The 144179-nt window shown below is 38.7% G+C and overlaps 2 protein-coding genes and 1 pseudogene across 12 annotated transcripts; 2 read left to right on the forward strand and 1 right to left on the reverse strand.

Moving 5' to 3' along the window:
- Window positions 1–13756: 13756 nt before the first annotated feature.
- On the forward strand, window positions 13757–17182 carry phox2bb (paired like homeobox 2Bb). The gene is made up of 3 exons (XM_082545372.1): window positions 13757–14413; window positions 15050–15237; window positions 15571–17182. The coding sequence occupies exons 1-3, from the start codon at window positions 14173–14175 to the stop codon at window positions 15997–15999; spliced, it is 858 nt and encodes a 285-aa protein (XP_082401498.1). The 5' UTR covers window positions 13757–14172; the 3' UTR covers window positions 16000–17182.
- Window positions 17183–18523: 1341 nt separating this feature from the next.
- On the reverse strand, window positions 18524–102185 carry limch1b (LIM and calponin homology domains 1b). Of its 10 annotated transcripts, none has more exons than XM_082555765.1 (28): window positions 101858–102185; window positions 67426–67496; window positions 65080–65149; window positions 57956–58062; window positions 53524–53554; window positions 50291–50401; window positions 48699–48897; window positions 42357–42615; window positions 40837–41109; window positions 38069–38455; window positions 34475–34601; window positions 34059–34216; window positions 33121–33607; window positions 31155–31484; window positions 30716–30824; window positions 30510–30601; window positions 30023–30128; window positions 29351–29425; window positions 27857–27885; window positions 27137–27250; window positions 25490–25582; window positions 25139–25306; window positions 24582–24676; window positions 23993–24145; window positions 23118–23213; window positions 22109–22217; window positions 21375–21477; window positions 18524–20469 (listed from the first exon to the last, which is right to left on the reverse strand). In XM_082555765.1, exons 1-28 carry the CDS (start codon window positions 101957–101959, stop codon window positions 20444–20446), a joined length of 4080 nt encoding a protein of 1359 aa, XP_082411891.1. In that variant the 5' UTR covers window positions 101960–102185; the 3' UTR covers window positions 18524–20443. The 10 variants fall into 10 exon arrangements, with proteins under 10 accessions (XP_082411891.1, XP_082411893.1, XP_082411895.1 ...); XM_082555767.1 differs by having other exon boundaries at window positions 30719–30824; window positions 101858–102184; XM_082555769.1 differs by lacking the exon at window positions 23118–23213.
- Window positions 102186–103051: 866 nt separating this feature from the next.
- On the forward strand, window positions 103052–106449 carry LOC309712530 (transmembrane O-methyltransferase-like; annotated as a pseudogene). Its single transcript, XR_014280657.1, has 5 exons — window positions 103052–104010; window positions 104195–104256; window positions 104342–104438; window positions 105720–105916; window positions 106002–106449. The product of XR_014280657.1 is annotated as a transmembrane O-methyltransferase-like (transcript).
- Window positions 106450–144179: the final 37730 nt, after the last annotated feature.

The raw sequence follows: 144179 nt of genomic DNA on the forward strand, positions 1-144179 counted from the left end.
ATAAGAATATGAGATTAGCGGAGTTACCCTAACCAAATCACAACATGCATCAACTTGGTTACTTGATTTAATTCCCCATCAAATTGTACATCAATGCAAACACAACCAGCAAAGACACTTCAGTCATGCTAATAAATGCCTGTAGGAGTGGCCTTGGTTTGCTGACTGATTGGCTTTGCTGAAGACATGGTAAACACATTTATGGCTATAATGTTGACAGTACTGAGCAAATAAGGCCAGATATTTTCATGAGAATTTGGAATTGGAATCAGGAAGTCCTTTCACCTACACAGCAGAGTTGGTCGATTGCCTGTGGTGCCCAGAACAGCTAATATTAGTTTGCAGATTTGCTCATGCCTCATTAGGATGGACAGTCAGTTGAGGTAGAATAAGAAGCAACTAAGTCCTCGTTTAAAGCAAGCAAAAGTGTTGAGGGACCGATACAGTCCGGAGAGAACTTTCATCTAGGAGACTGACGTTTGTATCCAGTGGGTGACCATTATATTTAAAGTGTAGGTTTTTACATTTAAACTGCTTGGTTAGGTTTAGAAAAAGACAGTGTAGGTTGTGGCTAAAATCCACCATGATACGTTTTTAATCACATGTTCGAACCTTTTCCACCCCACCTAATATATAACTGCCAAAAAGAATGAATAGACTCCATAGCTTTCCTAAAAAAGTTATTTTTATTGATGCAAGACGTAAACTTAAACCTCCATAAAACCCCAACCAGGATTGTTTTACTTGTTAAGATTTACAGCTGTTTTCTGAATTCTACCTGAGAATTCATGCAGAATATTAAGATTAGCTTAAAGTAAAGACTGGAATTAAAGGGAGAAAGTTAAAATCCATCTGAACTTGATTAGTTAGTCCTTGCTAGCACTGGATTGAACCTAAAAAGAATAAGGAACATTTTTCCAGTCCTCTATTGTCAAATTTTGTAGAGCCCATACAATTTGTGGCCTAAATTTCCTGTTATTACCCCACAGGAGTGGGACCCAGAGTGGTCTTCTGATGCTGTAGCTCTTCTGCTTCAAGGTTGCGCAATCAGAGATGCTCTTTTGCATACTTTGGTTAAAACAAGTGGCTATTTTTGTTCTTATTACCTTCTTATCAGCTCACAGCAGCCTGGTTATTCTCCTCTGAGAACCACGGAGAACATGTCCACAGATTTTCTTTCCACGTTTATAACAGAGCATGAAAAACAACATTAACAACCCTCAGCTGAAACTAGTGAAACCTGCTTTTTAACTGAATTCACTTCAAATGCATCAACCAACCATTAAGAAATTCAGTTAAAGTTTGTGTCAACTTTGCTAGTGTCTGGGATGTTATTCATATATAAGCCTATCTCAGCAAGTCTGCCAATGCAATTTACCTCATGAACACATATTGCCTATCAATTTCATATCCAACACATGAGTAGTAGTGGTTTAGGGCTACTTTGCTTCTGCTCTCAGAAAATCCAATAGAAACTTCATCATGCTGTCACCTCTACCAGGGCCTGCAAACCCAGATTTCAGGGGTATGGCTTTCATTCCACCTCTATTCAGAGAGCCATTTTCTTTGATCACATTAGCTTTATTGCTCTTCTTATGGTTCCCTCTGTCTTCTCACTGCTACTCTATATCAGCCCAGGGCTATTGGTTTTCATTCTGTGGCTTCAATCTGGACCTGGACCAGGCCAAGCTAGACCAGCTTACAGTGACGTTAATTCATATAAAAGCTATATGAACAGCCAAGTTCAACTCCTGACTTCCCAAGCTCACTCCATCAATGGGGCATTACAACTGACAGAGTACATTAAAAGGTAAATATACAGTAATAGTAATTTGTTGATGAATGTAGCTTTTCTCAAATCCCTCAAAGCAATAAGGGTAAATTGATGTTCTTCCTCTGGTACTTTTTTATATTAAGGTTTGCTTGATGTCATATTCATTTCTATAAAATGCCAAAACATACAAAAAATCTGATCACAATACCATGTAGAAAAAAGATGGTTGTTTTCAGTGATGCTCTGCATCGATCTTTATTTATCTCAGAGCTACTGTGCAGTTTATTTGTGTCTAATCTCACCTTTGTTTTTACCAAATGAGCTGAAAAGCTCTAATTTCTCTGTAAACTATCTGCAAACCCCAGCTGATTAAAGAAGAGTCATCATTTGCTCTCTTTGACAAGGTTTCCTGGAACCCATGGGATCCAGGAAGAAGGCTCAATTCATCGCCAGTCAGTGGAATCCCAGACCAGAGATTTGTCTGAGAGGCAATTTACTGTCATTTGCCAGAGAGCGCTGGGCTGATGCATAAACATCGTTCCTAATATGCCAATTCATCATCAGGCAGCCAGGGGATTCTGGGTGTGTTCTGATCAAATTTGCACCCAGCGATGATGAGGGGCATGTTGGTTTTGCTGCAGAAAAGTGCAGATCCAGCTATTTGTCACGTCAAGCTACCAAAGGGGAGGCAGAGGAGGAAAGATGCACTGCACAGAAATAATATACTGCAGAAGGAAAGGAAGCTCAAAGGTGTATCACGGCACTCTGTTCATACTCAGCTAACATATGCATTTTTAGCCTTGTAGTTTGGGCTGATCTAACACTTTAGTCTAAAATAAAAACGGTAGATTGTCTGAAATGTTTTACAGGCCTACTGACATTAGTGATCCCTTTACATGATGCCTTTCAACTATAGTTGAGACTATAGGCCAAATTACTTATTATACAGGATACCTCATTCAAAACGTTCTCGTCTGTGTTGGGCATTGTTTACAAATGTAGATACATTTTTAAATCTAATAATAATAATAATAATAATAATAATACATCACCGTATGACAATAGCCAGTGGTTTCAAGATTTCATTTTGGAAACTGTGTTCCCTCTCTTGCACATCACAGGAGGTCTTTACTCACAACTGGCTCCAAAAATAATGGATATTCCCTACAAATCATTATCATTTTGTAATGTATACTCATATGTCACTAGATTGTCTGTGACTGGGGTAGGGATTTCTTTGCATCTATTGAATATTTGATATGAAATTGGGTACAAATATATTCACACATTCTCAGCATGCTTTTAAATAAGTAACATTGACATTTGACTATATGATTTCTTTTTTCAGTACTTGGTTATATTAAAAAAAAGTAAAATCACAGTACCTGTATTTAGCAGGCATTATGAACATTGAGGTCCCAGTTTTTGCTAAACATGACAATGTAATCATTTTCCAAAAGCAGTGCTGCAGTAGTCTCACAGAGAGCCTAGACTTCTCTATCTCTATCATACCTTCATAATATGGCCCCAAAGATCACCTGGGAAAGCTATTATTACAGTCTAGTTATGCATTAAAGTAAAGCAAACAGCAGGGGGCTGTGTTACTAAGTTCATGTAAAATGAGAGCTGTTGTCATCACCCTAATGTTAAAAATGAGCTTTCTGAGATGTGTCTTGTGTTGCAAGGTGTCTCTTTCAAACCAGTAATGTTTGGGTTTTGGTGCCTTAAATCAAAATGCAAATGAAAGAAAAGCTAACGACAGTAACAAAATATTCAAATTCCAGCCATCTGGTCAAATTCTGATATGCTACCTGCCTCTTAACATGAACTTTGTCACTCTAAGAGTAAAGTGGATGATTTCCAGCTCACTTCTAGCTCCCTGTGTTTATTCTTGAACTGGTGTAGCTTTGCATCATTACCCATTCAGAATAACTCTTACTTATCCTATAGTGGGCTTTGACATGACTCCTACTGCTAAATACAGGCACTATGAACATTGAGGTCCCAGTTTTTGCTAAACATGACAATGTAATCATTTTCCAAAAGCAGTGCTGCAGTAGTCTCACAGAGAGCCTAGACTTCTCTATCTCTATGAAACCTTCATAATATGGTGCCTTAAATTACAAAAAAAGAAGGAAAAAGAAAGAATATGATCAATTAGCAGTTTTCATTTGTGTAAATTTTACTATATCTGGCATTTTTGTGCAGTTGATTGCGTAAAATGCATTGTGCCATTTTTTAAAGCTTTGGGTAAATAAAATTAAAAAAAAATCACAGTGATGATGCACATGTTCTTATAAATCCACAAGAATATGTATCATATATAATACAGTTTGTGTTAAAGGGTTAGTGCATGCTCAGTTGGTACTAAGGAGTCCAAAATCTGCCGCAAAGATTTTCCCCAATGCCATTACACCACCCTCAGCCTGAACTGTTTCATGTTGTTTACACCAAATTTGGACCCCACCATTCAGATGTTACAGCATCACTCATCAGACCAGGCAAGGTTTTTTCCAGTCTTCTGTTGTCCAATTGTGATGAGCACATGTGAATTAGCCTTAGTTTCCTGTTCTTATCTTTTAATCATTCTCTGTAAACCCTGGAGATGGTTGTATAGGACAGCCCCAGTAGGTCAGCAGTTTCTGAAAGACTCAGACAAACTTATCTGACAACAACATTCAAAGCCACTAAAATTATCCCCATTCTGATGCTCTGAACTTCAGTAGGTTATTTGTCTAAGATAATGCCATGGCTTATTGAACAGGTGTAGCCGAACTCACAAAGTGGCTGTTGAGTGTATTATAGCACGTTATTTCTGGACAATCTATGGATTGTCTCAGGCAGGCTTATTTGGCAGACTTGTTGTTCCATACAAAGTCATATATTTGATCATTTTTTCATGAGGTCCCTTTATATTTTTCTTACCCGCTTCATGTAGTGATTAGTTTGGTGTGCATGTGTTTTTTTAAAGTTCTTTACCAACAAACAAACAAACTACAACAAAACTGCTGCTGAAAAGTCATTTAAAAAATAAAGCTGGTGTTATGGGTTTTGTTTTGTTTTTTCTCTGAGAAAATTTCATGAAAATTGCAAAAGCATCAACAGTAAATGGGTGAAAAATGTGTTTTTAAAAAGGCTGAAGCATTTCTTAAAATGATCAGGCATCATTATTAGTCAAGCTGGAGTAAATAGTGCATTTGCTATGGACTATTTTCAAATGCTGATCAATACACATTTTGTGCTTTACTATTTCCAGAAGCGGGAATGTTGGATGGACTCTAAACACCGTATCTATCCATCCTAATGAAGCAACAGGGTGGCTTTGCAATATTTTTAATTTGACAAAACAAATGAACAAGATTTTGGCTACAGAGAACATATCATAATGATCAAATCGTTGTGTTCTTTTGATTTGTTCATATTATGAAAAATACATAAGAAATTATGCCTGTATCTTCTAGTGACTTGATATGGGCTCTAATGATGAAGCCCACTAACAAGAGCCTCTGTGAAAACATTAGAAAACATTATAAATCAAAGCACCCTTTTTGTTTACCGACCAATTTGCCATCCGCATCTATTGATTTCAGCCAGAATGCCGAATCTTTGTCTTCCAGTTCTGTAGTGCAGCATCATCCTTCAGAGCCCAGACAGTGGCCTTCTGGGAACAGGAAGTGAATCAGAGTCTGCAGTGGACAGACTGACTCTGATGGCTCCCATCTGGCTGTTCTTTAAGGATTCCATCCAATCAAATTAGCTTTGATTGATCAACAAGTGCTGCCATTGGATGGTAGTCATGGCAATATAAATCACCCTCTCCCATCAATACGGATGGCTTCATTGAAGATGAGCAGTGGTGACAAAGTGTGCATGAATTTCGAGGAAGTTGACTTCCTCTTGTACAGTTTAGTAAATTTGAGGTTGCTGCTGGAGAGAAGAGAGATGATGGTATCAGGATCTTGCTGTTCAAAGATGGATGTGATTCAACATGAACTCTGGATTTACGCATGAAAAACTCATCACAGTTATCTTATAAAATGATTTTCTAGCATGCAAATGAGTGCGCTAATCATTACTTATTAACTGATTATAAAATTTCAAATACTATGCACTTACCAAGATACACGTACAACAAACACAGCTATACATTTTGTTTGGGAAGAAACCAAGGTTTGTTCAATTTAGCATCCATCTGGTATTCAACAATTAATTCACTAACAACTTTTTTTTTAATGAGGAAACATTGCCAAATAGAGCTTCACAAATTGGATGTGGGACTCAATACCACTAAAATATTCAAAGTAATGCACAAACAGCAGTTGGAGTAGTAAGTGCTAGACTGAAACATGTCAAATCAACAAAAAATGAACAAGCAAATCAGTTAAAATGGTGGCATGGTCAATTAAAATAGATTTTATTCACTTCTCTAAATATCTTATCAATAGCTGTAGCCAAAAGCTCTAAACAGAGGCAGTTTAACTTATCAGTCACGACTGTACTGTACTGTTCTACTACCTAGCATTATGAAGCACAAGCGGTATGCTATGTGCTGCAGAATGCATCTCCATTGGTGAGTTTCTTGTTGTTTCAGCTTCTAAAGCCACTGAAAACAGTGACTTCAAATTTGGGCCTGGCAATTTTGTGCTAGCCATGCCAGTGCAAGCTTTTCGCCACTGCGTGTCAATGGAAAAGCATGGAACCAGTTTTAGATTGGGCTCTGGAACTGCTTTAGTGGAAAATAGATAGTGTGGTTATCTAATCTAAATCTAAAGTGAACTGAAGTTAAGTAACTTCTAGTGAAGAAGTAGCTCACAGGAGGAATGATGGTGGGCATGACAATGGAAAATAAATTAGAGCGCTAATTAACTAAAGTGATATGATCCTACTCCTTATTTATCATAATAGATTTTCATGTATTGAGAATTATAAAACTGCTATATTGTGATACCATCTTTATTATGGGTGATACTAATGGGAGCTACTGTAATGTCCACCCCATGTGGTAAACTTCTTCAACTGAGTAATTATAAAAAAATGTGGAAACAAACCATTGAGCACAGCTTCTTCAATATTTCTGCTGTTATGTTTAGCTTTCTTTGCATATAAGTTTAGATCTATTTGTTTTATTGTTATTTCAAAGCTTTTGTTTTAAAACTGAAAAAAAGGACTTTGTAAAATTAAAACTATATAGTACCTCATCTCAGTGGAAAAAGTGGAGAGAAACTTGCTTAAAAACACCAGCCATGGTAGATTTAGACTTTTTACTTTGCAGTAATAAACTTCAAACACTATTTGTGTATGAATGAATTGTAAAGTAGCCATTATAATTTAACCTACATGACTGTGGGGGTTTATAAGTATGGTGTCCATTAGTTGTTAATAAGGGTTGACTGAAGCTGTTCAGATTTCAGTCAAACACACCTGCACAATAAACTACCTCAAATCATCTGCATGATCAGGTGATGGCTGTACATCAGAGATGTAATCTGATTACTTTTTTCAAGTAACGAGTAAAGTAAGGGATTACTATTGCAAAAACGGTAATTAGATTACCGTTACTTTCCCGTAGGAACGCTGCGTTACTAAAACCGTGATTTTTTTGCGAGAATGTCTCTGTGTGCAGATCAACAATGGATCACATATCGATTGTGGGAGAGAGTATGTGCATGCAGCGTTTAAAGCGTGGAAGTACTGACCTTACTTTGAGTTTGATTCCATAAAAAGTGACAAAAACATTAGTGTCCGTTGTGCGTGGGAAGAAAACTTCTTTTTACAGTGAAAAAAACCCCTAAACAAGCACCGAGTGCGCAACTATGTAATGGGAATTTCACAGAGAAACTCGCGGATTCTTCAACTGACCGCGGCACACCTGCACCAGGGTAAACCTCCGCCTACCGCAGTCCTGCTTTACAGGTGAAAATAGAGCAAAAGGACCCAGTGTCTTTGACTTTCTTTATTTTCTGCTGTGTTTTACTTGCATCTATTTGAAAGACTGAGTGTAAACACAAAAAATATTTTATTTTATTTGCTGGAATGTGCAGAAAATAGGTTTAAATGTTAAACTAATTTATTCAAATCAGAGAATGTTGCATATAATTAAATTTTTGCTTGATGCATAAAGTTAAAAGATTAAAACTGATAAAACAAGTTAAAAAAAGAGACTTTTCCATTTGATTACATTTTGTATGATGGATTATGCAGAAAAAGTAGAATTGGGCTGAAAGATCTATCGCTTTAGTACCTATTCAGGTTGTAAATCGTGTTTTTAAAAAGTAACTAAGTAACTAAGTAATTAATTACTTTTGAAAATAAGTAATCAGTAAAGTAACGGGATTACTTTTTTGGGGAAGTCATCAGTAATTAGTTACTGATTACTTTTTTCAAGTAACTTGACCAACACTGCTGTACATCAGCTTAAATAAATGGTTATTTAATCTGTCTTACAAAATGTTTGTGAGAGACACTGTTTGAAGTTTTGTTACAGCAGTTCTGTTACAGCAGTAACAATATAGCACCCTGACAGCTTGTGATATTGATAAGTTCATTACCATTTGTACCATTTATACCAGATGTACAAGAAACAATAGATTTGAGAAGACCTGTTTTTGTGCATGCAGGGTTATTGTCTCTTGTTGGGACTCTTTTGACTATATGGAAATAATAATTCATATGAGCTGCCTGGTGATTTATGCAGATGGAGTCTGGGGGCAAAATAAAGAGTCTAATGTACAACTGGGGCCACGTGTTTAGTCTGAGCGCATCAAAAGAATATGAAATTGAGAACGGGGCACGAGGCTAAACAAATGAGCAGCTTTAGAAATTGATAGCAGGTGTTTACATGCGGCATTTTTGCATATTGTAATGTCGAAGCAGGGGTGTGTAATAAACATTACAAAGCGTTGTATAGTCTAATAATCAATATAACTCACAATGACCTTGACGTTTTATGATGGATTGGGAGACACGGCCTACTGTAATTGCTGCCCAGCCCTCCCTCCCTCTTTCCTTCCTTTCACCCTGCCGCCTCCGCTCCTTCTCTCTTCCCTTTTTTGACATTAAAAACCGCTCCATCATCCTCGATGCGCCGCCTTGTCGCCTGCCGCTCAGATGACCATTAATCGCTTAATTCCAGTAAACCTACGTGCGCACAAAAGGCCCCTGTCTGCTGCTTAATGCATGTGTGATTAAGCTTTTAGGCCGACCACACGGCATTATTAGCAAGCAGGTCCTTGTATAGAGAGCCAAATGCCTTCAGGGGGCCCGAGGGTGGTGTAGGATAGAGGAGGGGTGGGTGCGGAGGGTGAGAGGGGAGGCAAGTTAATGACACTGACCCTCACTTCCCCAACAGCTATTCAATTCAACAATAATAACGGGTCACGCAGCTGATTTATGAGGCTCAGGCTAATAATTGTCAATTGCTAATGCGGGGGTTGGAAGGGGGTTAATGCCAGTAGACTATGCTAAATAAAATATGCTTTGACCCCACTGGGGGGAAAAGCAGGAGGCCAGAAAAAAAATGACAGATGATTTTTCAGATTGCCCCCCTCCCCAAAAAAGCTTGTTGCAGTTTAACTGAGTCTAAATCACAACGTGGTTCGGCGTCTGTGACTTAAAACATTTATCTGGGACCTGACTCTGACTCTAAGCCTGACTCCGGCCTGCATACCCCATCCGTCCGCCTGCATGGCTGCAATAAATTAATAACAACCAAACAATGTGTCGTGGAGAGGCGGATTCAATTACCAAGTTTATTTACAGGGAAAATCTCATGAAGGCCATTGACCAACGTTAAACAGCGCGGGATGAAACGATGACAAGAGCTCCGATAAGAATTTAATTCCATCTCATTTCAGACGATTTTATGAATCAAATTCTTGAACACTGGCAAGAGATTTAATGATCACATCTTTGCGAAATCTTATTTCAGGACCGGTCGATGGCATTTCTCTGCGTTAATGTCGACTTAGAGGTTGGAGTAATTTAGTAATTGATTCCTTGCCTGGCTCTCGCCCGTGCCAAGGCCGCGTTTGAGGGTAATATGTTTCCTAATCTTATCCACTGGAATAAGATTTTTATGTTAATCCACTGGCTGGTCTCTTGGTCACTTGGGAAGAGCAGATAAAGGCTCAGAGGGGCCAGAGAGGCCAGAGGAGACGAGCTGTGCTCTGCTGGAGCTGGCTGCAGCATCTGGAAGACAGTTAACGTAAGATAAGAGGGAAAAATTACACACAACACAACCTGTAGTCCACGAATTCAAAACAGTTACATTCACAATTTATTACGTGATCATTATAAACCCATAAAGGCGAGATGAAATGGCGCTAAGTTGATTTTTCCCCCTCCCTTCTTCTCCTTTACTGTATCTGACGATCACCGTGACCTCTGGTGATCTTATTTCATAGATTTTAACAAGCTGTAAATGCACATAATATTTTCTCCATAAAAATACAAAATACACAAACAACAACACGAGACTGTGCCTGCTCGCAGCAGGCTGTATCCCTGGCGTCTTTTGTGCTGGCTGAACGTTTTTTTCTGCAGACATGGAGAAAGACACCAGCTTCTAATTGAATTTTGCCTCTTTCCCAGATGTCACTTTCCATCTGTGCGCTTGGAAACGCGATGCGCCTTTTACGCACCAGCCTGGAACACCTTAAAGTCTGATGTTTGATCCCCCCACTCCCCCCACCCCAACCCATCCTTTTGAGTTAACATATTTTGCGATGTTCAGTTTTACATGGTGAAAAGAAAGTACACCTAGACAAAATATCCAACACGAATGTGATTTATTACAGAATAATTGCCGCCCATTAATAATAACCCGAATTATTAGTGTAAAGATGTAGCAAAGCCTCCTTTCTCATCTTGTAATCGTTTTTCTCAGATATTTTTCACGCATTTTGCAACTAGAGGGAGACCTTCTATCCATCCCGTCAAATTGAGACATCAGACTAAATTGCCATGAGAAATCGTCCCCAAAATGAATTTTTTATCTGCTCCAGAGCCCCTCCCCTGCAACACGCGGCCTTATTAATAACCGTTTTGATAAGCGTAGGATTTCCTCGGGCGGAGGAGTGAGACATTGTAGGTGAAATGTGACAGCGGGATCCTCCCATCTTTCTCTCTCTCTCTTTATCCTCCTCTGTTACTTTGCCTTTTCAGGGGAGTGGATCCATCCAATCCATCCAGAGACAATGGCATTTTGTTCCACTTTTTGTCCCTCCTGTCGACCCGCATTCCTATATTGCTGAGCAACGATAGTGTGCACTAAATGGAGAGGAGTTCCTCCCATATCCCTTCTATTGTCCGGCACTTGCCAAGGGAATTTAAGGTCTTGCACACATCGCGTTTTCCTGATTTATTTAAGTGAATACATATGGTTGAGGCCCTTTATTTGCACCGTAATTACGAATTAAAGGACAATTATGTTAGTGTAAATCACTGTTTCTTCCTCACTCACGGTGTTTGGAAAAGGTGCTTTGTATGGAGAGTGTTTCAACCTGCAGCCAACAGACCCTGTGCATCCACATAAAAGCTGACTGCACGTCTTGCATCGTGCAAAATCTTTTCAAAAGTCATTGAAGTCAACTCACATTGCAGATTTTCTCCTTTCAGATTTTATATTCTCACATCAAAACAAAATCAAACTGCGGCTTTGGGTGCCAGCCGAACCAGCTGAAAGAATTAAAAGATGTTGAAACTATAAAAAAGGAGGCGTTTCAATAGCTGGTCTATGGCGGAGGGACTATAGACCACAAGAATAAAGAGCAGCTTCAGTGAAAGAAACCGATGGCTAAAAGCTATAATTGTATTTGCCTCGGCGAAATATCAGAAAAGACTTCTCGTTCCTTTGAGCGTTATTAGATTAATTCCCAGAGATGGTTTCTTTTCTCGCTGCCAGACGCGTGGAGGGAGGACGGTGAACCATTTGGCTCTTTGGTTTCAATAATCAAATTAACCATTTGGTACAACTTTTGGGTCCCAGCTCGTGTGTAGAAAGAGAAAATAAAAAAAGAAAACATTTACATAATAGGGACGGTTGTGTCAAGAAAGAATTAACTTTTTCTGTTCTCATTGATCCCTGGGAAGACAATGTACACAAGGAAGAAAAGGGAGAAACACACTGCAACACGTCAGCAATTGTGGAGAAAAATAATTGATGGCAGAATGCAAGCAGGTTTTCTATTTTTTTTTTTTTTTTTTTTTATTTAGCGGGAGCTGCACCTTGTTGTGTTCGGTGCCACATTCAGCCTCATATTCCCCCCTGTTTCAGTTTAAATAACAAAGCAAGTCAATATTTTTACTAAAAGGCAACAATTAAAAAAATAAAATCGTATATTTTATGTCATGGGGCTATAAATGGTGCACAGTCTATATATAGCTATAGAATATATAGGTAATATATCTTATTTTATTTAGTGCCGCTATTTAGAATATGAAATCTTTATGTCTGCTAGCATTTTTCCAGTAAACGTCTACATTGTTTTTATATCAGCCTACAAAAATTATTGTATATAAAACTCAATATTGTGACAAAATCAAATATCTCCGAGGTACTACAGTTACAAGAAACAAAGATCCATAAAAATCTTATGATGACGTTTTATAGGTTTTACATATTACAAAATTTTGTCTTAATGTCCAAGCTGATAGCCTCAATATAATAATAATAATAGAAAATACTAACATACTCTAGTCATCATTTTATCCTCAGATTATTATAAGAATATTATTGTAACACTTCGATGTAGGGCCACTACTCATATCAATCACCCAAACATGAACAGAATAATAAATTCAATAATCAAACACTTATGTGCTAAATTTAATAAATGCACCGTAATTGCTTTTTCTTCTTTTTGTGTTTCGATCATTTGAAAGGGAAAACTCGCTGCTTCAACAGAGGACTTGAACTCGGTCCAGTGGAAAAAAAGAGGAAGAAGAAACGCATCGAGAGTGTAAGCGCCATACAAAATGGTTCACCTTATTACGCAAACCAAATTAACCACTCAGCCAATATTGTGAGCCTAAGAGGTCCGATGACTGCCTCGCCAGTTCGTTACTTTCATTAGAAAGATGTTATTTGCCAAATAAACGGAATAATGAAAGTAATAAAGACAATTACAAACTCATTTGAATCATAAAAATACACCCGGAAGTTTCGGGGAGATTATACTGCAGCTGAGCAGGAAAAGATTTGGAAAAATGTTGGCAGAAAAGGCAAAATTTAGTATGAAATCGAAGCCGGAAAATACGTTTATTACCGCGCATAAATTCCAACACGTTGGGCTTTGAGCCCATGGAGACAATTTCTACCTTTCTTTCTACCTCCCCCTTAATAACAGCAACAAAGTCGTGAACCACAAATGATACTGTCCGGATTTAAAATCGAGCTGTGTCTAAGAGTTTCGTGTTAAATAAAACCCGAAGAAATCCAGACAGGCGATACTGCGTGCAGGTAGCACACATTCAGTTTAAAAATCATATACGTGAATGCATATCTCGTTTCTTTTTCTCTAAAGTTGATACAAACAGGTAATTAAAAAATTAAACCAGGTGCTTTTGTAACAAATTGTTTACCCCCAATAAAAATATAGATGGTTATAAGAGATAAAAGCCGACACGTTTGGCTTCACTGCAGAAGACCAGAGTCAGGATCAGTGAAAATAGTCGGAGCAGACGGGCAGAAAGAAGAGGTAGAGGGGGAATACTATGTGAAATCCTGCCCAAGGTATACGGTCGCTTAAAAGGCTTAAAAGCTTGGAGAAAATTGGATCAGGGAGAATCGTCACCCAACTTTCATTATTTCCAAGTGGTGTGATTGAATTAAAGGGCAAGATGGTGGTTGGAGAGGAGTGGGGTGGATGGGTAGAGGGGTGGGCGGCGGCGGCGGTGGTGGTGGAGGGGTGCGTAATGGCGAGGTATTAAATTCTAATTAGAGATGCAGGGGATCAATGATAGGGAGGTTGGACAGCCCGGGCCCCCAGTGCCAGCCCAATAGACTGATGAGTTATTGTCATGTAAAAAAGCGCTAGCAATAAGACCAAACGCTTTGCTATTGTCCAAGCGGAAAGAGCCAAGTTTATTATGAGGACTATATGCTCTAGAGACCTCGGGCTAGGCGGCTCTTAGGGGGCTTTTCATAAAACAGGGCTAGGTTCCTATAAAGGAGGCCAGTTTTGGAGCAGGCGCTGAGCAGTGAACATCTACCCACCGTCCAGCCTTTTTTTCCCAATCAGTTCAAACCAAACAAGTAATCTTTCCCCCCAAACTCAGACCGCGCGTCCTCCTCATTTTTGTTTTTATTATTTTTTTCTTTCAAACCCATTTTTTGGGTGCTTTTGTTTGCCATTTTTTCCAGGGAAGTGCAGCTTTCTAACTCTACCGAGCCTTCTCAAATGTATAAAATGGAGTATTCTTACCTAAATTCCTCTGCCTACGAGTCATGTATGGCCGGGATGGACACTTCGAGCTTGGCATCGGCCTATGCGGACTTCAGTTCGTGCAGTCAAGCCAGTGGGTTTCAGTACAATCCCATCAGGACCACTTTTGGGGCCACCTCCGGCTGTCCGTCTCTCACGCCGGGGTCCTGCAGTCTGGGGACCCTGCGGGACCACCAGAGCAGCCCGTACGCCGCAGGTAAGCAGCGGCTCCAGAGCCTCAACCCCGTGTATTATAGGACGCCTTGATTGCATTTGAAAATGGAAATGTGTTTAGTATTTACGAAACGAAATTTGCTTACACAAATGAAAGAATTTATCACGTTAGAAGCGATTGCAGGCAAGCGGTAATTCGGTTACGGGGTTATACTATCCCAGTCACACCCAAAACCGCCAACAGAATTATCTTAAGCTGCCAAAATGATAGGCATAATTTATTTACTTTGCGATGAGACATAAAGCTTCGAAAATAATTAGATAACCAAAGACTAAAGCTCATTATTGACACCGAATTGGAGTTACAGTAGCAACAAGCGGGGCGGATGGGAACATTATGACAAGTTTTCAAACTTGAGCCTCAATCTGAGGAGAACAATTAGTTTAACATTACAATTAACCCCATCACAGGTCTGCAACGTTATCAGTTCTGAACTAATTCAAAGGTAATCAAAGGCATAATACAATTGGAAGCTTTAGCCCAGCGTCCTTAACCGGATTTTAAACAAAATATTGAATTTACTTCCATTTGACAACATCACATTTACACACCCTCATATCTCCCCATTACTGCACCGATAAGACCACTGCACGTGTAACCATGACATTTCATTCACAGTTCCATACAAACTCTTCACGGATCACGGGGGACTGAACGAGAAGAGAAAGCAGAGGCGCATCCGGACCACTTTCACCAGCGCACAGCTGAAGGAGCTGGAGCGGGTTTTTGCTGAAACACACTACCCGGACATCTACACTAGAGAGGAGCTGGCACTCAAAATCGATCTGACTGAAGCCAGAGTGCAGGTACATAACTACCGACTCCTTTTACTCACAGTTACGCACTGGTGGATGCAAATGAGAACTATTTCAAAATACTGGGTCTAATCAATCATCACTAGATTTTAAGCAAAAGTTGAACTGCTTTCACAATGTGAAGGGCTGAGTACTACTGCTGTGTACACATTGGCAAAATAGACAACGTCTTTCTTCTGAGGCTTTCAGATATTAAAACATCTTTATATGACTAAATTATTTAGAGAACTCAACTTTTCTGTCGCCCTTTGCTTTGTCAGTCTTCTAGAAATTTAAGTCACGGTCGTTAAACGTTTCTACTTCCACCTTTTCACAACTAAACAGGTATGGTTCCAAAACCGACGTGCCAAATTCCGCAAGCAGGAGCGGGCTGCAGCAGCGGCTGCAGCTGCAGCCAAGTCCAGTTCTGGAAAAAAGTCCGATTCGAGAGATGAAGACAGCAAAGACACCAAAACCACCGACCCTGACAGCACAGGAGGACCGGGCCCGAACCCCGTGCCCACCTCCAACTGCGGCGGGCCGAGCCCTACTGCAGGCCAAGTCAACACCACCGGGAACGGACAAGCGGACCAAGTGAAGACCTCCGTGTCCACCGGCATGGGAGTGACAGCACCAAGCCAAGGCTGGGCCACCGCACCGGGGACCATCACCTCTATCCCGGACTCATTGGGCGGGCCCTTCGCCAGCGTACTGTCGTCTTTGCAAAGACAGAACGGAGCCAAAGCTACGTTAGTAAAGACCAGCATGTTCTAATGAAGCTTCACATCGGGGAAAGAGAAGCAGAGCAGGGGAAGAGAGATACGTTTCCTCCTTCTCTGGAGACTGAAAAGCAATCGCCCAAGACTGACTTAAGGACAACAAAAAGCAGTTAGGAAAAAAGATTACTACTGTTATCTTTTATTTTTACGCCTTGCGTCGTTTCTTGTGGCCAGTTGGCAGTTTGCGGCAAACATATCCATCTTGACAAGTCAGATCGTCTTATAATAATAATAAAAAAAAAAAGTTATTTTCTACAAACAAGTGCAAGTTGTGTAAAATCTTTTCAAGCATGTCTCGGGACGAAATACACTGAGAAATAAGACAGAAAAGGTCTTTTTCTACGTGCACCAATGTTATCTAAACAGCCATTATTCATGCATTAATTAAAAACACATTAAGCTTGAAATAAATACTTAAAATCGGATCAATTGACTTGTTAAGATGAATATATTTTGGTCAGATTTGGAGCATAAACAAACGTCGCCGCGCTGGAAAGGCGTAGTGCCATCAGTGAGCAAAGGAGCCTCGTTAAGTCACATTAAATGTCAGTGTTCATCAGATGCTTTGTTTCGTTCAGAGACGTTGAATTTCCACGACTGAGGATGCTTTCCACAAACATGGTATGAAACAACCAATATCCAACAAGACGCTGACGCATTTTGCTGTTTTGTTCTCTGCAGACACAACCTGCTGTGTGGAAGTGGCCTCTTACAGCTGTGTTTTGGTTTCTAAGGCTGCTGAGAGTTTAGTTTCTTTAAATTATCGATATAAACACAATTATTTCCTCAAGAAAAAAGGCACAAACTTACTGCAATGTTCACCTCTGACAGGAAATCTGTATGTTTTGTGTGTCTTTCTACGGCAATGTTTTTGTGGCTCAAAATTGTATAGTGTTAATACGTATTATTGTCTCCTATAGTTGAACCATAGGCCATACTCCCTCGTAGATCGATCATACAAGTCTTTTTGATGTTTTACAAAATTCCCTCGGAAGAATTTATTTTGGGTAAAAAAGGGGAATGGATGCAAACATTGTATTTATTTCTATATAATTTGCATGTTGTCTCTTTGTCTGATTTTACAATGATTTCCCTCCCATTTTGTGAGCATTATGTAACATGTTTTGTCCAGGATCTGAAAGTTATTTATATGTAGGTAATGAATGCTTATATTTAAGAAGGAAATATTTCTACATGTGCACATAGTTTTCCAGGTGTACCATTGAAATGATTGTTGATGATAAAAAAAAAAAAATAATAGTCCATATTGTTTTGTCATGTTTTTCTTTGGGAAAGAAATCGTGGAAATGATCGGTTATTATTCTTTTTGTAGTATACGATTCTTGAACAATTTTGAAAAAACAAATTTTGTCACGGTGGTTTGAAAAGGGCGAAGATTTCAGCACCACGGACAGCACCGCGACGTTTCACAATTCGTTCTTTCCGATTGACTTTTGGGAAAAAGAAAAAGAATGGGAGAAGGTAATCCGGCCTTTAGTTTAATTTATGAAACTAGGATGTTTCTATAAAAACAAACAAACAGACAAACAAACAAACAGTCAGTCAATCTTTCTTCAAGAAACTAACTCTTATTAAAAGGCAATGTTTAAATTCGGGGGAAATATTGTATACGAACTTGAAATTAAACTACACTAAAATACACTAATTATTTTTCAAGAAATGAAACTCAATCAGGTTTATTTTTAAAATGGTAAATAAGGAGTTAAACAAACTGGCTGACACTTTTTATTTTGTTAAAAAAACATCCGTGGAATCCAGTTTTCTGACTCAAGGCACAATTTGGGAATAATCGCTACCAGATTTTAGGTGAGATCAAAAATACGGAAATCCGTTAGTTGAACACAGAATTCGTTTCATGTATAAGCCAGAGAGTCCATCGAGGTAAAGGTTTTAATTTTATGAAGTCACATTTTAAAAAGGCACTCTAATAAAAAACTCAGGACCTTAATAGGCACCTCTTTGAATTTAAGGCCAAATAAATGTTCGGAGTCGTTATTCTCGGTTTATTCTGACCCAACTTGAGTATTATTTTAGTATCACCTGAAAACATCATTAGGCTACAGACGGGTTTTTTGTGTTTTATCATTAGAAATTTATGGTGCTGTCATAAAAACGCACATGAAAAGAAAAAAAAAAAAGAGGTTTCTATTCTCACTGGGTTAGAATGAGCTATTATATTATTTGATAGTTTATCAATAGGAAGACACATTTTAAACAATTTCTATGTAAATCTTTAAATAACACTCGAAAATTGGTTACGGTCAGCTTTTTGTTCTTGGAGTCACATGACACATAAAAAGGACAAAAACAAATACGCTGTGATTACAGGTGAAATGACTGAGCATAATATTTGTCCGTTTACTCATGATTCCAGACCTGAAGAGTTTCGCTTTGTGACACTTTTAACAAACAGGCATCTTACTAAATCTACATTTTAAAGCATTTATTTACTTTTCTTCTGTAATTTTATTGCAAAATGACCAGACAGAAGCAGGGCGTTAATGTATAACATTTTATTTATAAACATACAGTATGCTATAAATGCAAATGCATTTAAACATCAAATTAATCTATATTTCGCATAGTGCTCAGGTGAATATTACAATAAATACAGAACAGACGTAAAAGGTTTCATTCCCCAACTATCCTGCGATAAGAAGACCGTCTGAATATAGAGCTCCGTCTCAAAGATCCCGCTATAAGAGACTGGGCTTGACAATTATTCGTTAACTAAATTGAGAAAAAAAAATACACAATCATAACAGAAGTTTAAAAATACTGTAGATCAAGAGATGACCCCAGAGGGGAAGCTTGGCTATAGGACACAGTTCAGGAGGAGAAAAAGGAGGCTGTTTGCTAGTTTGCTTTCATACAGCAAATCATTTGGTTTTAGGCTTAAACGTGCACTTTTTTTCATTACATCCACAACACATAACAGGAAGAGCTCTTCTCATACACCTTAAAAAAGAAGCAAGTGACTGAAAATGTGCAGCCAGCGCCACAAATCTTTAGTTTTCATCCAACCAAATATTGCACAGGTGCAGCTGCTGCTGGTATATGTTTATAGTATTTTTGCTCTTTACCTAGTAATAACGTGTATTAGTGATTTTTTTTTAATTTTCAAGGTATAAATGAATTCTATCATTGAGCCATTATCAAAATTACCTCAATTAAAAGCATAGAGAAGTCTATATCACTCTAGAATAAAACATCCAAATTAAATGAAATTTTCCCCTGCAGTATACATAATCTGTCTTTTACCAAGTAGACATCACACGCTTTATTTCATTTTATTCCAGTCTTTGCATTTTTTATAGCACTGCAAACCACAGAGGAAGGGAGGCGGGGGAATTATGAAATCAAATTTGAGTGAAAATAAACAGTACTTATCAACTAAAATAAAGCGTGATGTGAGGGAGAGCTGCAGCCTTCTTGTCTGCAGTTTAAAATTTGGCCAGATCCCTCCAACAAAATAAAATAAAACAACATAAAATAAAGGAGAAATAAAACACCATCATACAGCTGGTGTTTTTTCCTGCATCACCTTGCTTTCCTAAGGCACATTGAAGTCTTGACTTTCCAAGCTGATAGATTGGAAGAGGAACAACCTGCTGTGACCCAAAAGCACAAAACCAGCTTTTAAGTCCTGTTATTGCCCTAATGATGAACCTACATCCATACTATGTCTTTATACTCGAAGCTAATTTTATTCTGTAAAGAAAAAGAGACACTGGAGGTCACTGCAAGGGCCAAAGGATAAAAATAGTGGCTTGCTCTATATTGTATTTGAGTCTAAATAGTCACCTTTATTGCACTTTCTATATCTGTTTGCTGTAATTTATCACTTAACTGAAGGAGGATACATTTATTAATGTGTTTTGGATTAAACCTGTTTAGGCTCTGTCTGCCTAGCTGCCTTACCGCATAATCTATATTCTTTCCAGTTTTTGGATGCTTATCCCTCCAAATTAAGAAAATCTCTCTTAAACGATAAAAAGTGATATAATATACTGGCAATAATTCACATTTTTGAACACCTTGTTTGTTTTTGTGTGTTCATTCAGACAGTACAGGGCATCAACATAGTCTACCTGTGTTTGAAGCATCTGCAGATGTGTTTTCTTTTCAACATGGCTGCCGCCTCAGAGCAGTCTTTTTCTCGCTGCTGCGTGATGAAACACAGTCTGTGGTGGCATGAGGACCAATCAAATCCAGATTTCACTCATGCATCAGATGACACACATATGAAGATTTTTTTTTTTCCCACATTTGGGCCACATGATGAATCTTGAATGGTTATCGAACTGCAGAAGATGCAAAGATTCTGACACGCTGCGAAGGACGTGATTTGCAGATAATCAGGTTAAAACAGGGATGGGGGGGTTCTTCCTTTGAACCTTGTGCTTGTCAGTCGAGCGTCACAATGTGGTTGGCTGTCCGGCAGCTTGACAGGAAAGGAAAAGAGGGGAAAGAGAATCAAATTGGCAATTTTTATAAACCACAATTGTTTTTCTGGGACTTCATGTTCAAGGACATGGAGCTTTAATGAAAGAAGACCTTCTTAATTTGAGATAAAGACTCAGGAGTTTTCTGATAGAGGCCCTGATTTGATTTTGCGGTTTACTGATCCCCGAATGATAACGGCTGTTGAGAGGTTACTGAAACACGAGCTGTGTTGTTTGAAAAAGTTTTGCTGTTGTGCAGTAAAAGTGAAAGGGACAGAAAGTTACTGTCTTCCTCTTCTGAGTGCAACACCCCCATTTCCTCCTTCTGCCCGTTTCAGCTTCACTGCATCTGGTGCACCTGTATTAAGCTGTGCTGGCGAGGATTTTCATATTAAAATACACTTGTCCTATCAGCCTCACAGTTACGCTGCAATAAAGAGTCTAAGTTTTGAAACACACTGAAAAGTTTTAGCATAAAATAGTGTCAAGTTTACTTTGAAAACAATAAATCAAAATAAATTTGGTTTGTTTTTCTACCTGGTTCATGAGAGCCGTATTTACTGCTGCTGCTCACATTATTAAAATCTGCATTTATTCATCATTGAAAATAAGACATATGGCCAACATTAGCAAACAATAAGGGAGAAGAATACCTTTCCCTTTTTTTTTTCTTCTAATTTTATACAAAGATTAAACTTTTTGTTTTGTGAGGATGATGCAAAAAGATAGTTATTTATTTCTGGTTATTTTTAGTTATTTATGGTGGTGTTGTTTTCTAATTCCGTACACCCTGACCACAGACGTAAACATTCCTTGTGAATGTTCCATTCTCCCTGGGAGACATAGATATAATGTAGGGGGAGACAGAGGAGGAAGACATAGGAGAGGGTTCAGGAGGACTCACAGCGGGAGCGGATGTAGCACTGGTGGCAGTTGAGGAGGCCGTTTTTTATTCGAACATCCGTCCCTGTGGTTGTATCGCCTAACTGTCCTTTACACACGCCACACTGAAGAGAGAGACAGAGGGAAATTGCAAATGTTGTTACCAACTGTTGTATCCTAAAGGAGAAGCCTGGTGTTCCCCTAAGAGTTTCTAAGTGTCAACAAATCCAGTGAAAGACTTCATTAAATCTTTTTGGCTTTCAAACCTTCACTTTCTGTGGTACTGAGACTCAAACCAATTATTTCTACTAAAAGGTGGACATTTTTAAAGACAGATCACATACAGATGGGTGACTGATTATTATTAAATCCTTTATTTATACAGGCTGTCCTTTTCCAAGTTCAGGAAGAATACGGAACACAGCTAATTTTAAAATGTCCTGTGACCTGTTATTGTAAGTGCTGTACATAAATTTAATCAAAGAGCAGAGGTAACCAGGCAGTCTTTGAAGCAAAGCCTTGTAGAGCCTCATCGATTCAACTGATACTCTTACACGTGTTTGATGATTTAAAAATTGTTTGCACTTGACTTGACCTGAAATATTTGTAGACTATTGTCTGAAGTAAAAAATGAAGAAAAACAACAATAATTTAACCACTCTTATCTTTTAACACTGCTACTCATTTTATCTAATCTAATCTGGATAATACACAAAACAGAGAATGACAAAGATGAGCACTCTCTCTTTCATCAACCTTAAAGCAGTGGATGTGGAAATAGAGGCTGAGGGTCTCTATGATCATGGCAGCCCCTTTCCCTAATGGCTGACCACAGCTGGAACACAGCTTCTTCCCACTGACAGACCTATAGGAGAGAGAGAGAGAAGTAGGAAGACACATAGATGGAAAATCACCAATATTAAGATAGAATCTGGTTTTCCACTCTTATGTTTTGTGGTGCTCTTTTTGACCCCTGCTAACTTGTGAGTCTGTAAAATATTGAAAATTCATTGACTAGTATGCTGACTTAGCTCCTGGGGAAAAGCTAATATTTCAGGGGGTTTTGGTGTAGCCAAGAAATCCAGACTCTCTGTTCCTTCTATCAGTCACTGTCTTTGAATGGAAACACATTTAAAAAAAACAACATTATCATCAGTCAGTAGATGTGTTTTCAGCAAATGCATCCCCTCTTTTGATCTCTACAAGGACTGCTCACCTGTGTGTAACTTAAGCCTGCTCAAACACGATTTGCCAATAAAACTGCAAACAGAAACCAGAAAGCCAGAAGTCTTATTCATTCCCTATAGATTCTGCAGGCAGTTATCTGTGGCAGAGATTCATGTACGTGCTGTCTTGTGCTTTCACTGATGTTCAGCAGAGGCTGTTTGCTGACATCATGGTGTACATGTATGTTTTTGGTCTCCTCTGCGTGCTGTTAACTGCATTTTAAAAACATGTTAACTGAAAGAAAACACAATTTCTTAAAGCTGGATAATGGATCATTTGGAGCAGTTTATGTGAATGTGCTCATTGTACGACGATGAAACATAAAAAACAAAACTACATAAAATGAATGAATACACTGCTACTTCTCGACTCCACCATTCTTTGGTTCTATTCAAATACCATACAGGTTAGAGGGTAAATGCTGCTGGTACATGTTATGAGCTGGGTGGAGAAATGCAAGCAGCAAAGCAGAAAATGACAATGCAGAAGTGAATCACAAGCTCCCTTTCCTCCATGTGGGCCATTTGTGATGCAATACCTGTTGGGTGCTGGAGGCAGTGCGTCAGAGGGTGGTGGGCATGCTGCAGGGGTTTTTGATGAGCTGCGGCCCATGTTATTATCAATAGGGCCACTCCTGGAAATGGACAGCAACATGCAACATGACGATGACTCGCAGTTACAGCGACACTATTGGCTGTCAGAGACAGACACGAGCCAATCCAAGACAGAACAACAGTCAAATCTGCTCAGTGATGTTTGGATAGATCCAGCATTACTTCATCCATTAAAATGTATTGTTATGTGTTACTATAGTATATGATTCTGCTGATAAGGTTTATAACACTTCGGTCATGGCAAACAATAATGCTGCTTCAAGTACTGGAAGACTATGAAGCAAAATGCAGGTATAAGATGCCACCTGGTGGTCAAACAGCATAACAGGAGCTTTTAGTCCAACACAATAGAAACCTGCTGGTTTCTGGTGTGATTATTTAAAATATGCATTTATAACACAGATATCTATCTATCTATCTATCTATCTCTCTCTCTCTCTCTCTCTCTCTCTCTCTCTCTCTCTCTCTCTCTCTCTATCTATATCTATATCTATATCTATATATATATATATATATATATATATATATATATATATTTTTTTTTTTTTTTTTAAAAGCAGAATTTTTTTTTAAACTGAAGACAATGGACATGAGAGGATAAAATAATGTTAAAGAATCACACTGCAACATGAACACATGGCATATTTGGAGATTATATGTGTCAGGACAAGAAACTGCATTGTGTGCATGCTTTTAACCCACCTCTATTTAGAAGAGGAAAACAAATGGAAGCTATTAGAGAATAATATTCAGGAACTGTGGCAGAAGCTACACTGAAGCCTTGTTCTCTCTCACACACCTTCGTCCTCCTGGAGGTTTGCTGCCGTCTGCTGGGAGTTCTTGTTGTTTCTTGACTGGAGTTGAAGACTTGGCCAGTACCGGAGGAACCTTTTGGCCATTCTGTAGGCTGTGTTCAAATTTCTCCACCTGACTGCTGCTCTGACTCATTGAGCTGATGACAGCAGAGAGAGAAATGTGCTGAAATGATCGGTCAACTGTCAAAAATACACAGAATTCAGACAAAGACACAAAACAAAATACTGTCATGGCCATAGCCTGCAGGATTTGTTTCATCACACAGAAACAGGCGGATCAGTCTCACTGATCTCATTTTATCATTTAGTAGTTCATCATTTTAACCTGAGAGCAGTTCTCTTCTAAGCTGATTTACCTTTACCTAAAGTATCAAAATCAAAAGTGGCTCTCAATTTAAAACTGAACATTTTAACTCATTTGCAAAAAAACAAAACAAAGAAAGCCCTCCTATTTATGACCAAATATAGAGCAGTATTCTAACATTTAAGCCTCATTAAGTGCTACTGTGGATTAAGAACTTATTATTTGAAAGAACATTGGAACATTTACTTAATGGAGACACCTTAACTAACCTTCTGGCTGTTTTCATGCTGTCATCAGCGGTGCTGATGTCACTAGTCCGGTCATTTTCTCTCCGTTTCAGATCCACGCTCTCTGTGCTCTCCCTCTGTGGCAGCAGGTAAGAAACAGCAAACTGTTAGCTGACCAGCCTCGATGTCCTCTTAAGTGACTTTCAAAAATAACTTGAGCCAGTTAAAAAGTAATGAATTTAGCAATAACTTATATTTATCATACTTATCATATATGCTATTAAAATCCAATGAAGTGCTCTATATGTGGTTGTGGCTTGTTTACAGCCACATATTGTCAAGACCAAATTAAATAATGTAATTTTGTGCATGCATCAAGGAGCATCATAAACATATTCATATATACACTATATTGTAAATTGCACCTTTTTTTTTTTTAACTTGAACTCAGCTAAACGAGGTAGCAAACGAAAATACTTTATTAACAAAACAAAACAAAAAACATGTCACATGCAGGTGTTCTGGCCACTGTTCATATGAGGGTGAATTTATACAGTGTGACGGTACACAGCTCATATTATGATCAATGCGCTATTCACCGATTGCCTCTCCAGCAGTTCCTGTTTACGTTCCCAGTCAGCAAGAGAACGAACGATAGTGTCCTGAGGATCAGTTGGGAGAGAGGAGAGTTCATCTCGACTGGGGGAGGGCAGGGCGGAAGAGCGGGGCGTCAGAGGCGTCACGGTTTCCTCCAGTATCCGACGCTCCTGTTTTAATATGAACATAGATGAATTTTAAACCATAATTTAGTGGCCAGCTGGGCGAAGGTTAGCTGAAATACTACGTTTAAACTTCAAATTCACACACACATATTACATGTAATTCAGTTGATATTGTTAAGCAGAAAAACCCATCACAGGTGCTGTCAAGCAAAAAACACACCCACACACCTCCTCGTGGTACTTCCTTTCCTCCTCTGCCACCTCCTTCTGTGCTTTCTCCCACTCCTCCTTCAGTTTCTCCTGCTCACGCTGGTACTTCTCCTGTTACCATGGCAACACAACACATGACATGCAGCACAGCAGAGAGGAAGACTAAACTGTCTGCAGTTGGAAAACAAAGGCAATGCGCAGACATATCCGACATCAACAGAGTACTGAGAGACTTTTCAAAAGGCCAACCAAATGCTAAAAATTCTCTGCTTGTGATAATGTTTTAACTTGGTCCAAGAAGACAGAGAGCTGCAATAACAGGCACACGCTACAACATTTCCATGCAGAATACCCTCATTATGCACTTTAACTATGTGAAACTTGATGTACAGACATATGTGAAGGCAAATTTAGCTTCCTATCCACTGCTATGCCTAAAAACAGATTTTATATCTGCTTGTTAGGAACAAAAAGCAAACAAAGGAGACCAAAAGCAGGCAGTGCAGACAAAAGCAGAAAGCGTATCATGCAGAAGCTCTCAAACAGTGGGTTCGTACACAATTTTCAAAACTCCATTTAAATGTTCTTTGGTTTGGAGTATGGTTTATAACTGCCTATATCCAATAAAAGCAGAAAAAACACAAACATATTTTCTCAGATTACCTTTTTAACCTTTTAGACTTGTGTAAGAACCCCAAAAAGAAGGCGCCATTTAAAGACAACACATAGACAACACAGACGCAGGGAGGCTAAAAGGAAGTAATGAGTACACTGATGCACCAGACATTCATCCATTTCAGCGCATCTCATCTCAAACCATCCTGCAACAACTGGAAAGAAGGGAAATCGGCTTTCATCACTGTTTCGTCTTTTTTCAAGATAACACTGTAGATGAGCTTGATAAATAACAGACACTGCAACTCCATTAAATGTTGACAAGTGTGTGGACTTGAGATGCACCTGTTATAAATTGAGGAGAGAGAGGGTGACTTGGGCAGCAGCAACAGCAGCAGCTTTGGACAGAGTCCTTGCCTCTGTCTGTGGCTTGAGATGGAGACAGTGAGGGAATAAAACCAAAACAGAGGTTCTTCCACTGCACAAAATCGCCACCTAATGGTTAAAGTGTGCACAGACGCAGCTTGGGGGGGATGGGGGTGAGTTTGCCTTTACAGGAGGATGTGTTCAATACAAAACAAATATGGAGGCAAGCTTTGCGAGCAGCAATGAAATGTGGTTAATACATCCGACTGTAAGAGGAGCAAGTCAGTGACTGTGCAGCTGTGCAGCAGTGTGGTCTGGATTCATGTTTAGTTCCAGTTACAAAAAAAAAAAAAAGCTTTCCAGAAAATCATATTAGAAATAATCTTTAATAGCAAAATTCAGTAACAACACCTGCTTTCCACACCGGCTGCAATTTATTATTATTTTTGTTAAATCACCTCATTTGTAGAAATGAGTCTGAGGTCTCACAATTAAATGTCATTAAAACCTCAGGGGCCGAGACTGACCACAACCTGTTATGTCTTTCCACAAAACTGGTTTGTGCTGCTAAAACACAATATATCATTATAGCACACTGTAGGTATGTTGTTCTCTATAAGAAAGCTAACCCCTAACTTTGCAGCCTCATGCACCATGCTTGACTCTTTTAGGTATACTGTGTACCTGCAGCATGCGCTCCTGCTCTTGCTGCCACCTTTCCTGACGCTTTCGCTCCTCATCCGGGTCCCAAGACCAGCGGTCTCCCCGCTTGGCCTGGGGTAACACCGGAACTGACACCTGATAGACCCCAACACACACCCACACACACATATCACCATATACAAATATCCATGCACACATTCACATCCAACCACAACCCATTCACGCACAGATCAACACCAAAGTGCACACACATCCACCACAAAAAAAAGTAGAAGAAGAGAAGGGAGGAGACAGAAATAGTTGGTCTACCACAACAGCACTACTCCAATGCTAGCCAAAGGACTCCTACTAAGGAGAGAAGAGACAGAGAAAGAGAGAGATGAGCTTAAATGAAAATAAAATAAAAGCAGTCTCAGCCATCGACTACAGCATCATCATCTGGCATGCTACATAAACAGCTTTGTGTGTCCTATAATAATTAGCTGAGGCGCCTAAAATATGACAGTATGTGAGCACTGAATAATAAAACTGAAAGATTCACATGCAGTCATATTAATGGTTTTCTTGCTTTGCGTTTCTGTTAAAGTCTAAAACACCTTTTTCACTCTTACCTGTTGTATTTTGTGTATTCCCTCCCTTCCGCATAATTTTACTTTTACAACATTAAGCTAAACTACTGGTGTACCCATGGTACTGCAGGAGGGGATAAGCAGTAAAAAGGGTTTTTGTGAATTTACTCACATTTCCACGGTGATCCTTTTCCGCCTCTTCTACAGAGAAAGGAAACAGCGGTTAAAGCAAATGAGATATTTGGACACAGGGGATCAAACTAAGTCACTCGGATATTGAGGAAAAAGACAACACGCCAAGTGCTGATTTCCTGAGGAGTAAAATGGGGATGAAAGAAAACAAAGACAGAGCTGAGTCCACCAAGAGCAACAATCATAGTCAGTAAATTAATAATTTGTCAAAGGTTCAAAGGTTTTATTTTGTCTTTCTAGTTAGAAAAATGTTGATATAAATTGAAACTTTGCCTCTTACTAGGTCAGGTTTTGTAGGTTTAACCAGTGTGTGGAAAACAGCTGAACATTATCTTTTTTGACCTCGTCTGGCCAGGACTCTGCAGTCTATTTACACCTACAGGCCAGTGGACACTCTTTCAAGGATGAGGATGTACACATCCTGGACAGGGAGGAACGCTGGTTTGAGCGTGGAGTCAAGGAGACCATTTACGTGAAAAGGGAACGACCTCTGAATCGAGGAGGGGGCCTAAGGGTACATCTTTCAGCATCTTACAATGCTGTGATTGCAGCCATTCCCCAACTCTTTGTGAATGGAACTCATGGCCATTGATCGGCGGTCTTTGATCAATGGTCATGAGAATTTGCATAATTATGATGAAGGAACTGACCTCCCAGCCCTTTGTTCCTTCAGTGGGCTGGTTTCAGTCATTATGCAAATATACTGTTTATAAGATTTGGGGAAACCTGCAGTCAGCTGAGACTGAAGACGTCACTTGGATGAGTGACGAAACGTTTCTCCCACAAAACGCTACGTTCAGATGAACAGAATCAACTTTTGGAGATTATTTTTTTGAAATTCACACTTGCATGCAGAAAGACTGCTACGCAAAAGGAGTCCACAACAACTTATAAATAACAGTCAAATGTTCGAATGATCAAAACAACAGATAAACCTTACACAATTAAATAAATTTCTGTTAGTTACAGGCTGTAACTACAGTTCTGTGAGAATATATTTCTCCCCTACCCAACATCTGGCTTTCCCACTGCAGTGGGTACTGATTAATGCTGATCACAACTTTAATAGAGCTCTAATACACACCAGATGTTAGAGCTTTTGGTGGAAAAGCCCCCATAATGTGAAGCACACTGAGGCAAGCATGAAACTAAAAGTTAAGCAGGTCAAAAATGTGTATAATCTTCTTTTAATACATTGTCAAAGGGCACTTCTTCTCATTAAGAGCTTCTGTAAACATGATGAGAACATCTTTTACAACAACAAGACACTGATGAGCCAGTAATACTAAGAATGAGAAACTTCAAAACACATTTAAAACACAGAAAACGTCACTGTTCATTCACAAAAACATTGGAAATGAAGGAATAAACAAGAGATGGGTCTGGGGTCTAGCCCTTGGAGAAACGGCAGGGAAGCCCTGTGCACCAGCACTCAAGGGCGGAAATGTGATCGCCACGAGTGGAGGGAGTTTACCTTGCGGAGCGAAGAACTCCCAGCGTAATTTAGGGCTGCTGGTTGCCAACGAAGACCTGACACTGTTTGCAAGCTCTATAGCGAAATAAAATAAAAATGTGCAGGTGGAAGGAAAAGAGGGAATTAGGGGAGAAAGGGAAAGAAAGGAGGAAAGAATAAGGGATAGATGTCAAAACCAGGAGGTGGAGAGGGTGCAGATTGCAGCATTCCTCCTGTGATACTGTAAGTGGAAACTGGAAAACTGGTATAAAAAAAACTAAAATTAAAATAAAAAAAAATTTAAAAAAACCCTTAAAGAGCAACACTTTTTCCCCACATAAAAATTAATTCCAGTTTGGTTATACAAATTATGAATAAAAACAAATAAGAAAAAAAAACAATAAAGCAAGGCAGATTTTTTGATTGATGTTTTGTTGGATTGCATGTCCATCTCCCTTATGAAATAAAATGGGATATACTACAGCGATATGATAAGTGAGTCGAGGCTTTGCTAAAACAAGTCTCATCATGATCGCAAACCTTTGAATGCCCCTTTAATCATAGCAGCAAAGCAAAGTGACATATTGGAAGGCAAAAAGAAAAACAGGCACTAACAGGGATTTGCTGATCAAGCATCTAAAACAATAAGTATGGTAAATAAGCCAGATGTCTGGGTGTTAAACATGTACATACCTGCTTTTGTTTCCCATTGCTGGTGATAACCAGATGATCCTGGTGGAGCTGAGCTTGATGACATCTCTGACCTCTGTAAGAGCTCCCGGGAGCAGGGATCATTGGCCTGCAGGTAGATTTAAGATTATAGAATAGAACACCTTTTATTGTCAGTATACACATGTACAATGAGATACAGAGCATCTCCTACACAGTGCAGATATGTAGGAAAAGAAAGGGGGGTGAGGTGCACAGGTCTGCAGCACTATATACATACGAACAGTATTCAAAATTTAAAATGTACAAATATACAAATCGGGAAAAATAAATAAATAAATATTGTTATAAATTTACAAATTAAGGATTGCACCGTGGTGATGGTAGTTGTGTAGTCTGTGTATAGAGGGAAGTCCTTGGATTGGGGGGTGGAACTGTGTTATGAGTGCATGTTATCCACTAGACATCTACTAGACAGATGGCTCATAATTTGAGTTTTGATATCACCTACTGGCTGATATGACTGTATATCAACCCCAGACTGGACAAGATTAGAGAGGTCTTCACTAGATGGTTTGGACATTTCTTGTTCTTGTTTGGCTTCTGAAAAAAGACATACAAGAAGTTTAAAATCTACTAATATAGTTGCACAGTGTTGCATGAACTTCAGTAACACGTGTTTGTTCTAAAAGTAACCACAAGGTGTCAGCATACTACTACCTGCAGGTGGGTTTTGATAAGCTACAGCATTTGGCTTTTCTTCCTCTGAAGCAGCTGCTGTCTGGTTTCCAGTCTTTCCAAAGCTTTCCTGTGGCTTCTGCAGCTCCTGTAGGGGTCACATATGGATTTCTTTCTGAATGCTAAACTAAATTCTGCAGATCAAAGGGCCTATGTTGTGTAAGAAGTACAAACGAAACATGATATTTCAGACTTGAAGAGTTCAATCTCAACTAAATTTGGGCAAAATCATTGCAAGATGCATGATATAATGCATGGCAAGGAACAGAATACAGGGCAAGTATTCAATATACGGCATTATTGAGAGAGGCAAAATACTCTGCACCCAGAAAACTGGGCTTGGAGTAAAATACCCACTAACCATGCTTCTTTAAAAGACAAAAAAATGTAAATAACTATAAAACATCGGAATTCTCACTGATGGGAGTGAGGTGGGCCGGCTGGGTGGTGTTGACTCAGTGACTTTCTCCTCCTGGACCTCCTGAGTGTCCTCAGAAGCTATCTCTGTAACATCTTGTGTCTCCTTTGCCTTTGTTGACACTGGACTTCCTTCCCTAGAAGAGGTGTGGGTACTGTGAGGGAGTGAGGTTTCTGACAAGGGAACATCTACAGCACCATCTACAGTGCTGTTTTTGCTTTGGGAAGGGGATGCCTGAAAATGGGGAGGCGAGTCCCTCCCTTGACTCTCAGGTGTGGTGGGAACATCGTCACTTCCAACGTCACCATTTACTCGCACCAAACCATCCACCTAGGTAAAAAGAGAAAAAGTTTAATGTTTAATTTTCTGTGTGTAGTGTTTATACCCTTCGCTTTTCAATAAATGGCTTCAACATGCATTAATGTTAAGAAAGCAAGCTGAACGATATGGCTATACCATTCAATTTTATTTATTTTGCTCTAAATCATAACATATGCAATTTCAAGGTAAGATTACAGTATTGAACCACTCATTTCTAGATAAGAAGGTGCTTATTGTCCAATTTATTCTTCATTCATTACATGGATAAATATAGAAATCCTGAACAACACTGACTGCGAATAAAAATGTAAAATAAACCACGCCAAAAAACCCAGTGGCCTCATTTGTGGTCATTATGAACCTCTCTTCTCAGTTAGTAATTAGCTATTCATCCAGCTCACAAGACCACACTGCCCTCTATGAACAAGAGGCACTAATATATGTGCGAAGAGCTCCTAGTGAGCGGTAACTCAAGACACGGTGGTAAAGATGGGTGAATGCAGGCTCAGTCTCCCCCTCTCTGCCTCCACCTTCTCATCCCTCTCCTTGCAGCCTGTGTGGGCTCTCTTTGTCCGTCGGGAGCCCACTTCACATTGAGAGGGTCCTACTTGTCAACTTCTTAAGTCAATAGGGAACAGAGGGCTCCATTGAAGCCCAGGCTTTGCTCAGACTCCTGACAAGGAATTCCAGAAGAGTGCTTTGTTCCATTTGGTCTGATAATAATCTTACCCTCCCTCTTTTCCACACCAAAACATAAGATCTCATCATGAAAATTCCCATTTTGTAATTTTTTTCTAGAAGGAAATGGATCCCGTTGAGAGTACTTCGAGCTAAATTGAAACATTACATGCTTCTTCAGGGAGGGGATGTCTTACATTTTCCTACAAACCAGCCAGCTCATCACCATGGCAGTTCTGTGGTATTCTAATGTAAATGCCAAGAGACCCGGAGAGGAATTTACCCACAAGGAGGGAAACAGACACTTGCAAGTAACCACATTTGAAATGGTCAAGGCCTTAATCACCGTTAGACTAACAAGATCTTATCTTCTTTTTTGTATATAGGAATAAAGCTTTAGAATCACTGTGTACACAACCTGAACAAGAAGCACCATACTGTATATCCACAGCAGCCCTGAAGCTTCCTGTGACAATACCTGCAGGCAGTGCAAATGTTGAAAGCAGCTGGATTGTCAGCTGCTTAGTGCATAGTCATAGTCCAATATGTTCATGTACATGTTCGATGAACAGACACTAAGAAAGTGGGAGTCATATGCACTTCCTTCTATACCCAGGCAGCATCCTAGCCTAAACCAAACTGGGTATATCTAATAGTGAGAACAGATCACACATGAATGGGATTATTTCCTGCTGTGTCCCACGTGTGAGAGAGGGTAACATCTGCCAATGTTTTGGACTGAACCTCCTGATATTGTTCATGTGCAAAAACAGCTAAAAACAGGACTCAGTATTTGGAGTAGACAACTATGAACATTTTAATTGTTGTCACCTTAATCCTTAATCTTAAATGTTTCCACGTGTGAATTGTGGTGCAATGAAAAAAAATATACTGACATCTGTGTTCTCACATTCAGATATATCTAGGTAAGTCAATATCTGACCTCCTTCGCCTGAGTCAATCATACCTTGTTGTTCCAAGTTTCACCTCCTGCAGGTCGGGCCTGGAAATAAGGCTTGGGCATCAGCAAAGGCACCGGTTTGGGTGACAGGGCTCGGGTTGATGGCGGTTCAGAGGAGCGAGAGCGTATCTGAGACCGCTGGTGTGAGGACGGTTCTTTGGGAAACTCCTCGATTCGCGCCTCAAATGTAGAAGTAAACTTTGGAGTCGGGGCAGACTGCTGGCGCAGATACCTCATGGGCCCATTGAAGTCAGAATCGAAAGGGTCTGGTGTCGTGGGAGAGGCTGACAGGGAGAGGGAGAGCGGGAAAGGTGAGGTGGGGAAGGAGGGGTCAGCGGATATGCTGCGGTCCAACAACTTTGGCAGCTGCAGGCGTTCGAGGACTGTTTCGCTTATGGAGAAACGCTGGGCGTAACGTTGGAGAATGGCAGTCGCCTCCTCAGGAGTTTTGGCTTTCTTGTATGCCTGCCGTAGATCCTCCTCACGACGCTCCCTTAGAAAGAAGAGAAAGCATAGCAGAGGTAAAGCAGTTGATATAACAATTATTTGAACCTACTCTTGCTTTAGCCAAGCTTTGTCTAAAAAGACAGATACAGAAATCAGTTGTAATTGCTACCAAAGGCTGATTGGTTGCTGTCAAACTCAAGAGACCTTTTTTTTTCTTCACTGCAAAAGATCAGTTTCTTCTAGTCATTTCACAATCACTCACACAATCTGCTCTTCCTTTTAATTTCTGAAGGAGACCTATTTAAAGTGAACTCCAGGAGGAGCTGCATTCACCTCTGTGCCCGCTGACAGCAATGACAGGGGACATATAATTCTCTTCTCTGAGAATGACCCAGTTTTTCTTTACTTCTGATATCATACTGAGCAAAGAGCTATTGGCTTTCCTGTGGTATACTCATTAAAGCAGTTCTCAGTAGGTTGTCGTGGATGTAACTTACTTGTCCTCTACTATCTCCCTATAGGTCTTGATGCTTCTTCTCCTCTGAGAGGTATAAGTGTCTCCTGACATCAGGCGCTCCATCATCTTCCTTTCCTCCTCCTTTTTGATCAGATCCTGGGAAATACTCCTCCTCCGACTTTTCCATCGGGCCAGGTCCTGACACCCATACAGACAGATTCAAAGTATGTCCTGGGTCAGCAGCACTTTGAGCTCCCTGTTATTTTACTGGGGCACAGCTAAAATGACTTTAGAAGACGCTTGTATAACAGGCCACAGGCAGTAAAACCATAGCAGTTAAAAAGGAATAATGAAAGTAATGCAAAGATGTAACAAACTGCATACAAATAAATGTCAGTCCCATAAAACAAAGACCGAAAGATACAGAGTGAGCGACCTAATGTCTGAGAAACTCACATCCTGCCAGTGGTCCTCCTCTTCCTTCATTTTGTTGTACTGGTTATGCATCCGCTCATGACGCACCTGACTGTGCGGCTGTAACGTGGCTTCTTCCTCACCACGCATGTCGATCATACTCACACTCCTGCAGGCAAGGGGAAAAAACAAGCAGTAATTATTTAAATCAAACTGGGCTTATTAGTTATACTACTAGTGATTCTATAGTACATGATGTACTACTACTGTAATGGTGTTTTCATTTTGTCACTGGAACACAATATAAAAAAAAAACTGCTTTAACATATTCTATACTTTCAATGCAACTTTGAAGAAGTAACATGTTTAATGTTGAATAAAAGCTACTTTTGACTGCTCACTTAATCATAAGATGTCACCATAGCAAGTAGGTCTACATGTTTGATCTGGCAGATTTCTTTTTACACCAGATGCCCTTCCTGAAGCAACCCAAAAGGGATTTCTCCCTCTTCCCGTAAAACTGGGATTTTTCTTTGCTTATAAGGCGAGTGTGTAATCCACTATACTACTGGAGCCACTGAAATGGTTAATGTCAAATAAACACAGAAAATTAGCTTTACCATGTATACCATGGAACAGTCCAAACAGAATGTATCAAACAAACCACATCGTTCAAAAACTACGTCAATTTATCATAATGAGGAAAAGGTAAATAAACTGGTCCCAGTGTCTCAGAGAGATACCAAAAATAAAATCATTGTTCCATGGAAACATGTTTTTAAAGGAAACTTCATGCTTGCTTAGTAAGCAGAACTAAGATTTTATCCAGCCCATTGTTCCCTCGGAAGATCAAACAAAGATTTCTGCGTCTTTGCTCTTTGGATGGATTCGATATGTTTCAAAACACATTTAAATACATTTAATATCAGTTTCAATCTGAGTTCATCAGATGCAACAATCAGTATGATCTTCATACAATCATTGACTCATTAAAGGCAGTTTACATTTCTCTTTACATTTGTTCTGCAATGGCGAAACAGTTTTACATTACAGATGAGACAGAAAGTACAGCTTTATTGTTAGAGGCATGCAGCAACAATGCATGTTGATCACAGAATTAGAAAGCCTAAGAGCAATGACAACTGTCTTAACTATGTGAATATAGCACCTGTCTATTTTTAGTACTTTTATGTGCTGGCAACAGGTAATTTTCAAAGGTATCGCTTGGCTTACAGTCATAAGTTACAAAAGAGTGGCACTTAGATGGTACTCACTCACAAATGCTTTTTGGTTCTCACTGAGCAGTGTGTGCATTAAAGAACATTGCAGCAGTACAGTATTTTCACACCAAGGGGCAACTGCACTTAAGCAATCCCCTGTCATCATGCTGCACTTTTAGCTGTTGTGTATGGGATTAAAGGGACTGGTTGTTGGCAGGCTGGTAGAAATGGCTGCTTTACATGACACATGCAGCTGGCTCGCAGAAGCACTGAGGATGAGTTTAGCAAGTCCTCTCCACATCCTTGGCAGCAGGCACGTTGAATAAATTTGAGAGGAATGGATTGTTGCCAGGCAAAGGCAAAAAAGCACTAGGTTTATTGAAGCCATATTTTCCATGATAAGCCTAAGAGCCAGGGACACTGTTTGACACTGTTGAAGCACACAGCCAAAAATGTCCACCACAAATCATTTAACTGCAAGCAGGAAAATCTGCTTATTTGTGAGACATTTATGTTTTCCATGCAGAAAAAAGTCGTCACATAAGATCGCCTTGTAACAAATGCTGTCATACATCAGCACCGACTGGCTGCACTGATTCCCACTAATACCTCTACGAAAACAGAAATCAGATAAATTACTGTCATTGCAGAAAGCATTTTGGTTCCATTCCACATTTCTGTAGACTATGTGGTGTTTAACATGTCATGTCAAAATTGCCCCAAAAGATGAATTAAAGGAATGATTTATGACATTAGGGTATCAATTCCAGTAAAGTTTGAGGTTCTATGGGCCACTTCACATGATCCATACCCTGGTAAGAGCATATTATGGTTAAATGACAGCATAATGCAGCATTTTTTTTCAACACAAGATTGTCAATATGAAATTAATAAAGGAAAAAATAGAACTTTTATAAATATAAATTGCTGTCAGTGGTGACATTTTTCTAAATTCCTTCAATTTCTGGCAGATTTCCCCACTTCCCTGACCTATTTCCAACAATGAACAAATGATTTAATGACTTATTGAGCCAGCTCTATTTTGTACTGCAGAGCAATGCCAGGCAGCTGAGCCTGTGAGGGGTAAAAAGACAACTTACTGCGGATCATCTGACACACAATCTGTGTGGCTGAATCTACAGAAGTCAGAAAGCATGGAGGGAAAACACAATCACAAATGAACACAACACTCTGAAGAGAGAAACATCTCATCCACGCGTGCAAATATTAAAAAGCCATGTTTGCAGCTGATAATGAGTTAGTTTGTGACTACGCACCAGCTTAATTTAATTACTAATGCTTGAAACAAATATGTGTGGTGATCTTTGGTTGTGTTAGCTCCTAGGTTAAATGACAAACCTCAAGCCAGACACAAGGGGGCAGTCTTATCCAGAACACAAATTTACTGCAGCACTAAAAGCACTGCTGGCATAAAATAAAAATAATTTTAAAAAACACATTATATGGCCATGATCTTAGAATGCAGTTGACACTAAACTATTGAAAAAAGAAAGAAAGAAAAAAGGAAATGCATGTTTTATTAGACAGCACAAGGGTAACATCAAGGATGCAGCTGTCTTTGTGTCTGTGACCACCACTTGTAGGTTTGGCCTTAACCACAAAGGTCTTCATACAGAGCTGTCTCTGTGATGTTGGAGGGGTGTGAGAGACAGTGTGGCCTGTGGTTTGAATCTCACAAGATGGGAAAAAAAAAGACTAAATCAAGACCAGGCAGATTGTTTGCTAAAAATGGTATTTGTCATATGGTATGTCCTAGTAAAACATCTATTTGCCATATGTTTTGGGGTAGATAGATGTGTGGCTGGGAATATGCTTTAAAGTCAGCTTTACTATAGAATTTCATTGGCACACTTTGAACTATCACTGTGTGATTGCCAATCTAGATTTGGATTCAAAGATATAGACTGAAGAATTACTCATCGATTTTGGTTCAAACTGGATCAAATTTACTTCAGAATGCACTGAAGTTGTTTCCTAATTTGAAATCCCTGAACAGCTCAAAAGCTGCCAACTAAAGTCATGCACAGTTAATCAAAAAGCACATTCTCAAATGTTTCTACTTTCACAAATTAATCAGTCACAAAAAAGCAAGGATAAGAGAAAAAGTCAACTTTTCAGACTTTCCATGCAGCCCTTTTCAACAACAGATTTTAGCTGGCACTATCAATTTGCCTTCATGTAAAACAGGTAAAAAAGGTCATGCAGTCTTCAGATAGTGACATTCATCATCCACAGAGAAGCACTGCAGTCTCACGTCAAGATCACATGCTGATATAGAAAATTCAAAGGGATCATGGAAATAGAAGATCCCTTCACTTTGAAGTGAATTAAGCCGTTTTAGCTTAATGCAGCAAAGTTTCATTAAATAACAGTGTAGCTGTTGGAGTGAGCTCACTTTGCTGGAAGACTGCTGTCCACCCAAGACGTGCCTTCATCCATTTCAGTCTGTGGCTTTCCCTTCTGCCGGCACGTATCAGTCGTTTCTGTTGATGCGGTTGCCATGGCAGTGGGCACAGGAAGGAAGCTAGACGGACTCAGGGTGACGATACATTTGGGTGAGGTCGGTATTTGACAAGCCTGTTTATCATCTCCTTTTGCATCTGCAGCTACCAGAGAACCAGGAACTCCTTTCCTTATTGCGACATCCTCCTGGTGTGTCACAGGTGAATGCTTCCCAGCTGTGTTGATGGGGCTCGTTTGAAACACGGAGGCGGCCGTGGCATTTGCTGCTAGGGTCGACGAATGGTGGAAGAATTCCTCTGAGCACGAGCGAGCTGGAGTACTGCAGAAAGCAAAGCAAACTAAACCGTTTTGCTGCCTGGTTATTATCCTACATCATAAGACAGCATTCCTCTGGAGAAGCCTAGTTTTTTTTAAAGACATAAATCTATGAAAATAGCGCATGGTCACAAATTCCTTCAGAGCAGACAAAGTCAAAGCAAAATTCACAAAACAGTCTGCTGTTTGTCATCCTGTGATGAACAGCTACTTTCTGGGAGGCTTATTATTGGACTGTAAATTCCCAGAATACATGGTAGGGAGGGAGAGACTGGCCAGCTGCCGGCAGTGAAAAGGCCAGGCTTCAGTCCCAGCCTGCTCAGGGTCAGGGAAGGAAGAAGGCCTCATTTCCTTACATCCTGAGGGTGGGTCGAATGTTCATGTTCTCTGTGAATGTTTGTTTGTGTGTGGACACATACAGTACATTCTTGTGTGCATCCATATTATATATACATATATGTGTATATTTCTGTGTGTCCATGTTTCAGTTGTGCATGCAGCTTTGCTCCTAGCATATGATTGCAGATTTGATAGAAATATATTGTGATATAACTGGAAAGCAACCACTTGGTTCTTTTGTTCTCCCTTTCACTTGATCAAAATTTATGTTTGATTGAAAAAAATCTAGAGAACAACAGATTTCTGATACTTTAGATGTCAAACAGATTTGGTCATTACTGCAACTACAAAAACAGCTAAAAAAACATGGCACTGGGTATCTGCTCTACTTAACTAATTGAGTGAAACAGCAAAAGCTCTTAAAAAGGATGTGTCAACATTGCAAAAACCAATTAGCTGAAATTGAAAAAAAAATTCTAGCCTTGGCTTTATTCAGGAAATATGCAAGATGGGGAAATCCATATAAAATATCCTACAAATCCCCTTTGTCTCGGACAACCATCCGATTTCTATTGAGGATTCACTCCCTTAACATTCTCAATATTCAATCAATGTCACAACATCTGTGCCAGAAGACAATGCTGGAAACTGGAGGCATGACTCTCCAACAGCACTGTGAACGAAACGTCGGTTTGACTAGGAAATAACACCGGATAAGGCTGGACTGCGAAATTACATAAGAGACCTAAACTGACATTTTTCAAGGAGCACTGCGATCACATTGGATTTGTGTGAGCTGTAAAATATACAATGGCATTGTTCTTTGACAGCTCATAATCCTCACCTTGTTTCCTGACACCAAATGTATAATTTGAGACTTTGGGCTGTCCTGCTGCGTACAGACTTTCTGAAATATATAAGCAAAAGGCTGCAAGTGCATTACAGTCTGAAACTGGTTTAAATAAGATGTGACCCTCTTGCTAACTTACTGTTACCCAAGACTGGATAAAAGGAGCAGTGGAAAAGATGATCTGATAAAAGCAATGCCAAAAAGAAAAATTAAACATCAGCTGGAAAAGTTTTCTACCATGGAAACTGTCTTGAAGAAAACAGTTCTTAGAGATGTTTGTTGAGTATCGTGACTATCACAAACATTGGTTTTGGACAGGTACGCTACAGCTGAAATAAGCAAGATCAATTTTTCAGTGTTTTCTGTGGCATTCAGGAGGATTAGAGTCAAATATATCAAAACTTGCACATGAAACACGGCAAAATACCACTTGATGTAGAATAAGTTAACCTTTTAAAAAACAAAAGTTCAGCTGAAATATTACTGCTGACTCTACTCATGACCAACAATAATAAAGATCTCTACACACTGAGCACTAAACTCTTCTATCATGGACTTGCAAAGTTTCTTCCTGCAAAAACCAATTGTTGGCATTCACCAGGAGGTTTTAGGCAGAGCCAAAAGAAAAATCATCAGTATTGAAAAAACAATTTCAATTTTGCTCATTTGGTGATTGATTTTCCAAACATAGCAGGAATAACTGTCAATCAAATGGTCAGATTTTTACAGAAAACGTATACATTTCTATCAAATCTGTCAGAAAATCCATACCATCCATAACGTTATTGCACTACCACCCAAAATGCCTATTCTAACCCCAAACAACTCCAAATACTGTTTATATATTATTATCAAACTGGAGTGTAGAATAACAACATGCTATTAGTTTTTCATTTACCTTGGAGCTGTTAGCTTAAAGCAGATATGGATAGTGGTGTGGTAATTTTACTTTATTTACTTTTCTGACCTCCCCCCCACCTTAGCTGTGACACTGCACAGAGCTCTCTGCAGCCACCTAAAAACTTTACACATATAAAATAAATTTTTGCTTAAAAATCAGAGAAACAATGTGTAAAAGCACAAAAATAAACTTGACGGGTTAAATTAAAAAAACAAAAACATAAAAAATAGTAATTACAAAAAGGAATGGGGATGTTGATATCTGGTATTGAGAAAATATGAGTGAAGGTTAAAACCTTTGCTCAGAGGTGACCATCAGATGAATTACAGTCTCTCTTGGGGGCTCTGCTTGGGGCTGGGGGAGACTACTGGGCAGAGGCTCACTTCTCCTTCTTTTGCCTGCTGTATGGATCTCAATGCAAGGCGGAGATGCAGACTGCCTCCCTTCGTGCTTGTCCTTTTTAATGTGGTTCTCCTTTTGAATCTGTGTACAGGGTTTAAGGGGCAGGGTGGGGGATGGACTAGGGGATTCTCCAGGAGGGATTTCTAAGCTACAGACCTCATTTAGACTGAGGCATCACCCATTCATGCAACACACACACAGGACAGGAATACGTAATCACATTGGGAGTAAAATTAGTCACATGAGGATAATCACAACATGATGGTCATAAGACATGAAGCACAAACAGATGTAGGGAGGGTTGGGGAAAGAACGAGTGAAGGACACACCATGACATAAAATAATAAGAGGTGAAGTAAAGAGATGGAGAAGGAGGGAAAGAGGAAAAGAATAAATGCAAAATCAATATGTGAGCTTTGATGGATGAAAAAAATAGGGAAATAACCAATTGGGTAGCAAAACTTTTGCGAGATCCCGAGTTTGTTTTGCGAGATCTCGCAAAAGTCCGTCTTAATTTTTTTTTCCTCCCATGTCCCCTGCGGGGCTCCGTACTAAACACCAAACTCAATCTAGTCAATAGCAAACAAGCAACATCGGAAGCTACAAGAGACAATCAAAGCACATCAAGGAATCTGCTGAGCAAGCAGAAATCTGAAACTTGTGATGAAATTTGCATGGTGTCATGCCAGACTATTTCAAAAAGACCTTTTGTTTTAAATCTGCTTCAGACATTTGCTTCAGTCAGAATTAGAGCCAATGAAAACCCACATCTGGCCTCTATTAGCCACTCACATCTGTACAATACTAGAAAAATAATCAAAAGCTGAGAGGTTTTATTACAGACATATGCAATTTGACATAACACCTAATCTTGCCAATTACTGTAAAAAAAAACTCAAACAAACAAACCCCCCCTAAACATCACTCACACACAAAACATTTTAAAACATTGAAAAATCTCCAACAGCTGATTTGTTTTATCAGTTCTGTATTAAAGTAATTACTTTAAATTATTTCATGGTCTACATCCATATCTACTAATCTCAGCCATCATCTTCACGCTTATTAACAGGATTTCTGGGCAGTCAAACTTCTTCCATCCGCACCCTGAACTGTGCGCTTTCAGCCAGAACTTTTTAAACAAGCTTTAAAAGGGTTTATCTGCACCAATCAGTGTCAAGCCACAGTGGTGTAACATGTACCCCTGATAATCTGTTCATTAAGCTATTAAACTTCTTTGTTTCTTATTTTGGATTGTGCCCAACTTAACAACAATTGTATATATCGACACACAAACAACAGACACCTTTTAGTATTCCATACATATAATATTATATGATATTTTCAGTTAGGCTAAACTAAATGCCTTTTTGATAGCCAAGTCACAAGAGCACTCTCTAGTGTTACACCTACCTAAGAGGTCTGTCACCCCCTACAGGTGAAGTGGCGGTACTCCAGCTCTTGCGTCCTCCCTCCTCTTTGTCGTTGCTCTTTTTGCGTAGTGGCGTTGGCAGATATCCACTCTGGTTGCTCTTGTTGGGCAGGTACTGGTTAAAGGGTACGGCGGTTCGTGGCTCGCTGACAGACGTCCGTCGTGCCAACATGTCATCCTTACGAACGTCTGGCATCTTCCGGTGAGGAGCGCCGTCAGACTCCGAGTCGCTGCCACGGCCTAATGAGACGAACAGAAGTGTTCACTGGCACCAGAGGACACATTTTTCATCAAAATTGTATTTTTTAACCCATATGGAAGAAACAGACTATACTACATGTTATATATGCACTGTGTGTCTTTAGAGACTACACAGCGATGTCTCTCAAAAAGTATTTTGCATGAGAAAAACATAACCACTTTTTTTGCATTGGTCATGGTATGATGCTGTACATCTTGATATGATATGACAGAAACACTGATTAAAAGTTCTGAAATTAAGCAAAATGGCAGGAACAATGCTACCTGCTAATACTGATTTCCTTTACCTCAATGCTAAGAAAAAATAAGCTAAAAACAACAAAACTCAAAGTGTGATAGAAGTAATCAGAAACTCAGATATACTCTACAAAGCACCCAGTTCTCAGACCATTTACACTTGTGACAAATCATGTAAACACAAGTATGTGTTATATTAAAGCCCCTTTTCAATCGCAATGTGTTCAAAAAACGATAAAAAACGACTTCATTTTAAGTATCCTACACAGCAAGAAAACTGTATCTTGCTGAGTCATTGCAAGAGAGAGACAGAGGGAGAACAAGAGGGAGACATAAGAGATTAAACCCAAAAATAAGATCAGAGGAAAAACTGTTGATTGAGGAGTCTCGTGGCAGAAAGCCCAGATTTATTTCTTTAAACCTTCATATACGCATAACAAAATTACAGTGGTCTAATAGTGTTATTAGACCACTGTGCATTCTTGCCACAGAGCATAAATCAGATGCAAGCCTGTTTTTATGAAACAAAGCAGGTGACATAAATCATCACTAAATTTGCATTGTGCAGCTTGTGCTGACTAAATATTAGCACGCAGTTAGACACGGAGTAAATTCTTCCTGTGTGAATCAGATTTTAAACATAATGTTAGCTTTGTAATATCAGTGGTAACACCTGGCTTTGCAGAAGTTTATTGCTTAAGGACTTTCCCTACTTGGGGTCCTAAATTCCTCTGTGCGATGGCCCACTGTGATCCTCTAAAAACATATAGAAGAAAGAAATGAAACTCAGTCTCATTCAGCAGGTCACATGTTTATAGTTCCAGTGATTTACTGAAGATATACCAGTCACATCCACGATTACTTGGCAATGTTTTGCAAACCAAAGCCTAGATATGTTAAAACCCGCAGCAAAACCCGCTTGCTTTATTCAAGGTCGCTAAAAATTCCTCTCAAAGATGTTCAGCACATGTGCTACTGTCCCCTCCCTTTGAGTGCATGTGTACTCAGACTATGACCTATAAATTTATGACTCAATGTATATATATTCAGAGTACAAACCAAGAATTTTAACCAGATCTAAGTCATAAAATCTTCCCTTAGTTTTGTGGACATACACGTGGAAGCAGCTGTCACATTTGAACTTGTGAAAAGCTTCTTTTTCTATCAAAAGGCTTTTTATGTGGTTTCAAAGATTGACAGATCAAGGTCCAAAAAAAGACTTCGAGAAATCTGCACTTCTAACAACGAAGGGTTCAATTATGGCTCTTAACCCATGCAATGGAAACATGAGGGACTCTGCCATCCAAGTCGATCCATCTTTAAGGAACAACATATGTTTTTTACAGGATGATGTGCTCCCTCTGCACACATGGTAATAGTGAAGCTTGAGAGAAAATGTATCATGGGTCAGGTCCATAGTGTACCAAGATTTTAGAAAAATATAGTGACATCAATAGTCATCATCATCATCATCTAGTTATACTGCATTACGAAAGAAAAAGTTACAAAGTGTAGTTCAATAATGATCGCAGTAACTGAAAAGTTGTAACGAATGTCCAAAACACCAAGTATGAAAAGACAAAATGTAAGAACAATGTGAGAAATAATTAATTCAACAATGTGTTGCTAACTACAAATACGTAGCATTTATTATAACTGTACAATGCAAAAAGAAAAACTGGAAGAAATAACACAAATGTACTACTATTAATACCAATAGTAGTAAATAAGTAACTAATACGTAGTATGTATTATTTCCAGTGCATGGAAGCACATCAGTTGCTGATGAAAGTGCATCATCATTAAGACATCCAATGAATGTGAACAAACGTCAGCTTTGTTATATTCATCTGTGAGTCCGCTATTGTCTGAGTGACTTTTATCATCAGATGGTGAGTGTGAGTGTCCATGTGGGTGTCTGTGCACATGCTTGTTTTTCTGACCACTCGAATGTGATCAGAAACACTGACCACATACACCGTACACTGCTGAGACTTTACATTATAATGCACCAACTATCCAGACATCCGAGGCACAAGCCTTCAAGGGAACTTCAAAGAAGAACAACAGGAATGACTACTGAGCTGCCGGGTCCCCAGCTATACGTGTCCGTACAAGCGTTAGTTACACTCTACATTTTAGTTTACAAAATTAACAGTTGTTGCCTTTATATAAGATCATTTTCACTTCTATGCAAACTAAAATTAAAACAAATTAAAAAAAGATTCCAAGTTTGAATACAGACAATATCATTCTTACAATCGTAAACTGTTTATGTGGCAGTACGAGAAAAAAAGCTATGCTTTCAGTTTATGATGATTTTTCATTGATTATGTATGAAGCCAGGAGTCTGAAAACATATAGTTTTCAGACACTTTGGAGAGATATTTTCTACAAGACCTTTAAAACTATCTCAATTACATCATTCAATCATTCTTTCAAACGGCTTTTGACTGGCAGTGGGCGCTGCCCTGTAAACAGAGAAAGTGAGAAGGACAATTTTACTATAGAAGCCCACAAAAGTGCCTCATTTATCCAAACCGTATCCATCTCCACACATAGCCCAAACAAAAGGGCATTGCCAATATTGAATTTCTCGATTGAATCAAAGTTCCTAATTTCTGTCAGGGTGAAGTCAGTTTTCAGTGCTGAACAGAGAAAGGGCTTTGTCTAAAGGTCAGGGCAGGGAAAACCTGCTGGAGTCAAGTTTGTATGGATGTTAACAAAAGGATTCTTTTTTAACCCAGGGGGCTAGATGTACTCAAAGCCCCCTGGGTTAAAAATATCTAGTTTGTACCTGTGGGTCTCATTTGATCACTGATATTTTGATAACCAGGAATAATAAATATCACAAGATTGTGATGTTAAATATGTAGCTTTTGAAAGCATGTATGCATCACAAAGTGCTTCTGAAATAAAATAAACTTATCAAAACTTAAAAGGAAATTCCACCACAGGTAGCGGTATGCTAAACTTCAATCTGCCTCCTCAGTTCATCAGCTATCAACTCTCTTCGTTCTTTTCAATCTTTGGATGATATGTAGGTGTCAGCAGGTTGACAGTGTGACTAATCAGCTGTGAGTTACATGTGTCGGTGGAAAAATTGATTAGGTAATGCTTCTGTAGTATAAACAAGAGAGGTTGAAAGAATGTTTGTGGCAGCTTTTTTCGAGGCTATTTTTAAGAAAACAGAGCCCATTTATTCCATCAAGTTTCTTTTTGCGTAATAGTGGAATACCCTTGAAAAGCTAATTTTGGGTCACTGCCGGAAAAACTTGAGTTATTGTCAGATTTGGGGGTTGTCAGGCTGGTGTTGCTTATTGTATGTTTAATTCCCACTTCAAGCATGAAGAGAACGTAGCAGTTTCTTTTTAGGGCTCTATTAAAAGTATATAGTGACTTGTGGGACACCCTGTATAGCGATATCTTGCCTACCTTTATTAGCAAACATGAGTAGACAGACAACAACAATAAACATTTGCCTGGTTTTCTTAACTCTTTCAAGCTGCATGTGCATGTGTGTGCATGTGGTTAACAAGATCGCTAATAAAAGGTTTTCTACCCGCCTGGCACCCCACCAAGCCTACACAGTCCATATTTTTTAATAGACAAAATGACAGCAGGCAGTGCAACCTACGTTAAACTTGAAAAAAAGGTTTAAAAAAAAATAAAGAGAAACATGGTAAGGGGTCAACTTTCAGTAGACTGGCTAAAACTTGTTCATTGGCCCATATTTAGGATGTTTTGGATACCATCATCCTAGCACTTTTTTAAAAAAAAATAGCGAATATTGCTTCTACAACCAAAAATGAAAGCTACTTATCTACAACAATAAAGTAAACACTTAAAAAAAACCAAAAAAAAAAAACCCACAGGATACATTGCGGATTTTTCCTTAAAGCACTATAGTTTGACTGTTGATGACAACAAGGAACAACAGTTTCCTTTTGCACTTCCCTCAAAACAAAAACATAATCAGACAGGATGCTTTTCCTCAGTTTTTCCCACATTCAGCACAGCAATGACAAGTACATTACACTGTGTGACGAACGCAGTAATCTTTTTTATAGTCTACCATTAAAATTTTATACCTTCAAATCCGCAAACAGTCTAGCAATTAGCAGCTTTCAATGAAAGCATGTGGCCAGTTTGGCATTATAAAATACTCATGTGAGACCAAAATGTATTTTTAACTCAATTTCTGACATCAGCCCAAAGCCACTTCAAAGGTTTTGCAGCTTATGCTGGTCTTGCAAGTGCCATGCTACCATGTCGGATGTCTTAAACTGCACATATACAGTAGTAAGCATTTTTCGTAATAAACAACAAAGCAATGTAAACACGTTGAGGGAAATCTAGAGACAAAGACAGAAATTAATGTGACAAATTTAAAAGTATACATATTTAATCTCTATTTGATGCCTTCCAAATAATTACAAAGACCATATTTTTACATATATACATACATTATATGTAACAATATCTTCTGTTCTCAAAACCAAGAGCTGTTAGTTTCATAATCCTTGACATACCAGTCAAGTGTCAGATCAAAACCACTGAAAGCTCCTTCATGAAACCACAACTCTTCCTCTTCTTTGTCTCACATACTGTATAGAGATAGGTCATACCTTCCTTAGTCTTTGGTGCTGTCACTCATCTGAGTGCACACTTAAAGAAACGCATCAAAAAGCCGTAACTAAGGACAAAAGGTTCAAACATCAAGCACAGAGATACTTTTGTGCAGATGTCAATGGTATGAGGAATGGTACAAACACCTTAAGACTGCGAGCTGGGACAAGTATGATAGCTGAGACTATTTTCATTCATACTAGATTTAATTAGATAAGCAACAGAGTTAATAAAGAAATAGAGTTATAAAATAAATCTACTGCATTGTGCATTTTTAGGGGAATTAAGGACTAAGATTTCATAGAGCTTTCCCTGAATAAGCAGGGTTTAAGTGTTTCACTGTTTAAACTACAGCTTAAAGTCTCCCTGCTTACTTCTTCATAAGGACAGGCTCTAATTTGTACTGTAACAAGAAGTACTTTTCAAAATTTCTAAACAAAAAGAAAGGACAAAACAGAAGCTGTGTGGCTGTTGCTGCCTTGCCAACTTCATCTTTTCATAAATTTTGAATTTTCCCTTCCAAAAAGATGAATAAATGAAATGCTTTTGGTTTTACATCACCTGCTTGTTGGAGCATATGTTAATATTACATAACTGAAATGTGTTTGAAACCAAACCAAATGTGGACAGATTTGTTATTGAAACTAGACTCTAGGATGTTTTCTGACACTGCAGATTGACGTCAGATAAGGTGAAGAACACAGAGAGCTTTAATACAGTGCGATTGTAGCCCTTGGTCTAAGAGAGGTAACAGACACTGGAACTGAGCCCAGCCACTACTGAATTCCTTTTACAATGTACATTACCATGGCTTAAATATAACAAGAGCCATAAATTGACTTCAAAACAGTACAGAGATTATTCATGTTATTCTCTCAAACAGCCTTTGACTTGAACTGGGCGTTGTCCTGCAAAAACACAGCCAGAACAACAAGCCTTCATACAGTAGCATTCAAAGCACAATAAACCTCATTTATCTATATGTTGCATCTGTGCACCTTGCCCAACCTGCACAAAGACTTACTTCTCACTCACAGGAAAAACAGCTATAGCTAAAACAACACAATGGCTACTGAACATATTTAACCTGCAAATTGTGATTTAAAGGGTGGCCATTGTAACCAGTCTTTCACAGTCAACTAAAACTAGCAGTTCAGTGTGAATCGAAGAGTGTATAGACTAAATTTTTTTCCTACCATCACTGCTGCCGCGGGCGACCAGGACGTCTGGTGACGGGGTTTGTCTTGAGCGTGATCCGAAGGAGTCCAGGCTGTCGAATGAATCCTCGCGCCCGTGGCGTGGCGGAGAGAGAGAGTCGCTGCGCTCAGAGTCCCAGCAGTCAATGTAGCCACTGTCCCGGATGCTGCGTTTAGGGCTCTCTGCCTCTTCTGTCTCCTGAGAATGCATACACACATTTTACAAAATGCATGAGCACAAAAAAAAAAAAGAGTGATAACAAATGGTGGAGAGTAATGAAAGTAATCAAACACCCTAAAATGAATTAGGAATTTTCGCTGCATATTCCATAAGTCGTCACTGAAGTCCCCCAAACTTGTGTTGTTTGGCCTTTGTGTCCACTACAGCTGTCATGCTGCAAGTCTCCACTCTGCCCACATCTATTTTTCCAATAACCTCTCTCTTCTTCTACCTACATCACTCTTCATCATTTTCTCTTCACCTTAGTGACCCCTCCCTTTCTCTGTCCACAGCTTTAATGTGTTGTTGCAGCTAATGGAAGGTGGGGAAAGGCCTTTCCTGTCTACCAAAAGACTTCCTGCCCATGACCCCTCTACCATCTGTTATGCAACTCCCAAACTCTCCTAAATGTCTTTGTTATGCTTATAAAACAGGCTCTACAGCAGCAGAAGTCATGTGTGATTTGTTTCTTTCACTTTTACACAATTTAAACCAATATATTATAACTTATATACCACTATACCAGTTAAGTAAGAAAATATGCATCTCCCTCGTAACTCACCCTTTAAAACAAGCACTTAAACTAAGTTTTTTACAAAAAGTAAATAAGAGCGCAGCTGAGCTCACATTTACCTGCTTAGTGCTTTTCAATCATCAGTTTTGGTAAGGTCCAGCTTCCATTTAGTAACTGTTGGAAGTGTGGCGGGAAGTGAATAGTCACTCTGGAATTTCATGCACCTGCACATGATGAGCTTTCCTTCATTTTATCAAAGTTTTTTTTGCTTTGTGGAATTATGGCTTTGTGTTGTCCGTCTGCAACGTGTGAACATCTGGGAAAGTATTTTTGCTGAATTGGCAGCAATTTCCCAGTTTTACAGAATAGCAAAAGGACGTCACATAGTGGAATAAATTGCACAGAACTGACATCATGGCTACGAATGACGGTCACAGAGGGTGTATGCATGTATGTGTCTTGAGGGTTTGCCATTTCTAACTTTTCTCCTTTTTCTTGGGTCATTAAAAAGGTAAAAGGTAGGTTAAATTCAATTTTCTTGACTGGAACTCGGGTGAAAGGTGTTTTCTCAGAAATGTTAGTACAGCGAACAAACACACATTTTCTGAATCTCAGTTCCAAAATAAGTGATTCTGCAGAAGCTGTGTGTCATGCCTCAGGTCACTTTGGCTGTAGAAATGAATTACTGCAGGGATCAAATATTTAATATAGCATATGGTCTCCCTACCTATTACACTTGATAGCTCTGGTTACTAAGAGAGACATAATGGGGGGGAAAAGCAAGTGCTGACTATATTATCCATGTACTTGAGATTTCCATTATATTTTTATCGCTGGCATAAACATGAGCTATCCAACCTTTCGCATCTGTGACAGCAGGCCCTCAAACTCTTTCAGGTCCAACGTGGGCCCGTTGTAGGATGTACAGCTATTGGCAGCACGACCCAACCAGTAGATAGTAATTAAAACCTGAAGAAAAGAAGAAATGCAGACAAAAATCATGAAAAAATATCAGCTGATCTTTCCAATAAAAGAAAAGCATGAAACAAATTAACCTTTTAAAACTAAAGAGCTACTTGATCACATTTCAATACCAACTCAAAGCACTCTGTCTTAATTCCAGTCGGCCTTACATCACCTTAAACAAATTGTACAGTCCAACAATATTAAACTTATTAATTTAGAAAAATAACATTAAAAATTAGTTTTCAAATCCTAATCGTCACTAGCAGAGAAAAAGCAGTCTGGGCAGCAGCCTCACAGGCCACTGGCATCCCAAGTCTTCAAAATGATAACCTGGATTCACACTGTTCATTAGCCTGTCAACTCAAAATATGCTACACGGGTGTATCTCTGGTATGTTCATGCAGCAAAGCAGTCAAATAGCTATAAATAATATTGGATGCATTGAAGGAAAAAGAAAAAAACAAAGAAAAAACTACAACAAAACACCCACTCTCTTGCTTTCACTTTTCCCTTTTTTGTAAAACAGTGCCAGCTAGTTTCCTGGTAATTGCAGCCCAGCCTCTTCCAAAGAAGTGATAAGTTAGCAAACGCAGCTGGAAGAAACACAACAACACTGAGGCACTGTTCAGACACCGAAACTGGTCACAGGCACTTCTCTTGCTGACATATAGCCACCTTTCTGTGGTCACAGTGATTTATAATTGCCTGTTAGCTAGCTTAGTGCTGAGTATATCAGTTACCCGGTCATTCTTAACTCTCTGAAACACATTAACAGCAGCTGAATGAGCAGCTGAAAGAGCCTCTACTTTTGTTTTGGCACCACTGGTTGTAACAAATGCCCCAACGTAACTGACTGTGGTTGAGGAACCAACGAACTGAAGTTCTTTTGTCAGCTAAATGTCTAAAATGTAAAATGTACACACCGACTCCAGCCAAAGGGAAATCACACAGAGCTGCACCTTTAACACTGTTGGCAAAGAGCTCCCAGCTATATTTACTGTGTCCATGTCAACGAGCTGTCCACAGGGAGCGTTTTGATAAGAAAGCTCAGCAAGGCTTAATGTGTTTATTTCAGTCATACTGTCAGTGTAAACAACTTCTGCCATTCAAGCGGAGTTGGAGGGAGTGCAAAAGAACCAGTCTGCTGATCAGAATAAGCACAAAGCTAAATGAGACCTTTTATGTGAAGCTGTGTTGGACGATGAAGATAAGTTAAACTTTTAGCCTTATTAAAGGGTGAAACATGATTGAGCTGCAACTGGGGACAGTTCCATCGATCAATCATTGACTCTAACTATTATACAATTTTAGTTTCATAAGCCATATTTTCAGAACCACATGAGATTTTTTATCTAATATCCTGACACTACAGAGGTGAAGCTGTGACAACACAGCTGCTGAGGTTTAGCTTCATTAGCTGCATACTGCAGCTCTCTCAGCAGCAGAATATGGAGTTTCTGTGTCACCACAATAGCAGATTCATGCCAACTCCCACTGGAACTGGGTCAGCACCAAATGTGTTTCACTTGCTTACTATTGTGCTGTAAACACACCCTTATCAATCCCAAACTCCACAATCACATTCCAAAACTCTGTCTGTATGATTTACACATGCAGCACTAAACCAACCAATACTTAACGAAGAGCATTCTTAAAGAATTTCAAAGGCAAACTTTAAGTACATGTCAGCGGAGTTTCGACAGTCAGGAATGAAAATAAACGACGTGACAGCAGAATAATGCATAGCGTCACACATGCTTTGCCTTGTCAATTTCAGCAGCTGCCTGTCAGTGCACACGTGGACAGACCTGTCAAGGAAGTTCCACTGGAAACCAACATTCACCTTTTTGGTTCATGTGCAAACACACTTAAAGTCACACACTGCAGGGTCATGAACGAAGCCAAAATTCCACCTATTATGTCAGGACCTCAGCACTATCCAGTGCATGCAGACATGCATACAGATACAGATTTTGTTTTGTTACCTCACAGTCATCACTATGCATAATCAGGCCTTCTTCTTCACACCTTTACCTGCTAAATAACAGTCTCATGAACACAGCAGATTCAGCAGTATCTTATCCAGGCATACCTCTTTTAAAAATGGTAACGTCCCATCTGCTGTTTGCTAAACAACACCTTTGTCATCACATCAGCAAATTCCTCTCGATGCAGTTTCGTCACCACTCAATATTTGATGTGTTGCAGAGACAGCTGCTGTCAAATCCTAGTCCTTAGTCCTGAATCTACAGAACATCACAGCAGAAGGTTCCTTGCAAAAGTGTTGGCTGCTGGGAATATGTTAGCCATTTGCCACCGCTGCAAATGCTGGAGTCCCCCATGTTTAGTCAGCTAAATGAGCTAACAGGCCTGACCAGTGCTGCAGTTCGACACTTTAACTTGTACAGTGCACAGCAGCATCACAGAGAGAGGAGGGGAGGACAGAGACATAGCGAGAGAGAGAGAGAGCGCGAGTAGAACTGCTTTGACTGCAGAGTAGGCAGGGCCAGCATTGTGTGTTCTACTTCTTAAAGCGGCATTATTAGAAAAAGGATAGGAAGGTGCTGATTTGAGCAGACAGTGACTATAACGGGCTTCTAAATAATTAAAAGGCTGTAAGAGAGGCAAGAATAAAGACGCCTGAAATCAATCTAGACTCACAGAATATGTAGAAATAGTTGACTTCGAAGGTGCAAGAAAACACTAAGCAAAAAATATGAAAAACCAACATACCATCTAAAACAAACAAAGTAAGATGCATGAACAGATGCACATAAACAGGGTAAAGTGGAAAGGTAATAAAGGATAATACAGACAGAATAGAAACTAGATATTTAACACCATTTCATAGTAAGAGTTGTGTCAAGGTACTTTATGTAAAGGTAAATGCCCCACAATATAGAGAAAGAACCCCAGTGATCCAGGCCCAGGGACAAGAACGTAGAAAAGAGGAACAACTTTTTAACAGGAAAACACAGAGGTGGATCACGGATTAGTAAGAGCCATTGAAATCATGGATAGTGAAAGCAAAAAGAGAAACACAGCACCAGAATAACACTTTCTTTCCAAACATGTATTTAGCACACAAACAAATTATCCCACTGTAACCTGACAGTATCACTTACATTCTTGAGCTTTCGACTGCCGTCACTTCCCCTGGAGAATGAAACACAGAGAGAGACAGACAGAGGAGGTAGTGAGACTTCTGGTTCTATTCAGTGAAGTGCCTTACATAAAGATAACAGCAGACAACTTCAAGATGTGCCATCTCCCACATATCTATGTGAAACAGCAGAAAAAACTAAACTTTGTGAAATATAAGAATCTGCAGTGACTGTAGCCCACGCACAGAAAGCTAACATTTTGGCAAAACCTTTCGTTAACAGTCTTAGCAACTGAATAACTGCTGAAATAGAAAGGAAAGAAACACTGAAATTAAAATGGTAAGTCCAGAATTCACAAAGAGAAATACTTTTGTAGTAGATAGAAGAGACACGTGCTATAGTGGTAGCCTAGTGAGTTGACTGCCAACTGATCTCTGGGAGGTGGAGCGTCTCTAAGAGAACACCACAGCGGAGGCCACTTAGCACCACAGACGCTGCCAAAATGAAATGATGTGAATCTTGCGGATTACCACGTGAGCTATAAATGGGAAGTGGAATGAAGCAATTGTAAACCTGACTAAAATGCACTCATGTTGTAGAAATACAAATTTCTAGGCTGAGAGGTGAAAAACAAAGACAGAGAAAACAAAGGCTAAAACACAGACGCATACAAGTGTGAGACTTTGTTTTCTTAAATAGTCTCAATCACATAAAATCCACAATCTGCCTTTTCTTAAGCTGTGAAAGACACGTGAAGCCTGATGAATGGCAAAATAAAAATAAAAATCTAACAATGGATAAAATATTTTTTTTCTTTTTGATAACAAAAAGAAAAAAAAAAGGCAACAAAAACATTTAAAGTATTCTTAAACTAGAGTTGATTGCAATTATGTCCTGCCACAATCTTTGTATCTGGATCAGCGCAGCATGAGAGGATCACAGGATCAATAAATTGTTAAAATTGATACTTGATTAAACATTAGCGACTTGGGAAAAGCCAGAATAGTTATTATATCTTAGTATCAAGGTCAATAAAAATAACTAATGTATATCATACCAGCATAAGGTCATTTCACAACATTTTACTTTTTTTAAAAAAAATATCTTTATGGACAATGTATAAAAGGTCAACTTAAAAACAATTAATTATGGGAAACTCATATTTAGCTTAAATGTTACAGTTTTTTAAAATTAAGAATAATAACCTTTAATTTGGAAAAAAAAGCATAATGGATGGGAGGGATACCAGGAAACTATGTATAGCCAAGAGGTGAACACGAATTAGACTGGAATTATCTTTTGCTGGGCTGCTTATAGGCAAATGTAGAGGAGTTCAACCAGAGATGCTTGCGCACTTTTTCTTTTCATGTAGTACACTTGTTTTCATCTACAGTACATTTCCCAAGACTCCAAAGACTGCTGAACCAACCCATTTGTTTGATGTATAAATGCACACAGCAGTTTTATTTTTTTATTTGGTGCCTTCGTAAACATCTTTACAAAGGCTCTCAGCTTAACATGTCCTTATTTTTATTTATATATATATATATATATATATATATATATATATATATATATATATATATATATATATATATATATATATATATATATATATATATATATATATATATATATATATATTGTACTTCCAGGGATTCAAAAAGAAAAGATAAACAAGGACACAAAATAGCTTATCTTGTACTTATATACAGGATTTTCTTATGTGGGGATTTCAATGTTACAGGTACAGAACACAACTATTTTATGCCATAATTCACACAACACATCCTGAGACTCTGCTTAACTTAGGCCAACTCATTCAACATGCAAGTGACACTCAAAGTTGGGCTTTGAATGGCAGCAGGTACATGAGAAACAAATAAAGGTGGAGAAGGTGAAATGAGCTTGAGAGCATGAACAGCAACCCCTCCCTCATCATCCTCTCATTCTGTCAGTTGACTAAATAAACATGGAGACAAGTACCTTTTCTCTGCTGTTAGCTAGTAAGTTCACAATCAAAGGACAAATACACATTCCACAAGGTATTAGATCATATTAAGAGGCCCAAGCTAATGTAAACAGCTCTCATATTCTTACATTTTTTTCCTGCATGTTTGTCTTTGTCGTTTAAATGACAAAATGTATTTAATGTAAAGGCTAAAAACAGATAAACTAGTAATGATATTGCTGCTTATTCTTTTCTCTTACATATGTCAAATGTATATTAAGCATGGGTATATACAGTAGTTTAATATCAAATTTGTAAAAACTGATATAAAGTAACTTATGGCTGAAAACAAACATTTGAAAAAGCCTTTACAAATTGGCTAGCTAGTTATTTCTGAAAAAATTCTCTCACGTGATTAGATTTTATAATCTGGCTTTGAAAGTCATAATTTATTATTTACACTATATTTTTTTGTTAAACATAACTACCAAGACATTTCCCTCTATTAGCTCTATGTTATGTGATGATAGTAACATTATTCTTTCTGCTTATGAGTTAATGTTTATTTATTTTTGATGAAAGCTTTAAATGGTTTCCATAATTACTGCCAGTGGCATTAACTTAGCCATAATCAGTATATTTATGGATAATGCAACTGAGGTAAAGATTTAACCTGTGTTTTATATTTTACAGCATTTCAAAATTTTCTGTGAAATCCACTAGACTGCTGAACAGAAACACAGCTGTCATCTCCTCTCATCTCCACTACCTGGCAAACCATTGCTTATCCTGGAAAATGAGCCATGACCATCAACAGGAACAGTAGATATTCTATTCCTCAGCTCACAGTGCACTACAATCTGTTTGTCTGAGCCCTAGCTGTCCAAAGTTTTCTAGAAGAGTAAAGGTGTAGGAAATAACCTTCTATATGTGAGAGAGTTACATAAGCACCAGATGAAGTGCAGGGCTACTTGAACAATGAAAGCAAAGTTCAATTTTAACATGTCAATAGAAGCAATGGTGTATTGAGTAAATATGAATCCAGATTGCATCATTTTTAATATACTACTGCCTGCATGTTTTTGGAGATGCTATTAAACAATCAATGACAGAAAGAGAAAAAAAATCACCCCGTGGCATATTAGGTACAGGCTCACTATGAATGCTAATGAGTCGCCCAACTTAATTGTGTTGTTACCCAAGGCTCTATCCTGGGCCCCTGTTCTTTGTTTCGATATATACCTACATTTTTCTTTTTTACCACATCACTCAAAACCAGTTGTAAACAGTGTTATGAAAATGACACAATTATATGTCCCTCTTCATCTAACAATCTTGATTAGATCTTTCTTACATTAACTAAATTATTATACTTGTAGATATGTGCACATGCTGAATCAAGAATAAATAAACAGAGACGCAAACAAAATAGAGATGCATTGCCCAATCTCCAAAAGCACTTTTAAAACCCTTCTGTGAATGAAACCTTGGTAATACACAGCCAGCAGACAGTGCATGCCAAAGACAGTGAAACACCCACATATTCACACAAACACATATACAGTATGAAAAGCTAGATGCAGTTGGCTTTGTTACCAAGCAACAAAGTAGGAGTCATGGTTCAGTGTGTGATGCACACCCTTGTGTTTTATTTGGACAGAGACCAATTGTGTCTCACAGATATGTCATTGTTGCTTCACTGGCACAGGCTCATGCAAACTTCCATTGACTCCCGTCTACTTATTTGTGTTTCAGTGAACTGCTTGATTGTCTGATGCAGAGAATGACAGACGGGTTACTGACAAAGTGAGACAAAGAAATGCACAACCAGTGTTTGAGACAAGCAGGCTAAAAGTGTTCACCATCACCATCTAGTGATATAGAGCATTTCCAACAAAGAATTTTAGGAAATACAGTTTTTTTTGTCTTTTTTGTTTGAAAATTTAAACCTCAATTTAAATGTGATAAGAATAATTTAAAAAGTTTAAACATCTGTCCTATAACAACAGAGAAAAATATCTCCAAAGGTAAATGTGGAGATATTTACCTTCTGAAGCAGAGAAACATTTAGGAAAATTCCATTCACCAAAGCTTCACTTTACTATGAAAGAACAGCACCCTCACTGTTTTGTAGAGAGATAAAAGTTAGAGTCTTGTGTAAAGAAATGTCAAAGGTATAAATAATTTAAAGCTCACATTAGTAAGTTTTATTTTAAAACTGTCACCTTTAGTTAGTGCCACAGTAACAGTGTCAACAGAGCGCAAAAAACAGTAAATTCTAAGACATTCACAAACTAAGCAAACTGATTAAAATTCATCAACTAACTTTTAGGCTCTTTTTTGTCATCCATGTATCTATGTTTTACCATCTGGAAAGCATCACATTAGACTTTTCTACATACAGTATATATGGTCAAATCTATACAGTCAACTCTGCAGGACTCGACTTGTTCAAATGGTAGATATTATCTGTGGAACATAACTCAAGTGGTCGAGTCTTACTTGGCCGTGGGGCGTGTTGATGTGTCCTGCAGGTCTCCAGGGTCAAAGAGCTGGGAGCCCTTCAGTCCTAACTCCTCACAGCCACGCAAAAACACACTGAGGTTGTCCTGTAGAGCGAAAGCACAATTTCATTGGGATAAATACTAGGAGACAGAAAGAAAAGCTACATCAGATAAACCATGCAAGACCTCAACTAATATACACTTTCTATTATAATTACAGAATTGCATTATTCTATTATTCTATTCTAAATGCAAACTCTGCAAGAAGGACCATATCATTTAACATGAATATACACTGAACTACTCGAAACATGCGAGTCACACAGGTGAGACAGATCACTTATTGACTTAAACATTTAAATCAACATGTTGCCTGGCTCATTATTTCATCAAATCAAAGTTCATCTAAAAAATAAAGGGAATGAATATACAAACCAATATTAACTGCTAAAAGTGATTCTGTTGACACAGTTCTAGCCCTTCTGAGTATGTCTACTTCATTTATTTTCATTGGCGTAGTAATCTTCCCCCCCCACCCCAATTTTATATTTTCTTTTCGATTAAATAGACTGAACTCCTGGTAGAAACATCTTTGCACACTAACAGCTAAAGAGAGAAAATGTCAACATTCTCTTAAATTATCCCACATGAACCATGTCCCACAAACATTTCCAAGGTCTCTGTCAGCCAAACAAACTGAAATGACCAGATACTTTCTTTCCTGCACAGAAACACACACAAACAAGGAGTCTCGCCATAAAAATCAGGATACCTGCTCAACAGAAATGTGACACCATCAGGTTTTGTGCCCAGCTTTCGTACATCTCATCTCTCAGATTACTCCAGCTTTCGCTCTTGACGGGTTCCTCTGTTCAAATATTTCCTGCTTCTTGTTTATCGGCTTCTTCTCGAATCCTTCCTTCCTTCTCTCCTCAATGTTTTATTCTGCCCATCGTCTTAGTCCTTCTCCCTCACTCTCCTTTGCTCTCTGACAAACTCTTTGTTGGACGCAACCTGAGCCAGGCTCTCCTCTCCAGTTCCCAGGTTCTCCCGCTCTCTTTGTTTCTATGTCTCTCAGTCTTTCAGAGGGCCACAACCTAAACTCTTTTCTCCCTTTCTCTCTCTCAGGGTGTCACCATTTCCTCTCCACCCCAATTGTCCCAAACACAGTCTCTCCCTCTCACATGCCAAACACAAGCACACTGTGCTTGTATACATGCGCTTGCACAAAATGCTGCTTTAAATAAACTCTTTTTGGAATATTCAGACACATAAAACTTGGAGTGTTATTTATATGTACACACTACCAAGTATAAAATAAAAAAAAAAAAAACCTGGTTAAAGCATGGGTACAATGACAAACATGCACACTTGTTCTCACGATCCTTTTCCAACTGTAGCAAACTACCCCTCCAAATCCACCCTGCACCTTCCTGTGTTTTTGGGACAGTGCCATCTCTGCTCTCCTGGTGAGGCAACCCCACCCAAAGATATACACACTTATGCTAGGATATCTCTCTAACAGGACCAGCAAGGTCTTTTTGAGAAATTTTACTTCTGAAATGACACACCTGCCACAGGATTAAGCTGATCATGGTCATATTAAACTTCAAAACAAAGGGTTTTCACATCAGCTGCATTCGATTAATACTAGTATTTATTTTCCAGATAGTAGAAATGAGTTAACACTTGGAACAAGGAATCCTCCAACTCACAAAGGAGGAGGATTAGAATTTTTGTGAAACATACTCTAAGAATATGATCATCATACTGATGTAACACAGGGAAGGCAACATGGTTTGTTTTTCCCACACAAAAACTTGGATCAAATAATATCTTTAAGCAGACATAATGAGTCTACTTTGAGCTGTTGCCTAACATCTGAAATTGCAGAAAGTTGAATATGAGACCAAATACAATACAGATTTAAAGAAAAAAAAAGAACTAAGAAGCATACATAGATATGATTAATTATCACCTTTATAATAATTAACAACGACAAACATTGTAATATCCTTTGCTAGATTTAGATATGATAAACTGAGCTGAATAAACAATGATTGCATTATCCAACTCAAGTAAATCACAAGATAAACTGTTGCATAGACACAAAAAGCTTTGCAAACAAAGGAAGTGTACAACTACTTGACTAGATGTTGCTGTGCTTGCAAGTTGGCAGCATAGAAAGTGGCTAAAATAATTATCAACATTTTACCCATGTACTTTCAGGTTGACAGTTGGTTCTGCAATGTTTTTATAAAGCTGCAGCCAGAGCAGAGAGCTCACTTGCTCACAAACAAGATGGAAAAAAGACAGCTCAGAAAAATCACAGCAGTTATGCATTATTTTTGTAGGCTGTATCACCCTAACCTGCTGAATGACCCTTTGACTAGAGGAATGCATAATCACATTTTTCACAGGTGTGTGTTAACCTATAAGCAAAGATAATGGCTGCTGCAAGCACTGCTTATGGTACTCCCACTTGGCAAGTAAACTGTAGATTTGTGACTTCAATGTTGTGCATAACACAAAGTAACACACATTTCTGCTGCAGGTGAAATGTTTTGGTTACAGAATAATGTAATTAATGATTTAACTTGGTTGGTAAATATAGACCCATACATACACAGTATTTCTATAAACCGTGGCTCATCTTGTCAATAATCTATCTATAGTCCATCCATCTATAGTCAGGGGCGGCAGGGGATATGGTAGTGTGAAAGAGGAACTTAATCTTGTTTCCAATTAAGCAGTTTCATCCCACATTTTCTCTGTTTAGTTCTAATATCATGTAGTCTGGAACCAGAATAAATAACAATAACAAAAGGGGATTTATCTGGCTCATTTGTTAGCAACTAACATGATAGATAAAGGGGTAATTTAGTGGGTATTTGGAAAGAGTGTGTGTGTGCGTTTTTAAGGAAGGCAGTATAACTTTGTTCTGATATGCAGGTCCTTGCCACAGGAAACTGGGTGTCTACCACAAAGAAATGACTGACAGCTGAATGTGTTTGGAGGAGGACTTGATGTCTGGAGGTAGACTCAGAAATAAAGCCCCTGTCCACTCTGTCCATTCTCAAAATTTCAGCATTGTGGTGAAATTAGCATGAATTAGAATGGAATGTAAATTAATTTTACAAACATCAGAACATATGTTCTTTAGCTAACACATTGGTCACATATTCCGAGACGTAAAGGTCAAATTAGTTTTATATGTTTGGATTTCTTCAGACTTAACCTTCACTGGAATTTGATTAATGTCCTAATTAGAACAACAACTTTCTCAGGGAAGCAGGTCAGAGTTTAAGGCCTGATGTTGGACAATTGTTTTTGTCCCTTTCAAGAAAAACACTGCAAAAGACTTGGTAAGCCACCCACAGATCACCTCAGATATCTAAATATGAAATGGATTTTTCAGAGCTATCAGTCATATAAATTATTCTAACGGTGCAAAGTTTAATATGGCTCAATTTTTACTGCAGTGGTGAATCAGGTTTACAGATATTCTAATGACAACAGGATAATTAATTTTGCTTCAAACTGAAAAAAGAAAGTCTTCAACTTGATCAAGATTAAATTTTGAGTTGACAGCAAACACTTTTATATTTTTTTCAAAAATGAGTCATAGAATTTTTAAAATTGATATGCAAAATATGTAAAGTTCAAATTGGAAGGCATTTATGTAACATACCAGTGTTTATTATTAAAAATAATATAAAACACTTGATCTAATAAATGTCATGTCTAATGAAACATCTATTCAAGCAGATTAATTACTACTATTCATATTAATTAATTACCACTACTCGTCTTGCCAGGAGATCACCGTTGCATGTCTATTAACACACTATAAGACATGAGCATGCCAGTCAACCCAGAGATGCCTGGGATAAGAATCTGCCACAACCAGCGAACACTGACCTATACAGCTCGACCTGCCAAAACACTGAGGTAGCTGCAGTGATTATAAAACAGCCTAAACTCCACAGAGACTCGTTTTCGCATTAGCCCCCAAACAGGAAGAGGAAGGGGGAGTAGGCTATGTTTTATTACGATGGTCCAGATAACAGCAGTCCCCTTGTTTATGTATTTCTCACCTCACTAATCAAAGCCAAGAGGAAGAAAAATCCCTGCAAGGCCACAGGAACTTAAAAGCTATGAAACTTTGTAAGTATAACGAGTCACTTTATTCAGAACATCCAGCCGCTTTTTTTGTTTTCTTGTTTCAACTTGTATTATATATTATCCTCTAGCTACTAGTATAAACAGGCAGTCAATGGGTTACTGATTGTCCCTTTGAGCTAATTAGTAATGGTTGTGCTGTGTTTTTTGACCTTTAAGTGTCTACACCTGAGGCTAATTAGATTTCTTTTTATTGGGGCAGCAGCCAAGAAAGCTTTAGTCCGCGTCTGTGAATACCCATGTGTGCATACCTGTGTGGATCAGCATGCTTGCATTCCAAAGGTTTCTCCATGTAATGATCTGCTAGGGAGTGTGGGGGGGCCACAGCCCCGTCCTCCAGGGTGTGAAGCGGGTATGGAGGAGATCAAAACTCCAGACATCCATTGCTGCACAATATCGTTTATTACTTAGTAAATACTGATATCTATGACTAGCTAGTTTATTGTGATGGTGCTTTGTTTTCTCTATTATTATGTTGCTCTTTGTTGTTTGCTGTCTCCTCTGTTTGTTTTTGTTTGTTTGTTTGTTTTCTTTTTTTTCTCCATACAGGTGACCCAGGAGTTTTTTTTTTTTTTTTTTGTCTCTCTTCCCCCCTTCTCACCGTCTCTTCTCCCCTTTGGTTTTCTTTCTTTCTCTCCCCCTCTCTCTCTCATTCACTCCCCCTGTCCTATTTATTAAAAAAAAAAAAAAAAAAAAAAAAGATTTCTTTTTATTTATAACTTTGGGACATGGAGTAGCCACTAGTGGACACAGTGATGCAACAGTTCTAGCTATAGCATCACCATGCCACCAGAGATACACTATGTGGACAAAAGTAATGGGCAACACCTCTTTAGCTGTTTGTACAAACAGTCTCAATTAGAGCCTGCTATTGAAACTCCTTCTTCTAAGTATTCCACAATAAACTACGAGTTATGTTATTGCAAAGTGGAAGAAATCTTCAGATTACAGATTGTGGTTTATATCATCAAAAAGGCGTCAAATAAGCTTAAAAATGCTCATTTATAATATCCCTTGTGTTACAGCTTTGTTTCCTGTTCACTGTTGAGAAAAATAAGACAGGAAATGAAAAGTAAAAACTCCATCATCAGATACTGTTGGTTTGATGCTCAGCAGAAAAGCATCTTTGGACCCTGAAAAAAAACAACAACCATGAGCTGAGTGGATAAAATATATCTACTCTGCTGAAGTAATGCAACAATGATCCAAGTACAAAGGTTTGAAAAGTCTATTACTTTATGGTAGAAAACATATAGTGAAGACAGCGTAATTATCCAACGCTCTTTAAAAGTCAGAGCACTCAATGGCGGCTATTAGTGACACAGTGAGACAAGAGCAGCCATTCTGCCCAGACCACGGCCTCCATCCCTCATCTGTGATGTTGTGATCTAAATAATTACATATTTTTTGTTGCTGAAGTACCAGAACTTCTGCTCTAAACTGCTATCATCGACAATCATCACATTTAATTCAGAAATTCCATTTTATTAAGGAAACATTCTGCCAGAGTAGTTTTCTTTGCTAAAACACATCAGTGTAAAGTACAGTTAAATAACTGATGATGCAAAGCTTTCACAATGACACAAAACAGGGCAAAGCATCAGTTGTTTTCTTATCAATACAAGAATAGACTGCCTATTTCTTAAATACAGTGATATTTGCCAAAGGATCAAAATAAGTCATGCATTTTCAGAATGACTAATAAAATATAGTTTTAATTGTCACTTTTTTAAAACTTTTACTTCTTGGTGTTCTATGTTTACAAAAAAAAGGTGTTAAATTAAACGTGAATATGAAAAAAATTACAAAGACAGCCTGAAGTTATACACTGCCAAGCTATTCATGAAGAGAAGAGAGATGGAAGTACATGCTATCAACTTTCACTATGACTATGTTTACATGCGAGTGCTGGTCCTGAAAGGCCACTTCATCCAGATTAAGGTCTAAGGTCGTTATGAAAGAACTCTACTGTATTGCACTGTACTCAGCTGGAAAGTATCAGTGTCCGGATCAACTTCAATTCACAGAATCTCATTCAAAGCAAGACCCAAACTTGGGATTCTTCAGTAAAACCACAGACAACAATGAACAACTTCCATGTGAGGTTTTGGGAGCAGGAATAGGTTTCTATCATCTACATCTTTGAAAAATCCTTTTGGTTTTGATGCACCTCACCAATAATAATGTTGAGGCAGTAAATGACTTTGGGACATATAAAATCCTCAAGTGGATTTTTTGTGTTCCTGCAGTGATCCAGTATATTTCATAGCCAAGGGCTCTCAAGATTATCTGGTTCACTGCAGAACTGTACAATAAGTAAGCTTTTAAGTGCTGAGTGTTACACGCGACTGCTAATGCACACTTTGCCTGTTGTGCACCACAGCAACAAACATAATCACCATCTTAATACAAACCAAAGAAACAGCTTAATGTAACATAAACTTCATCTAATTCACATCCATAACTTTAGGATACTGAATTCTACTACTACTGCTACTCAGCAACTTTTGAAAAGCAGACTTAACAACACGTTTTTCCCTGAGAGATTGTATCAGCTCACCCAAATTCCACAATGACACAACAGTACTTGGGGTGATGAATGGAAGAAAAGCCATTTTCTTACAAGCTGTTATTTTACGGAAAATGTGTTTCATATCTTTACTTTAATCAGCAAAGTGGGTGGCAGAGTGTTTAGTGGTAACTGTGGCCTACCCCAGCTTCCTCTTGAAACATATGGAAAAAAGTGATGTATGAATGTATAATTAAATGTGGCCTGTAGTCTAAAGACTTTGAATATGACAGCAAGTTTTGATATTAGACAGCTTTGAATCATAGTATGACAGTGTGACAATGAAAGAAAAAGGAGCAAACTATAAAATGGTCTTCAGTTTTGGTTAAAATGCTGTAAAGCAGTCTAAAGAATGATTCCAAAACACTTACTAGGCCAGCAATCGGTGTTGGAAGTCTATTGATTTTCTTCACCAGTCCAGGTCTAATTGAGCTCAGCAACCTGACAAAAGACGCATAAAAAAGAAGAGTTGTGGCTTTAAAACTTCTTTTACTGACATGTTGACTTCAATACTTCAAAGCATGCATTTCAAAGATGAAACGTCGCTAGAGCAGAATGAAATAACTGCAGGCAAAATACATGAATAGGTTTAAACTGTGGGTGTCTCTACAGAGAAAAGAAAGGGGAATTTAAAGGGATAAAGAAACATTTCTAAAACTCCCCTGTGGCGTCTGGAACATCTATAACGACGACGCATCCTAAATCACAGTGGAGAATCGTTTCTGCTCCTTTCACCCACTGGGACCTGTTAACTAGTTCCAGTAAATGTTATATCACAGGGAAGCACACATGAGTAGGTTTGTCTTGGTGCTGTCATCTCTCATCAGACCCACGCCGATGCGAAACCTTTTGGCGGGAAGTGTACAGTACATTGCATTCCTCAAACTCTGCCCGCTTATCAGCCATGAACAAGCAGTTTCAGCATTCCCGCCTCTCTCTCCCTTCCTCTCTGTCTCCAGTTTCATCTTTTGTGCGTGTTTTCATCAGAGGAAGCGCTGTAATGATTCTCCTCTAAAAAGGAAAAATCCGCCCTTGGATACGAGGTATTAGATATCAACAGTCTTATGGTGTTCATAGTATTTCAGCAGGTATTTTGAGATGAAGTGCTGTAATTTACCTTTTCAGTGAACTCTTTCCCTCAGCATGCCTCATGTACTCCTACGTTAATTTGAAGATTTCCTGCTACACTGTATATTTCCAAGAATAATTCTGAACAACCCCAGGAGAAGGCAGTTCTTAATCCTACCTACATGCCAATATATTAAGATGTGTAGGTGGGGAGAATGAGTAATGGCATCAGAGAAGACAATATTTTCACTCTGAAAATTGCCTGGAATGTGAATGTTTGTCTGCTTTTTTAAAATGTAAGACTTTGTTTATAAACATGTTTTGGGGGAAATGGTTTTCAAATCCCACTGTGGCTTTGATGGAATTATTCAAACTTATATGCTGGGAAAAGAGGCCCACTTGTGTCTCCTGAAAATTTCACTTTCAGCCATTAACATGGTTGAACTGTGAGAGACATGTCATCTATTATCAAAACAAAGGCACAGTCAAAAGAAATCTAGACGCATAAACAAATAATCTTATGAGTGTGTACAGGGACATTTCCTAATTCTTTGAATATCAGGAAAATGAGGAAGAGGTTGGAGAGCATTTAAACTGATTCAATCAGGTCTCTTCTCTACCTGAATTATATGTAAATGAATTACTTGACTGGTTGTGCAGTTTTGGGGCCAAGAGGATGTCATATGCTCCAGTAACCAAGGACTCACAATTTTGATCACAGCTCTTGCCAATGACCTCTATAAATGCACTGTTTCAATGATCCCCAGTCTGTAATCAATCTGCTACAGTGGCTACAGTCAATCTGTAGCCATTTACTCACAAGATTATCCCGGACATTGCACGACTTTCCATTTCTCCGACAGCATCTGTCACTTTATCTCAGGACTTAATAGGGAAATCTTATGATGCCATAGCAATACTTGCATTGCCACTTTTAATCCAGCACAAATGGCTAAATTAGTCTTTATTTACTTGGTTGTAATTTCCCCCCCTTTTGTCAGTCACTTAGAAAGCAATGAAGGGCTTTTATTTTTGAGACTTACAGTACTACTGCACGTCTAAATATTCCATGATTTCCCAGAAATCCCCAAACCAGTGGGCACACTGGTAAATTGGCTCTGATATCTGTATTCACAATAAAGACAGCACAAACGCTGGGTTTGTTCAACACTGGCAGCAACTGGGACGTGGAAGAGGAAAGCGCAAGTGCATGTGAGTGTTTTCAGTCTCGTTTCAGCACCTCGACTCAATATGAGTGGGTATACCAGTTCAAGAGTCAAACTAGACGACAATTGAACCGGACACCAGTCGTTTTGATCACTGGACCACACTTCAAAGTACTTGAAACAAAAACCTGCTTGACTGCTAAAGTTCTTTCTATTCACTTTAAATAATGTGTGATTATTTTACGTTTACCAACCAGAGCATTATGATACTGAAACAAATACAGTACCACTATAAGTATTAAACCAAACAGCATATGTACAATTAAATTACAAAAACATTACAATGAATTGGTAAGATGACTAATCATTGAAAACTATTCAAGAATAATAAACGTACAAACCAGAGATGTGTAACATTCTGCTACTAGATTACAAGAAAAAAACAAAACAACAACAACAATAACAAATATAGTCACAACTTACTCGCACAGTAGTATTCCATTCTCTAAACCTCCTCGGAAATCCTTCTCACCAAAACATCTTCCTGTCACAGCCTGCAGATGGGAGTAAAAGGATTGAGTTAGCAACATATAACATGTAAAGAGGGCTTCAGGTTAAAAGAAAAATTAAGAATGAAAAAAAAAGTGCACCAAAAATTGTGTTTAGTGGCATTCACTGCTGAAAACCAAAAAGCAACACTTATCAGCACACCTTTTAAATCTTTCTTTGAACTGGATAGATTGTGTGGAGAGGTGCACAAAGACTTCTCGGACATATATCAAGTCCCTCTCAAGTCAACAACGCTAAACGCTAACAAGCTTGACATAAGCTGCAGTCATCCCAGCCAAGTGGCTCTGGCAGGCTAATGTGGTGGGACAGGGGATTTATCGGGTAATAGTTGGTCAGACCCTCTGAGGAAAAAAAGCTGCCAGCTTGCATGTGAACAACTACTGTACATCATAAAACATGCATTTACTTGGACAAATATTGCACCAGATATGTATGAATCTCAGATGTGACATTTAGTTTCAGTTACTGTGAGGATGGTTGTTCCTTACTGCAAGAGATTCTGGATTCTATTTTAAAGCTCTTAAGTTTTTTGAGCTACTTTTATGTGTAAAACTGGTCAAGGACAAACACATGCGTGCATTTTGCACAGACAGACAAATAGACAGATAGATAAAATACAAGCAATCTTATACAATACAATCTTTAGTGCAACTCCAGTGTTGAAATAATTACCTCCAAAAATCTGCTGTTGCGAGACTTTTAGGACCAAGCCTACTTAAAATCTATTTATTCCCACAAACGCTGGCAGACAGTTGGTGTAAAATGAGGAGACCTCTTTAGAATGCTCTTTTAAAAGCCAAAACAATTACAAGATTAAATTTCCTGAGAATTTCTTTCACATTTGTTTGCACAGCTGTGGGGAAAAGAAAAAGCGTGGAGATGTAGAGTATCTGGCCTGGCTGGATCTTTCTGTCAGCTTCTTGGCTAGTTTGGGAACCTGGACCTCTTACAAAAGAAATGGACTGCTGTGTGTCAATGAGTGGGCCGACAGTAGGCCTCATTTCTACGAGAGGCGTGATGTTTGGTGTTCAGGAGAGGCAGATAAAGAGATAAGCAGTGAAAGGAAAGTGGCAGAGAATTTATCACTTTGCTGACATTTAGCTATTCACTGCCACTATTCCATACTGCAGCAGCACTTATGAACAGGCCATTGTGTGTCTGGTGTTGACAGCACAAAAGCAATGAGTGAAGCCTGAGTGTGAGGCCTAAAAGTCTGCCTTACAGTGCAAACAGATGGTTCACAAACCCACACTGCAACGGACCTGCTCTGCACAAAGAACTAATATTTCTTGAATTAAACATGAATCGGACAAAGGTCTATTCTAAGAGTTAAAAGTTTTTTTCTAAAACATGTGTTGTGCCTAGACCCTCTTTACAGACATACAATGCAGGGTAGGGATGCATAAAATGCAGGATTATGTGCCAGGAGACCAAAATTGGACCTTGGTTTTACTTTTTCTCCCCCACTCACTGTTTGATGTCGTTTTTACTCGCAGGTTAGGATTAGTCACTAACATCTACTTGGTAAGGTTTAGAAAAAAATTACAACATGTTCCTTTAAAAGCGTAATTCCTCTTGTGCAAGTTGTGTAAGTGAGACACAGGGAAACTCAATCTTAAACTTAATCTGCAAGCAGGGAATAGAGCCAGTTTGTTATATTTTATTTGATTAACCTGCACAATAGCTGATGTGCAATATGCAGACTTGTATTTGCATTATTTTTCTTACAAATACCTAACAAATAAAAAAAATTGTGGGAAAATGGCACCCCACAATAGTGTTCATGGGTTGGATGTCATTATCTTTAAACTTAATTTGCACTGCTGTATAGTTTATGGACATACAGACAAAAAGAGCAGCCAGTGTGCACCTGTGTGTTTATGCACCAGTGTGCATAGATGTGTCTAGGACCACACTGTGTCATAATGATATGCCCGCACACACGCACACTGCGATAACAATCCCATAAATGGTCTTGCAGTTGGAAACAAGATACAACATGTTATAGAATGAGGTTCTGTGATCCTCCTACATGCATTTTGTTCCCTCTATATACAGCCAGGCTAGCTATTTCTCCCTGTTTCCAATATTGATTATTATCTGTTATAAAATTTACAGAAATTAGAGTGTTTAGAATGGTCACATCTAACTCAGGAATAAATCAAATAATTCCCCAAATGTTAATTGGTTTAGTCAAGCAGACGACTATCGATGTACATTTTCTTCATTGACTGCCAGTAGTAGTTGGAGTCACTTTGATTCAGGGTAAAGTTACCTTGCCAGAAAATTGTCTTGGCTCTTCGTGCTCATGCTTAACTTAAACAGTAAGATTAAATAGTAAGATTAAATCTATTCCAAAACCACACCAAATAAATATTTTATAACACAAAAGATTCTTTTGTGAGAGATTTTACAACTAGAGGACAGCTAAATGATCCCACTATTAGCTAATGGCATTTTCATCCTTTATACAGTTGAGAATGAAATTTCCAGGTCTTACAATACTTTGTAACATACTGTAGTGTTGTGCATGAGAGATTATCCTTCCCAGGGGATTAGCGTTACTGAATAGCAATCCCAGGTTTCAGCACATTAAAAATAGCATTCCCTGGTTTGGTTCAAGACAGCAACATTTCATGGCCAGTGGACTAGACAGACAAAAACAACACAGGCCATTATTCTTTAAAATAAAATTTAAAAATAACTTTCTATGCTGACTTATAATGTCCTTACAGGTGGTATTTTAGGATTTCAGTGGAATACACATAAACTATCATAATTTCATGAAAAAAAGAAACAATGAAAAAACTGTTTAGAACTGTACGTGAATATTAAGCTTTTTTGCCAAATCCAATAAATCCCATATTTCATTTTATTGGCCTTTAGTAGGTCAAAAATCCTCAGTGGAAACCAGTGTCTCCAAGGGTAAATCAATTAATATATTGCCTTTTGGGGTTCATGCACATTAATATCAATTACATGTTTGACTTCTTGCTACAGAAAGTTCCGAACTGTAGAAAATGTAAAGGGTTTGGTATCCTCATTATCCTGCTTTTCAGTTTGGCAGTGTCTGCACACAAGCCATGGACTTTGATTCATGCACATCTGTGGCACATCTGTTAGAAGACACTCCTAACTCCTCTGTGACCCAAGGGAATTCTTGACTATACCATTTGAGCAAAATACAAAATCAAATGGACATATTAGGTAAAATACTTGTTGATAATGGGCATACCAGTGGTGACATTAAAAATAAATATCATTATTTATAATAAGGGGCTAGCTACCTGCGTGGCCTTGCATCTCTGTTGCATCAGCTATTAAAATGTTATTACCTGCAGGTTAAATATAAAGACAGAAATCTACAAAAGAAAATTTCAAGTGGGCAATAAAGATTTCAACAAAAATATTACTTACAGCAACTATAATGGAAAGACTAATACCACAAAAACTATTTCCTGATCACAAAAACAAATATTCCGATGAGAACATTTCAAATTTAAAAGCTGTCAACGCAAAGATAAAGCTGTAAAGACCTGGAAGGTTCTGGATATGAATGTGTTTTCTAACCCCTTCAGGGTCATGTGAGGGTATTCAATTAAAAAGAGGAATTTGTTGCCTTTGTTGTTTTCAGTGGAATGTCGCCCACATTGTTTCACACACAATTGAACGTTGTTGATTGGCTTTACTTTCCTTCTTTTCGCTTCCTTTTCCTTCAGAAGCCCTTCATGTGTCCAGACCAAACTAATTCTCATGGATTCATGTCTAGAGCACCCATTACTATTATTCTTACATCAACAAATAAAAGAAGTCCCCGTTGGTTTGGAAATGCATGAATGAAGCTTGCAGAGTCAAACTTTTGCCAAATCAAGTATCCCTGAGGGAGCATTGGTGTGTGTGAATCTATTTTTTACTTTAATGAAACGATTTCTGAAAACGAATACCCAATAAAAGGCTAGCATGGAAACTCCAAAGAGACTTTGCTTTCATGTTCTGAGAGATAAAACATGTGAAGTTAGGAGTCTCCTCCACAGTTAAATCATATCTGACGGTGGACCACAATTTCAAAACAATTTACTAAAAAAATATCGCCAAGAAAAATGAAAAACTAGGAACGGCAGTTATAACAACAGCTATATCAAAGAGCCTTCCATCAAACCATTGAGTCTAAGACCATCAGTGTTGGCTCCCTGTCTGAACCAGATAACTGCAATCCTTCCACTGTGACTGTCATCCAATGAAAACAAAGCCATTGCAGTAATCTCAGAGGCCTTGCTTTGGACCACTACCTGTCCCAAATTATCAAGTAATAGCTCAAGATTTACAGAGAAGCTGTTTTTTGTGACTTGTAAAAGTAAAACATTACTTACATCAGGACCCTTGGGCAAAGTGTTATCGGCCTGTTAAAGAGCTGAAAGCTGCTAGCTCAGGGGCTGGTGAACATAAACAGAGACGTGCTTCCAACCCACAGACTGCTTTATAACCACATGCCTCCTTTGTAGTCAAACACATTCTGTTTCACAGGATGTTGCCTTAAGTGTGTTGCATAATCCTGGTGGAATCCAACACTGTGTGTTCAGGTCCAAGAACACATGTAAATACGTCTTCTGGCCTAGGGCCGGTAATCTTGTTAATTCAACTGGGCAGGAATCTATCCTAATCTGTAAATGCTTCTGATTAACAGAACAAAGGCAAGAGTATGTAACCTAGCAATTCACTAAGAAGTGCGGGAGGAACAGAAATAAACAATAATGCTGCTGCGTGATTTGTGAAGTCGAGTGTCTTTTCAAAGCAAGCGACACAATAAAACCACTCAATGTGTTCAGTACTGGAGAATCTACAGTAAATCAACTTTCCAGTTCAAGACAAAACACCATCTTGGCACAGAAATGGAGCGTAAACTGCCAAGTTTTTAATATCATAAAAAGATAAAATCTTGCCTCTGGCTTTTTTGAAAATAAAGGACTTGATAAAAAAGGGAGATTTCCAAAGACAATAAATAAATAAATACATTAAAAAGGAGTGAAATTACGAACAAATGACTGTTCATAAGAGGAGACTCTCTGGCCGGAGGTACCCAGTCTTATGGAGCCTCAAGAAGTTCACCCAAATATAAGGAGTGGTATCTAACTATGATTAGTCATCCAGACCTTTTCAGTGCCTGCCGCCACTGCCACCATCACAGGGATCCTTCATTGTGACTACAGAGCCTTCACTCTGTGCACAGTGTGTTGGCGTTTGTATAAATGGGAAAGAAAAGGAACTGGGAAGTTGATCTGGGGTCGGGTTGATCTGAGCAAGCTAGGTTAATTTCTCAATAAGCACTTTTACTTATGTCAAATGAGATGAGTCAGCATTTGTGTATATTTTTGTGCACTGTTTATCCAATGGAGCACAATATGTGAGTTTTTTTAAATTGTGAAAATTATGTTGAATGAACTCTGAACTTCATACTTTCAAACAAAAAACAAAACATGTCTTTAGCATTGAGCCAACAGTTAGCTGACAGTTGGAACATATTTTATCCCACATAAAAGACATTTTGGACTAGCTTCTAAGACAAGAGATTATAACTACATAAAGTATTATCTAGAAAAACCATCTGTTGTATTTAAGAGAATGAAGTTCAAGTTTTATGTGACAAAGTATGGAAAGAATCAGAATCAGAATCAGAATGGGTTTATTGCCAGATGTTGAGGTTTACAACATTAGGAAATTGCTGCGGTGCTTCAGTGCAGACAATAAGAATTAAAGTGCTATGTAGAAAGAAAGATATGTGCATGAGATATACATGAGATATATACATGAGAATAAGAATTATGAGTGCTACGTAGAAAGATATATACATGAGTGCAGGTGGTGATCAGTGCCAAACATGAAATGATGCAGTGACACAGCGTAGGGTCATGTGTTAGTGGCGGGGACAATCATGTGGTTATTGTTCATGTGTCCAACAGCAGAGGGGAAGAAACTGTTCTTGTGGCGAGAGGTTCTGGTGCGAATGGACCGGAGCCTCCTGCCTGAGGGGAGCAGGTCAAACAGACTGTGTCCAGGGTGAGAAAATCTATTTATCAACATATCATTAGGGATTTGCTAGAAACCACCATTTTTCAGTGTAAGAATGAGCTCCAAATCCTGTAACAAAGTAATTTCCAGTTAGCAAACTGAGGTACTTAAGGTATTTGGGGCCCATGTGAATCTGGAAAACGGAATACCGTGTCCATCTTTGAGCCCCATGCCTAATCTTTAGCATACATCATGAGGTTTCTATGAGTTGGCAGAGGTTTTATAAGATTTGGGATAATATTGGATCTTGCCTCTGAAGTTGACATGGCAGCTCCCCATTAAATCACAACAATCATCAGCACATCCAGCCTTTCTTCATGTTAGACTGATCTGGAGACAGCATCACCAGATCCAGTTTGCAGAGCAAAAACAGCCAGAGGGATGATCAAACAAGCATGTTCGCACAATCTAGCCCTAAATGCCAGTGACTAACAACAGTTTATCAACCGACACAAACACAGAGACCCCTATTGGACAAGACATCAAAAAGCATTCAGTGACCCAGGCTTCTACAAACCCATCAGTATATGTATTTGATGTCAGCATGTGTTTACAGGATGCAAACACCAAAGTTCTTTTTCCTTCTTTTTGGCAGGAGTTAAGACAAATGGCTTTGAGGAAGTGGCTAAAGTTTTTAAGTCAATTGAGCAAAGTTGGAACGGCAGTAGTGCTGCTGCCCAGCCTGGAGACAATGAACAAAAGAGTATTATGAAACAGGTATTAAGCAAGCAATGACAGTTAATAGAAACTAATTAGCATGTTATTATAGGAAATAGTAGAATCAGCACTGGAGTGCAACAGTCCAATCACAGAGCAGGAATGCTCAGTTTATCTGATAGATGAGTGAGTTTTATAGAGTAAAACTTGTGAAAGGCTGAACTGAACAAATGCAATAAAGACTGCTGTCAGAAGGAAAGCATTTAGGTACAAAACATCATTTAATTTTCAATCTCAAAGATAAAACAGAAAAAAATATGTGTGGGACAGCATGTTATGCAAGACCTTTGTACCACACGCCGTAGGCAGCAGCAATGAATTATGTTGATTTATAGTCATGCAGAGCACAATAAAGAGGGAAAAGAAGGAATAAATAAAGTGTGCAGTTCAAGAGAAGGAAAGGAAAAAAAAACACTGAAACAGACTAGTTAAACAGAATAGTTTCAAAAGTGGTAGGAATCACCAGACACACCACAATATGATAATATCACAATACTTCATCCATAATATGACATAAAAACAATTTGCTGAGTTATCACCTTTTTTCAAATTCTGTCCTTAAAAGTTAAACTTTGTCAGTATTGTTTGTATCTAATAAGAAAGTCATATCACTTCAGTTATTTATTTATTTTTTGCTGCAAAATTATATTGTTAAGAATACCAACACTGGCACTAAAACTTGTCATAAATATTGTTATAAGATAGAGTTTATAAACGCAAAGAGGTTGCGGTCCTATTTTTACTCAATGCGAATGTGCCTTTAGATTGGTCTGAATTGGAAGGTAGCTTTGTCAAGCTAAGTGTGTACACTGTTGGATGTTTTTTCAGTTGAGTCAATTCAATTTCAGATTTATTTATCTAAATATCAATACCCTGAATTGGATAAGTGGAAGAGGATGGATGGACGGATGGATGGGTGGAAATATTAAATATTTGGTGTCCCTGTATGGATACATTTTTCCCACCCCACCCCACCCCACCCCCAGTATGCAATAGATTTCCTTTTAAAACACAAACACTCTCAGCAGTACTGTCACATTTCAGTCCAAAGAGCACAAATGTTTCCAGGCACATGGTGGATCTTGTGAGAGTCATCTGGCGTGGGAAACCTACAAAACCAATGCTTAGTCATGTACTGCTCCTACTCAGCAAGACACACTGGTTTTCTCTGAGAAGAAGTTTCATCACATTAACATGTTAGACTGGAGCTGTCAACTGACACTCGAAGAGCAATCGTGGTCCAGATAAATATTTAACTACAAAACTAGTTGGTTAAAAATAAAAAAAAAATGTGGTCAATCTCATGCTAAAGTGGAAACAGTAAAATGAAAGCTCACTCTGAATCCGAGAAAGACATTTTCTTGTGGTGGAGCTATAGCTACAGTTATAATAAAGTTTAATTCATGAATGAGGAGCATTTTTCTTTTTAACACAAATGGACAAACAAAACAATAAAAATTAACTACCAAAGACTGAAACTGCACATGAAACCAAAAATATATAGAGATCAAGGATTGACAAAAATGTACTGAAGAAAACCCAAGAGCCACATCTCATTTAGCATGTTTAATTTTGAATTTCTTGAGTACAATAAGTACAATTACAAAAAGACTGAACAAGTGTGGAACAAGCCTCTTCTCTCTAAAAAGAAGATGGCAGCATGGCTTAAGCTTGCAAAGTAGTCTGAGCTGAATAAAACCTTTCTCTGTCCTTTGGACAAAGGAGAACTTGGACATAATGCAAAGGACAATCTTTGGTGAAAGGTCCAACACAGCATATTAGCACAAACAACTCATACTGTACTTTTCAAGTACAGTGGTGAAGGGGCGATAATTTTGGCTTATTTTTCAGCCACAGGACCAGGGCAGCTTGAAGTTACCAAGTTGACCGTCTATGTATAAGAACTCTAGAGTTAAATTTAAGGCCATATGTCTGATAACTAAAGCTTGTCTGAGACTGTGTCATACAGCACGATCCTACCACAAACACCAAATCTAAAATAGTATGATTCATCTCTTTTGTTAGCCAAAGGGTCGCAAAGCCCAGTCAAAGTCCAGACCTCAACCTAACTGAAAAGCTGTGGTGGGCCCTTAAGACAGCTGTGCATACAGTGGGGCAAAAAAGTATTTAGTCAGCCACCGATTGTGCAAGTTCCCCCACCTAAAATGATGACAGAGGTCAGTAATTTGCACCAGAGGTACACTTCAACTGTGAGAGAGAGAATGTGAAAAAAAAAATCCATGAATCCACATGGTAGGATTTGTAAAGAATTTATTCGTAAATTAGGGTGGAAAATAAGTATTTGGTCAATAACAAAAATACAACTCAATACTTTGTAACATAACCTTTGTTGGCAATAACAGAGGTCAAACGTTTACTATAGGTCTTTACCAGGTTTGCACACACAGTAGCTGGTATTTTGGCCCATTCCTCCATGCAGATCTTCTCGAGAGCAGTGATGTTTTGGGGCTGTCGCCGAGCAACACGAACTTTCAACTCCCGCCACAGATTTTCTATGGGGTTGAGGTCTGGAGACTGGCTAGGCAACTCCAGGACTTTCAAATGCTTCTTACGGAGCCACTCCTTTGTTGCCCGGGCGGTGTGTTTTGGATCATTGTCATGTTGGAAGACCCAGCCTCGTTTCATCTTCAAAGTTCTCACTGATGGAAGGAGGTTTTGGCCAAAATCTCACGATACATGGCCCCATTCATTCTGTCCTTAACACGGATCAGTCGTCCTGTCCCCTTGGCAGAAAAACAGCCCCATAGCATGATGTTTCCACCCCCATGCTTCACAGTAGGCATGGTGTTCTTGGGATGCAACTCAGTATTCTTCTTCCTCCAAACACGACGAGTTGAGTTTATACCAAAAAGTTCTACTTTGGTTTCATCTGACCACATGACATTCTCCCAATCCTCTGCTGTATCATCCATGTGCTCTCTGGCAAACTTCAGACGGGCCTGGACATGCACTGGCTTCAGCAGCGGAACACGTCTGGCACTGCGGGATTTGATTCCCTGCCGTTGTAGTGTGTTACTGATGGTGACCTTTGTTACTTTGGTCCCAGCTCTCTGCAGGTCATTCACCAGGTCCCCCCGTGTGGTTCTGGGATCTTTGCTCACCGTTCTCATGATCATTTTGACCCCACGGGATGAGATCTTGCGTGGAGCCCCAGATGGAGGGAGATTATCAGTGGTCTTGTATGTCTTCCATTTTCTGATGATTGCTCCCACAGTTGATTTTTTCACACCAAGCTGCTTGCCTATTGTAGATTCACTCTTCCCAGTCTGGTGCAGGTCTACAATACTTTTCCTGGTGTCCTTCGAAAGCTCTTTGGTCTTGGCCATGGCGGAGTTTGGAGTCTGACTGTTTGAGGCTGTGGACAGGTGTCTTTTATACAGATGATGAGTTCAAACAGGTGCCATTCATACAGGTAACGAGTGGGGGACAGAAAAGCTTCTTACAGAAGACGTTACAGGTCTGTGAGAGCCAGAGATTTTCCTTGTTTGAGGTGACCAAATACTTATTTTCCACCCTGATTTACGAATAAATTCTTTACAAATCCTACCATGTGGATTCATGGATTTTTTTTTCACATTCTGTCTCTCACAGTTGAAGTGTACCTCTGGTGCAAATTACTGACCTCTGTCATCATTTTAAGTGGGGGAACTTGCACAATCGGTGGCTGACTAAATACTTTTTTGCCCCACTGTACATTATTGCTGGCAAACCTCACTGAAGATAAGCGATGATATAAGGAAAAGTGGGCCAACAATGTGAGATACCGATAAAGTAAGTAATTCACAATATTGCTGCTACTGAATCATAGGGTGTCTTAGTTTTTCACAGGATTGCTTAGAATCCTTAAATAACTTTCCTAAAACTGCACATGCAAAGTGCTGACTCATTTAAAGGTAATTGATAAGTCTTATTGTTATGAATTGTAATATTGTAAAAAGGGTTTATAATCCTGATTACATTATGACAGAAGTTTTTGATATTAACATTTGTTAGTCATCACTGTAAAAACACCGCAGCTCTTTAAAGACTGCAGTTATTCTGATTTTTATGGAGATACGTAATGCTGGACACACAGAAGTCAGTTAACTGGAGGCCCTAGTTTTAAGATATCATAATTGAAATGTCAGAATATAAAACACATGTCCTGTTTGGTTCTTTCCAAATGCAACCAGGCTTTTTTCTGTCTTGCTGATTTTTTTTCTTTGGTTTTCAGTGAGTAGAAAGTGACTCTCTCACTCAAAGGTAAAACAGCTTTTAAGTTGAAAGGTTTTCTCGTGTTATGACCTTCATGTTTTTCTTTTTTCTTTTTAACTGTACCTGAGTGCTGAGTGCCCCATGTTGGTGGTGATGCTGCTACATGTTACTGGTAATACAAATAATTTTCTACTCTTGAGACACTGGTCAACACGACTGTCAGTTTTAATAGTAACCACTTCTCCTTTTCACCCTTGCATACAAGCGTGCAAGTGCCCAACCGCTTGTCACCTGGTTTCAATTAGCAGGAAAAAGACAGACAAACACAGTCACACACACCAAATCTGTTACATTCAGCTAAACACCCTGTGACAGTAATTCCCAAAGACTAGTAGGTGAACTTGGAGTGTAGCAAGTTTTCCACACTTGGCTCAACTTTTGCATCTCTCTTCAACAGAGCAATGAATCAACTCCCACTCATGAGAGAGGTGACACATATGGCACAATATTAACAAAGTTAAGTTCACAGTTTAAACTAACATTTAATCTGTTGCCACTACCTTGTTAAGGGAGTATTCAAAAACTACTTTTAATTTACTAGTTGCACATGTCATCCAAGTTAGTTTACTTTTCAAAGGGTGCTTGCAAAAGATGCAGTCTTAGCCTTTCCTGCATCCATAAATCTTTAAATATATGGTGTCAATAGATATCATTGGGAGTTAAACTCATAATGTCAACTGGAAACCATGCAAGCTGTGGCCTCTTGCAAAGTAAACACGTTGTCATCACATTTTAAACAGGTACATTAAGTAGGATTTTCCCTTTAAATTTTGAATATTTTCCATGGATCATGATAGAAATGTGGGCAATGCCAATGCAGCTGTTCATTTAATACCCCATAATGGTGTAAACAACGGTGTATAACAGCACAGGTTTTTTCATTTAATAACCAATGACATTAAAAAGTATTATACTATTTTTTATATGGATCTTTTTAAATTCAACAGCCATTATTATATAAAACTAAGCATTTTAACCCATTAATCCCATTAGGACACGAGCAAGGAGAAAACTCGCCATTTTGTTTTTGTTAGTTCTTTAAATTTGGCCGTAAAAGCCGTTCTTTGTCATTTCCTTTCACATCAAAGATGAAATGCTGGATGAAAAGATGGCTCAGCATTCACATAAACATATCTTTTGATGAAGCTTGACACTAAACAAGAAGGTCAAATTTCAAACATCTCAAGAATAAAGCATTGGCATTTAATATGAAAAAAAAAAAAACAAAGAAAGAAAGAAGGAAAGAAAAAAAAGAACTGCAGATACCGTATTATGTTAAAGTAAGGGCTGAAGTACTACACAACACTGGAGAAATTGCAGAATAAATCGTTTGTGTAGCAAATTGTAAAGCTGTATGTGAGCGCAGTAGGAGAAATTTGGATTGGGAAAAGATTTCTAACCAAGAGAGCAGAAAACAATTATGCTATAGAATAGAATAGAATAGAATAATCCTTTGATTGTCCCACAAGGGGACAATCAGCAGAAGAAAATAGTTGCTAGATAGCTAGATATTTGATGGTTAATATACTTTCTTTACTTGATTTGTTTTTTTCATATTCTGAATTAACTATTCAAACATGGCTTTGAACAAGCAGGAAGAACAGGAGGAATGCAAACAAAATATGTTGTATTAATTAGGTTTGTAAAAACTGTTTCATTGAACTCTAACCTACACCATCAAAAGGTTTCTTTTTACAAATTAATCTCTCTCATTGTGATTATTACTCAATGAGGAAAAAACAGCTTACCAAGTGTGCCACACACTCCCACACACCATTCACACACAATACAGTTCCTTTTCTACTCAGGCATGCCCAGTGCTATTGTATATTTAGCTGTGAATAACAACAAGGGGGCTTTTCAAAGTGCTACAGTGTTTAAAATACCTAAAATTCTATTTAGCTTGTTACTCTGCTAACCCTTTAGACTATAGCAGTATAACATACATTCAAACTATACACCTTGAATTAGAGCAGAGGAGACAGCTCTCTTCCAAACATGTTTTCCTAAGAGCTTTAACTGTCTGAATTCCAATGCCCAGTTCTCTTCTTTATGCCTCCCTTTTCCCTCAACTCTGGATAAGCCCCCTCTGATTAAACATGCCAAATTTCCTGCAAGTAAAATGGCAGCGCTGTGAGCTAAATGTTAGTATTCCAGCCAGTCCGTCCCATTTCCACCCAGATTAGATGATGGAACAATGTTTGGGTTGTGGATTAACTGAAGTCCTGGCCCCCAAAGATGCTCACTTCCACCCCAACTCCCTCCAGTGTTTTCTCCTCCAATACTCTTCTATGCTTGGTGGGTCTTTGAGTCGACATGAGGGAAAGATATTTTTGTCCTGGGAATGACTTGGCAATTGTCAGGGTAAAAGACAAAAAAGAAGAGGGGACTAAAATGGACGATGGAGTACAGTCCAAGGTGAGGTATATTATGAGATGACAGGCAGGTTTAAGTTGATTAAAATGTCCTGTTTTAGCTGCAAGGTGATGCTTATATTTTTGGGTTGGTTGCCAGCTTCAGAAAGGTGCATGTGGCGAGTGTGTTTACACAGGAACAGGGATGAAACCGTTGTGTGACACTTCCTAAATCAATATTTAATTGTGTTCACGGTAGTCTAGTGGGCAATAGGCAGACTAATGCAACAACACTTTTGAATGAAAGACGTTATGGTGATCCATTTGAGCTGACACTTAAAGAACATATAGTATACACTTATGGATGATTTGTCTAAAGGCCTCACACACAACTGAACGATGTGAGACCAAATTTATTGCTGAATTGTAAAGAAATCAGTCAAAATTCTTTACCAATACATCCATTAAGCGAAAGTAAAACTCTAATATCAATCCTACCAGTTTACAGTGTTGCTGCAAAGAGAAATGTCCCAACTGAGGGCAAGCAGACTCACTTTAATGCACTTATTAAAGAGATAGCACATGACAGCTAAATACTGGTCCCACAAACGAGGTCCTTAGAGGACAACACAGGTGTGGGTGCTATAACTGACATTTGATATCTGTATATTGACTCACAAATATTTGTTCAACTGTGCCATTAAAGTGCTTGGGAGAACAAAAAACACTGACAGCAGTAGAGGCCTATTTGCTACTTTTGCAAGGCTGCTCGCATGGAAATTTTTAAGATAAGAGGGGGTTATATGTCTTTTTTTGTCTTAAAACAATGTATCTTTGTTAGGTACAAAATTATGAATGTGAAACCTGCTTTTGATTTTTTTTATAACTACAATTGAGAATTTAATATATTTCTATATTTGCATTTAGCCTTTTGGGTAGGACAGGGGCATACAAGCCCTTAACTGTCACCCCCAAACTGGCTTTATGGGATGAACATGAGTGAGAATAAACCTTCAAACCCCCCTCTACTCAGGAAATACTCTAGGGGCTTTTGAATTCCTCTCAGTGGCACAGATTCTGGCTCTTCAATTTAGCTGCTACAAATCCCCATTCTACTAACCCAGATCATGTTACACACATGTTGAGTGAAGTTAGACACAGCAAGCGAAAGGGTGAATTCATTTATAAAAGACAACTTTGTGAAGGGGAAAAAAAAATTATGAAGAAATGGCGTTCCAGTTTGACACAGACCCCACAAAGTTGCTCACAATGAATGACAAGAGTGATATGACCTTTGAGCTATAGTCTAGCCTTTTTAGGGCCAAGTCCTCTGGATACAATACAGATTAAAAAAACAACCCAATAATGATGGTTACTGAGGTTAAACATTAACCATCTCATGCAGAGCCATGCCTTACCATACCATGCATACCATACCTAGCTGAATTTAACTGACTGCTCCCCACAGCTCTGTAGGATCAGAAACAAAGAACCTCCGTGTCTATACTGGCCGTCTGACCTAAGCTTTGCAAGCGCGCAGGTTTTTACAGGGGCCTCTCCTAGTCTCCAATATCCTGCCTGCTACAGTTTTCCTGTGAATGACGGAAACATCTATCCAGTAGCCACACTGGAAGCTGTAGTAAAATAGACAGCCACTTCGGTCTTGGTCTAGCTGGATGGACATCTTGACGCCAGTGTTAGATCGAACAGGTTTAAATAGGTGCTTTTATTGAAACAGAGGGCCATTTAAGCTACCAAGTAAACACATCTCCAATAGCTACTGAAAGACTTGACTCAGTGGTTAAATGTACAAAGACAGCGTGGTAAAGGCCTAAAACACTTTAAAATAGTTTAGATGCATTACTAGTCCAAACATAATGAGTTCCTTCATTATATTAGCAAGTTTTATAAGTTAACTCCTAGTTGTGTTTTCTCTATATTTTTATTAGCAAGTACAGAAACCACAACAAGATAACACAAAAACCTTGTTACTGGGAGTATGATTTAGAGCTTGTACAGTTTTAATTCTGTACTGATCTTAAACAACCTAATGTCCAAGCTAATAATAACCCTATGAAAAAAAGGTCTTAAGCTTTAAGTAAAGACATTATGACAGAAAATGTCAAACTGGAAACCAAAATTTTGCAGAACGCACATTAAAAGCACCATCCTTCAGACAGTATCCAGGCAACAGATCTTACTGCTAGAAACAAGTAAGAAGATAATGATTACATTCATCTTCATGCTTTAATATTAAAAGGGGGCCTGTATCACAGCCAAGGCAAACCAAAACACTTCTAAATTTCTATTTTAGAACTAGATTTTGGTTTAAGCTGTTTGCGTGTCTCAACATGCTCTTCTTTAGTCTCATTATTAAGCTCTGTCCTCAGAAGGACTGAACAAATTGGGAGCTTTGCTGAAACACTGTATCAACACGAGATCAGTCGGAGATAATCAGCCTGTTTACTGTGACTTCTGCTGTTGGACGTTTGAGACGCGCTTTGTTCAACAGTGTAATTATGATGAAGCATTACAATGTTTGAGTTAAACATGACCAAAAGCTTACAAAATTAATGTAAACATATGGTTAAGAAATTGCTCTAAGCCACAACCACAGGCTACACACTTGTTTTGAGACAGTTGGTTTTTTTTCCACCTGCTCTGAAGTCCCACCCATCTGCTGTTCAAACCTTCTGTTTATAATGGGCAACCAAATAAAAGAAAGTCGTCTTACAAGGAAGGGAGCTAAAAACTGGCTGTTTCAGACAGTCTTAACTGAAAGGCTGTACAAATAAGAATTTAAACTGTGAATCGTGCAATGCCATTTTTAGCAGATCTAAAAATACAGATCTATATGATGATATGATTTTAACAGGGCCCCTTTAATACAACTTAAATTCATTTTGAATGTTGAACTACACTTTTAAAAAAATATATCCAGCTAAATATATGCCTACACCCCCTAAGACTACCCAAACACAGATGAGCACTTAACACAAAGCATCAAAGACTACAAAATTCACAGATGCCACCCACTCTCCCATGTCAAGGAATCAAACTTTCAATAGGTAACTGGAAGGTAATGGAATCCCTGTTCCCTGACAGATTCCCAAAGCTAAGTGCTTTTTTTCACCCTAGGAAACCATGGATGTTTGTCATTCCAAGTTAGCAGTGAGCTTCCACTAGGAAAATGAAACACTGAAGCCAAGCTTTCCTTTCCCAAAATGCACAGAAATCCTGCCATTGTACCTCTCCCCAGGGGTTCAGGGTGTTTTTAAGAAAGAATCCCTGGACCAATACTGTAGCGTTCAAAGAGCAAAATAATGGACTATACTTCGAAAATTCTTTTTTCAAAGTAGTAGGGCTGAAAGCATTGTGGCTGTAATGTTCTCTTAAATATCAAAAATAACAAGAAATAGCAAAAAAAAGAAAGAAGTCTTATATGGGTCAATTCTGCTGTTGATATAACACAGACAGACAAAATGTTGGAGATAACACATCTCAGATTTATCTTTTTGGCACTATAGTCATTCCATGAATTGGATGACTAGCTCAGCCACATTTGAGTAAATTACTAAAGTTAATCATGTTGAGCTGCGGGTGGGTCAGTCCCTCAAAAGAAAAAGAAAAAAGTAGCAAACAAAAACAAAAGACTATAACTGTATCTGTAATATTACAAGATATGGAAATCATCTGTTTTAAGAAAATGTAGATGTTTGTGCCAGATCAGAGACAAATATTATGCTTGGAGAAAAGAAGAAGCTGTGTGACTCATTGACAGATTCCCAGAACTGATGGGCACAATGTGGAGTAGAAATGCTGCTCTCTTCAGGTAATTGTTGTGATGTAATGGAGCAATCTACCAGTGGAAATGCTGAAAACAGTTAGAGGAGCCATCATTTCAATGTCAAAGGTTTGAACTGTTCAAAAGCTGGTGTAACAATTGCAAACCAAGAACCGAGAGTCCCTAAGCAGAAAACTACGGACCTACCTATCATTCTGTGTGGGCAAACATCTTCTACATGGTGAAATGTCAATAAAAATAAAATAAAGAAAAAGACATTTCTACGATAGCACTCTGGTGGCATATTGTAAACTAATTTGTAATTAGGAGGTAAACTCTTAAAATGCTCAAATAACCTGTAAGTAACAACTTCTTTAAAGGAATTTTCCATGAAAGGATCATGTAAACCGACAGCCCACACTCTATTACATAGAGTTTGTATTACTTACTGTTTATACACAAGCCTGCATACTGTCAGCAATCTGATACTGTATGGACTGGTGACAGATCTGGTTGTTTCTACTCCTGCTGCAGTAGGATTAACATGGAACTGAGCTCTGAAGTACATGCTGTGAAAATGAATATTAAGTTTAAAGCATCTCTGCCCTGTGCTGCCCCGGGGGAAATAGTTTAAAAGGCAAGTAACATATGATCTTGACAGTTCGCTTATATCATAGGGTATCATGAGTCAATATTCCCTGTACTCAGAGCTATAGATCTATCAGAGAAAAACAAATCCAGGATAAAAATTTCATTTAATAACTCAGTTCACAACATCACACTACACCACATGCAGATAAGCTTCTTGTTTTCATATAACGATGGTGTCAAAGTTGGTCTAAAGCCAAGTGGGGGGAGCTGTCAAGCTAGCCCCCAAAGAAGGGAGGTGCAGCTGGCTAGATTAGTCAAGATTAGAGTTTATCTTCTGTTACAAGCAAGCTGATGGGGATAACATCACTCAAGACCGGTACTGTAAGCTAAGCTACTCCACTGCAGGTATTAAGTTGACATTGTTACCAAGACGGACTCGGGGTGGGAGCCAGTAGTGTTCTGAGCAAGAAAACTAGAGATATTGCATAATGATTGTTGCACTATCAAACTAAATGAGCAGTGTGTTAGTTGGTTTCTAAAAGGTGACATGACATGAAAGAGTAGCAAAACACCCCAGCCTACAATCACTGTTAGTTCCTAATGTAGCTCATTCAAAATATATATACACTCAGTCATATTCTTGAATGTTGGTCTCTAAAATATTGCAGATTTTAAGTAACAAACAGTATTTATACCAGTTGTATAAAAGTATCACCTATTGTAAGGGTGCTATTTGGCTTTGAATAATATATTTTGTTTTTTAAATGTCACAATGCCAATTTAGAACAACAGTGAACGCACAAGTCCACCGGTCTATACAAGAGAGGTTTTAGCAGTCTGGTAGTAATTTAGTCAGTTTAATTAATATCAGTGTGTATGTGAATACAATACAATACAACTTTATTTGTATAGCACATTTAAAACCAGCGGTACACCAAAGTGCTTTACAGTAATGCAATAATTTAGAGAAAGAAACATTAACAGGGTATAAATACACCAACAGGTGGAGAGCACTAATTAGCCGCAGCGCAGTGAAAATATGCAAAAGAAAATACAAACACAACTCGACTAAGAGATTATTCAGCAATAAAATAGAATAAAATTATTAAAACTACATAAAAAACATTTGCAGGATACAGACACTAACTAGGGAAGGCTAGATTGAATAAATGGGTTTTCAACTGCGATTTAAAAGATTGAACCGATTCAGATATGCGAATAGCAGTAGGAAGATTATTCCAGAGTTTGGGTGCAGCTATGGCAAAAGTGCAATCACCTCTGCTCTTCAGCCGTGACCTAGGTTGCACAAAGAGCAGTTGGCCTGTTGATCTCAGTGCTCTCCCAGGAGTGTACAAGCTGAGAGGTTCAACAAGATAGCTGGGAGCAATGTTATTTATAATTTTATAGGTAAGCAATAGAATTTTAAAATCAATACGGTATTTGATGGGAAGCCAATGCAGGTCAGCAACGATAGGGGTAATGGAGTCAAACCTGCCAATTCCAGTTAAGAGGTGTGCCTCTCATTTTGAACAAGCTGCAGTCTGCAGTGAAGGGTAGATTGGAGGCCAATATAGAGGGAGTTACAGTATCTGGTCAGTTGAGGGCTTCATATACAATATTTCTAGCAGAGCTTGCCTTTGCCAATCTTGGGTACAGTAAATACCCTGCCAAAATTAAATTGTTGCCAACTTGTAACAAACAGGCTCCCTGAATTGAAGGGCTGGCTTTGGTCCAGCTCCTCTGCCTGCTGCTGTCGTTACACAGAGGCTGACCTGCTGCAGTCAGAGAAAACAGGGCTCCTACTGTACAAGCTAAACACATGCCATCTAGCGCAAACTTTTATCCCCTTCACTACAGTGACTGCTTGTATCTTCAGCATGGCTGGGCCCAGGGGAAATCTGAACTTTTTACCCTGCTAGTAGCAGCGCCAATGAGATACTAACAACAGGCAACTGTCAGAGTTTAGGATTGGTTTTCTTTTCTTTTTGTAGTAAACTGCTGTAATTAAGCAGATGTACACGAATTCATGATCAGCATATAGGTTTTGCCATGTTTGTGTAAAACATTGTTTGAATTTATAAAATGTGATAATTCATTTCAAGATTTGTTTACTTCAACAGCACTTAGTCATAGCACAGTAGCTCACTGTTTCATCTTCCCTGCTTAAGAGAAGAATGACTATGTATCTATTAATGTAGGTGCAAGATATGCTATTAGAATAATTTGCCAGACTGTTACAGCTTGTTACAGTAACATCTGCTGACAGTATATTTGTGTGGCCCTGGTTCTCATCTTGCCAATTAAACTTCATGCTCGGTGATGAGATCCAAATGGGTGAAAGGAAATCACCACAATATGCCACTATTAGCTGGACCACCTAGAGTTTTCAATCTTCCAATAAATTCCGATTTCTCAACACAAACTGAGAAGTGAGGATCTATGTTTACACAGACAGCCAGCCAAATATTCCACAGTTGTATTTATTTCTCTAAGACTACGTGTGAATCAATAGATGTTTCAAATTCACAACCAGGACCCCTCTTGCTGTCTCAGGAGCTGACAAACACAGCTTTTCATTCAAATCCAAAAGAAAAGCAAATATAAAAAAAGAGAAAGAGAGACTCTGAAACTTATTCTAAAGCAAATATGAGTTAATAGGTTGAACTGAACACCAAATAATAATAATCAATCAAATAAACTTAATGTTTGCACTGAGGGATACAAACAGATGTTATCTAGCAAGCATTATGTTCTTCTGTTATAAACTGAAGGTTTTGCCTCTCCCATACAGCTTCTTGGACCTGAAAGTATGGGAAAACAAGAACAACTGAAAAAAAAAATCCCACTACAAAAGGAATATTGTTTAGGAGTCATTTAATAGTGAGTTTCTCTGAGCAAAGAGAAATTTCCGCAATTAGTTGTTAGCAGATGTAGCTGCAAGAATTTCTAACCAGGCATTTAACCCTTCAAGTGAGAAATCTAAATCAACTTATGTAGACTGTAACTACACGGAAAGATCTTTTATAGACTAAACAAACATTCACTGATATAGCAGAAAAACACTGACATGCTGTATCATGCAGGCTAGTTCAGACAAATGCCAGTCAGCTGAGGCACAATTGTGTCACTTTCCAGATTTTGGTGACAGCATGCATTGTTGTTGGGGGGTTACCAATATGTGTGTAACAGTGTGTGTGTGTGTGTGTGTGTGTGTGTGTGTGTGTGTGTACGCTGGTGTCTGAATGGGATGGGGACTGAGGGGGTTAGGAATGTTGGGGTGAGTGGGAACGGAGTCATGTGTACAACGCTGTGTGCGAGACAATGAAAACCATCCCACTCAGTATTAAAAGCCTCCATTCATGGTGAACCTGAGTCATCTTGATACCTCCAGTGAAACAAGACTAACAGTTTTACCTTTCGCTTTAAACAACAGAAAGATGTTTTATAAGAGACTGAAGCGGATGATTCTAGTTGATTCAAGAATTCCAGAACATTTATGCTGAATTAAAACTGAATACCATCAGCAACTACCTACAACAACTAAATATTAACTCTAGTTAAAATGTAAATGTCAACTCTGTCTAACATTTAGTGGTTTTAGCTGTAAGTTGTACAAAGGGGCAATGCAAGCATGTTGATGTTTAGTCATTAAAACATTTACCTACATGAAAAACGTTCTCAAGCATGTTGCTTTCAGTGGGTTTCATCTGGGTGCTGTGGTTTCCTCCCGTAGTCCAAATACACGCAAGCAACATTAATTAAAAACTACTTTAAACTTTTTCAGATCCAGATAACTTTATTAATCCCATAAAGTAGATTTGTTTGCAGTGAACCTATAAAACCTATTCACAGAGTGAAACTCAAACTACAGTCCTTAAACACTAATCACAATCAGTGTTGTGTGCCAAGGCACCGATCAGCAAATATAGACTTATTATTATACAAAAATAAATAAATAAAATCAATGAATCAATAAATAGAAAAGCAAGAACATGTGTAAAATTAAACAATCATAGAAAGAAAATGTATCCAAATGTCGCCAGTCAAAGTTAGGTGACTTAATAACTGAGAGGATTTTAAGTATCTATTTGTTTTACACTGTGGTATAAGGTAGCAGCGACCTGCTCCCTTATTCATGAGACATTGCCACAGTGGGACTTTTATGCTGGGTGCCCTTCCTGACACAAGCCCCCCCTCCCAGAATAAAAATCTTTCGCTTGTCAGGCAAATGCGTAAACCACTGTACTCTGGAGCCACCATGCTAGTAAGGTTACTGCTAATTATGTCTATATTTGAAATTGTCTCTCTGTGTAAGCCCTGTGATGATGAACTTGTAGTCTGCCCACAGGCAAAAGCAGCCACCATAACTAATTGGTTAGTGGCGTCCAACTGTGAAACCACAAGCTGAGTGTTACCTGTGGATGTCTTACTGCAATAAACGGCAACAAAAAAAGAATGCAGCTTCAAAGCGCTTGGCCATCATCCTCATACAGAGTCTATGAGTGCGTCTTATCGCTCACCGTGTCACCTGAATTAGGCTCCAGCAGGTTGGTTAAAAAAAAAAAAAAAAAAAAAAAAAAAAGGGAAAAAAAAAGAGAGAAAAAAAAACAAGGCCGGGAATCAAACCACCAGCTCTGCGATAAACACTCCGATGCCCAACAAACACTGCTGTGACAAGAGCCAAGGCATGATCTTCAGCCAATCATGTACATCAAAACATAGCAAGCCTAAAGCAAAAGGAAGGGAACTTGAGCATAGTCTTTTTATATAAAGCAGCCTGAAACTGTTGCTATGTGACTGTGACTGGCAGTCAGCCATGCAGCACAGGTCACACTTGCTCCCTTGATAGTCAGAAAGAGTCCAGCTCCCCAGCGCCTCAACTAAGAAAACTAGGAAACCAGCTCATGACCCAATTAGAAACATCCCTGGACAGTGCAGAAACATCATTCTGCCTGATCTATCAAATAGTTCCAATTACTGCATACAGAAAGAAATCCTGGTAACAATTCTTGTAAAGCCTTAATATTAATTAACATGTTTTATTGTAGTTTAATTATAGCCTTGAAAGCTGCCTATTGCACAACAAATCTGCATTTTGTACATCACTCAGTAGGTTCCAGAAGATGTTGAGAGAGGTCAGCACATGACCCAAAGAGAGATCTTTACAAGTATCTCTTGGAGAGCGTTGAACATTTGCAAATGTTTGCCAGTCTAAGGCCACGTCAAAAATCAACAGAGCAGTAAATAAATTCGAGTTAAACGGATGCATGCAAAGTGACCCACTTTGCCTTTGAATAAGGGCAATCAATAGAGCAATGGGAGATTGCATGAAAGAGGTATGGCCTGTAATTATAGATAACGATTAGAGGACACGCTTGTGACGCTTTGATCTGTGAGAGCTTTGATAATATCTCATAATATTCCCAATATATTGCAGATCCTTTCAGAGCAGTAGTGATGGCAGTACTGTCTGTACAGGCCATACTTCACATGTAACTTTGTTCTCCCTTTATCTTCTACACAAAGCAAGTGCTGAATATTTTAAATTAACCTGAATAATTTGACAGACTATACTTTTGCACGGCTGCACAGATCCCTGTCATTTTTGAACTTCATCTCACATTTAATGAGAAGAAAAGCAAAACCTTCAAGTAAACTTTAAATGTTTTCATTTTATGGGGTATTACAAAGAAAATTATTAACTCTAGCTGTGGGTTTCATGAGGAAGTACAGCAAATTACAAGACAACTGCATAACAGTATCTACTTCAAGAGTGCCTTCGAGTGGTTTTCCTTTAAAAATATTAATAAAAATGTTTTACAGTTCCTGTACTTGATGTTGATGCTAAATGTCAGCCATGCACAAGTACTGAGCTGAACAACGATCAAAATGTTCTTTTGTAGTTTCATTTTGAATTTGGCCTTTCTTAGAGAAAAAAGAAAGTTTAAAAAAAAAGGGCTGTGACTCATCAGTCCAAACAACAAAATTGGCAAGGCTGATGTGGAATATTAAAGCACGCCCGCCCAGGCTGTGGAGCTGGTTATCAAAGATAACTGAACATTTTTTGGAACGAGCAGCTGTCTATCCTTACATTCAGCTATCTGTCTCCTGGAAACTAGAGAAAAGAACAAAAAGGAAAGTTTCTCTGCCTGCTTGGCTTTTATGTTACTCCTGAAAACTCACAATCCTTCTACAATGAACATTAAGTGTTTTTAGAGAGTTCAGACTTAACACTTCATCAGGGTGCTGAGTGTCTGACTTTGTACTTGCCACAAGCCAACTTTCTTGGTAGGTCACGCAACAGCAGATGCTGCAAAATAGAATAGAAATGTGAGTGAAAATGGGGACTTATGCAAGAAGACACTGGAAATGATCGTATTATAGGGATGGTGAAAGCTATGATTACTGGCTTTCTAATGTCAGTCTCTATTAGGGCACTCTAGATACTTTAAGTATACTCTAAAGTGCTTGATGTTCACAGTAAGATGCTGTTATTATGTCAGTTATGTTTCTTGTCAGAGTGAGTGTGGTAAGTAACAACAGTTACCAACAGCTTCCCTGCAGAGGGTGGCTGTTCAGCCCTGGCACACAGCCGGCTGTCACTTCTTCACAGTGGTCCTTATTGTCTGTGAATGTGTATGTGTGTGTCACACTGCAGTTTAAGTGCCAGGCTGCCTTGATCTCTCCTCCTTTCTCTTTCAGTGCATGAACACACAGCGCTGACAGCTGAACAAGATGAGTATGTTCACCTTGTCATAGGCAGACATGCCCCATCAGGCAAAATAAACATACACAGAAAGCCAAAGACATCCCAAGGTAGCAGCAGATATTCTCATTGCTGGATTCTAGATGGCTGTTTAATAATTCTAACCAATTTTAATTAATATGCACTTCATTATAGGTTGCAGTGGACTAATGTCTCTGCTAGAGTATACAGTATCTAGTGAGGAGATGAGCACACCCTGGATAGATGGACAGTGCATTACATAATTCTGGCATTAAGTTGGACACGTGAGCAGGTCATAAGACAGTCTCATCAAATGTGAATGTAACAAAGGTTAAAGAGGCCTTGAAACACTTTGGCATATTAAAATATTCTAAGAACTAAAACAACCTTAGTTTTTTCCCCCCATTAAGAGCCAAGAAGCTGATTCCTAAACCTAACTTGTCATTTCTCAGATGACCCACTAGCTATTAACGCTTGGGAAAAAAAAAAAAAAAAAAAAGACTAAACTAACTCCCAAAGGGTACACCAAGTAAAATATCAAAAAATAACAAACACTACACGGATACATGGAACAACAGCACCTTGAGGCGACTGTTGTTGTGATTTGGCGCTGTATAAATAAAATTGAATTGAACTGAATTGAATTGAACTGAACAGAGCAGAGCCAGCTCAACAAGGCGATGCTAAGCTGTAAATCTGCACCTAAAATACCCTCTTTCAAGGACACTCCTGTTAAAATTTTGAACAGGGGGACAGGAACAGCTGGCTTGACAGAGGAGCGATACATGTCTGTGTCCACCATGAAAAACCATCATTAAACAGAATTACACTCTTACCATTAGCACACACAGATTTACCTGTGAAACATCTTCACAAACCAGAAAGTCATTCAGTCGTTATAACTTTGATGCCTGAGAACCTATAAAGACACTGAGTAAATATAAGCTGCTATTGGTCAAACTGGATAATGCTGCTTTCACCAAGTGCAACGACTGACATTATTTGAATATATTTGGCTGTGCAAATGAAGTACCTGCAGATTTTAATAGATAAGCTGAACCTCTCTGCATCACATCAGCACGTTTCTTGTGTAAGTCTGCTCTGGTAGATACAGCCTTAAATATCCACTATGGAAATTTATGGAAGTCCATGTGAGAATGGAAAATTATCCATAATGTTAAAATAATGATAAAAAAAAAAAAAGTAGTATCTACTTGTGGGGGGAAAAAACGAAAGAACAAAAACAGAACACACAAAATTGAATTGACAGAAATAATACATGCGAGAGAAAATGATTGTTATACCAACAAAAAAGAAAAACTCGTTGAGTTGTGGCTGCAGAAGCATGTTTTTATGATGTGTCCTCCAGCTGTTATCATGACTAAGCCAAGGGGGGGTGGCATGGAGTCCAACAGCAGAGGAATAACAGTTATCTTGGCCCCGATTCAGTAGATATCAAACAGCCTACATATTCTTGATGTCCTACCCAAGTTTATTTGATTAATATGGCAGTGTCTGGTTTTCAGCTAACCTGAAACCTCAGCATGCATAGCCACTTTTACAACAATATGAGAACAAATATACAGGGATTCAGACACACTGAAATGGAAAGGGGGTTAATCTGTCATCTAGTTGAGTAAACCATCATGTGATCACCTCCCACTCTAAACGTGCATGTGTTTATAAAGACCCATCTGTACCCAGACTGACAGGCATTTGCTGAGAACATTATAATTTCATTACCATCTGGATTTTTGTTTAAAAGGTATACATGTTTTTGCTAACAGTCCATACTTACGGATATATACTGCACAAATCCACATGAAAGCTAGTGATTATATCTAAAAACACTATAGTCAAAAGATACACCTTTCCATTCATAAGTGTGAATGGAAAAGCCATCAGTCAACCGCTGTCAAATGTGTAATTCCTGCTACTTCCTCTTTCACTAATGTCACCATGTCAACACACCAGTTCTCAGAAGGCTTTGGCTGTGGTTAAGAAGATCATAACCACAGGATTAGAGATCGATTAGCATCTTACCGACAGGGATTTCTCATTTGTGTCAGTGACCGAAGCGACTGCATTAAACTGTCAACACTACAGAATCCAATCTTGTATGGGAGTAGTAACAGCCATAGCTCAGTGCTGCATGTTAATTATGTTGTGACTAGCTTAATCAGTGGCATTTCTAATGCTTCTCTGTAAGCAGTGTAGGCAGTGTCTCTTTGACCGTTTAAAACACTGTATACTACAAGCAGTATTCACCCATTTGTACAGCATTTTTTTCTGCCCAACAACACTTCAACAAATGCACTGGAAGACCTGGAGATTGAACCATAAGCGGTAATGCCCCTAAATGATTATTAAAACCTCCTTAACAAGAATTCTGAAAATGTTCATGCAACTACTTCATGTAACAAAGACTTGGTTGAGTTTTCTTCTATATCTCTGCCCTGATAGTTTCATGAAAATTGTTCAAAACAGCACATTTTTTTTAATGTAAAAACTTCTGTGTGATGACAGTGACTAGCATCTTGAAAAGGCTGTATGTATGCATGCCTTGTGCATGCTTCACTTAGACCTTTTACTCCATGTCAAAAGGATATAAGCTTTGACTCTTTCCACTTGGGAATCTGTCTGTAATAATACTTGCACTTGAAAACAGCTGGCCTATAATGGCCTTTAATTTCCTTACATTTAATTGAAAGGCCATAAAGGATAATAAAATTAAAGCAACGGTTTAACTTCTGTCTTATCTATGATTACTGATTATGATTTTCTTAGTACATTTTATCAAATTGGAAAAAACAAACTTTATTATCCTCCTGAAATAACACCTCATCATTTAAGCTTTACAGTTAGCAGGTCATGTGGTAGACTGTCATATCCTTAAGGTAAGTGATGAAAGGTACTTCCTCAATATAGCCTGAATCCTTCTCTAACAGAATACTTCCTTCCAAAATTACATTCCTGCATAGCTTGTAGTCATAGTAATGCATGGCAGGTACTGCAAAAAAAGTGACAAGAAAACTAAACATATCTCAGTCTGTTTTGCAGGAAAGAATGACAATGACCACAAACTGGGAATGACATCATGGAATGATACAGGAGAGTACAGACCTTTGTCAGGCAGCCTTTCAAAACAGCCTGGGGCCACAGAAAGAAGATACTTGGATCAAAATGCCTAAAAATGCCAACAGCCTCTGGGAGGCCAGATTCAAAGGATTTCCATCTTATAGTTCAGACAGAAGAAGAGAGAGCGGGACTTAATAAGAGCTTTTTGTCACTATGAAAGACAATGATGGCTTCTCCATGTGTACCTATCAATAGCGTTTGTGTAGCAAAAAAACAAAACACTCTGAAGTGGCTAATCCAGACTGCAAAGACAACTACAAAGAAATCCAAATAATGATGAATAACAACTGGAACTTCGATATGCATCAGTCTTAAATAGCTCTCAACTGCCTCTCTTCTATCAGCCTGTGCTGGCACTGCAACTAAGCTTCTGCCTTGGTTCCTTTTGAGATCAGGCCCACATTTAATAATCAGTCCTAAAACCTGTTGATTATGTAGTGTTACAAGCACATGTTGATGTTCAGTGGCAAAATAATCATGGCTGGCTGTATCTGCAAAAAAGGGTTAAATTCCAACTTCGGGCTGAGCAATTTTGTGGTGTCACCTTTGGCACCAGTACCAGCTTTCTTTGGTGGCAATATATTGAACTACTTCCAGACAGGACACTTGCAGCAGCACTGCATCAATGGAAAAGGTGTAAGAGATGCAGCAACACTGTTCCCAAATTTAAGATGTTCCATTGATTACTTTATCAACATATTGTATAACTCAACAGAAGCCATTTCTTTGGGTCTACAAAAGAGTTATGCTGCCCTGGTAAACATTCTTATATCATGCTATCACACCATAGGCTCTTTCATTTTATTGGATGGGATAAATATTAATTTGGTTCACTTTAAAAACACCTTTTGGCTGTTTTGTTCCACAGAGTACTCAGAATTTCATTCAAATCTTTCACAGTCTTACAAGCTAAATGTTTTTTTATTCAACACTACCATCATAGTCTAAAAAATAATCTTCTGAAAATTTGAATGATCCTCATAGCAAGTTAGGCATCTTAAGAAGTGTGTAGAGACTGTTCTCAGAGGGCACGATCATCAGTATTTAAAACTCTTTAACAATTATAACGTTCTTTTTCCCCGCCACTGTCTTGTTTCATGTTTTCCTTGCTGTTTAACTCAACTTTTCCGTAGCAAACACCAAGAGCTGTCATCAAGTCTGGTCCCGTTTGGCATTTTAACTTGATATACGGCATCCCATTCCAGTAGGATTAGTTTGGCTCTCGTTGTCAATCAGTCACTATGTAAACATGTTTGCAGTCTAGTCTGTATTGGATGCCTTCCATTGAACCTTTGCACAGGACTTATCATGCCTTTGCAAAATCTTTTGTTATCATTTCAAAGAACACCACCATAGATACTTGTTCTAGCTGAATGATATTTTGCAATTTTGTGCAGGTTTGTTGAATAGCATAACAATGAATGCATTAAAAAAACAAAAACAAAAAAAACCCACTTTCATCCAAGTTCCAAGGTAAAATACCACTGCAGATACATACTGCAGATAGTTGGTTAGGATTAAATCTCCACTGATGTAATATCTATACTGTAAAGATGTTCTGAGGACATTGATTAGACTGCTGATTTGTCTGACCCAGTAGCATTTTCCCAATTCCATTTCACAATGGAATTTTATTATTCTCAACTGCTTAAACATGTTATGACTTAGGCAGTAGACAAGAGAGAAGAGACTCTAAACAAGTTGAGACAAGTGCTTGGAAAAATACCCAACAAGCACTTCATTAGTAACACCACATGCATACATCTAATCAGCCAATGACATGGCAGTTACTTAGTGAATTTAGGCAAGTAGACATGGTCACGCCAACCTGCTGAAAAATATCCAGTGAGTAGCAGTTCTCTGGGTGAAAAATCCTAGCTGTTTGAGCTAATAGGAAGGCAACATTAATCAAATAACCACTTGTCACAACTAAGGTATGCAGAAGATCATCTGTGAAGCAACAACATGTCAAATCTACTGCTGTAGCAGATGGGTGAAAGCACCAGGGGCCATTCCTGTCAACTGTGGATACAAAACTGAGGCCACAATTCATGAGGACTCATGAAAACAGGATAATAAATGATTGGAAAAATGTTGCCCGTCTGTTGAATCTCAATTTCTGCTGTGACATTTGGATGGCAGGTTCAGAATTCGGTGTAAACAATATGGAACCATAGAACCATCCAGCCTTGAATCAATATATGGGAGATATTTTCTTGGCAGACTTTGCGCCCACTGTTATCCGATGAGCACTTATTAAAAACTACAACCTACCTGAGAATGTACATATGTTCTGATGGGTGTATCCAGAGTCCAGGATTATGTGGTGTGATGATTGGAAACCAGTTTTAAATCATCCAAAATGCATGATTTTACCATGTCAATATGATCACAAACTCTCAGGAATGTTTCCAGCACTGTGTTGAATCTATGCCATGAAGAATTAAAGCAGTTCTGAAATCAAATGAGATGCCAACCCAGTAAATGTCAATGTAAAGTCCATGTTGGCCTTCCAAGTTTTGCAAATATGTGGACCCAGCTGTCTTTCCAGTTTATGCAGGTTTTGTGCTAAACAGTACAAGACAAGCTCTCAGGTGATGAGGGGTAATTGCCAGTTTACATAGATTACTACGAATTTTTTACTGTGTCTAACACCTCAAGAAAAACCACCCACCACCACAAAAAAGAATCAGTGAGATAATCTAAAGCACTTGGATTATTACACTCCATCTGCCAAAGTAAGCTTTCTTTTCTTGGCAACTTTTTATTTATTTTTTCCTCAAATTGTTCCAGTGGACACTCTTCATGTTCATTTATCAGCTGAATGTTTGTCTTCAAACATAAGGAGAGTGATGGAATTACGCAACTCTGGTATTCACTCATAGTTACACTTTGTTTTGAATTCGCCAGCAGCAAAGTACTCCTCAAACACTGTTAACAAGGAAGCAAATTAATCAAACTAAAAAGAGGCCTCCGAGAAAAAGACCCAGTCAGATAATATCATCGGGGCTCCATTCACACAAACAGCCTGTGGCTACATGACAGAAATCAATCAACTTAACCAACTGAAAGCTTTCGCCCTCATCAAAGGGCTCGTCAGTCTTCTGAAGTTCAGAGAAGCTTAAACACCATTATTGGCAACGGCGTTACTGACAGATGGTGAGAGGCTGCCACTTTCAAGGAAACAATAAGTGCAGGTGTGAATGCTTCTTTAAGATGTTGGATTTTTACTCTTGGATGCCATCTGATAGGACTTCGTTGAAGACGCGTTAAAATTGAACAATACAGATTTGCTGCTTTGAAAAAAAAAGAAAAAAAAAATCTAAATTATGCCTCCCTCCCAGTTAAACATTGCCTTTGAGCATAACTGTGATTGAAAAATATACTTCAAAATATACGTCTGCTCGTGTTTTTTCAGGCATGTCGCCACTGCTGTTCGAGATTGTTGAGCGTGAACTCAAGAAAACATGTGACAACATGATTCATTAATCTTCCCTTAAAACATTTTCTAACACAAATGTGTTCATTAAATATTTACATGTATCACAATTGATTTATTTTCTTTTACTACAAAAGACTGTTTTGTTTTCTATCTAGCAAAATAATTGCCAGTGCAAGCCCTCCCATGTCACAACATGCAGGAAACATTAATTTAAGTATACAATAAATGCACAACATGGTTATGGTGCTTGCATCAGCAATCAACAGAGTAAAACCCAACACTGAGCTATAAATCAGTTTACTGTTAATGCATTTTTGGTGGGACCAGCAGAACAGGCTGACACAGAGGCATAAATCTGGAATTCAACAGCAGTTTCAAGGACCTCTGTATGCTTATTGAGTGCAAAGATTTTAAAATAATCTCACTGGCTAAAACAAACCACACTTGAATACAGCTGCTCTACAACATAAGAAAATAAATAAAAGTATATCACTCTATATATTTGGACCTAAAAATAGTACAAGGAGGATATTAAGAGCTCTGCAAGACAAGTCTATCATCTGGTCTAACAATGAATGGCATTGTTAAACAGGGTTTACTGGTGGAATTTCATGCCTTCTTAATGGGACTATCGGTTATGTTGTGCAGAAGTCAGGTTGGGACACAGCTGACGTCCCTATTTGACACCTGTTAGAATTAATATTATTGCAAGAACCAATCAGCTAAGTAAAGAGAAATGACAGTCCATCATTACTTTAAGAACTGAAGGTCAGTCAGTCTGGAAAACTCCAAAAACTTTGAATGTGTCTCCAAGTGCAGTCGTAAAAACCATCAAGTGCTATGACGAAACTGGCTAACATGAGGACAGCCCCAGAAAAGGAAGACCAAGACAAATTCATCAGAGTCACCAGCCTCAGAAACCGCAAGTTAACCTCAGATCAGAGCCCAGATAAATGCCACACAGAGTTCCAGTAGCAGACACATGTCTACATCAACTGTTCAGAGGAGACTGTGGGAATCAGACCTTTATGGTTGGTCCCATCATTTATTTCTTAAACAGGACAGTGACCCCAAAAACACCTCCAGGCTGTGTAAGGGGTATTTGACCAACAAGGAAAGTGATGAAGTACTACGCCAGATGACCTAGCCATGGGATGAGATGGAATCGCAGAACAAGTACTCGTGATCTCTGGTAACTCCTTCAAGACTGTTAGAAAACCATTTCAGGTGACTACCTCTTGAAGCTCATCGAGAGGATGGCTAAGCGTGTACAAAGCAGTAATCAAAGCGAATGGTGGCTATTTTGAAGAATCTAAAATATAAAACATGTTGAGTTATTTCACACTTTTTGTTTACTACATAATTCCATATGTGTTCATTCATAGTTCTGATGCCTTCAGTGAGAATCTACAATGTAAATAGTCATGAAAATAAAGAAAAACCATTAAATGAAATGATGTGTCCAACCTTTTGACTGGTAGTGTATATATACAAAAATTATAAAAAACAAAAAGCAAAAGCTTAGTTTCTAAACAGTGGTGAGTGGTTGCAAAGGTGCACAAAACAAAAACCACAGGTCTTAACAGTCCCTTTGCTTTTTTAAAAATTTCTATCTGACAATTCATGTCAAACAGAAAACCTTTTTTACAACCTCTAGCCTCAGGCTCGGATATTATATAGGACACAGCAGTTGAATATGAGCAGTTATTAGAATCTGGACTGAGGTTTTGTGTTGCTGTTTTCACTCTGGATCTAGTGAGTGGTCTCTTGTTCCTTGAGGTTACTTAAGGACTGTCACAGGTGTATGTGGATAATCAGTCCCCATGGGGAAAGGGTGAAAGAGAAAAAATGCAGGAGTGGTGTCACTTCACTCTCACCTTTTCAGCTTTTGCCCCTAATCCACCTTGGAAATTCTAGGTCAATAGTGGCTTTTTAAAGATGTGATTTGAGCCTCTGAGGACTTTGGAACTACTAAATAGGCCTGTAATGGCGCCTGACACGCTTAAAGAGGATCTGTCACTTTTAATGAAGTCAATGACATACGCAGGTTAGTCAGTGTATTAAAATACCAACGGGCACAGAAGTAGTAAAAAAGGAAGTTTCACTTCATATTACTTCCTATTAACTATGAGAAACATTACCACTAACTTTTGTGCTGTTTTGTGTGTTTCAGGTAGTTTTTCGTTGTTTAATTCAAATGTTAATCTGAAATTTAAATCTGGTATTATTGGCCTTAAGGACCAACACAAAGGTGCTTTAAGAAACTGATGTGATCATTCCAAAAAAACAAACAAAAACACTGATGCCCTTCAGAAAAAATGTTTAAAAAAAAGAAAAGAAAATCACAAATCATATCATCAGCACTGACAAAAATGTTGTATAGAGGCCCCATAATCCCAGTCTACACCCCTGCTACCCTGAATCACAAACTTTAGAAAAAGCGCTGTGCCACTCCGAACTGTTATCCCTTTATGGAAACACACAAAGTCACGCCTGCACTCGACCAACATGCAAATTATAACCACCCAGTCATCAGTGTTTTGAAGCCTGACAGGAGGACAGCTCACTGCATGATGACAAAGTCAAACGCAATGGGGGCAGGCAAGTGTCGTGATTGAAATTCTCTCAGAACAAAACCTCGTTTGTGTGATTATTGTTCACCGGGCTCGCAATGAGGCAAAAATCCATTCCACATGATGCATTCATTGTTTGCAGCCAAACACGCACCAGGCCTCATAGCGACCAAAGCTACTGTACACAGGCCCTCACCAAAAAACAACAGAAAGCCTTCTTCAACATTTAGGAAGGTCTGGTGAAAATGCGCACAAAATAAATAGCCAGTGTCACTTGGAAGAATTCTGTATTATTGCAGATAGGAATGAATGATCTTTTTCCATTTTATTTTGAGGACAGTTATTTTAACTCATATGTACTGATAATTGTTAACATAATAATAATTTAAACAGCTCATACTGACATAATATGCACACCTGCAAGGGAACTCTAACCCATCCCGGGGACTTCACAGGAACACAGTGACGATGTGTTTTTAGGATCTGAGTCAAATTACTGTCACCTTTCAACAGGTGACGAAGCAATAAAATAAACTGCCTTTTAAAGGGGCAGACGCTGCAGGTACAAACCAGTAACTAGGGCCATGCGATGACAACGAAACACCTGCGCGAAAGGGAAGGAAAGTGGTGGAGAGGTGACACAGCGTTTGGGCTCGCTGCTGGTACTCCGTGACTCACCTCTATCCATTTCTGCGCCTCCAGAAACGCGGACTGTGCGGCCGACTCGTTCACGGGGTGATGCTGATGAGACTGTCCTATGTCTGCAACCGGACTTGCCATTGGCGAAGAAGCTGTGTCCTGCAGATATGTATGAAAGCAGCTTGGTGCAGCGTTATTCCACCGAAATTGGTCGTCAAATGCGTCGGCCAGTCTGTTTTCCCCTGATTGTAGAAGGTGCTGTAGCAGCAGCAGCACCGGTAAGACGGACGAACCAGTTGCTGCTCCCGTATCGCTCCTGTTAAGAGTATGTGGGCAAACAACCAGCTTCCAAGCCAGAGAGAGTCGTCAAACACAGGAATTCCGGTGGGAGATCTCAGAATAAAAGCTTTAGTGGATGACCAGGAAATTCAAATTTATCAAAAATAATAATACAGTCCAGTAAATTGAGTATAAACCCACCATCAAATTGCATTATTTATCGCTATTAGAATTATGTATTTATATTCCAGCCTACTTCTTTTCAATGCTGCAAGAAAATGAACATTGTTTCTGAGAGTAATCACAAACTGATATGATTGAAAAATATCTCACTTTTAACCAGGCTTAAAGGGAGAACTCTGTTTATGCCTGTCCTGTAACTGTTCAGTCATAATTTCTACATCCCACCTTTGGCTGACAGAGTTCAGTGCTACACTACAGTCATTCAGGGTAAGGTAGCATGTGTTTCTCAAAGATAAATATCCAGTTACATAGATTGATTCACCATATACTAACCCAGCTTTTGAAATTAAATTAAGTAAAAAAAAAGTCGCAGTCCTCTTTCTTAAGAAACATAATGGCAATCAGAAGTAAACATTATTTCATTATCATTATTTTGGCAATGCAAACCCAAAAAGTACATATTTATTTACGTATGTATGATTTACACATCATACATATGATGCATATGATCATATGATACAATGTTTCATTTTGATAGCATTAATGGTTCAACAATATGTTGCCAAGTATGTTTCATTTCTTTCTAGAGCTGGTCATCTCCATGGTTACAGCCTTCCATCCACGCTGATATGTTGTGTTTGCTCTTATTTTGATGGCACCGTGCTTTGCTTCCGGTTATAATCCAGCAGTTCTAGGTCAGCTTGATTCCGCTGGACTGATGGACTTGCACACTGCAGTATGATTAGCTCCAACGACCAAAAATACACAGAGCAGCGCCGCTTCACCGGCAGCCAACGAGGGCAGCAGCACGCTGGGGAGCTCACACCCACTTTCATTATGTGGGGCAACTTAGAAAAGAGGAAGTGCACAGATTTCGAGCAAAGGCGCCTGAAACTGAGGGCCAACATTAAACTCCAGATGCTCATCCATTAACATAATTTTCCATTAACAAAACTCTACAGGCTCTATGATATAATGTATTCATATTTATCAGTTTAATTCTGTTACAGACTTCTGAGAATTGTGTTAGTCTTTAAAAAAAAAAAGAACACTTTTGTAAATATAAGCAAACGAAAGTTCAGCAATGTTTCCACGCTTTTGCAACTGTTGGGTTATTCTCTTTTCACCTATTTTATCTGTTTGTCAGAGTTTTCCTTAAGGCAGTTCTACTTCTGCCATATCAGTGTTTGAAATGGAAGTTGTAACTGCTCAGTACTACCAGCTGTCCACCTGGAGCCAAAACAACCAGCAATGAGTGAAATACCCATCGGGAAATTATTTATTCGTCAAATGGCAGATTCCGCACAAAAACATTTGGAGTCGCATCCCATGCCTTGTATACTTTGAGACTTGTCAGTTCCACGACGACCCTTGAAACTTTTCAAAGCCCCACAGACTCTTTTTTTCCAAATGATTGCTGGCATTCTTAACCTTCATCTCTGCTGACCTCTTGTGGAAAAAAGCAGTGGTGCAGACAGAGAGGAGGAGGAGTTTCCCAGACAGCACCATCGATTGTATGTTCTTTTTGTAGTTTAGGTGCACTCACCACGCCTGCTTCATGGATGCCACCAAACAGTGTTGTCTTTCGGACTTTAGTCATACAGAGAGTCTGTAAGAGAGATAAAAAGTGATCCGTTTATGCTGACCACCTGCTTGACTTCCACAAGAGGCAAGATGACCTGTGTTTGACAGGATGGACTCTGATCCTGGACGAGCAATATTGAAATTTGGCGAGTACTGCTTTATCCATTCATTCATCAGTTTTCTATCCGTTATCCAGGAGGGTAAGCAGGGGTGCCAAGACCTTCCTGTCTTCGGCTTTCCCTGGGGGTATTATCCCCGAATGGTTTTACAAACCAGGGAGCGTGTATAATACATACATATAAATACAAACGTACATACTCTATCCAGCAGCGTGTCTCTGTTTGTGTCCCAAGCCTGAAAAACCTGACCAGGGATTGGGAGGCGTCCACAAGGTATCCTATACAGGTAGCCGAAGCATCTCAACTGACTTATTTACTCCGAGTTGAATGAGCTCCTTACCTAAGATCATACAACCAGACACCCAGCAGCAGAAGAACCTCATTTCTGCTGCTTATCCTCACGGCCTGCTTTAATGCAAGCAACCTGTGGGCAGGTTTGAAGTGGAACGGTCAAGGTGAGTGTACGGACATAGGTCTACCATTTAATACTATTTTTTTACTCATTTTGGATGAACAAATGGATTTTATTTCATTACTTAAAATGCTATTTCACAAATTTTAATTAGCTGCGTTAATAGTTTCAAGGACTTTAAAAACTGAACTAAAAAAAGAACACATGTTTATGGATGTGATAATGGTTATCATTAAATATAATGAATAAAGAATGTAGGCTGTACTCATTTATTTGTTTATTTTTATGCAATGATGCAGTAGGCTACAATTATCGAATAAGGCCTCTAATAAAGATGATATTTTTGCAAAAAAGTTTGTGAATGCTCGCGTTAATAAATAAGATGCAGTCTCTTTTATTTAGATATACAATTACATTTGCAACTTGATGGTAAAATAATAAAGGTTGTGTAATTTATTTACATGAAAATGACATCAAGACCCCGTGGGGCCCATTGCCTTTTCTTTTAAGACTTCTGAAAAATATTTCTTTTTTTTTTTCATGCTTTTGGATATTTTCCACTTCTGTCAGAGGAAAACAATAAAAAGTAGCAGTCATTAGCTCAGTTTCTACAAACTATGTTGCTTTTGCAGATGTTATGTCCCTCTGCAGCCCCTAATCATCTCAATGTTTTCAGCTGGTGCTAATTGGCCACACCTAGTCAGGTGTGGATAAAAGCATACTGAGGCAAGTTCCCTAGGAGCTCACTTGTCTTTGCCTTGGTGGCACCAGCCATTTTAGCCAACCTGGTATTCCATTATAAGATAAAACCTCTTCTCACTAACACTCTGGTATTAATCTCTTTTTTTTATGTTGCGGTCTTTGAGCCGGGTCGTAACAGCAGAGCATTTCATACCACAACATCTTGCAATTTTACCCAACTTGCTTATGCTTTTTTCCACAAAAGTCAGAAATATAACACCTTTCTTTGAACACTGAGCATTTAGCAATGCAATGGTAAATCGTGAACTTGCTTTAAACCATTTGATTTATTTAATTTTCTTTCATTTACTAAACATTATTAGTCTGCAATTACTATATTTTGCTAAAAAGCAAGTTTGGCTGAAATGGCAGCAGGTACCTACCTTTGGTTTAGTAACCATTCCCTTAATTTATTATGTAATACATTTTTGTATTTTATATTCATTAATATAAGTTATTGTAATGTAACTTATTTATTGGGTGCATATGTTCTACATTCCACAATGTCAAAATGTTCCAAAATGTCAACTATACTCCCTGGTGTGTGCAAAGGAAATAAAGTTTGTTGTTCCTGTGGATTCAGGTGAGATACTGGATGACGTAGTGAAAAGTGTCCGCCCTTTGTGGGTGCTGGAGCTCAGAATGCACTGTGGCTACAGCTCTGGCCGTCTGCTTCGTCTGCTGCCCCATGGAGGCAGACTGATCACAGTGGTGCTGGACCCAGTCACAGCAGATCTTGGAGAGGAAATCATCCTGGTGGCAGGCTTCAAGCAATCCCAGGTACAGTGAGGACTCTAAACCAGAATATGATTAAAATATCTCTAAAAGATAACTCTCTATTACTCACTTTTCCAAACCTCCTCAGTTCCAGGTTTTTACCCAGCTCAGCTGAGGCCATCCCAATATTAAATTCTTTCAGTGATGGCATAAATCTGGTGCTAATGGACCACGATTCCCAGCAGTACCTTTTAGATCTGCTGGCCTTGGAGAGAGAGGAGCTCCTCTGCCCATCTGGCTGCACTGTGCTGTTGAATAGAGGAATCAAAGAGCCGACGATCTCAGAGGAGTCCTGGATCACACCAGAGGAAGAGTCGATTCCTACTGCATCAAAACTGAGCATCCATTTATGATGGAGATTTTTTACAGGAAGGGAAGTACAAAGGAAGTCTGCAATGGCAAAGTTTAGCTAAGATGTGGGTGTATTTTGGGGGTGTTAAATATTTCATAATCTCTAGTATGACTCATAAGGCAAAGAACTGCAATTTTGAGAAAATTTTATTATAAATAAAAAAGTGATATTAATCATCCTATAAGTCTGTCTGTTCTCAGTATTTCAAAGTCTCCAAAGATATTACAGTTTCCTTTGTGGCAGAAATAAGAAGCATTTGTTATATACTTTAAATATGATCTACTTTACTTAAGCTTATTACTTCTCTTCATTTATTTCTTTTCCACATCATAGCCCCCAAAAGACAAATGACTACCTCCTATTGTTTAGCACATCCCTAAAAAATTCTTAAGGTGCTTACACAACCGCCTCGCCTCAACAAAAGAAACAAAGAGAAGACATTACCTGATGTACTGCACAGACTTACCACTTGGTGGCACTCCTGCCTTAAAAAGATAACAACCTAGACCCTGAACTGTGTTTGTTATGGAAAGCGTTTAAAGGTGAATGCCACCCATTTTGTTGTAAATACATGCATATTTATTTTGCTTTAAATTGGAAATTTAAGCCTGGCATTAATACATCCACTTTATCTTTAGTGGGGTTTTTTTTGTTTCATGCATTTTGACACATATTTCCTCCGTTGATGAGCTGAATTTCTGTGAAAATTTAAGCAAAAACAAACAAGAAAATGAACTCAGTTGTTCTTTTCCTCCCTTTTCTGCTAAGTGACTCTAACGTCTATCAAGATTAACTGTTCCACCAAACATCTTAGATGAGGGGATTCAGTGTTTTTTCTTCTGTGCAGAACTCAGGTGGACTTTAATGAATTTGTCTGTAATGATGTTACTGAGGCTTTCAACGCAGCTGGAAAGCCATTACATGGTTTAGAGACAATTTAGTGCCTGATATAAATAAATAATATTTGTGCAATAATGATTTAATTAAATGCAATATTTCCCACAGCCTCAGGGAGGGTCTAGATTCTAGGTCGCAACTGTTGCACAAGAGAATAATGAATGTCGCAATATGTAAAATTATAAGAAGAGAGCTTACTGCAGTTAAAGAGAGACAGAAAATGAGAGTCAGGGGAAGAGCAGTGAATGAAACTACTATTATGCTACCCGTGTTCCTCTCACCCTAACTGGTTGAAACCAAAGCCCTAAGCTCTATCCAGTTTAACTGTTCACTCTTAATACCGAGAAAGAGCAAAACAGGTAATGGGGCAAGCCTCATTAATACTTAATAACCTCATACATAGATGATACTTTTCTTTATACCACAGGAAAAGTCATGATTGCGTTTGCGGATTTAGACTTTAAGGAAAAACACAGATTTTCAGGAAACTCTGACAGCTTGCAGATTAATAAATGTTTCTTCATCTTTACTATTGTGCATTATTTATCAGTTTAATGTTCTCTGGTTAACATGGGTACAACTATTGTTATTATTTAGCATCCTGTTGCTTCAGGCACACCATCAGCCAAAACACTGACTGAGAGACCGGCATGTTTTATACCTTAAGTATAAATATTTGACAACAATGGTGAACATTTGATGAATGCTGCAAACATTACACATATCTGGTTATTTCCTTTTGCCTTGCATTGCTCTTGGCTAGGGCTGTAGAAAGTGGTATATACCCTTACTTTGTACAAGTAAATAATTTATTGACGGCTCAAATGAAAACGATTTGTAAGTACCGTGGATTGAAAAAATGGCATTTCATTGGCTGAAGTAATATAAAAACAATAATCTAACTTGCCCGTCAGATCAGACCCTGTTGTTTATCCACTAAAGCGAGTGTTTTGCTGTGCTATGTATTGTACTGTTCATTAGTTCAAGCTAACTCTAGCCTCTCTAAGCCAGAAGACAGCAATCTTAGGGTGAGTTTTACATCCTGAAATGAAACTCCGTCCATGAATGCTCCGACCTGCTGATGTTGACTGCAAGTTTTGCCCTGATGTCGGTCCCATTTCGGCTTTGCTAGATAAAACAAGTTATCTTCTTGATAAGATCAAGTCCAATTTGGCACTTGTGCAAGTGAGCAAACTGACAAATTTATCTGGGATCAAATAATTATTTTCTCCACTGTAAATAATAACAAACAAATGAAATGGTCATTCCCCCCCCTAATTCATGTACACCCTTTTGGGCCTTATGCAGATACCATAGAGTCACAAACTGGTGGATTTGCAAACCTACATTTGTATTTTGCATTTTAGTCTTTTAAGTTGATATTTGCACATTGGCTCTTTTTCCCTTAACAGCCCATAATGCACAAAGAGATAGTGGTTTTCTTCATACTAGGAAGGATTTTTGAGTCACTTACAAACATATCGATGTGTTTTCAAATGTCATGTTTATGCATGTAACTACACAAAATAGACAATGTGTAAGGCTCACTTATTAGCTTCCAGCAACTTCTCAGCACAGAAAGCCTCCTTACTTCCCATAAGACAAGTGTAAGAGCCAAGAAGCGGTCAATTTCTCAGCTGTCAGAAGTGATTTAACATTTCCTTGCCTTGCTTACAGAGTAACACTAGTGTACATAGTGATGTACAGCCAGATGTAAACACCAGGCTCTATGACCACTCCAGCTTACACCCCTTCCTCCAACTTCCCCCCAAAATTCTCTTTTTAATGGGTTCAATTTTCTGGTCTCCTCTGTCACCAGGCTATGAACTGCACTCTGTGCTGTGGTGGCTGGAGAGCGGATGTAAACACAGCTTTCAATTATAAATCAAACCCTAAAAGAGCCATGTTCTGCTGCCCTCAGGCTCTATGCACAAAGGCCCAGCCTTCATAGCAAAACGCTTCACATTGCACTGATGGGAACTTCTGCCCTTCTATTTACCAGGATAAATTCAAAACAGAAACTTGTTCAGTGTCTGTGAGTGTCAAAGTTACTCAGAGGATGTTATGCTGATCTTTTGCACTGGCTTGCCTACTACTGTGTGACATCTATGATTTTATACGACACTATTAAACATGACCGAATGTAAGATTGCACCTTAAACATCACAGTTTATTATAATATGTAGATTACAACACTGTAAGTCAAACCAAATAGTAGTGTGCAGTGTATTTTCACAAGTTGCTGCAAACATCAACATATTATATCATGACCTAAGGAGATGTACAGCATATCCTAAAAGTATTAGCCTCAAGTATTTAGACATAGAGCAACCGAGGGCTTCAAATTTAAGCCAATCATTACATTAGATCACTGTTTTACTCTGATGGAGTCGTACTTGCCACAATACACAGGTCATTGTCAGCTAACTGTGAACAGCAAAAGGCAAAAGTGCAAAATGGAAATGATATTTTAGATAAAATATCAAAACAAAGATTTGAGTTGTCAGTGTAAACAAAAGTTATATATATATATATATATATATATATATATATATATATATATATATATATATATATATATATATATATATATATTAAAAAACAAAAAAAACACCCAGCACGCCCCTGCGGGCGGTTTATCCTTCAAGCTCGGGTCCTCTACCAGAGGCCTGGGAGCTTGAGGGTCCTGCGCAGTATCTTAGCTGTTCCCAGGACTGCGCTCTTCTGGACAGAGATCTCCGATGTTATTCCCGGGATCTGCTGGAGCCACTCGCCTAGCTTGGGAGTCACCGCACCTAGTGCTCCGATTACCACGGGGACCACCGTTACCTTCACCCTCCACATCCTCTCGAGCTCTTCTCTGAGCCCTTGGTATTTCTCCAGCTTCTCGTGTTCCTTCTTCCTGATATTGCTGTCATTCGGAACCGCTACATCGATCACTACGGCCGTCTTCTTCTGTTTGTCTACCACCACTATGTCCGGTTGGTTAGCCACCACCATTTTGTCCGTCTGTATCTGGAAGTCCCACAGGATCTTAGCTCGGTCATTCTCCACCACCCTTGGGGGCATCTCCCATTTTGACCTCGGGACTTCCAGGTTATACTCGGCACAGATGTTCCTGTACACTATGCCGGCCACTTGGTTATGGCGTTCCATGTATGCCTTGCCTGCTAGCATCTTGCACCCTGCTGTTATGTGCTGGATTGTCTCTGGGGCATCTTTACACAGCCTGCACCTGGGGTCTTGCCTGGTGTGATAGACCCCAGCCTCTATGTATCTTGTGCTCAGAGCTTGTTCTTGTGCTGCCATGATTAGTGCCTCTGTGCTGTCTTTCAGTCCAGCTTTGTCCAGCCACTGGTAGGATTTCTGGATATCAGCCACCTCCTCTATCTGCCGGTGGTACATACCGTGCAGGGGCCTGTCCTTCCATGATGGTTCCTCGTCTCCCTCCTCTTTCTTGGGTTTCTGCTGCCTGAGGTATTCACTGAGCACTCGGTCAGTTGGGGCCATCTTCCCAATGTATTCTTGGATGTTCGTTGTCTCATCCTGGACTGTGGTGCTGACACTCACCAGTCCCCGGCCCCCTTCCTTCCGCTTAGCGTACAGCCTCAGGGTGCTGGACTTGGGGTGAAACCCTTCATGCATGGTAAGGAGCTTTCTTGTCTTTATGTCAGTGGCTTCTATCTCCTCCTTTGGCCAGCCTATTACCCCAGCAGGGTACCTGATCACGGGCAGGGCGTACGTGTTGATGGCCCGGATCTTGTTCTTACCATTCAGCTGACTCCTCAGGACTTGCCTGACCCTCTGCAGGTACTTGGTGGTTGCAGCTTTTCTAGCGGCCTCTTTATGGTTCCCATTCGCCTGTGGGATCCCCAAGTACTTGTAACTGTCCTCTATGTCTGCAATGTTGCCTTCTGGTATTTCAATCCCCTCAGTTCTGACTACCTTCCCTCTCTTTGTTACCATCCGACTACACTTCTCCAGTCCGAACGACATTCCAATGTCATTGCTGTATAGCCTGGTAGTGTGGATCAGTGAATCGATGTCTCGTTCACTCTTGGCATACAGCTTGATGTCATCCATGTACAGGAGGTGGCTGACAACTGCTCCGTTCCGTAGTCGGTATCCGTAGCCAGTCTTGTTAATGATCTCACTGAGGGGGTTCAGGCCTATGCAGAACAGCAGTGGGGACAGAGCATCTCCTTGGTAGATCCCGCACTTGATGGTGACTTGTGTCCTAAGAGCCTTCATCAGGAACTCAATGGGGATGTGGCGTACAACACTAGAGGCCAACTCCAAGCCCATAGCACAAGTCACCATCAAGTGCGGGATCTACCAAGGAGATGCTCTGTCCCCACTGCTGTTCTGCATAGGCCTGAACCCCCTCAGTGAGATCATTAACAAGACTGGCTACGGATACCGACTACGGAACGGAGCAGTTGTCAGCCACCTCCTGTACATGGATGACATCAAGCTGTATGCCAAGAGTGAACGAGACATCGATTCACTGATCCACACTACCAGGCTATACAGCAATGACATTGGAATGTCGTTCGGACTGGAGAAGTGTAGTCGGATGGTAACAAAGAGAGGGAAGGTAGTCAGAACTGAGGGGATTGAAATACCAGAAGGCAACATTGCAGACATAGAGGACAGTTACAAGTACTTGGGGATCCCACAGGCGAATGGGAACCATAAAGAGGCCGCTAGAAAAGCTGCAACCACCAAGTACCTGCAGAGGGTCAGGCAAGTCCTGAGGAGTCAGCTGAATGGTAAGAACAAGATCCGGGCCATCAACACGTACGCCCTGCCCGTGATCAGGTACCCTGCTGGGGTAATAGGCTGGCCAAAGGAGGAGATAGAAGCCACTGACATAAAGACAAGAAAGCTCCTTACCATGCATGAAGGGTTTCACCCCAAGTCCAGCACCCTGAGGCTGTACGCTAAGCGGAAGGAAGGGGGCCGGGGACTGGTGAGTGTCAGCACCACAGTCCAGGATGAGACAACGAACATCCAAGAATACATTGGGAAGATGGCCCCAACTGCCCGAGTGCTCAGTGAATACCTCAGGCAGCAGAAACCCAAGAAAGAGGAGGGAGACGAGGAACCATCATGGAAGGACAGGCCCCTGCACGGTATGTACCACCGGCAGATAGAGGAGGTGGCTGATATCCAGAAATCCTACCAGTGGCTGGACAAAGCTGGACTGAAAGACAGCACAGAGGCACTAATCATGGCAGCACAAGAACAAGCTCTGAGCACAAGATCATAGAGGCTGGGGTCTATCACACCAGGCAAGACCCCAGGTGCAGGCTGTGTAAAGATGCCCCAGAGACAATCCAACACATAACAGCAGGGTGCAAGATGCTAGCAGGCCAGGCATACATGGAACGCCATAACCAAGTGGCCGGCATAGTGTACAGGAACATCTGTGCCGAGTATAACCTGGAAGTCCCGAGGTCAAAATGGGAGATTCCCCCAAGGGTGGTGGAGAATGACCGAGCTAAGATCCTGTGGGACTTCCAGATACAGACGGACAAAATGGTGGTGGCTAACCAACCGGACATAGTGGTGGTAGACAAACAGAAGAAGATGGCCGTAGTGATCGATGTAGCGGTTCCGAATGACAGCAATATCAGGAAGAAGGAACACGAGAAGCTGGAGAAATACCAAGGGCTCAGAGAAGAGCTCGAGAGGATGTGGAGGTTGAAGGTAACGGTGGTCCCCGTGGTAATCGGAGCACTAGGTGCGGTGACTCCCAAGCTAGGCGAGTGGCTCCAGCAGATCCCGGGAACAACATCGGAGATCTCTGTCCAGAAGAGCGCAGTCCTGGGAACAGCTAAGATACTGCGCAGGACCCTCAAGCTCCCAGGCCTCTGGTAGAGGACCCGAGCTTGAAGGATAAACCGCCCGCAGGGGTGTGCTGGGTGTTGTTTATATATATATATATATATATATATATATATATATATATTATTAGGCCTAGCTCATCTATTTCACAACCAAGGTGGTTTATGCCTGCACCAAAACAACCTACATCTACAATATGGTCACGGGATTATTTTCATCTTAACATCAGCATGGGTGCTTTTTAAATTCACGCCATGTTTCTTCTCAGGCAGTGAGGGAAAAAAAAAAGCTTTGCCCTTTGTGCTTAGTTCATCAACTGGAGTGGGCAGAGCAAAAGAAGAGTGAGTGTCTTGATGGTCTCTCCTGAGACCAAGTGACTTCTATATTTGGTACGCTGTGATAGCTCGTGATCCCGGCTCACGGGCCACCACCATCACACACAAACCAGCCTGCTCACTCTTCACCTTGGGGTTGTGAAATCGTGCTGTGACACAAGCTTAAATTTAGACTGTCCTGCTCTTTTGAGATATTAGAGTGAGTTTACAGTAAGAGAATACAACAGTCTTAGGGTTTGTTACTTTACTTTTGAAAATGAACTAAATTATTACACATTTTTTTCAACTTATTAATATTAAAATATCTCTGGCAATTGTGCTAAAACCCAAAGAGATGTTTTAGAAGGTAACATGCTTATTTAAAGTTCATCTGAATAAATAAAAGAAAGATTTGCTTTGAGATAAATATTTTACCTGGATCATCGAAGCCACAATAAGAGGAGTTCTGTGTTACCTGTTCCTTTACTTCCTATCATTTCGATAAGTGTCAGCGATTGAAGAATGAAAACACTTGAATTCTCTCTTATAATCTGTAGACGGATCTGATAATGTGAAGTGACTCTGCCACCCGCCTTTGGCCCAGACTTTAACCTACACACATACACTGCACACACACACACATGAATTCAACCTTCCCTGTGGTGAGAGGGAAGATTGAGAGAAAATAGACCTCCTACTGTGTGGTGTCTTAAGAGGACTGAAGCCTCTCAGAATGCACTTTGTCTGTTGAAAGACCTCCTACGCTTGGGATTTTATTTTTTTTTAGTGAAAAGCAACACACATTGTCCATCTCTTGCTTGTAATTCAAATTTGTTGAGGGAAGATGTCATCAGACATTTTCACCAAAATGATGGCAATATTTCTTCTTTAGAAATATAAAACAGACGGCATTTTGTCAACATATCATCTCACCTGTTTTGACTACATTGTGAATTTGTATAAATGCAAATGTTACTACAATTAATGAAAATCTGGATTTTATACATTAAGATGGGAGAAAATCAATGTTTTACACAGTATTGAAAATAACAAGCTTATCTCCTTTATGGTTGCTAGCTATATACGTTACCTCGTTTAATGCATTGCTAATTACTTGGAAAATTGCCTAATTAAGCAGCAACTGAATAATGTAGCACAATGCCCTTGGTTTGTCACTGAGGGCCTTTGTTGTGTGTCAACACCCTCCCCTCCCCCACAGTTTCTGTCAGTTGCCAAACAAAGACAATAAAACGCCTCCTCATTTTAATGAACTTAATTATAGCCTTTATACATTAAAGATTTCAATGCTTACCAATGTTGATGTTTGTGAAGCTGATATTAAAACTAAACCTCTCAGAGACATAGCAGAAAGATGCACAGCTACGTTCACCACCAAAAAAGTAACCATCAGATTGTTATAAATAAATACTCTCATTCATCATTATAGTTGCATATATTGTAGGTTGGCACTATTATAAGCCTGCATTAGGAGATTTTAAATTGACAAAACTGCTTTGTTTCTGTGTATGTTTAGTAGTTTGCTTTGGTAGTCTTCATGCCGTTATGCCATTTATAGAATATGAACTATTATAAAAGCATATAATCAGAATAAGACATGAGAAGCTTTTGGCCGGTTATTTTTGTGTGGCTCAGCCCATAAAGGAAAAAGAAAGGAAAAGATGGGACATTAAGGGAAGGTTGATGAGGGAGGTAGATTGGAAATACTCTTGGTGAAGAGAGGGAACAAGTGCAATTAGTTCAATAAGTGTACATTGGCGGGACATCTCATTATCATTGACCTTTTATGTATTATTCAAGCATTTGCTTGGTCCACCAGGGTCAAGAAATAATTTGTGTGACTATAGTGTGTGTTTGTGTGTGTGTGTGTGTTTGTGTGTGCACGCATCCTTGAATGCATGTGGTAGGCCGCAGTGTTCACTCTCTTGCTCAGTATGGATTGAGCTCAACAGTTTTATTAATGGATCAATTGTGTTTCTGCATCATCAACCTTTTAAAGCTCACTAAGGGTGTATTGATTTCAGCACAAAAATACACACAAAAAAGGTGGGCTGGAAAAATGTGAATCCATTCATCTATAAGTTACTGGGGAAATGAGAGATGAATAGGCACTAAAAAGTTCTCAAAGGAGGATTATATAAAACTGACAGTGCATACTCCATACTCTGTAGAAGACAAATTAAAGGAAAAGATGAATTCTCTTAGTGTCACGGTTCTGGGTCCGTTGGACCCAGTATTTTGAGTTCATTATGTTTTGGTACTTTTGCATCATGGATTTTCCTTTATGTTTCTCTGGTACTTGGTGTTTCAGTTATCTTGGTGTTTTTCTATATTATGATTTATGATCTGATACTGTTGTGATTATGATTATCATTTAGTAGCCTTTGGTCAGTGTCAAGTCTGTCTCTGTCTAGTCTGTGTCTTAGTAAAGTGTGTTTTGTTTCCTGTTTTACTTTGAAGGTTCTTGTTCCTGTCTGATGTTAGTATGTGCAGCTTTGTTCCCCCTGTCTCGTTAGCCCTGATCTCTCCCAGCTGTGTCTCCCTCCTGTTGCCGATTTCCCCGTTACTACCCTGTGTATATAAGCCCTGTGTTTTCCCATGCTCAGTGTCGTGTCGTACCATCAGTTTATGCCTGTGTGTCCTTGGTCTCAGTGTTCCGTCCGCACTTCATGTTTGTTTTCCTGCCAGCAATAAAGCTGAGGTTTTTTGAGTTACATTCCATTTTCCGAGTCCTGCATTTGGATCCTCATCTCTGCCTGCCCGCACACAGAGCCCTGACACTTAGAGTATTAGACCACTGCATGCCTCCAGGACAGGTTCAATGCACCTTGGGATTGATTCTTCAAATCTCTGGATATTTGCTGAAAGAATGAAACACCAAAAGATTTTCCCTCATCTAGAACAACGTTACATTTATAAATAAAGAACAGGTGAAAATAAACCAACACAGGTGAAGCTAGTGAGGCTGGACAATCACGAAGGAATGAAAGGAACAAAGGCAGGAAGTAAAATCAAAACAAGAGCCAAAAGAAAACGAATCTTAACTGTAAAAAAGTAAATGAGACATGACGAGTAACCCTAAACATGATGACGTGATGAAAAGCAAAACGATCGAGGCCAACAACCACACCAAACCTGAAACAATAGCACAAGGCTTCAGGAATTACACTTAATTTATCCAAATTTCAAAAAGCTGTAATAAATACTTCATGAAACAGAAACATGATTAGCTGAAATGAGAAATCCTACACATCAAAGTTCACATCAAAAAAGTCATCACTTAGAACTCACAGAAAATGATAAGAATTAGTTAATGAGTAAAAAGTGATAGAAAACAAAACTGTTGTTGAACACAGTAATGTCATTTCTTGGATATACTGCAAAATCTGCTCAACTCTTTAGACTAAAATAATGATTTAAATTAATACAGTGTTTTGATATTAGATTTGATATTCAATAAAAAAAAAAACCTGGTAGATCTACTTTTAAAACCACACATTGTTTGCATTAGTGAAACCTAGTATGATTGTTTCAGTGTTATTTGGTTTGGCTAACTGAAGAAACCAATGCTGTAGCACTGGAGGTCAGTTAGTGTTGAAACACAAAGATAGAATTACAAGCTCTGTTTTAAGTGTGTGCAGTTTACAACTGGATGTTTGTTTCACACTCAAATGCTTAACAAGGTGAGTTTAATTGTATTGTGGCAACTTTGTTAGCAGATCAGTTGAAAACAGAATTGCTGTTTTGTTTCTTTTGTCTCTTCTTTCAAAAAAGGAGAAAACCTCCAGCCTTATGGTGATATTAGTCAGAAATCTGGGAATTAACAAACTCATTAGGAATAATCTTCCTTGGAATATGATGAAAAAATGCATTCTTATTTATAGTCACCAGTATTTTAGCATGGGCCCAAAGGACAGATTAAAGGACAGCCTGAAGCTGCTTTCATGCACACACTGCAGCCTTGAACTGTCAAAGGCACTACTCAGCAGTTGGATCAGACATTAAGCTACTTTTAACCTGCCAGATCCTTAATTCAGAATCGGTGTGATGTCTGATTACCCCCATGTGAGAATAGCCAAGGCAAATATCCAGCAAATTCACAGCGAGTGAATGATTCTCTTAACATCGTCCAGAGTTCATGTGAGAAAATTGCTTTCCATTAGCATCCTGAAAGTGACACTACCGGCTAAAAACCTGTGAATGTTGCCAGAAATGATCATCAGTATATGTTTCAATAATCTTAATGTCTATTTTATCTTAAAATAGCAATTCAGTCAGAATGAGCCATCACCAAATTAAATGAATGTTAAATTCTTAAATCTGGCAAATGGTAAAAAAAATAACCTCACGTAAGCCACAGATGTTCCATCAAGCCCCACAAAAACCCAGCCTATAATGACCCTATTTCAAAATGGAGAGTAATTCCAACAAACTGCCATGGGTGAAGCAGAAACGGTTATGGAACTGCTGAGTTTATTTCCCATGAGTCTATAACTGTTGTAGTAGCCATAGATATATTAAGCCTTGAAGCAGAAAGAGCACCATGTGATCTAAGGCATGTTTTAAAGATATTTGGTAGCGGCACACCATAATATCAAATTTAAATTGTATTATTATTTTCCCTGATCGGCACACCTGAATTGAGGCTATTTCTGTGGATCCCTAATGGAATAAACTCACTTCCAGAGACCTGGATTTTTTTTTTAATATTGTCTAACCTATTTGCTCCAATAGTTTCTGTTGAGATTCCCCTGCATACAGCTGCTAATGGCTGCAGTGAATGTCTAATCTGATGCATCACTTTGGTCTTTTGCATTTTATTTGAAAATAGAGGACAAGTGTTCCTCAATCCCCTTGTGCAGAACCTCATTTTATAAGGCCACATAAGAGGAGGAGGCAACATTACTTGCCATCCAAATGGACTTTTCATTAGGACACGGAATGGGTTTGGGTCACAGCGGCAGCAGCAGAGATGATCAAATCTCAAACAATGGAGCTGCTGGCTCTGCTCCAGGTCTTTGTTTACTGATGTGATTCCAGGTGTGTGTGTGTGTGTGTGTGTGTGTGTGTGTGTGTGTGTGTGTGTGTGTGTGTGTGTGTGTGTGTGTGTGTGCATGTTAATGCTGGCTTGATGTGGCCCTGCCTGTGAATATAAGCTGCAGTGTGATCTGTGATTTGGCAAATAATGCAGGATTCACAAGAACACAATTTGTGTCTTCTTTTCATGTTTTCAACATTTAATCCCAGTTTTTTACACGTTGTTCAAACAATTCCTACTCACATAAAAAAATTACTTTTGTGATTGTAGTAATCAAAGCTTAAAGAGATACTGCTGAAGGTTGGATCAGTGAACAAATGACATTCTCTTTCCAGTTAATTTAAGGCTACAGGTTATTGGTCACTGTCATTAGCTTAGATGACAGTAAATCATCAATAGGTTAAGCTGGCTCTGTTCAGAATTACAAAATACAAATTTTAGAGCAAAAGTGAAATTTAAAAAACAGCATGCTGTTCTGCTGAAAGTTATGTAATGAAATTTATTTGTACAGCTATATTTGGATGACTCTCAGGAAGTCCAGCTCTAAACCACTGCCATTTCACAACAGACCTTAAACCTCAGAGAGCAAACATCTGCTTTTGTGCCAAACTGAGCTGGGTCTCCAGACTAAAGCAGTTTTAGTGGAAGAACCTGGAGTAAACAAGCCTAAAGGCTGCTCATCATATTACCAGCAGCATGGTTGTCTCAATTTTGGACATTCACATTTATGACATATTTTTACTCCATAAATGTGATCCAAAGATTATGCCTGTCATTAATAAACTCTATACTGTAACGTTTTGAAGGGTTTGAGGAATTCAATACAGATGACCATACAGTTATGCTATCCTGCACTTGCTTTCAATACATTCAGGGCAGGAGTATCTTTGTTGCACTAACAATCATTGCTCACTATCTACTCTGCAGGTCTGCACCACATTTGTCTCCCTTTGACTTTTGTCTTTTCCATCAAATGAAATTCAAATTCAAGGGTTGCTTTCTTGACTCAGTGGAGAAGAGTCACCACACATCAGAAATTGCTTGAGCTCTGTAGGTGTAAGCAGTAGAGCACTCAAATATAGTCGCATTCATTAACATAACCTTACAGTGTGCACAAACTCAGCTTTCTAAATGTTTATTGGTTGAAAACAACAGTTTGAAAGGATATTTAACCATGATTCTCAGAAACATCACATGAAGTTAATCCATTCTCTTCTGCTTCTTATGTTTATCAGTGATGTGGGGGGTGAAATCGATTCCAGCTACCATAGGGTGAGAGGCTGGGACCCTGAAAGGCACATCATGTTAATCTCATACCAAAATAATGTTGTGCTCTCTCTACACTGTTCCTCACAGGGGTATCCCAAAAGTAGCAGTGCCATCTGGGGTGTGATTAAAAACTGCAGCATCCTTCCCCTCTGGCTACACACAAGTTAACCAGTAAGGTAAAATATTTAGTAAAAAAAAACCCCCAGAGAAGCTAATAAATTGATTATTACCTTTGGACAAAGCTACAAAGACTAGAATCCATCATTTCACATTTCAGTTTTTTTGGTAATGTATTCTGTAGCTTGTAATTCCACTACCTGTAAATTAGCTGCCAATGTTCAAAGACAAGGTAACTGCCAGGTATCAAATGTAAAAAAAAAAAGTCCTTAGACCAGCACATCATGATGCTGTATGTCAGGCTGTCTCTCTTTCTGTCTTTTTGACCTGGGAGCAGAAAGGAAAAGAATGAAATGCATCCCCATCCTCTTCTCTCAATAGATTTATTGTAGATGTTTGATAGAAAAACAAATGGCTATATGATGTGAATGTGGCGCTGGGACATTAAGTGGTTAGAGGTTGTAAATCAGACACTGATTAAATTTGTCTAGGCCAGAGCTGTCCATTTGCCTTGAGTGCAAAACTGACCTGATTTGGGATATTTTCCTGACAGGTCTATATATCACTTGCTGCGTAATTGCATAGTGGTGCATTTTGTGCCATTAAAGCTATCCGTAGCTATTATACTTCAGAGGTACAACATCCTCAATAGCACTTCTATGATTCTGTGAAAATGTTCAACTCTAAATGCATCAAATCTCTTAGGCTGCATTTTGGCAGGATAAAGAGAAAGTGGGAGATTCTGTCGTGTTATTTCCACTTCCTATGGCGTTGTTTAAGAAAAATAAGAGTGTCGTTTTTTCCCTCTTGCTGAGTTTTTATGTTTTGTAAAACACAATTTTAACTAAAACATAAAAACGTATATACACTTTGATCTGTTCTCTCTTGCAGCATTTCATCAGATAGGTGCTTTTTCTTCTTTCTGAAAAGACAAATCTGTCAGAGCCAGTTTAAAACTGAATACCTTTCCTCCTCTTTTTCCTTTCCTTTGTGTTCAGGTAGACAGAAGGTCATCACGCTCCAATGCAACAAAGAAATGGTTTATTACTGGTTCAGAGTAAATTGTATTTTGTTTTAAGTAACAGTGAACACTTTTCTCAGCATATTCACACTTTAGTTGGTAATCTGCACTTGAGAAAAAAACTGTTTTAACATTACAAACTATAAATTGGCAGATCTTAAACTCAAAACTCAATAAGTACACTTGACTAACTAGAGTAGCAGAATAGAACAGAATAGAATAGCTCTTTATTGTCGCTGTACATGTACAACGAAATTCTAGGTGCTCCACACCAACTGTGCAGGAATAAAATATAAATAGCGAGACAGCAGGAATAAATAACAAACATGAGAAATATATACAATCAAGGGGGATATATACAAAACAAGAGAAAGGCACACTTATTGAGCATTTCAGCAATTTGTACGATTCTGTTTTCTGGCTGCGTGAGCAGTATATGGTGGACAGATGCTGTAAGATAAAAAGACAATATTAGCTACAAATGTAACTTAATATCATGTGGTTGGGGAAAAAGTTTGGTTAAATGTATTTGTGCAATAATTGTGAATAAGGGTGCTGATTTTAGTACAAGTGGATTTATGCTTTGGCAAAATCTCACCTGTTTTCTCCTCTGTCCTCTCCAGGGTGTTTGGGTTAATGTGTCCTTGGGGCTCTGAACATGATTTAAAGATTTCAGGATACACCAAAAATAAGATATCTGTGAGTTTCTGACAAATGACTATTGAGTAGTTAGGTTACAATCATTGCAGGCAGAGACAGGTGCAGACTGGCTTTTGTTATTTTTATTTATCAGACATTTATTTACAGAGATCAACTTGGCAGGTCTATGGGGCATCTGTGACCTATACTAACACCAACTCCTACCTTGTTGTCAGTAGCCTGTTATTGATGAGCCACACTTCTAACTTGACAGGAGTGCCGCCATGTTTCCCAAAGGGCAATTAAGCAATGTAACAACTGTGTATATCATAGCGTACATTTTAAAAGTATCATCAGCCCTTTGGGAAATTTTTGAAGAGACTCAGAAAGAGCCATACTGAAGCAACCAATTAAGGATGACAAACTAATCAAATTCATGAAAAAGGTGAGAGGCCATCTAAAAAATGCCACTGTGTACATAAATAAGGACAACTGAGGAAGAAAAGAGTTTAGCTTTTACCCGAGAAGCCAAATTATTACACTGTAATTAAGATGAATTTAGCTTAGGGCTGTGCAATATGACCAAAATCTCATATCCCGTTATAAGAATTCTATCGTCCGATAACGATATAAATCACAAAAATCTAACATTTTCTGTAAATTCTGTGAATCGCGGGAAGTGTTTCCAGCTGCGTGTCATGTAGCTGGAGTCGAGTGTTTTAACCGATGCATGAAACGATACATTTTTAGACATAAGTTGTAACGGCCGCCGTTTTCTTTGTGAGTATTTATTACACGGTGTGCTGCGGGTAAAAGCCTGTTCTAACGTTTGAGTCTAAGGTTTATTTTTTAGCACCTGGCGGCTCTTTTTTAATTCTCATCCGTAAATAATCTGCTCTTTCACGTGATTCAGTTTATTTTGAAAAGCCTCAACAGGATCTTGAGCTTTATTGTGAAAGGTTTATGTGGAACATAAACAAGCGGACACCCGATGCTGTTACCGTCGTTGTTGCTAACCACAACGCATAAAAACAGGGGCTTGTCCGTCTGTAGTGTGGTTATATTAAATATAATAGAAAGAGAGAACTTTAAGAAATTAATATAGCCACTACAGTGACCATCAAAACGATGAAAAAAGTATTGCCGTAAACAGTTTATTTTGCGACACCACGAAACAAACGATAGCATAAAATGAAACATCCGATATATATCATTATATCGAACAGCCCTAATTTAGCTCATTTTAAGACCAAAGAAAAACCTTGGCAGTCCTTTTTAAGGCCAATGATTAAATCTGTGCTGTTTGGAAATTATTTTACATAATATTTATCTTTTTGAATCACAGCGCTGTTGATGATACTGAGATTGCAATACAAGGGTATAGTATACTATAGACAGGTTAGAAATAAATGTGGTGGAAGTGTAGTGTTTTATGTTCAAGATCATGTACCAGTCAAAATAAGAAGGTACACCTAACAGGGATGGAAGTATTGCAGTCCATTTACCTTATCTGAAACCTGTTTTATTGTTCTGATGTTATAGTATATATACAAGTTGTAATATACTGTACCTTGAGGCCATATGAACAATGCTACACTTAGTAACTGATACTGGCAGAGAGATACATTTTATTGAAGACCTTAATATTGACTGTTTCTTCTGTACCTGTATCTTGACGAAAAAATTAAATGACCTAGCTATTGTGTGTAATAAATCACCAAATGTAAATTTACTAGAATTAATATAAATTGTTATGAATGTCTTCAGCATGCATAGATCAGTGTTACTGATTAAGTACTAATTGTGTGGGCAAACGTACTCATAATGTACACATGTAACACATAAAACGTAAGTTTTATGTGTTACATGTGTAGGCCTCGGTGATCATATTATTGTTGTAGAAGGAAAACTGAGATCCCTAAAGCTGTAATACGTATATTAAAAAGAATGCAATGAAAACTTTTGTCAAAATGCATTCATTGAAGATAGGAAAAAGATACAGTGGTATATTTTGGAGAGTGAAAAAATGCAGACCAAAAAGCTGAATGAGGATCACAAGGATTACTAAGAACACTAGGGATACAAGGAAGTCACTAAGGGAGTAAGGAGGAAACAAGTAAGCAGACTACAAAAGTACAACATGACAAAGAAGAACAAAGAGGATTGGTGCTATTTATATAGTCATGGGCTAACAGAAAACAGGTGAGTAATGAGAACAGCTGAAAACAATCAGAAAATCAGGGAGAGCAGGCACGGGAAGTAAAGATACATCCGACTTTTTAAAGTAAAATACAGGAAGTAACTAAAGGAAACAGACACAGACAGAAATACAGACACTTAACAACAGCAACAAGAAAACATACTGAATGTGACAAAGCAGACTCACATTGCACATGAAGCCAGAGATGAGAAAACACAAAAAGATGCATCAATAACTTTGCACTAAGAATTGAAATCATCCTTTCATTAATGATCATGGACATAAATGATATAGATTACAATTAGCCCGTCCAGCAAATGCCACACGTGGAAGCAGGAGGTGGTGGCAGTGTCATAAGTTACAGTACGTTAAACTTACCATATCATTAGACTACAATATGAATCTCACACAAGGTCACTCTGCACACCTGAATTTTACTTTGGTTGTCATTCACTATTTAGTTATAATAGATACAATAACAACTTGTTTTTGGAAAGATCATAGGTTAAAGTACAGTGATTACAAAGTGTTTCAGTAGGTCCTTTTCTGTGAAAATGCTAGCAACCTTTATATATGGCTCAAAACATGTATGAAACATACCTCCAATGAAATGCACAGCTTTAATTTGTCATAAAAGAAAGGGGACAATTTCTCATGAACTAATACATTAAATTTCATGTTTGGTCTGAGACCCTAAAGGCTATATAGTGTGTTAAAATGTGATGATGTCTTGACTAGATGCATGTATGCCAAAGAGGGACAGAGACTGGGCTTTTCACATATCCCCCCCCCCCCCCCCCAAGTGTAAGCTTTCTGGGAGTGGTGTTCTGTCAAGGCAAGAAAGACAAACAGTGCTTGGCTAGTAAATTCTAAAAATTGATAGCAATTAATTCATACCAAAGTAAACAGAATTGCTCTCTTTTAAGCTCAAATGTTAATGTTATAAAGCTGTTATAAAGTTGTCTTATGGCCGCAGCTGGCCATTGTCTCTGAAAGCAAAATTAACTCTGCTTGATGCTATGAGGCACTGGAACCTGTATTGGGCCAGCATTTGGTGAGCATGTATGTATCACCTTAACAATGGCTTTAGCTTGCCACATTATTTTGTTTTTGTCAAGCTAGGAGGCCATGAGCTTTTTTCTGGTTGTTTGTCCATGGGCATTGTGGATAAATTTGTTGTCTGATAAGAAACCTATGAAAGACCAGTGTGGTAGGCAATGTAACCAGCTGTTCTGCTATACCACTTTCATTTTTATATGTGTTTTTAATATACATTTTTAAAAGAGGCTGTAGGCTTGTGCTTCTGGGCTGATTAACAGCTTTTAGAGATAACATATCTTCAGAGGACAGCCACACTACAAACATATTTTATAGAACACGATGTATTGTAGATTAACAATATGAAGTAAATGAGCTTAACCTTAAACATCAACAACAGTAACATTAATCCATAAAACACCAATTGTGAACATCTTTCTGAAGAAAAAGAACTTTTACTTTTGATTTTATGTGTAGTGAGGTGTTTTCATAATGTTTTATTGCTACCTTTACTAAAGAATAATTCTAAAAAATTCCACCACTCATCATTGTCAGGTAATAGTTAAATATTTAGATGATGAGTATAGAAGCAATATTTTTATGATCCTTCAGCTAGGAAGGACTGCAGAGAGGTGAAAATGTCTAGGAAGAGTGCAGCAAGCTGCAGGAGACTGTCAGCATCGTTGTCTCTGTTTTCCTTTCTGTAAATGTCACTGCTTTTTGACATTATGTGCTAATGCACACTGGCCATTCAGCACATGTCATGTGTTGTTCTTCGGTAATTCTTGAAAGGAAATTGTGAAAATGTGCTTGAGCTATGTGATTCACAGTGTATTTAGGATCAGTGTATCACTGCATAGTAAAATATAGGGCTTGACCTTGTTTTTCATACTGTTCGCATTGCCATGTAGATACGTAGCTCTTCTTGTCAAATGCAGGGACCATTAAAATATGTGGACATTCAGTAAGACAGAATCTATTATAATTATACCAAATCTGCATGCATGCTGTGTGTTTTTAGCTGTTAGTGCTTATATTTAAGATGCAAATTGTATCCCACAATGTCTTAAGACTCACCTAATGAAGGTCTTAATGCAAGCTTTGATTGCATTTTGGTTGTCATAAAAAGTGATTTGAAAGCTCTGCTGTCTGCATTAAATCTCCATAATGAAGCGAGACAAAAATGCCATGGCCATTAGCACACGGATTGCAATTTTTAATATGTTGAAGTTCATTACGTTGAAGCTCATGTGCAGGAGGAAGATTATTCGGGGGAGACATTGCCATATTTAGTTTAATATCAGCCTACACATCTGCTGTTTACTAAAAGTAAATCAAAATGCTGCATGCTACATAGAGTTACATAGATTTAACTCAGTATAGTATGTAACTAGGTATAGTATAGAAAAAAGGATAATCTGATATAGCTGAAGTTCTTTATTAGATGAAAGATGACGATGAAAACACACGCACAAGGATGTTGAAAGAACATATTTTCTGTGTCAAGAAAGTCACCTTATTGTGCGACTGCTATACACAGAAAGCAACTGTACTGCAGGTGCATGCTGTAAAAGCTTCATTTTCAATTTAAACTTTTCTGTCAAGTTTCCTTTTTCTTTTTCATCCCTGAGCAGCAGCTGCAAATATAAAGCAGCAACACCAGCTGACCCTGTGGGTCTTGCTTCTTGACAGTGCTCTCTGTTTGTCTCTGTGTTATGCTATAAATACAAGATAAGGGCCATGGCAGATCCCATATGTAGTGTGTTAATTGAGACCTAGCCTTAGTGACCCTGGTGTATGCCCAAGCCCTCCACACTACCGCCTATCACTCATGCTAGGTAATTGGTAGCAGAGCAGCAGCAGAGAACTAACTCAAGGGCCATGACTGACAACAAATTGTTGAAGAGACTCTTGTGGACAAATGATGTGTTGCTTTTAGAGGGAGTTTCATTAAGAAAACTAGAAAGGGATCCAGGTGCTACTTTTGTGATGCATTTTTGAAAAGGTATTTGTTTATCTGCATGCAAAAAACTTCACTAGGCAACATCAAATCACAAAGTACTAAAGAAAATAGTACTCCATTTCGATGCACAACATAACTCTCACGGTGTATGAAAATTAAAAACCGTAGTCTCAGATGCTGCTCTTTTGTAACAGGGAAAGAGATTAATCAAAACCTAAGAGGTAAACACAAGCTCTCTAACAAACAACTCCATCAGAGACAGCTTCATGAGCTTTGTTCAAAATCCCCAACTTGTTTTCTGATTCAGTACTCTGTAAGTAATTGACACTCACAGTAGTATTCTATGTAATGATGTGAATATTTAAACAAATAATTTGTAATTACAGACGGATGTAGTCCTGATGTAGAGTATGTAATTTATGCAGGGGTTTTTTAAATTAGATTTTGTATATATCTTATTTTGAATATCTTACGTAATAAAACTTACCAACAGTAAAGCTTATTTTTTGTTTCTCCTTCTCAAAATGTAAAACAACAAGTTTAGCAGTTAAGACACTCAAACAAAGGATGAGCAGCAGTTTGCGGTCCACCATTTTTAATAAGTTTCTTCTGCTAAATCTAATTCTATAAAACAGCTTTAAATGTTAGCCTACTGTCTTTTCTTGATGCCTTTTGTACTATTATGCAATCAGTAAGTTGCCATTTTTTAGTCTTTACTGCTGATGCACATCAACGATACATGGTCACAATGCACCAAATTACAGAAATGGTAGGATCACACATAAACATTGTTAATTGTGTAGCATAGTTACATCTGCAGGAGTACCTCTTCATTGTGATTACATTGTTAGTCCAATTTTGGTTCAACCTATACAGTTGAACTTCAGGGTTTTGTTCCTAGCTGGCAGCTCTTAGAGGGCTATGCCTATATAGACTCTGTTACAGTATGTGTTTTAGCCTTATATTGACTGGGACAGCTAAACATTCGCAGCAAAGGGGCTTTCCACAGTGAAAAGAGTGGCAGAGCTATGTAGGCTGCAGTATTACAGAAACATATTTCTTGAACATTAATGCATCTGAAGTGCTACAAGGAAAAATAAAACTATGTACCCGTAAATGAGCCCTATGAGGACATTTTAAGGTGAAGGTTAGGGTCATGTTTAAACAAATAAAAGCAATCAACAATGACTTGCTGAACATGTTTCCAGATAAGTCTTTGTTCATGTTTAAACAGCATAAAACAATAAATACAGGTGACGTGAATGTTGCTAGTTAACATAATACAATGCAATTATTTTTCTTTTAAAAGGTACTGGGTAAAGCAAATATGGAACAGTATAAATAAGTATATTTCTCAGTAGATGAGATTGGCTTTTGATATCCAGACATTTTAAGTAATACTTATTATTAGTATTGTTTCAAAATGTCTGTGTATGAAGCTGTGCATGTCTCACACACAAAATCAAACATTTACAAAATTAGATATGAAAAAAAAAAACATTCTGCCAGCATAACAGACAGCCTCCATACTCAATTGCATCCAATAATCATTGATCAATAGTTAATATCTTCCCTGTAGATCTCTACTCTCAATTGAGCATTGTGGATTTTTTTCTACATTCAATTAGCATGACCCCCAGAAGAATATGCTCTCCACTGTGACTGTGCTCAGTTCCATCCTTCCTGAATGCCATTTCCACCCATGGAAAAGGTGACACAATGAACAGCCGCAGGTATTTTTTCACCCGTCCTGAAAGAGGGGTGATGGTGGAGGGGGCTGTGAGTGTATCTTTGTATGTGTGCAGTGTGGAAATGGGGGTGCAATATCCCCAGGGGAGGGCAGCACAAATCCAAGGGAACAAAAACGCATCCATATTTGGCAGGGGGCTTTTGTCTCCCCTGACAGCTGAGTGTACCAAGGGGGGCCCGCAATAATGAATTGGATTAAACGCGAGAGTAACAAAGCATTGCTCCTCAAAGGCCAGGGTAGGGGGGAGAGAGGTGTGCAGTTGCAAAAGGTTTTGAAGGTGGATCAAAGATAAGTTTTTAAAAAGTTGGCTCACTAGAGGAGATTAGTGATATTAAAAAAACAATTTCCTATTTTTATGCTTGCTAAATGAGCTCTCTGGAAAGTGATTGCTTTCCAAAAGCAGCCAGCACTTCCCTTGTTGTTTCTTTTAGAGAAATGAGCAGAAAGGAATGAAAATCTCTCTCTAATGAGCAAAGATGAGCTCGGTACAGCAGTAAATCATACATATATGAACTGTGTAAATCACAGTCACACATAGCCCTCTAAACTGATTAAAACACCTGATGCCACACAGTATAGTGCCCAGCTAATTTAATCAGCATTCCTACTCATTCTATATTCCATTACTCTACACTCTTTCAACATGACCTTAAACCTCAGCAGATTCCTTTTATTGCCGCACTTTAATGTATAAATCTTCCAAAGAGAGAACTGCAGAGATTTTAATTTGCATTTTATTGAGCCTTAGATTGTTCTGGGATAATGATGAGATGTGGGGGCAGTGTTAATGCTGTAAATGTTGACCATCACCATACATTCTCTTTGTCTTCGCTGCGTAGTGTAATTGCTTTTAGATATCCAAAGCTTGGCTAAAATACAAGGCAGGTTGACCTCACTGACAAACGAAGAACACTCAGATATAAATAAAATGAATTTAGATGCAAACTCACATTACTGCAAGTGATTAATAATGCCGATGTTACAGGTACTTCCAATAACGTTTGAATCACATCATTTGTCAAAGTAATATAACAGTCAACATACAAGTAGGTTAGCTCTCTTTATGAGGCATGTAGATGAGTGAATAAATTCTTAGAAAAAATAACTGATAACTGTTATTTTAGCAGTAACTTACCTATATCAAATAGTTTCCCTTTTGAATGATAGTTCATGCCATTCATACTCAGTTTGCATTTACAGCATTATTATTATTTTTTTATCTATGTGCCAAATTTCTAAATGCAACGTGTGAGCTGACCAATAATTTGCGTCATGTTATTGTCAACATCTTTTTTTCCTGATGATAACTAAACAAAACCTAACGCACAATGACAAAAATGACGATGAAGATATTCTGGAGAGACGAGATCCAAAGAAGTAAAGTTTTGGGTTAGATTTGATCTGCCCCTGGTAAATGGTACAGCTTTGTTGGGGGAAATGGTAGAGCCAGCACCCATGCTCCCTGTTTCTCATCAAAATAATAACAACAGGTCAGTGCTTGAGAGGAAGCCACATTTTTTATGTCATTTTTGAACATTTTTGATGTAAAGTGTCTGGAGCAACTCTCACGGGTAAAAACATGACAAACTTGTAAATATTCTATTTTAGTCTTTAGATTTAGTCGTCTTTTATCTAGGAATGAAAGAATTACTTAGATTAAGATTAAAACTAACTGACATTTTAGTCAAAACTCTAAGACTAAAACTACATTTGAATTTGTAGGGAAAATTAACACAGCTGTCAAGACACTGGATTGCTCCTTCTTTCTTTTCTTCTAAGGAAGCAAACATACATGTACATAGGTCGCACCTGCAAACTTGTTTACTGGGGTAACTTTATTACCCCTGTCAGCACAGACTTCTTACATTACTGATTTACTGTCTGCTATTGGTTCTCCATCTCTCAATCGACTACTAGTTGCCCAGTTAAACTTTACTACTAATAAGCCTGATGTAAAAAATAAATAAATAAATAAAATAAAATAAAAAAAGGGCCAAGGTGGAACCACCTTCACAGAGAATAAAAGAAAATTCAGCCACCATCCAAAAGTCTAGTGTTTTTCCATACTTTAATGTTCTTTAATATACTATTACATTCTGGTGATGGTGTTTTGCAGCTATTTGAAACATATAGCTGTGATGTGTGAGCTCTGGTAGAGGCTGTGATCAGGTGACCCATTGCTGTTTGTGGATTTATGCAGCTCAATTCAACAACATGTAAGCAGATGTTTCATGAGCTATCTTGGCTGGTTTCCATTTCCTACACTAACAGTATATTGTATATTGCCTTTATACTAGACTGTATACAGTTGGTAATTCAGTGAATTAGCATCTAAGCATCATCACAAATAAATGCAAATTAGTCTACTACATTCAATGTAACCAAACACTCACCATAAGAACCACAGTAACTGTCCAGTGCACCAGTCCAACACAGCATAACTGTAAACTCACAGCAGTATGGCAGATAACTTTTTCTCTCCATGGAAATACAGCAGCTGGATTTAACAGCTGCAATAAAATACACACAAACAGTTTGGTTGTTTGCTGTTATTTGTTGAACTAATAGAAATATAGCATTTGAAATGAGCTGACGGTTAAATGTTACTTCCTTTATGCTCGCTCCTATTCAGTAGCACTAGCTTAATGCTAAAGTAGGTTTTTAAAAATGCAGGTAGTAAAAGTAAAAAGTTGTCAGAAAAATAAATCCCCAAGAAAAGTACAGATACATAAACATTTTATTTAAGTACACTAATGAACGTTACTTCCCACCTCTGCGAGTGGGGCCTCTTCTGTGTGAGGTTTGCATGTACTCCTTGTCCCTGTGTGAGCTTTCCATAGGTGTTCAGTTTTCCTTCCACTGTTTAGGAGTAGGTTATTTGGTGATTCGAAACTGATGGTGTGAGCGTGGATGGTTGTATGTCTCTGTGTTAGCCTTGTCCATGTCTGTCCATGGTGACCTGTGCTGCATGCCCAGCGTTTGATTGGATTCATGGTAAGCAGTCCTTAATGTTTAATATCTCCAAGTTGCAATTTCTTCTTTACTTGCATTTGCAAAATATATCATATTTTTTTCAGTTTTCACTGAAAAAGTATTGCAACAGAAACTTCGTCTAAATGAAATCACTGCCTAATGTTTCCTGCAATGAATCATCTTATTTTATGGAAGCTTCTTCTCATATTGTACTAGAATGAATGGCAGCTAACAACCTCTTGTGCAAGGAGGAAACAACTGCTGAGTTACAATATAAGTGATTGGCACTAACATAAAAAAGCACTCGCTTCACTTTTTATTGCTATCCATCACTTTGTCAGCCAAATGTCACATATATTAAATGCTTGTAAAAACAATAAGACGCCAATGTTTTCTGAAACTGAGTAGAAGAGACAGAGTGCTTCAACAGAACCCGGAACCACCAACCCCAATAATATTACTATATTACAGGCTCATTCACAGTAAAAGGTGCTCTGCAGATTTATTCAAGTTATATAATGACAACAAAACAGAAATATGTTGCAGGCATTTTATGCTGTTGATTTAAGAAGTATAACCTGCAGGTGTGACTATACTGCTCTAAAGAACGCTATGAATCCATCAGTGTCTGCATTCCCAAAGTGACAAAAATAACCTGTTAAGCTCGTGGCCTTCTAAGTTTTGTTAGTCTGCTCATATTCAGTCATCTCAGTCTGTGCTGAGGGGTGAAATGGATCATAACTGAATATTAAACAACGTTAACTTCATACAATCTCTCATTTAGCATTTCTTTTATTAGTATTTGTGAAAACAGGAAACATGTTCCCCATGGGTTACTCCCACTTCATCTAAATAAAAATAAATAACATGCCCATGTAGTGTTTTTTTTATTTTTTTATTTATATAAGCTCCAAGACATGCATGAAAGATTATATGCAGTAAATATTTCAGGGCATACTTGACTAAAACATGGCTTCAGACCGCTGGGTTTGTCATGTAGTCAAACCAAAGGGTCATCTTATGTCTTATGTTTCAAAAGAATTACATTATTTTTTAAAGAGATAGGTGAACCTGTACTTGTTGCTCTTCTTCCTCAGGACAGTTGCAAGTGTTTTTGCAACTTCTTTCATGTCAGTATGCTTCTGTTGTTAGCCAGAAGAATTCAGAAACGACTGTTTCATGTAACAGCTAGTGCTCCACCTAAAAAGATAAATGCTCATACACATCTTTGAACTTGGAGCATGATGTTTACATGCACAAAAACGAGATACTTCAAAAGCCCAAGATCCTCCAAAAATGGTTACGCTCATATCATGCTACCTGGTGCGGCTCTAACATCGCTAGTCTTAACGGCTGTATGATTAGAGCAAAATGTCTGTTCAACGTGTCTGTTTGTAACTGAAAAGACCTCTTTGTTCAAGTTCATTAGAAGTAATACCAGAAATGACACACTCAAGGCTTCCCTTGACACAGTTAAACTACACTGGAATTGCATGATATTACCCTCAGGCTGCAGCGCTCTTGAGAGCCCCGAGGGGTGCACCTGTCCTCTGTGAATTTTAAAGGTCGTGGCAGTTTTACTCTCTCCCCTTGTCTCTCTCTTATGGCTGAGAAAAGAACATGAGCTCATGGCCTATTGAGAATATTTTGTTCTATCTCCGAGCCCCTATAGTGCATTTCCAAAGCTGCCCTTGGAAATGTGTTGAAAGGCAGCTCACAGCATGGCAAAACACACAACACGTTCTTGTTGATGCCCTTGGTGCCTCTCAATATGCACACCACAGATAATGGCATTCACTGCACAGTTGGTACGGACTTTCTTGCCCATCTTTTGAATGGGTACACTGGCTCATGCTGTTCTTTGTCTTATACTCTCTTGATAAACAATGAGAGCTGCACTGACGCCACCGACAACATGGATCAAATCTAGACACCAGAATCCCCAGGGAGAATGGGCCTGTGTCTCTCTTAAGCAACAATATCATGAACACGCACACACACGTGTATATATATATATATAAGTGCAGGGACACACAGGAGACAGTTCGAATAGACTGAAGTTACATTGCCAGAGATAACAAGGTCTCCTTAAGCCTTGCTGTATCTCAGCAGAGGAAGCAAGATATCTTCCCAGTTTGTTGACAGTCAGGTGAAGTGATCGTTTTCAGTGAGCTAGCAAACAGATGGTGTCACACCAGGGAAACACTGTTGCACTGTGGAGAAATCTGCTTCCTAGTTTTGTTTATTTCCATTTATCTGAATCAAATAAGCAGTAAACAGAACACGAATAGAGTGAAAATGGGAGAACGGGTGGTTTAATCCGCTGGGATATGTACTCTTGTTTGTCGTTTCAGCTCGTGACTGATTGTAACGTGATCCTGCAGCTATGACTTCATGGGTTTTGTAGAATAGTATGAGTAAAAGTGGAGTGCATGATTATTCTGACAGTGTAAATATATTTCATGAAAGATCAAATGAAATGGAAAGTCTGCCTTTCGATTTCTAGCTCCCGTATCCTTGAGCAAGATACTGAACCCCAAGTTGCCCCTGAGGCATCCATGAGAGTGTCAATGTTAGGTAAAGCACTCAGGCATAGAAAAAAGTAATTGTGTGAATATGGCTTGTTGTAAGAAAGTTCTTTGAGAGCTCAAATTGAGTAGAAAAAGCACTATAATTGCAATGTTTACAATCTCAGAAATTGGATTGATGTTGACAAGTTGACATTTCTATATATCTCATTCTTGTGAGTTGGGCAAAATTGCATCCAACTTGCAAAAGTTAAAATATAATAATGCTCTATGAACTCTTGCATGCTACATGTATATAACACTGCTTGAGAGACCTTTTTCACTCTGTAATGTTTTCAGGAGTCACTAGCTATAGCCGAAACAATAAACTGTATTGTTTATGCATTCGTACTGGTATCACTGCAGCTTCGCAGCAAGCAGGTCCTGGGGTTGCATCCACTTTATGACTGGGGCCTCTTTATGCTGAGTTTCCATGTTTTCCTTGTGCCTGCATGGGTTCTCTTTGAGTACTCTGTCTTCCTCCCACAATCTAAAGACATACTTGTTAGATTAATTCGTGATTTTAAATTGGGTGTAGGTGTGAATGTGAATGATTATCTGTCTCTGTATTTGCCCTCTGAAAGACTCACTCCAGGGTGTACCCCTCCTCTTTGACAGCCAGGATAGGCACCAGCCTCCCCACGACCCTGAATTAGATAAGTGGAAGAAAATGGACGGATAGATGGTTTCACCATTTGGGGGAGGCATTAAAAAAGTCAACCCCGATGGAAGCTTTTGGAGCATAATTATTTTGGCTCCATAATGGCCTTCATGGATAGCCTAGATACACATTGTTATACTTTTCCTTATCTGGAAAGTAGATGTAGGAGGGTTATATGAAACTCTGTGTGAGATAACGACTTCAGAATTGACCAGAATTGATCAGAAATGACCATATATGCTGTAACATTTTTTGTCCATCTGTTCTCCTTGATACCAAGTAATACGTGTATCTATATTTTATATTTTTTCAGTATGTCTACTAAGCAATAATTTCAGCATGTGGGTAATCCTTGTCCCACCATAATTTCAAAAACAGACACTTGGCAGAATTGGGAATTGTATGGATAGCTTTAAGTTTCTAAAAAATGTTAATTTTTTTTTGAGTTTGTGAACAAGCATAAACAAACATCAAAAAATAGCTATCAGATACTGTGAATCATTTTGCATCACATGGTCATGCACTTTTTCATGTCTGCATGCCATATCACATCATGTAGGTACAATCACAGTAGTGTGTAGTAGAGCAGGGCGATATGACCAAAAATATTTATCACGATATACATTTGAAAATTTGCAATAACGATATAACTGACGATATAATTGACACTAGACAAAATACTTTACAACTCCACAACTTTATTAGTGCAAAAAAACCCCATCAATGTATTTTCACTTAAACAAGCAGCTGTTTTTTTATGTGCATTACAGTGATATAAAAATTTAACAAATGCAAATTCCTTGCTGACAGTTTAACAAAAAGGCATTTTCAGTGGAAATTGGCCGACATATCCTCAGCGTAACCATGTATAATATCCACAAAACTTAAAGAGGTTATACACACACAATACGGTAATATTATGTTGAAGCACAGTACGTATCACTCCGCCAGGCTCCTGACTACGATAGCCGTAAAGCTCCGACAATCCTTCAAGCGGTGCGGGTTCGTAGCTTAGCAAAGTCATACTGAAACATTTGAGAGATTTTCAAGCGCCGTGTACGACATAAAATCATTTCGAGGTCAGTAAACACAACCAGAATTCATACATAAGGCATACGGGCAGTGTTGGGCAAGTTACTTTGAAAAAGTAATTAATTATAGTTACTAGTTACTTCTTCAAAAAAGTAACTGAGTTAGTAACTGAGTTACAATATTCTAAAAGTAATTAATTACTTGAAAAGTAACTACTTAAAAAAAAAAAAAAACGTTTAACCCTCTGGGGTCCAGGGTATAATTGGCCATTTTTAACTACTTTTGATTTTCCCTCCACATTTTACCTTTAAAAACTATTTACTTTGCCTTGTTTGGTATCATACGGTGGCCCCGTACTCTACCTCCCATTTTACCTTTAATTGTTCTAGGAACCACAAATAAACCAGCAGCCTGAGAGACAAGTTCTCTGTTATAAGTGTAATAAGGTACTATGAAGTGGGGTCTGATTATTCAAGACCTTGCGTGTGATTAGCAGTGTTGGGTAAGTTACTTTAAATTAGTAACTTAGTTACATTACTAGTTACTTCTATCAAAAGTAACTCAGTTACTTCAATTTACACATTACTTTGAAAGTAACTAGTTACTAGGGAAAGTAACTTTGGTTTTACTCAAAATTCTCTTGTTAATGTGTTGCTTCCGTAACTGGATACCCAGCAAGAGTGCCAGTCTTGCTGGGTACCTGCTGGCCTCCACCACTTGCTAATGTTACTGAATCTGTGGAAGCTCCGTGATAGCCACCACATGAAGGAATAAATAACGACCCTATCTAAATCCCAGTAATAATTAGTTACCGTGCTCGTTACCACAATAATAACGTAGTTACTGTAACGTGTTACTTGATAACGCGTTAGTCCCTACACTGGTGATTAGAAAGATTTTCAATTTGATTCTTGATTTAACAGGGAGCCAATGAAGAGAAGGCAGTATGGGAGAAAAATGCTCAGAATAAACAATTTTAAAAAAGTCATTAGTGATGTGATGGTATGTAATGCCATCTATATCTGCATCACAGGAGAACATTTTTTGACCCATAGTACTGGCCAAATTGTAATTAAAGCAGACCCTTAAACATACACAATACTAGCTAAAAGTAGAAGAGTGCATTCTTAACAGTTTAAGCAGCGTTCACATTTCCGTTTTTCATCCAGGCAGGTTGGCTATGAACACAGCCACATTTACAGCAACAGCCTGGAGGAACAGCTCTACTGGGAGGGAGTCATAAACACACAAAGCGCACACATGATGACTTGAACACTTTGATGGTACTTTTTTTCCTTGTGTTTTTAAAGTAGCATTAAGCAAGATGTACTCAAAGTAAACCCTGATTTAATGGAGAGTCAGGAAAAAAAATCTACATTAAATGTGTTCTCCCCACCTTAAATTTTGATTTTATTTACTGTATACATATTGTTTGGAAATTATGTTACAAGGTGTTTGATGCAGCATGTGAATAATCTGAGAATGCTGCAGATGTTATGAAGAAAGTAAGAAATTAAAGTTCTAAATTGTTTTCACTGACATGTAGTCACAATTTGAATTTGTAGTCAGTATTAAGTATTCTGATTCTCATTCTGAATACTCTATACAAGAAACTATAATAAGATACAGTCAATAAAAACTACTGTAGGGGTGATAATGATAAAAATATAATAGAAAATTATAGTAAGTAAACAAAATAAAATATAATAAATAAACAAAAAAATAATAATTTCAACAGAAAACCTTGTTAAGCAAAAAAGTCATCAACTGCTTTTTAAAGGAGTCCACAGAGTCCGCTAAGTGTAGATGGAGTAGGAGATTATTCCAAACAGAAGTCTCTGTCCCCCAGAGTCTTTAATCTTGTGTGAGGAACAACTAACAAATTATAAGCATGTGATTGAAGAGTGTAAGCAGTAGTGTGTTTAAGGAAAAGTTAAGATAAATAGTCTGGCCGTCGCCCATTTAGTGCTCTAAAGCTAAGTCCAAGAGTTTGAAAATCTATTGAGAGCCAGTGTAGAGTATAAAGTACGTGTAATGTGAGCTCACTTAGTAGAAGCTTAGCCGTGGTCGGCTACATTTTGTATCGATTATATGTACCGTATCAAAGCCAGTAAATAGGGCTTTACTGTTATCTGTGTTTAGTGATACAAATGTATGAAAAAAATGTCTCCAGTTCAGCTGAAGAAATCATAGTTCACAATTTAGAAATGTTCCTTAAATGGAAGTAATTGATTTCATATGCAAGTCAAAGCCCAGAGAAGAAGAAAATGTTACACCAAGATTTTTAACAGGACATGGATGAACAAAAGGAATTAATAACATAGTTCAGTGTCTAAAAAACAGTCAATGAACTATGGTGGACAGCCTGTTGTGGTAGTGAGGTTTCCATCCATTTACTGCTGCTTATACAATTCAGGGTCAGGGGGGCTGGAGTCTATCCTACCTGCCATAGTGCGAGAGATGGGGTACACCCTTGTCAATCTGTTGCACAGCTGTTTAAAGACCTGTACCGCTGAATGCTGTTGGCATAAAAGTGATAACAAATCTTATTAAAAGAAAAGAAAATGGATCCAGGATTGAGCCTAGTAGAACCCCACAGGTTTGAGAAACAGTTGTAAAGGAGAACATGTTTGGCCTAACAAAGAAACGTCTGTTCAAAACAGAGGTTATCCAGCCTAACACTGAGCCAGAGATACCATTCAAAAACTTAATCAAGTAAAAGATTATGGCAAGCAGCATCAAAGTAAGTTGAACAATCCCCCACATCAGAGGCTAATAAAGATCATTATAGACCTTCAAATGAGCAGTCTCAGCAGAGACATTCCAACAGAACTGGCACCAAGATTTCTTAAGTAAAGAGATCACCTTGTTTAAAGTAGGAGGGAATATAATCTTGCCTCAGAGAGCTGTTAATAATACAAAGCAGAAAAGGACCAGTGCTGCTACAGTCAGACTCCCAAATAGGACAGAAAGAGGTAATATCTTTTACAAGGATGATGTGAGTTTCCTCCTGCCTATTATTGTAACTAAGTCATTTAGTGTAATTAGAAAGAATGCAATAAATAACTCAGGGCATTGAGGGCCATCTTCATCAGGGGAGGGACTTTATGGGTTAACCTTATTCACACTGTGAATGAGAAATACATTACAATCATCATCAGAGTGTATTGCAGCATGCTGAGTTGGGGGGAAAACGATGCTGTTGATAGTATCAAATAACACCCTGGAATTATTCTTGTTGTGGTTTATGAGACTGTTGAAAAGAATGTATATAATAAGATCAAGTCTCATTTCACTATGTCATTATATTATGTGAGAAGTTCTATAAAATATTCTTTATAGACAACCAAACCCGTGGTCTTCCGTGGTCATTCCGATTTTCAACATGAATGTTCAAGGCCAGAAATTGGTGAGCAATAAACGATAGAGAGATATTTAATATTGTAAGGAGTGACCTTATCAAGAATGACACGGCAGTGTTCATTAAAGGAATTAACAAGGAACTCAACATTATCATCAGACAATGGGAAATTAAAAAGAGAAGAAATGAAGAAACTAAGAAATGGCAAAGACACTCAAGAAAATGCCTGTGCCTGATACTGTACAGTATTAACAGCACTGAAGTTCAACTTTTTACAATAAATACAACTAATTTTGCAAATTACTTGTATTTTATTAGTGGTCCCCTCATGACAAAGCTTTAGTGGCTGAAAAAAAAAAGTATAAATAAGGAAACTGTCTTAACCACAACCTGTAAGATTAGAAAATCTTTTTTGTTACTGCTGTTATTGGTAAAATTCTGAGGACCCATGTAACATATTTAATTACAGTGGGGCAAAAAAGTATTTAGTCAGCCACCGATTGTGCAAGTTCCCCCACTTAAAATGATGACAGAGGTCAGTAATTTGCACCAGAGGTACACTTCAACTGTGAGAGACAGAATGTGAAAAAAAAATCCATGAATTCACATGGTAGGATTTGTAAAGAATTTATTCGTAAATTAGGGTGGAAAATAAGTATTTGGTCACCTCAAACAAGGAAAATCTCTGGCTCTCACAGACCTGTAACGTCTTCTGTAAGAAGCTTTTCTGTCCCCCACTCGTTACCTGTATGAATGGCACCTGTTTGAACTCATCATCTGTATAAAAGACACCTGTCCACAGCCTCAAACAGTCAGACTCCAAACTCCGCCATGGCCAAGACCAAAGAGCTTTCGAAGGAGACCAGGAAAAGTATTGTAGACCTGCACCAGACTGGGAAGAGTGAATCTACAATAGGCAAGCAGCTTGGTGTGAAAAAATCAACTGTGGGAGCAATCATCAGAAAATGGAAGACATACAAGACCACTGATAATCTCCCTCGATCTGGGGCTCCACGCAAGATCTCATCCCGTGGGGTCAAAATGATCATGAGAACGGTGAGCAAAGATCCCAGAACCACACGGGGGGACCTGGTGAATGACCTGCAGAGAGCTGGGACCAAAGTAACAAAGGTCACCATCAGTAACACACTACAACGGCAGGGAATCAAATCCCGCAGTGCCAGACGTGTTCCGCTGCTGAAGCCAGTGCATGTCCAGGCCCGTCTGAAGTTTGCCAGAGAGCACATGGATGATACAGCAGAGGATTGGGAGAATGTCATGTGGTCAGATGAAACCAAAGTAGAACTTTTTGGTATAAACTCAACTCGTCGTGTTTGGAGGAAGAAGAATACTGAGTTGCATCCCAAGAACACCATACCTACTGTGAAGCATGGGGGTGGAAACATCATGCTATGGGGCTGTTTTTCTGCCAAGGGGACAGGACGACTGATCCGTGTTAAGGACAGAATGAATGGGGCCATGTATCGTGAGATTTTGAGCCAAAACCTCCTTCCATCAGTGAGAACTTTGAAGATGAAACGAGGCTGGGTCTTCCAACATGACAATGATCCAAAACACACCGCCCGGGCAACAAAGGAGTGGCTCCGTAAGAAGCATTTGAAAGTCCTGGAGTGGCCTAGCCAGTCTCCAGACCTCAACCCCATAGAAAATCTGTGGCGGGAGTTGAAAGTCCGTGTTGCTCGGCGACAGCCCCAAAACATCACTGCTCTCGAGAAGATCTGCATGGAGGAATGGGCCAAAATACCAGCTACTGTGTGTGCAAACCTGGTAAAGACCTATAGTAAACGTTTGACCTCTGTTATTGCCAACAAAGGTTATGTTACAAAGTATTGAGTTGTATTTTTGTTATTGACCAAATACTTATTTTCCACCCTGATTTACGAATAAATTCTTTACAAATCCTACCATGTGGATTCATGGATTTTTTTTTCACATTCTGTCTCTCACAGTTGAAGTGTACCTCTGGTGCAAATTACTGACCTCTGTCATCATTTTAGGTGGGGGAACGTGCACAATCGGTGGCTGACTAAATACTTTTTTGCCCCACTGTATGTATTAGAGGAGAGCACAAAAAACCCTTTTCAATGTAATAGACAGACACTGTTCTTCAACTAAAGATTAAAACTTTGTTGTTCATGCTCGCCTCTGTAAAAGAGTTCATCTGTAAATGGGGTAAAAATTTTAACATTGTTTAACGTTACAAAAAAGTGTATTTTTTGTTTAAAGCCTAAAATCTGCTAACCTCAACCAAAACCAGTGAAAATTACACTTAAACATGATGCCAAAAGGGACTGTAGTGTCTTTGTCAAAAGTTTGATTTGCACCTTCGTCAACCCTCCTAAAGCCTAAGTTTTTAAATATAGTATTTGTTTTCAGCACATTACGTGTTATTTTATGCAGAAAGAAATACAACACTGAATGTTGGGAAGGGAAGGCTTGTTGGAAAATTTAGCAGTCTGTATGGCAATCAGCCATTATAGCAGCAAAGTAAACCGGTAAATAACACTCTATTAACAAAAACTTAACATGGCATAAACATTTATGAATAATATGAGTAGTTTGTGGGTGTAAAATACATTTCACAGTTGTAAATTTACCAAAGCAGTCATGGTGGGCAGATAATTATGCTAACAAATGCTCTGTAATCATAAAGCATGAAATAAAGTACACTAAATGGAATGTGATTATAACAACAAGGTTGGTTATTAAAATCCTCAAATTTCTACAAAATATGCTTTGCTTGGAGGGTCACTAGGGTGAAACAAGCTTGCCTTCTGTCTCACTCAATAAGCTTTTAGTTATACTGAGCAGCTCCTTTTGTGCCAGATGATCCTACTAAAAATATTCTCTCTTAAAAATAAAACAAGTGCAGCAACACTTTAAAATGAATCCAAGGCCACAAGTAATTTACAGCTAGTCTACATATTTTCTACTAGAATATTCTTATGAGAGTACATCGACACATTTATAAGTGTTGCTTAGCTACAGGGTAAGCAGGTTCACATTTAAAGATTCATGGTGAGTGACACTGGCTAAATAGCTGCTGCCTAAATCTGGCTCTCCCAGGATGATTGTTGACTGCAGTTTCATTTAAATATTTATCATATGCATATTGGACCCCTAAGGGCAGCCTTTGAAATTACAAAAGTCAGTTCGTTAATTGCCAAAAATGCCACACAAGCTCAGGGATCTAGATGTACCATTTTATTATTAATGAGCCAGAGAGTGCAGTTTGACATTTATGTTGGGCCTGCAGATGCAAATGAGTCTCTGTATGAGAGTCAAAAAAATGGAAGAGCATGCAGTGCTAATCTGATTTGGAATATAAAGAAAAGACTGTTGGTTTATAGAAGTACAAATTCTTTGTTCAGCCTATTTCCTTCTTAAAGGGACAGCTCTAGTGATGTGTTGGTCGCTAACGAAACTGCTCTTTGAGCCGGATCTTTGACGTGAACGACGTGAGCTGGGTTTTCTTTTTTCTTTCTCTCATCCTCTCTCTCGCACTTTTTTTCCGCTTCACTCCGCACGCGAGCCTTGTGTATGGGTTCAAAATGTGGTCATAAATATTTTGTACTTGTAAATCAGTTTTGTACTTGTAAATCAGGATTTGTATGTGTGAAAAGAATTTGTGTGTGTGTAAAAAAGATTTGTATGTGTAAAAAGAATTTGTGTGTGTGTAAAAAAGATTTGTGTGTGGACTTGTGAATCTCTGCAAGTTACAAGTACGAATTTTGACCCTATTTTTCTTCCTTTCATCTGATTGGTCAATGTCATGTCAATCACAAATGTAACAATCCAATCAGAGAACAGATGGGTTTGGCTGTCGGAGGGGCTCTTTTTTGAACTGCTAAACTAAACTACATTTGAAAAACAGAAGCAATGTTTATTTCCAAAAATATGGCTTGGTTACTAAGAAAACAAAAAAAACAAACCAAAAATAATCAAAAACAAACAAATATTGTGAGTAGTTTCTTGCAAACTACAGTACATAAGCTAACTGTATTAATATACAGGGGACATCATTAATGCTAACATGCTCCCATGCTGTAGCATTAGCCCCTCTGCACAGTGATGGCACTTCCACAGCAAGGTTTGTGGATCTTTTCAAAATAACCCAGTCATGATTTCTATAAAGAGGCATTGCTGCGAGTTTTGGCTTTGAGCACTACAAGTGCTTTTAAGTTCCAATGAATTCAAGAGCAGGCCAGCCTCTGTGAAGGCATTATCTCCAAAACTAGACAACTCGGATCAATGGATAAACAACTACAGTGATGTGCTCTTTAAATGTTGTAAAGAAGTTAGTATTCACAAAACTAAAGTAAAGTAAATGTGATTCCTTCAGCCTTCCTCCAACCTTAGCTAACTTAAAAAACACATCATATGCAACATAGTTACAGGTTCTTTTGTTTTTGTCTTTTTTTTAGGACCAAGCAGAACAGTTCTCTGAGTTTCACTACAAATTCAGATATCAATAGACATCCTAATCCTCTCCTTAGTACCTTATTACCCTTCAGACTCAAACCGAGTCTAATGCCTTAGTGCAGGTAATGTCCAAAATGATGAAATATAGCACAGGCACAGAGCTTAAAAGGTCATTTCTAATGCAGTCTCTAATGGGCTTTCCATATGTTGTTAGCTCCTGCCACCTGCATTCCATCAAGCCAGCTAAATGGGGAAAAGGCAGCCCCCTTCCATAAACATCTGCTATTAGAGCTTAGGCTGCAGAGGGTGGGATTAAAGTCTGCCAGGGTTCCTGACAAGATAACTTGTAAAAGCTTGGCTGAGGGTCAGAGGTAGGTAGCATCAGATGCGATGCATTCTGCCAGTCCAGGAAAGATATATAAATCACCTGGAAAGCTCCTGCTGCCCATTTATATCTGTCCGTGTCTCAGCATTTAGTTTTTTGTTTTTTTTTAACTTTCCTTTTGCAAGCCTGAGAGATTCACACAGATAAATCCTCCACTGTAACTCCCTGGACTTTGCAGCTTACCGAATGGAGGAAATGAGGACAGGGAAGCTGCTGACATAGTGACATTGATAAAGCACTAAGGTCTTAGACCAGTACATTTTAGTAGAGATTGATTATCCAATTAACATCTGGCACAGTAGGGAACTTCACATGTTTGGAGCGGCAATAACAAGATGAAACCGTTTGGTTACACTTTCTATGCACATTATGCCATTC

This window comes from Aulonocara stuartgranti, assembly GCF_965226115.1.
Source record: "Aulonocara stuartgranti genome assembly, chromosome: 2".
NCBI lineage: Eukaryota > Metazoa > Chordata > Actinopteri > Cichliformes > Cichlidae > Aulonocara > Aulonocara stuartgranti.

Coding starts and splice junctions, on each gene's coding strand:
- phox2bb (XM_082545372.1), top strand. CDS start 14,173: ATGTATAAAATGGAGTATTCTTACCTAAATTCCTCTGCCTACGAGTCA. Junction 14,414..15,049: donor GAGCAGCCCGTACGCCGCAG/GTAAGCAGCGGC, acceptor TTTCATTCACAG/TTCCATACAAACTCTTCACG. Junction 15,238..15,570: donor TGACTGAAGCCAGAGTGCAG/GTACATAACTAC, acceptor ACAACTAAACAG/GTATGGTTCCAAAACCGACG.
- limch1b (XM_082555765.1), bottom strand. CDS start 101,959: ATGGCAAGTCCGGTTGCAGACATAGGACAGTCTCATCAGCATCACCCC. Junction 58,063..65,079: donor CAACACCGATTGCTGGCCTA/GTAAGTGTTTTG, acceptor TTCGCTCTACAG/GACAACCTCAGTGTGTTTTT. Junction 38,456..40,836: donor ATGGTCACCTCTGAGCAAAG/GTTTTAACCTTC, acceptor TGCTTTCTGCAG/TACTCCAGCTCGCTCGTGCT.